Source organism: Melanerpes formicivorus, unplaced genomic scaffold (assembly GCF_026170545.1).
Source record: "Melanerpes formicivorus ecotype bairdi unplaced genomic scaffold, bMelFor1.0.p_v2 SCAF_16, whole genome shotgun sequence".
NCBI classification, from domain to species: Eukaryota; Metazoa; Chordata; class Aves; order Piciformes; family Picidae; genus Melanerpes; species Melanerpes formicivorus.
In genome coordinates this window covers 10919033-11022958 of record NW_027142368.1, presented here as the reverse complement: position 1 = coordinate 11022958, position 103926 = coordinate 10919033, and the positions used below count along the sequence as shown (strand labels likewise).

General features: G+C 39.5%; 3 protein-coding genes across 8 annotated transcripts; 2 read left to right on the top strand and 1 right to left on the bottom strand.

Annotated features, from left to right (window-relative positions):
- Positions 1–8957: 8957 nt before the first annotated feature.
- NUCB2 (nucleobindin 2) lies at positions 8958–28728 on the bottom strand. Of its 2 annotated transcripts, none has more exons than XM_068148093.1 (13): positions 28496–28728; positions 24257–24403; positions 23524–23649; positions 22156–22282; positions 21077–21180; positions 19774–19959; positions 19075–19165; positions 17593–17651; positions 16051–16143; positions 14964–15053; positions 14274–14444; positions 13887–13968; positions 8958–12902 (listed from the first exon to the last, which is right to left on the bottom strand). In XM_068148093.1, the coding sequence occupies exons 2-13, from the start codon at positions 24401–24403 to the stop codon at positions 12790–12792; spliced, it is 1389 nt and encodes a 462-aa protein (XP_068004194.1). In that variant the 5' UTR covers positions 28496–28728; the 3' UTR covers positions 8958–12789. The 2 variants fall into 2 exon arrangements, with proteins under 2 accessions (XP_068004194.1, XP_068004195.1); XM_068148094.1 differs by having other exon boundaries at positions 23524–23631.
- A 30-nt stretch (positions 28729–28758) lies between these two features.
- Positions 28759–91754, top strand: PIK3C2A (phosphatidylinositol-4-phosphate 3-kinase catalytic subunit type 2 alpha). 5 transcript variants are annotated; one of them, XM_068148075.1, is made up of 35 exons: positions 28759–28857; positions 29666–29814; positions 32593–32710; positions 54314–55488; positions 60119–60225; positions 62138–62295; positions 65209–65329; positions 66023–66134; positions 66730–66809; positions 66909–66972; positions 69453–69596; positions 71756–71798; positions 71886–72099; positions 72182–72304; positions 73539–73706; positions 74073–74181; positions 74677–74819; positions 75388–75576; positions 76096–76189; positions 76443–76537; positions 76854–77034; positions 77597–77701; positions 78708–78800; positions 79128–79257; positions 80525–80661; positions 81351–81520; positions 82631–82787; positions 83186–83295; positions 83991–84198; positions 86447–86571; positions 86969–87086; positions 87178–87259; positions 87711–87820; positions 88060–88185; positions 88658–91754. In XM_068148075.1, the coding sequence occupies exons 4-35, from the start codon at positions 54379–54381 to the stop codon at positions 88838–88840; spliced, it is 5109 nt and encodes a 1702-aa protein (XP_068004176.1). In that variant the 5' UTR covers positions 28759–28857; positions 29666–29814; positions 32593–32710; positions 54314–54378; the 3' UTR covers positions 88841–91754. The 5 variants fall into 5 exon arrangements, with proteins under 5 accessions (XP_068004176.1, XP_068004177.1, XP_068004178.1 ...); XM_068148076.1 differs by lacking the exon at positions 28759–28857 and adding an exon at positions 28888–29187; XM_068148077.1 differs by lacking the exon at positions 28759–28857 and adding an exon at positions 31049–31112 and having other exon boundaries at positions 29196–29814.
- A 179-nt stretch (positions 91755–91933) lies between these two features.
- On the top strand, positions 91934–95355 carry RPS13 (ribosomal protein S13). The gene is made up of 6 exons (XM_068148095.1): positions 91934–92032; positions 92477–92525; positions 93216–93294; positions 94029–94198; positions 94523–94623; positions 95278–95355. The coding sequence occupies exons 1-6, from the start codon at positions 92010–92012 to the stop codon at positions 95309–95311; spliced, it is 456 nt and encodes a 151-aa protein (XP_068004196.1). The 5' UTR covers positions 91934–92009; the 3' UTR covers positions 95312–95355.
- The last annotated feature ends 8571 nt before the right edge of the window (positions 95356–103926 follow it).

The following is a 103926-nucleotide window of genomic DNA, read 5'->3' as shown; positions in this document are numbered from 1 at the left end:
TAAAATATTCAGAAGCATTTCAGGAGTAGAGCAAGGAAGAATATATTGATTTTTTAATTAGGGATGCTGCTTCTTTGTGAGGATCCTTTCATTCTGTCATTTATGAAGTATTTGGGAACACAAACATCTGAAATTGTTCTTAAAGTTCTGCTGCCTGCCCCCATTCTCGGTAGGAAGACTCTGAGGAAAGCGCCAGTGCCACCATCTGACATAGGAAAGTCCTCATTCTTAGCAGTGAGAAACTGCCACATTTTCCATAGTTGAAGTTCAAAAAGTGAGGGCTCTGGTGAGAGATATGAGGTATGAGAAGCTGGTATAAAAGTCTTTAACAGGGCCAAGGTTTACATGCTATCATATATTAGCAACGGTGCCAGTGACAAAATTCAGTCTTTCCCTGTAAGGCCAGACTGCAGGCTGGGCATGACCAGCATTGCTCAATCCAGAGGGTAAATATTGCTGCGTATTGAGCAAGGTACAAGTCACCACAGAGACTGATTGGAAACAGTGCTAGAAGGGCTTTGGGGCAGCTGGTCCTTGTGGTCATTTGTTAGTCGTTCATAATATCGATCTGATTAATATTTAATAGTGCCTTGAAAATGGAATTTGTTTCTTCATGTTTTCCTTCCTCTTCCATTCTTTCTTTGTACACTGGTCACCATAGGTCTACTAGCATAGATTTTGATTTTGGGTAAAGCACAAGAGTTGCCCTTTGTAGTGCATGTTCCTTTGTGGCCCTGAAGTCATCCAGGGCCAGCTGCTCCACTCCAAGATGAACATCTCAAACCCAACAGCCCTTACCCAAGGTTCAGTTCCTGGAAGGTAGTAATAAAATTGTCACTCATTTTAGTGATTTTTTTGATCAAAGGATGTAATCTGGCTGAAAGCATCTGCTGCAGTAGAAAGTGAGATTTCATCGGTGCTGCAGACCTCACTCTAGCAAAGCTGCAGTTTGAGGTGAGAAGACCCTTGTGTGAAGGAGGCCTTGGATAAGTTGAATCAGAGCAGACAGTGAGACCTGTGCTGTACATGGCTGGTGACTGTGTAAGTGCCTGTAACAAATGACTCAGTGTACTATTTTTGATCCAGCAACAGGAGAAAGATATGTGATACAAACCTCCACACACCCCACCCCAAGGAGAACTATTAAAAGAGCAGAAGACATTCTTGAGAGGCTGCAGATATTGCTGCCTCCATCCTGCTCTTAGCACTGCTGGGTGCCTACAGAGGATGGTACACTGCATGTTTTGCTGGCTTACATCCCTATTTTAATACAGTGTGACTTTAAATAATCATCACAGGGGAATGACTCAGTTTAAAAGTAATCTTCAAAAATCAAAACCTGCAGCTCCTCTTCACCACTTGCTCCTGTCAGCCTTTGTGCCTGAATACTTACAGAGTTTAAATGCAGATGGCAACTCAAGGACAGGTTTCCTAACCAGCTTCCTTACTGCAAAACTGAGGGGCCTTAAATCCCATTGGAACTGGAGGGGGCCCAGAGACCTTGTAATGGTGGCTCCACAGAAGAACACGTCTCCTCTTTCCTCCCTTAACATGAGCTAGGGTCTGCCCTGCCAGGACGCACTGAGCACCCCATCTCTTTGCCACTACTGCCATGAGGGTGGTGAGGAGCTGAGCTGGGAGTATGGCTGTCATGTGCTATGGCAGAAGGTAGGAGTGTTTCTAGCATTACATGCAGATCTGTCTCCACTGAAGAGAGTCCATTGCTTTAAGTGGTGTTCAATAAATTTTTTAAATGCAGGTTTCCTCAAAACTTTTATCTTCAGTAGAAACCTCATACTTGATCCTACATTTTTTGCTGTGTTTCTGTTTTGCAAGCTATACAAGAGGATCCATCCTCATAGTCCTTATTTCCTACTTCTTCCTCAATATGGAGTAGTCCCTTAAACCAGATAACTAAACTCACCCTATCTCTGTACATTTCAGATACACAGCACTGAAGTGTCACATCTACCCCAGATTTTGGAGGTGCATTAATTCACTTTATCTTCAAGGTGGCAAATCCTTCCTGGCTAGATGGACCACAATCAGAGAGATGATGATAAAGGTCTTGACACCTAAAGCCACTCCATAAATGTGTCATGTTGCCTGAGTGGCTTCTGTTCTTTTATTAATACTGTAGTTTTCACATTTCAGTGATGTCTCATAACATTGAACAACTACCTGAGGAGACTAGTACAAATATAAAAATCCTTCTTTGGACATGGTCTGGAGCCTGCCCAGTGTGAAACTGTCATCTGTTCAAAAACGTTGTCTGTGAACTGCTGTTTGGACTGCCAGATATCCCTTACTGCCTCCTTCAGGTGACTTGCATATCAAAAGCCGGTCTTTGTTTAATAACTACTCATATTGAGGACAGCTTCTTTGATGGTGGTGGACATACACAGCCTGCTTGTTTTTTTCTTTTCTACACACATTGCTGATCCCAAACCTAGAGTACTGTAGAAGATACGAGTGTGCAGCTGCTGCAGAAGCCAGCCTGTCACTTATAGCTTCCAGTTATGTTTTACTGGTCAGGTGAGGACCATGCTCAGGAATTATACTGTCAGAATGGCCTTGTTCTGTTTTAAAACTCATACTTTAAAGGTTCTGTGTGGCTCTGATTCTCAGTCAGAGACTGTTTATTAGCAGCCCTGATATTCCTATGATTGTTTACAATAGTAATAATCTTATAGTGACCTATCATAAAGGGAGCTAATGTATGCAAAGAAAAAGCTACCATCTTGTATTAGAAAGTATTGCCAAATTTACACTAGTCCTTGCAATTTTTAGTTGTATGTTCTCATTATTCAGTGTTCAGTCATCCCTGGCTTTCACATTGACTCTCAGAGAAAGTATTCCAAAGTGTGGTAAACTGAACAGATGTCTTAAAAAACCTGGATACAGTTCAGAAGATGCCTGACTAAAATGATGTGCTGGCACTCCTATTTCATTCATTTTTCTGAAACCGTTTAAATGAAAAACATTACTGATCAGCGATAGTTGAGGGGTTTGATTTGATCCTTAGTGGCTTGCAGGGGGAAAGTTCTACTAGTTCCATTTTGAAGTTTACAGTTTTGCTATAACTTATTCATGTGGGATGGAAAATTTAATTCTTTCCACATTATTCTGGCATACAGAAATACTTCCTTAAGGATTTAATCTCTTTTAGGTAAGACACCCAATACCTCTAATACTACACTAAATACCACTCTAATACCACACTAAAAGAAGCTGGAGTATTTGCAAACCAGCATCTAAATTGAAAGAAACTTCTAAGACATAAAGTAACAAACCAGTACGGTTTACCTGCAGCCTCCAGTTTAAAGGCTTGTTCTACACCGTGTTGAGTTGCTGGATGAAAACCCTCACGTCTTACTCTTTTCATATTGTTAGATGTCTTTGGAAAGAACGGTAGTTCACTCATACAAAAAAATATAATTCACTTTCTCCCATATTAGATTTTATGACTTGGTTGGCTTTGGGTAACTGTCCTGTCTTTGTAGCTGGACTCAGTAAGACACTACACTTGCATACATACACAGTGTGTCATACCAAATATACTAAAAAAGAAAATTCTTGCTCTGTATTAAAGGGTGTGGGTTTTTTTCTGGAGGCAGCAATAATACCAACATATGATCCCTGTCAATAAGATAGCAATTAAGCATTTGTCTTGATCAGGCTGTTTGTAGCTCATTCACCATCAGTTCAACCCACTGAAATATTGGCTTACTTTACTACTAGACCAACTAATTGTCTGAAATAAACTCCAGACAAGGGCTTGATGCTAATACTTCTCAAATATTAAATCTAAAATCTATATTGCTTTCTCACCACTGGAATTTTGCAGCAGGGTGTGGCAAAGTCCTGAGGAGCTGATAAAGATCAGCTTCTCCTTGTCTAGGCTTCTTTTGTTTGCTTGTAGAAATTGGCCCTACAACTAATTAGGCAATTGACCACAGCCAAGCTGACAGGGGTATAAATGAAGTTCTGCTAGAAAGGGGAGTTCTCTTGGTCTTGCTCCACAGAAACAGCTTTTGCATCTTGGAACTTCTTTCTTTTAGAATGGAACCTAAGGAACCTCACACACAGACTTCATCCTACCACCCCCTGTGGTGAGTATAGACAGATATCTTGGGTATTGGTGGGAGAGTTTCCTTTTCTGAGTAAATTGTGTGCGTGCTTTGGTTCGTCTCTCCAAATACTTTAATAGTTAATTAGTTGTGCAACAGTATTTTCCCAACTGACATCTAAACATGTCATTTTATTGTGTTAGAAGGAGAGCAGATTTAATTGTAATAAATCAGTGGCTGTTAGCTGCCTGGTTTGTGTGTTTCTTTCACAGCACAGAAATAGCAAATTACATCTTGTGGTTGAAAGAGGAGAGGGATAGTGAAATTGTTCTGGTCAGGTGTGATACCTCCTGAAAAGCAAGATGGTGGTGGAATGGCTGAATTAAAGATAATAGAACCTCAATTTCTGGCTTTTCTTTTTATAACCAACCAATTTACTTTTAGCAGATTTCATAGTGGGGAATATAAGATTCTTTATTCATTTGAAATAAGTAAAGGAAAGCAAAAATCCAAGTTAATTTCAACCTTTGCTTATACCAGCTTGTTGGAACTATTGTGGAGGTTCTCAGTAGCAAAAAAAACATAGAACATGCCAGGTAAATATATCTCCTGGATCCCTGTGTAGACTAATTCAATAGAAGGGTACAGCCACGGTCTCTTGGGGCTAAATCATGTTTGCAGTGACTCATAACATATACTTTCCTGTCCCAAATGGCTTTGTACACCTGAAACAAAATTGTTTTCCCCTCAAGTAACATCAAATAGTGTTCTGTACTGCCCTGAGAGTGAAAGGACCTACAGATGTATTATACATACCTGGAAACCTTAGAAATATCCCTTTTGTGATGGGTTTCTCCAGGCTTTGTACATAACTTTGAAAGCAATCTTTTTATGGCAGACATAAAAGCTGTAGGTGTTATCTGAAGCACAGATTGTAGGTAGAAGCAGTTGCAGCAGCTCTTGTCTGATGTTATCCTTAGTTAGATCCTCCTCTAGTAACTGGATTTTAATCTCTTGAGGGCAGAAATCCCTTAATCTATATGCACAGACACAGAGAGATGGTATAGTATTTACTAATGCTAGATAAGAAGATAAAGGTGTGAAAAAGTTTAAGAAACTTGATTATTTAGCTCTTTATAGCCTTGTATTTATAGATTTGGTTATTTTTAGAGGAAATAAGATGTATCAAGTCTCAGTAAAGGAATACAACAATCATGTTATTTTGACAGCTTAAACACAATAAACTTCTATTCCTCTGGATATGGAAGTACATTTATAATAATGCTTGTCCAACTACAGAGCTTCTACAACAAATGTAACATGTAATTACATATCTTGTTATGTTTTTCCCTATCTTTTGGAGTTGCCAGCTTCTCCTTGCTAATCTTTCCTGTGGTCCCCAAAACAGCTATGTCAGAGTAATTTAAAAGATGGCAAATTATGAGATACAAGAAGTTTCTCTGCTGCAGGAGGACCAGTCTATTTCCTTTCTTGTAAAGCATCAATGTCATCTCATTAAAAAACCACTTACTCAGGAAAATATTTCACAAACTCCAGAGCTATTGTTTTCCTTCTGCTCAGTGGATTAGGCTCCCCGAGGGGTAGGCAGGAATATAGATGCTATGGACACTTTGAAAGGGTTATTTAGATGCATGTTTTTCACTGCTTCTTTTTAATAACAGTTGGGAGTTATCCCTTTGAAGTTCTACAGATGACACGTGCATATCAAGCAGGATAATGTGCATTAGCTACTTTAAGTCAAACTGTAGCTCTTCAGTTAGTTGGAATGCACTGCATCTAATCCCAGCACTAATTTCTCCCTGTTTCATAACCACTATGTTGCAGTTTGAGTTTGTGTGTTGGTTGTTTTTCTTTCCTCTTTTTGTGTGTGTGTGTTTTGTTTTGTTTTTTTAATACATTTTTTTATATGCTCTGGGCATACTTGGTGCAACACTGGCACAACCCAGGCTTTGTCCTGGCCAGCCCAAGAGACATCTGAAACATTCAGGACATGTCTAGACTGAAAAATGAGCCATGACGTGTGTATAAGCTGGCAGAGCCCAAATGGATGTGATGCAAACTGGTGATCTCTGGCCCTTTAAGGCTGGCACCATGCAGGCAATCAGACAGCTGCAGGGTCCAACCTGAATCTAGCCAGCACAGCTCTGCAGTGCCATGTAACAGCACAGATGGCTTAGCAATCTCCAGCCTGCCTGCAGCCACCCAAGTACTAAATGAAAACCCCTTTTTTTAAAGCAAATAGGAACAAAAGCATGTGAGCATTGCTTTTGGAAGCAGGGCCTACAGATGACAATAGCAGTAAGGAGTGTTCCAGTGCTGACTGTAATTCCTCATCCCTTCTGTTAGCCTTAGACTAAAATAATTTGCAAAACTGTCTTCAGTGTAGAAATTGTAATATAATCAAAATAGAAATTTAGACACTTGAAATCACTTTATGTGGCTTGTAGTGCTTAATGTACAGGAATGCAACCAGTCCAACCAAAAGACAGCTCTTAATCCAAATACTGAGCCACCTAAAATGCAACTTGGGAGCTGTAAATAATTAATAGATAAATTAATAAAGACTACTCTGATACTGTAATTACCTGTAGATTGAACTAAATCTACCCAGCAGAACAGATGACTGGCTGGTTATTTTTCTTGACTGAATGCACTGGCATCCCTAAGCTGGCTTTGATATCTGCCACTTTTACCTTTACAATTTCTGGGGTAAAAAAAGCCAGTATGAAACAACTTACGGACTACCTCCAAAAAAGCTGTTCCTTGAGCAGCATCAGGAGTGACAGCGAGTTTGCATCTGTGTATTCCATTAGCTCCAGCTGTATTTTTGGCAGAAATAATGCAGCATTGCCTTTGTTATTTTAATGTCTAAAACATAGGATCCTACTCATAGGAGGACTGTGGTTTCAAGCTGTAAATGTTAATGATGTCTTCTTCTGGTCTGTATCTTGGGCTTTTATATACCAAGTGATTCTGTGGGGGTGTTATCCATTGCCGGTGTATTTTACTTGGGGATCAAGCATAGTACAGAGGTGTGTGTATTCATGAAGAGCATTGTTAGCTTAGTACTCATTTGCACTTTCAGGGCACATCCCAAAAGGAAAGTGTAGTATAGGAAATGCTTGCTTGTAAAAGACAAAGGCTCTTTGAAACAGGGCAGCTGTTGGACTTTTGAGAGATCATTCAGTTTTGAACATGCTATTATGTCATCACTCTGCTGCTTAAAGTGCTTGGTACTGCTTGTCTTGGACTCCCTCTAGTGAAGAAACAGCTTGCAACTGTTCAGCCTATCAAATGCTAACCAGTGTGTGTGTTATAATAGATGTTTCATCATTGCTCTGTGATGCTGAATGCACTGCCAAGGTCTGCACAGCTATACTGGGTTCAACTGGCTGGTCTCGTGTGTGGTGGGGGAATGTGTCAAACCCTAACAACAGCCTGTAAAATAGGCATGGGCTCAGGAGCTTCACTCATTGCTGCTGAAGTAACTAGTGTCTTTCTGTGACTGTGGAAATTTCTGTATGTTTAAGTTTGCTTAGGACTCCATGGCTGAGTAACTCCTCTTGTAGATAGGCTCTGACTTAACACAGCAGGGTAGCTTCGTATGAGGCAAGGTGGAGGGCTGTCTGCACCTCCATCCTTTCTCCACTGTCACTGGTAATACGGAGCACAAAAATTGAAGTCTTCTCAATGTAGTATTAACAGCAATGACAAGCTAGTAGGAGAGGGTGTGAAATGAGAGATTAGAGGGAAAACCACCTTTTGTAACACAGAGAAGGCTATTTGGGCAGTTCATTGGAAGATACCAGCTGTGAACTATTATTTATTAAGAAAATCCATCTCTGAGTAAACACAAGTTGCTACAGAGACAGAGCAGCAGTCACTGTGCAGTCATTCAGACTAACAGTTGCTTCAGTTGACAGTAAAGCTGCACAGAATGGAGAGATCAACTTTAGTGCTGCTCTATCCCTGCACTCATCACTGGCTTTTTTTTCAGGTTTAGAAACTTGTGTACCTGAAAAAAATTGCTTTCACTGATACTGTACTTTAGCACTATTTAGCATAGTATTGAATACCATAATTATAAAATGTGTTACTTTTGGACACAAAGTGATTCTATTCCGGCAAGTGAACCTCTGGAGACACTAGAAAACATTATGGTAACTGTAAATAGTTTTGATGTTTGCTGTCTGCAGATGCATAAATAATAGGAATTGCGCTAGTTCCCTATTCCCCACTAGGTAAAAAAAAGTTTCTTTTTCAGAAATGTAACTAAACTACAGGGAGTGTTGCTGTGTTTTCAGATAGGACTCTCATTTTACTGTCGCAGTACATCTCTCAATTTCAGTACATAACAGATATTTGAGGATGTAAGCCAGAAAGTACCTCTGGAACCGACCTTAGGCTCCTGGTATCTGCTGCTTACTTCTGGACAAATTACAAAAGGACGATCCATAGCTCAGAGCTTCACTTCTTTGCACAGTGCCACTATACATTCATTTTTTGCTTCATCAAGAAACACAAATGGCAGTCTCTAATGTGTCTGGATATGGCCTGCAGATCTCCCCAAAAGACACATTGCCACAGCCATTCTGACAGCCTGGAATGGCTGACAGTGATTTGAAGGCAAAATCTGTAAGCAAAGAGAAAGCAACCTATAGGGGGGGGAAAAAAAAATCTTGTTACTAAACCTGTAGGTGTTTCACCTTCTCTGGGATTTCTGGTTTGAACAAGTCAGGGAAGTGTCTGCAGTGTTCTTAAGAGTCAGTAGTGCTGTTGCAGTAGTTGGTTTTGTATTTTTATGAATATTGGTAGTTGAGCATTCAAGTACCTAATTGGTGAAAAGCTACTCAGTGAGGCAGCTGGTGCCAGGGAAAAACACAAGACAATTGCATCTCTTGATAAATTCCTTTGCACATCTTTCCAGAAAACAAAAGTAGAGGGCAAACAGGAAGGGCCTCCACACTACTGTACACACAGACAACATCTAAACCCACCTCTTTCCCACCCACTTCCAATAAAGCACTGGACAACTGTCACTGCGATGTTTCAGTTTAATCCAGTTTAAAACTAATCCATACAAATTACAGAGTGGGGCTTCTTTATCTATGTATATTGCACCAGAGGATATGAATTTGTACAACACTGACCAAATCTTACCCCATCATATTCCTACTGAAATCCCATCCAACTACAAACCCAAATATCTGCATCTTTGTCTTGGAATGGGTGTCCATATGAAGTTAATTTGGTTTTCTTGTAATCATCTCCTAAATGAAAAGCAAAGTACAGGTGAAAGTACTGGTGCCCACGATATTCCATTGCCTTGCTTTCTGTTCCTCACTTAGCTGTAAGCTCAGTAATTTTTTCCCCACTTAAAAAAGCTCCTGAGAAATCAGTACCATGGCAGATGCATGCTTTTAGTGGCTAAGGATTTTAGTCTCTCTTATGAAAGAAAGAGCCCAATTAAAAGAAGACATCAGCATTGCAAACAACACACACATTAAAAAGCAACAAATCTGCTAAACATTTCATGTGCAAGCATGACTTCAGCACATTGCATAACCTCTAAGGCAGATGTTCCTCACAGTGAGAGAACTTACTTAAACCACACTTCAGAACTGAATCCACAAAAATGGATTGGTGACCTTCTCTACAGAGAAGAGTGACAGAGGATGACAGTATTGGGTGAACACTGTCCACAGACCAAAACTGACAGACAATCTTTTGAAAGAACATCCATTCAGTCCCTGCTGTCTTTGTGGACATGTGATACAGGTACCCATGCATATAAGACTCTTGAATTGGGGGAACAAGCATGAAACTCTATTTTGGGCTCTCATTTGAAAAACCTTTATGCAATAAATGTAAGATGTGTCCAGCAGGAGTTTGATAACTTTTAAGAGTTATTGAGAACTGAGGCTCTGACTTCCATGTAACTTAGAACAAATAATTGCCAGTTGGACTAAATCCTGACTATTGTTAAATCTGATCACCACTTCTAAGGTTTAAAAAAACTGCCTGCTTCCACTTCTTAAAAATGAACAAGGGGGCTGTATATATTGCTAAACTGCAAGCCTACTAATTGAATAAACACTGACAAGAACAACTCCTAGGTAGCAGATAGCAATGAAGGAAAGATGCAGTTTTACACTGAACACAACTCAGTAGCTAGCTGAAATGCAAAATAAGGAACTTTGCTAATGCTAGCTCATGATGAGACAAGTGAAAACTCTGGCTTCTCACAAGCAGCTTCCTCAGTCACCACTGATACTCACTAGACTGCAGTGAGCAGAAGCTGAGTTTAGTACCCAAGATGCAACAATTCTTTACAAAACTCTGGATGTTTCAGAGTAAAAGGGATAAGAGGAATATAATGCTTATCTCCAACAGTTGGGAGAGGCAGGATCTTGCAACCAAAATGTAAAAGGTTGCACTGAAATTGAAGCTTGAGCATTACATTACAAAGCACATAATTACATTTAGTGACACTTGTTAGGAGGCAAACTTAGCCTGAAGGAATTATTTGTATTGTAGAAACACATTTACAAAGATTTCAGTTCTTGATTCTCCACAAGTATCTGTGGCTGTATCACTTGTCCTCTGTAAACTTTCATGTAGGATGGGGAGAACACAACAAAATTTCCCAAGTCTTCCACATTTGGATAATTCCCTCCTTTCTTTGTTACCCACTATCAGGCTACAACTTCAAAGCCCGTGCTGTGCATTGTGAAACCTTTAGATTGGATGTTAGCTGTAACTATGTCTGGGCCTCTTAGCAAACAGATGAAGTTGTTGAAAGGTATTTTAGTCTATTGACAAAGACATAATCAACCTGGTGTTAGAACTGCATGGAAATGACAAACAGTGGAGAGAGTGTTTGGGAACTAAATCAAATTGTTAATCAGTTTAGTTTGAAGAACAACAACAATGAAAAAGGTAAAAAAATCAATAGTTTGAATGGTATAAATGAAGGAAATGTGACACAACTACTAACAAGATCAGATGGCTAAGGAAACCTAATCTGTTCTGACACTGAGTTTTATTTTACTGTGTGGAGAACAAGAATGTGCTCAAGCCGAATGAAAGAAGCTTTAAATATGGAAGGACTATGCCTAGCTTCTATCCATCAAAGTCTTCAGAGTGAGACATTCACAAATGTCAATACTAAATGTTATTGTCTCCTTTTTGGAGTTTGCTTAAAATACATGACTTACTCTGAAAAGAACACCTTTCTACAACAGAAGCTTGACCCTGTTTCTTTGCTCAAAAGCCCAATGATCTCCTTTAATGACGCTGTCAGCAGAACAGGAAGGAAATGCAAAGAATGCTTGCCAATGTGTATGTGCATCACTTCAAAGCCAGCATTAAACAATCAGAAAAATAAAAAACAAACAAAAAAAACCCCCAAACCCGACCAACAACAACAACAAAATAAAAAACCCAACACCCCAAACCTAAAAAACCTAATCAAACAGAAGTCAGAGTTCATACTTTAGGATACTTTCAGTCTGAAATGCATGACAAGCAAGAACAATGACATAACTTTCCAATGTTCTAGTAAAACCCACAGGAAAATCATTATGTAATCTTGGCTTACAATATTAGGGACCCATCCTGGTTCAAGACCAAGACAATACAATCAAGTAGCACCCTTCTTTAGGACACTTCATAAACTTACACCAACTGCTGAAAGACTAAGAGTTAATAGTGAGACTCTTAAGTCAAAGATTCATGTCTGAGAAGAGCTTTCTGAAGCACATGGTGCATTTTGAAAAGTCTGGTATTATCGTAGGAGGTAGGATAATCAGTACAGAAGAAGACCGAGTCTTGTTCTGTTTTGCACAATATTTCCATCAACATAAAAAGCTTATTTAATAACATGCAAAATTTTGAGATCAGCTGGTACATGATGAAAGAAAGGGGGACAAAAGTACTGTCCCAAGACCCAGTTGAGTATTCAACTGCTGCACAGAACTAGTCTCAACAAGGACGGTTCAGACCAATACACCAGAAGTACAGTATTCCTGTTGAAGGCCTACAGTGAATTTCTTAGGTTTCGGTAAACATGAAAAATATTCACTGATCCACGTAACTCTTTGCTGTGTCTAGGTTTTAGAAAGTGCAAATTTTCTGTGATTAAGGGTTAGATGTTTGATCTATATTTGGTCTCAAAGAAGAAAGGGTTTGTTAGTGCTGGAAATGGTAGGCCTTTATCTATGCTTTTTTATTTTCCTGTATTTTGCTTCTTGGTATTTCTGCAAAGAGTTTCTACATAAAACTAGACCTAACAACATTCAGGCCAGTTCCCTGCTTCCTCTCTGGGAAGATTCCAATTCATGCCTAAACACAGAATGGCAGACATCTTCTCCCTTTTTTTGAAAGAGAAGATCTTGTTCAACAGCTCAGTCCTCTGGCTATAAAAATCTTTCTTAACAGTTTCTTTAATTCTCTCCATTATAGCCTCTAAATGATTGCCTTGTTGTATATCTTACTGATGCACTGGAGAGAAAACTTAGTTTCATTTATAGTTCAAATCTGATTGATACTTCACCTCTAACATTCCCAATGATTTTATGATCTAGGGAAGAAATTGGAGAGTTTGTATTTCACTGATTTCCTGCCACCTCCCTATCCTTCCCCCCCTCCCCACCCTCCCCCAAATAGTAAAGATGCTATAAAGTTGAGGCACAAGTGGTTAAGGGTGAACTTGATCAGTTCTAGCAACCGGTTCTTGGACATGTCCTGGTGGTAAAGGCTGATCACCTCCCGCAGGATGTTTTGGTGCATCTTCAGCTTTGTGTTCCCCAGCTGTAAAACAAAAATAAAACCATTTCCATCTTCTCAATTAAATTGGTCCCAAATGTATAAAGTCTCTACAGCAGTTTCTAGTGGAGGGACAATCAAACAAAACCTTCAATTTTTTATTTTTTTTAGTAAGTGGAATCAAGAATTCTGTAGGTGACTAACAATGAAATCAGATTACCCAATAGACTGCATTATCATATTATTCAGTGTTTCTTCTTAGATTACTAATCATTTCTGTTTTCAGTGAAATACTTTTAAGTAAAACACTGAATCTTTGGAGATTATTCTTTCTGAACTATATTACATATTTATGAAACCTTTAATCCTAATATGGGGAGCCTGAAAAAAACATTAATAACTTGCTCCTATATTTTACTTCTCACTGTGTCAACAATACATACAATATTTCTTCTTTGCCTGCCTTTGAATAATATGAAATTTCCTAGTTTGCTGTTGCAGCTGCCTTTTTTTTTTCCCTCATCCTCAAACTGCCCTTAGTAGCTCCAGTGGCCTACAGATTAAGAGTATTGTCTGCTTGGGTTTCCTTAACTCGGTGCATGAGCAGTGACTAGTTCTGGCTAATGTAACGAATTCTTATGATATCCAATTACATGATTTTGCAGAAAGTTTTCACATAAAGTATGTCTTAGGAGCAGTATCTGCTACAATATTGCCAGTATCAAAAGATGTATCGTTAGTCAAACTCCCTGGACTGATAAGTGCAGTCCTTTTTTGCTGCCCATTTGATGACTTGAGTTAGAACATCTTAAAAGCCAAACCAAACAAAACCCAAAAAACCACAAACAAAACCAATTCAGACTTAAAAGGACTAAGACTTCAGGAATACTTTAGAAGTGTTTTGTAATTCCCTCTTTGGATTACTGAACTCATTGTATGAACAGTTTTAACAGAAAATAATACTTTTAATGACTTTTACATTAGAGATCTTATTTCCAAGTTTGCGGATCTACACAAAAAGTCACGTACGGGGTTGGAATTTCAGTTCTCCACCTGGTCCTGCAGGAGGATTTCCTTGCTGTAGTTTCTTCTGTTCCATCTGTTTTACAACCTGGTGAAAAATGACAGTTGAAAAACTTGGATGTGTCAGTAGTCTCTGATGTGACATAATGCTTGTATTTTGCAGCCACTATGTAAAGTCTTTGTCAATGGGTATACTACTGAGTTGAGATGTCTGCAGTCTTTGTTACTCTAAATACTAGATTATATTTTGCTGTGGTGCCCTTAGCTTAGATTTCATCTGGGACTCATATAAGAAATCAAGGTAAAGAATACTCCAGAGCTGAAGATTGTCATGAGCCATTACACATATAAAGATACAGAAAAAGAAAACAAATTCTGTTCTCATAATTGTACCTGCTGAAGCTCTTGTTTCTGAGCCTGAAGCTGGTCATGCTGTCTCTGTAGCTCTTCTTTCTGCTTCTGAAGATCTTCTGCTTTCTTTCTAAGTTCATCTTCCTGCTGAGAAATATGATTTTCAAATTCCTTCAGCTCATCCTCAGTGAAGAGTTGCTGTTGATCCAGTGTCTGCAAGAAAATACATATAAACATGAATACTTAGACAGGAATGAATATGTATTTTTATTCCTATTGAAATTATTATGAGCTGAATTGTGCAGTTCACTAAACAACCTTCAGAATTCTCAACAAAATACTCAGATGTGAGACTGCAAAGAGCTAAGAAACAGCAAAATAGCCATTCCTCAGCTACTTCCTCAGCAAAATTCAAAGCTAGGCAAAAAATTTCCTCTTAACTTCCCTTTAAAGTGATCTATAAAAATATGTCTATTATCCACTTGAAAAACATGTGGCAAAAGCTCTCCTGGAATCCACAGGGTGGCGCAAGATCTCCTCTGGTTGCATGTGGACCATGAAGATTCCAGCTGCAGTACTTTATGGTTCATACTGTACTTAGCTGTGTACTTAACCATGCACATACCAAAACAGAACTGGAAAAAAGCAAAGGTCAGAGGCATGCCATTTGGTTTGCTGGTTAGAGTGATGGCAACAGTACTGTGTGTTGCACTTGGAACGTATTTTCATTACCTCCCAGCTATCTGGCTCCAAAAACTCTTTCTTCTCTGTAGCTCTCAGGAACTCTTCTAATGTCACTAGTCGGTCCTTGTTGATGTCAACCTATTTGAAGGGGAAAAAAAGGAAATTAAAGGACAGGTTTTGGACCTAATATTTCATTTCATTATGCAAATACCTTGAAAGATAACAATTTTATTTTAAAACTGTTCCATTTACAAGGGAGGGCCTGCAGTATCTTCTAAAAACTTCTCCCACAAGCTTACATAGCTTCACAGAAAGCGAATTCTCACATTTTACTTAAAAATGCATTGGCTTTACAGGAAACACTTATTGTGGTCAGGGCCCCAGCACTAATAGTGGAATGGATTTGTTGTTTTGGAGAAGAAAGTTTTGTAGATTTCTGGTAATAATTTTTTAACTGTGAGTCACTGGAGGTTAGCCTGTTGAATAAGAAGGCTTTAAGACACAAACAAAACCCAAAAGAATTGTGTTGGAGTCCCTTAAGGGGAAGGGAGGAAATGCTTCTCTTTATGACTAATAGATGACCAGGCTTGCTCTGTTCTTCAAACTTAAGGAATACAGGAATATGAGTGAAAAACAGTAGTTTAAAACATCCTCTTCCCTCTCTGTTTCCTGAGCTGAAAGCATGTGAGAACTAGTACAGGTATTCACTGTCATAGGTGATTCCTTGAGCTCTGAGCCCTCTTTTGAAGGGACAATGGTGAGCTTCACGAAAGAAGATGTTGCTCTTCTCACACCTAAATCTTACCCATTTCCCAAGTGCAAAAGCACATTCAGAGTCTTCCCTGTTTGACACAAAATTCACAGAGAGTTTCAACTGAATCACAGTATCTGCAAAAGATGGAGGCTGCTACGTAAATCTCTCTCTGGAACTTGTAAAATAAAAACTAGACAGCAAACGTACTTCAGAATACAGGCAGAGGGCTTGAGAATTGTAACTTCATTGTGAATCCTTGCACAAACATTCAGTGTGACAGGTTGTCCCTTTCTGCTGTACTTGGACAACCTCCTTGCTTAGGAGACTGTATTTCTTGAACATAGAAGGAAATCAACAGCTCTACTGAGCATTAGTCCCCACCTCATTCATTACGTGTTCTCTCATTCTCAGTCTTTCCTCTTCCATTTCAACCATGTCATCCTCTTCATTTTTGGGATCATAAACTTTTTCTAGCTGAAATTCAAAATTGGCAAATGTTAGTTTAGAGAAAGATCTGATCATCTAAAGGACAGAGCATATTTGAAACAGCAGCACAAGATGTTGCTACAAACATGAGTTCACCACTTTTCCAACAGTGAGAGCATGTGTAATTCTGTTCTAGCATTGCACAAGTGAGCCTTTCATTGCCAAGAATGAAATTTTCAGTCAATTCATGTGGTGTGCTGTAATTCAGTGCTGTGGGCATTACAATAAAATGGACAGTCTGAACCTACAATTTACTCAAAGCAGGCAGAGTTTCCATGTGGTTTCTGGAACAACAGAGTATTTTTTCTTTAATCAGAGCACACAGCTGACCCTGTAAGCATTCAGGGTATCACAACACAAATCGAGTGCTTAATTTAATGGTCCGCTTCTCTTCTTGCACAAGGTCTTTCTGGTGAGTTCATGTTTATTTACTTCCACTTAGCTTTCTTAGTCATAGGTAATTTTGAGCCCCAGACTATTTGTTTGTAAACTACAAAACTGCAAACTAGTGGGGTGTGTTTATCAAAAAGACTGCTGTATATCTTCACTGTATTAGAGAGGATTACAGCAAAGTATTGTTAGAGATCTGTATTTGCAAATTTAATTTCTCGAAACCCTACAGTTGTTTGAATGTATAAGCTTCTAGATATACTGTACAATACATTTCTTCCCTGACTCATTAAATCTAAAAAAAAAATAATAATAAAACAGTAAGACTAAATATTGGCAGCCATAGTGCTAGACCTTTCAGTGGGAAATTTAGGGTTTTTTTCCTGCTATACCAAAGCAGAACCTCCAGGGGAAATGCAGACTAAGGCCTGACATTTACTCATTGATTTGGCAATTCCCATCACTGTAGAATTTAAGTATGTTGCTATCACTACCCCTCTGGGAGGCAAAAAAGTGCTAATGTTTGAGTTTTCAGACAACAAATACAACCGTAGAGCAACTAAGTACCTGTCTGCTTTATCAGATGGGCATGTGCTCCAAAGGAGCTAGATAAAACAATGTGTGACTTCCACAAGGGCAGACTTGGAGCCAATTCAGATGAGCGTGACCCTTTTTCTATTAGCAAGTCTTGGGACTTGTTGATAAGCACTGAATGAGCACAGCCACCCAGCTCAGAACCTCTGACAGGATGCAGAAGTACAGCTCTCTGCACTGCAATTTATACAGGTATAGCTATTCTGTGGGTTAATTACAAAACGCTCAAGCCTGCGGAAGTGAAATACAAGAGCACTAGATCTCTGGTGTTTCAGAAGCCCTATGCTTCAACAGTTTTATGCTCCCTGCTGATAGGTTTTTATACTTCTGTAGAAACATTAAAGATGCACAAAATTTGGCATGAATACTCTACTTTGTAGTCAAAGCCTGTAAATGTTTTCAAAAAATACAGACATCCCTGTAACCATTCACCAAAGTAAGTTAAGTTTTTACCTCTTTAGTAAATAAGGCTTCTAATTCTTGCTCATCCAGAAAACCATCATTGTTGACATCTACAAAAGGAAGTATTGAAAATACACATTCAGTATGTATACCAAGTAATACATGTAATAGTCCTCCATGAGTTATCAGCATAGGTACCTTGTGTGGATTAAAAAACTCATTTAACAAGATGATACTTATATAGGTTATGGGGGTTTTAAAAGTTTTTATCAGGTATTGGCTGAACTATATAGTCATTGTTGGTTGGACAAGTCTGGAGCAATCTCCCTACTTCTTAGATTAGCAAACCAAAATAGGTCACAACAAGACCGCACACAGTGCAACTGCCAAAAAATATTGCTGAGAACAAATTGTCCCAATTTCACTAAATCTGTAAACAGATTCGGGAGTGTATTGGTCTGTAGGAAAACTTTGCTAATCAACAGTGTGACTCTGAAAAAACTTACACAATTTTGTTAAAATCTATATAAATATGTAGTGCTTCAGAAGAGATCACTGAAAAATATTATGCTATCTCTGAAACTGAAAGACAGCAACATTCATTTGAAGTAGACACTATGCAATAATTTAATTGTTTCTAAGTTTTTAATATGCTAAGCTCTGAGGCAAATGGTTATTTAAACTATATCTGATTTGGTAAGATTTGCACAAAAAATTACCACAAGTTTTCAGAAAATTAATCTTTCAAGGACTTTTTCTACAGAGAAGATAAAAGGTTTAATAGCCCTGATACGTATGTATGTGTGTTATAAACTAAAATACTAGTTCAGACTGAGCTAGAACACTTTGGGATTAGTTGAATTCTACGTACTGTTCAACTTTTCACAGCCCAGTGCCAGGCAGCATCTGCTTAAGGGTACTTTATTACGAAGCATTTAACACTATCAGAATACAAGGTTAAACATTTATATAATCACATTTAAAGCAAAATACCCATTGAGGTGCATCCTCATCTCTGCTATTGTTTTATTGTTTCTAGTTGCATACTGCTCAGAAACAGAGAAGCATGATTTAGGGGTGCATTTTGGGGTTTGTTTTATTAAGGGAATCTTGCAGCTGTTGAAGAAACTTGGCACTTCTGTGACTATTCCAAAGATAAAGAGTGCCTGGAACTTTTATCTGCAGAGATGATGAGAAAGCAAGTTTTCCCCACAAACACCTCCAAGAATTTAATCCTAATATGTAGCACATAAGCAAAACTATAGATATGGACAGCCCTCTAAGTACACATTCTCCCCTGAGGAATCACTACTAGTTATTTGCTCTATGACAAAACAAAACTCAGTATTCAACTTTTAACCTCCATTTCAAACTTTGAAGAAAGATTACAAACAATAACAAATTATTTTCACCTCTATATTCTTCAGATTGCTTGACAGGTAAGATTTCATCTTAGCATTAAGACAAACTTGCCCTCAGCAGAAGGTAACAAAGTCACTTCACTTGTACATTAAATTAAACTAAACCTCTTACCATGTAATTTGAAAAACGTTTTGGGATCAAATTCATTAGGATCTAGTCCATCTGCTTCTTCCCACACTTCTTTCAGTTGATCTTTGCTTCCCTACAGATTGGTTACAAAGCAAAACTATTCAATAGATGATTAAGTGTAATTTTCCTGCATTAACTTTACAGATTCTCTGAAAGGCTTTATTTTCTGATTATTCATGTAGCAAATAGAATCAATAGAATTTCCTTTAATTCCATTTTGGATCAGTCTAGTACTCTGATTAGACAGGCACAGGGAATGAGGGAGTGTCAAGGAAATGCATATACTGTAGGAAGGAACACATCTAAGAATCACTCATGGCCACACAGACTGATGTGAAAAAAAACAGCTGAAGGAAGTTAAATTAGTTTTCCTTTCTAGAGCAAATGGTACTGTGATGTGGTTCCTTGCAGACCGGGTATACCATGAGGGCATTCCCACAGGTCTGAATACCATTCTGGCTTCTCTCTCATGAGTTTTAGCCTATCTGTAAATAATAATAATTCTGCCCACAAAAAATATTAAGAACATACAGTGGGTTTTGTAGTGCTTTGAGCATTGTTCCCACATACTGCTCCCATGCCAGCGAGAAGAAAACAAGATACCCTCTTTTCTTTATTAGTTGTTTCTCCCTGGAAAGTGAAGTTTCCACCCAATCACACCACAACAAACTGTGGCCTTACAGGATGGTGAACTTTAGGGTGATCTCCATGTTTTTTCTTCATCTCCTCAAATTTGGATTCTTCTCGCTGCCTCTTTTCTTCATCCAGTGTTTTTAAATACTCCCTCCTCTCATGTTCTTTCATCATCTCATATTTCTTAAATTCTTCATGGCGGGTCTTATCATAGTTTTCCAGGTCATTTGTAGCCTAAAAATACAGACATATGTACTATATAATTATGTTAACATGTCTGACATAAAAAGCAGGGTACTGTTCAGGTCTGTGGGCAAGGCTGGACACGTTGCTGTGCTTTTACATGAGATGGCCTAGTTGAGAGTTTCTTTTCATGTGACAGTGATGCACAAACATCTCTCCTCACTTCCTTACTTTCAAAGAAATTAATTTGCAAAGGTGGTTGAGCTGATAGACAGTTTTTGCAACTTTGTACTGTAAGAAGGCATCAAGGTGTCCTTTCTCATCAGTTAATAATTCTAGTTAAGTCAGTCCCATACTAATTAAGTGCAGCTTTAAATAGTACTATTAACTCCATGGTTAGTTCAGAATAAGAACACTTGCAGCTTATCCTACAGTTTAATGAAAAAAGTGCTTTCATTAATAATGGGAATTAGTTTGCAGGAGCTTAAAACTCCAATTACTTGGTAAATGCGTGAGGGGAGAATTTCTGGTAAGTACTTGCATAGAGTTTAAAGATGTATCCTTTTCAGACAGGTCAAGATCTTAAAGGATATTTTGTAGTGCTTTTCAAAGTACCATAGTATCAGTCAGGGTTGGAAGGGACCACAAGGATCATCTAGTTCCAACCCCCCTACCATGGGCAGGGACACCCCACATTAGATCAGGCTGGCCAGAGCCTCATCCAGCCTGGTCTTAAACATCTCCAGGGACAGGGCCTCACACTCTATTGTTTATATCTGAGTTTTCAGATTAACTGTACCTTCTCAAAAACAATTCCAAAGCAAAGACCCACTACTACTCTGTCAATATCTCAGCAGAGAAATAGTAATACAAAATATAATAAGAGAAAGAACTGCCCTCTTGAGGATATACTTCCAGCCAACCAGAATTTTCCAAGAAGTGATGCTCAGAAATGGCAAGAAACTTTGTAACACCCATATAAAAAAAGTTTTACAGAGAACTGAGCTTTCAAGTGTGAAATGGAGACAATTTTTTTTCTGAAAATGAAAACTGCATGCCATTTAATAATGTGGTATATATATCAAAGTATTTGGATTCACCAAAGTAAAAATGCATAATAAATACCAAAACCCCACACACCCCATAGTAGTTTGTAACTAGCACTCACTGCTTTGATCAACATGTCTAAATCTTTAGGTTCAAAAGTGTCAGGATTCTGATGGTTCAGGTGCTCGAACTGTTTAAGGAGAGCCTGATGGTCTATGCCAGTGTCTGAAAGAAAAAGGTACAAATGTAAAACACCGAAATAAGTTTGGATCTAGTGAAAACAGGAAGAAAATGGGAGTGGGAGGAGGCTGTGTCATCTTTTTTTAGATCAGATAGAAGACTAAGATTAAGTGGTGTTACAGGGGGAAAAAAACAACAGAATAAAAAGGAAATCAAACAGATCTCTCTCCTGTTACTGCACAATGCTCTCTTGTATGTGTTCCAGGACATTACCTAGGTGAACTGATGCAGCTGTATTTTATGCATAACCTGGCTGTGTGCTGTCAAGTACTCACTGGCAGGGCTGATTATAAACTTCACAAAACGTTTTCCCACTTCCAGTGTTTTTGCATTTTAGCAGTCAGTCATCTGAATATTCCGAACTGGGATACTCTGTTCTTGTTTTTTCCCAAATGTAAGATCTCATGCTTACACTGTGACAGATCTGATCTCTTATGGCAGCCGAGAGAGCTAGAAGTCATCAGCCCATTAAACTACTAAAAAAATTTAAAATACACAGAATTACTATGTACACAACCAGGTATCATTAGCTGCTGTCAGCTCACTGTCACCATGATGTCACTGGGCCAGTTGCCACATTAGGAGCACAAGACCAGGCTCTTGGCAGATAGAACAGTGCCCAAAGAAGATGAGAACAGAGTCTGGCAGCTGTGTGAGGCAATGCACTGACTCCTGTGGAGTGCTGGTCTGCACTGTCTAGCTACCCAGGAATGGTACTCTTTGGAGTAGAACTTCCATTAAAACAAAAAAGGACAGAAAGGTCATCTGATGCCCTCAGCAAACTCTGGAGTCTGAAAAATTTAATGCCAGAATCAAGTTTGGTTATTTACAAAATACAGATGGCTTTTGTCTTCTTCCCACTTCTGGCTTGTTGGCAACAAAGCAAAATGGATCTACTTTGGGCACCTCTCCAGCACAATCCCATTTGTTAACTCACCTAGTTAAACTTTATAATCTTACCTTGAACAGAATCCATTTTAGCTTTAATTAACATTCTTAATCTTGCCACCTCTTGTCTTTTTAGCTCATCCAGTCGTGTTCTCACATGGTGGCTTACTAAATCAAGCTCTCTGCTTAGTTTTCCACTCTGTCAAAAAAATAGTATGAAAAGAGAAGTATGTATGAAAACTAGAACTATGTAGCCTTTAGGATCCCCATTAGAGATTATCTGCAAGGCAGCAGACTAGTGGCAGTCCACAGTAGCCCACACTATAAGAATCCCACTACTTTTTCAAGCCTGTGGTTACAGAAACAGGGAGGAATCCTAAAAGCTTTCTGAAATGAGTCTCTGCGTATCTCGCTCCTCCAAATGACCAAAAGCATGACCTTGAAGAAGCAATACCTCGCTGTTTAGAAAGTGACAAATTTCTTGATCAAATATTTTTTAATTAGCTCAAAAAAATGAGATGCACACAAAGTGCTGTTTTCTTCATTCACTTAATTACAGCTCTAAGACTTTAGAGGAGGTACGAGAAGAGCAACAGCCACCAATGTGTATTGCAAGAGTATTAATCGAGATCTGGAAACGGATAGCAACCTTCAAGGGTTACAATAGAGAGAGAACAGAAGAAAAACTAGACAAAAGCTGCCAGTGGCAGGGTTAAAGGAAATGCAAAAAGCAGGATCTTCTCTTTAAGTCTGCCACTTTAGACTGTTTCCTACCTGTCCCTTGCTGAATTTCTAGCTCATAAAAGGGAATGCAGAGCAGCCACCACCTAGAGCCAGGAACTAAAGTAGAAAAGACAAGATAGGTGGTGAGGGCGTGCTATGTGGGTTGGCACAAATAAACGATAGCAGCAGAGAAAGCCAGAGGTCTACTTCATCCTAAACTCATCAATTTCACCAGATTTCAAATTCTGAGTGTCTTGTAATTCTCTTCCATGTCATAGTTATTTATTTGTGACACACTATCTTAATCTCAGAAGGCAGCTATACCTCTTTATTCAAATCAATGTTCCAAATTACTCAGCAGGCAACAGTAAGCAAGGACTACAGTTGCAGATGATTTGATGTACATGAAGGGTCACCTACCTGTATGGAGTCTGAGACTCACTTTTTAGTAGACAGGCAGACAGCAAAAACTAGACATTCAAGTACACGTTGTCGGGGGAAGGCTATACTATGGGATGTTCTTTAATGAACAGAAGTTCTGCTCTGCTGTTGTTTGACTACAGACAAAGATCTAGTAAGACTTACATACTTAAAAATTAGAGGAAATCTAAGCTTGAAAAAGCTGAGAAGTAGGAAAAAAGAAAAATAAGAAAATACAACATGCATGGCCCATGATTATGGATTTAATACAACTTAACTTTTATTTTTAATACCCACCTTTATTTCTTCTATGTCAGCAGTCTGGAGTTTCTCCCTGAAGTGCTTATCTGTTTCCAAGACATCTATTACTTGTCTGAGATATTCATCATAATAAAGTCCTGTATCCTTCAAAAAGAGGTGAAACTGAGAAAAACATATACTACCAAACCTTTCATTTTATTTAAATACTATGATTAAAGTGAAACTCAAATATTAGTAACACAGGCACTATACTCATATCTGTTTCCTTTTTGATTTGTGTCATTGCCCTGTAACAACTTATGATTCATTTGTCTCACCAACTGGCAAAGAGGAGAAAAGTGTTTATGACTACATGTCATACACAAGCATCTACCATGTTAATATAGGGGGGTCTAAAACGGTGCAATTCATTACTGTTTGAAACACTGAACTGCAATCACTGAGTGGAATTTCCTAAGCCACCATTCAATCACTAGAGGAGTCTCTGTGGAACAATAAGTAGCTCCTCATATTGCAAGCTTGAGAATTCCTTCCATGGGCTACCTTGCCTTTAGCAGCTCATGGGGCGGGGGGAAAGATGGAAAAACAAATTTAAATGGAACCTCACTGTAGCAGATGGCAGACTGTATAGCAATAATAATACTAGTTTCTATCCTGCAAGTAACTCCAGTAAAAATCATCAAATTTCAGGAAGGGAATTTGCTATAGCCAGATATCTAACAATTAAAACAAACAAAACCCTTTGTTAGGTAAATTTCATTATACTTACTGGATTTTCCACCTTCTCTCCTTCTACGTGGCCTTCTCCACCTTTGACTTTTGTCTTATCTATATCTATAGGTACAGCTTTCAAGGCCACTAGGAGACATGTCACCAGAAACATACATTGTTGGGGCAGGACAGACAGCCACTTCATCTGAAATGAGAACAAAGTCACAAAAATTAACATAAACACATTGAACTCCACTGATTTAAATTTTTTTTACATAGGTACCTGTAATAACCCACTTTCTGCATGTTCTACTGCTCTGAAGGAACACTAAAACTCTTGAGAAAGTTGTTCCTGGATGCCCACCCCTTCCCAGGCAATGTAGGGGCAATCTGTGTGTCTGATCAAGGGTTGTGATTTCTGCTGTAAGGGCTAGGAGCCATCAAGTCAACAGATAATCACAATGCTGCAGAAGAGGATCAATGCCAATCTGATTGCTGTCATCAGTGGTACATAATGCACAGTGTGTATAATACATCCTTGTGCCCTGCCATGGGTATGCTGATTGATCCTATTATTTGTAACTATTCTTCCTGATGCTACACATGTTAAATACAAAAATTGACATGAATCTGCCCAGCTGACTGGTTAATTGCTTAAAGACAGAAGATAGATGCAGTTAATGTTACAACTGTCATCTGAAAATTAAGTGATTTTAGTCAAAGATGTGATCTACCTGAAAGAAAAGTTAGCACAACTCTAATCTGCTTGTATGAAAAATTTAATCTCATTTTTCTTAGGGGGGTAAACAAACATTTCTACTTGTGATACATAACGAGAACTAATCATAAGAGTGCTCTATAACTAACAAATACTCTACTATATAAATGAAGTCAATACCCTAAGCTTACAGGGAAAAACTAAAACCAAAAACCTCTCCTGAGTGTGAAGTATTAAAAAAAAAAAAAGACAACACTAGCAGCATGAGAGCTAAAAGAATGGGATAGTCAGCAGAAAATAGAGCCACCAATGTACTTGCATGAACAGAAAAACACAATTAGAAAAAAAGCAGGCTGTCTGCCAGCAACCTTGATCTTGATCCCACTAAAGTTAATCACAAATTTCTATCAACTTCCATGGAACAGGATTGGACATTTCAATTAAAGAGCTGTGGGCTGTGAAAGATAAGTACAAAATGCAGTTTCTAAAGTTTGTTCTAGCAACACTAACATAAGCAGCTAAGCGTGGCATTAGCACACCTATTTTACACAACTGCCAGATGTTTATATCAAGCTGAAAGTTTTACTTTTCATTAACTCCTATTGCCCCAAGAACAGCATAGTTCTGGCCTTCAGTAGCACCTTCCTAGCAAAGAACAAATATTTTTACAGCAATACCACACAGCAACAAATATTCTAAAACTGAGGTAGGCAAAATTGTACTGTGATTGTAGTGTTGGCACCTGTAGAAGCTCAGTGGATGATTATGAAGCAAGAGCATGCAACACTGTAAATGATATACTACATGTTTAAAATATCAGTTTTAGTTCCTCCCTGTTACTTCAGGAGGACTTCCTGCACAGACATTCTGTCATATCTTAATTAAAGTAAATAAATCTATAGTTAATGTATCTTCTTCACAACGTTAGTCCGTGAGTAAAACCAGCATTAGCATGGCTAAAACATGGTAATAATTTTGACAAGCAAGTGCAAAGTCCTATTTCAGCTAAAGAAGATAAACCTCTGGCTGTGGCAAAGCTGTCACTAGGTCCCCTGTCCTGTAGATATAGATTTCTCACTGAAGACACAAGCAGAAAATGTGTAAAGTGGAATAGCTATAATCTGCAAGTTATCTTTCAAAATACAGAAACACCTGCATGCTTTTCTTCCCAAATGGGAATTAATCCTTTTAGCAGTTAATACGTAATCATTGTTTTTCCCTCTCTCCTCTTTCAATAAATGTTCCACCCACAGCAGCAGCAATGGTTGATAGAACAGCTTTTTTCCAAAGTCTCAGAAAACACAGCATGCCTCATGTAATTTAAATGGCTTAAGTACCTGGCTAGGTTTTTAGCTACACACAAGCACATCCCTATCCAGAAGGCTTATGTCCCACTATGTATTCAACAGAAATTCCAGAGACATCTCTTCTGCTTACTGAGCAATCAAATGAATGAAAACACAAAACCTTACTAGATAAACACCTTTGTTGCACAGGAATTCAAATTAGGTTAAAAGACAGTATCAGTGTTGCCTTAACAGTAAAGGATTTTATCTTTCTTTTGTAAAGCACATTTGTTTAGTCAGGATATCACTAGAAGTACAGGTCAATATTTTCACACCTCTGACATTTGAGTCAATATAATGCTATTCTATGTATTTTTTTATTATCCCAGAGAACTACTGCTCTCTCCTTTCATGGCTACCATTTCACTTACACACATATAACTTGAGGACAGCTTTTGATAGAAAACCTTTAAGTTGGGTTATATAAACTGAAAGCAGCACTACCAATACAACACAGCCAAGCTATGAAAACTTCTTATTAAAAAATAATTTCTGTTGTTGTTGCTTAGTTTTTATTTGATTGATGGCATTTTCTGAATACAGTTTCAGATACCAAATAATGCTATCTCAAGCTGTGTATCAGATGCCTACATAAGATGCCCTTGCATCCATAAGCATTATTAATTTCTTTTCCCCTTTCTTATGTTTACCTTATTTATCATGGTTAGTGAATGAGATTCATGTTGTTCTACTACTGCAGCACAATTTGTTTAGGGATAAACTTACCTTCTTACTCTTTTATATAAAATTACCTTATTCTAAGATAAACCACTGCAATGGTTCAAAAGATTACAGTAGTGAGTAAAATACATGATCACAGTTAGGAAGTACTATGTGTAAGCATGTTAATAATTTGCATTTTACAGTAGGTGTTGTACTGTAACTATGCAAGATCGTTGGGTAGCAGATGACAGTAAGAGGTGTAAACTGACTGTAAGTGCTCACAGAAATGCAGGCTTCTCCTGTAAACCTTTTCTGAATCTTAAGCAGGGGCCCATGAAGATTACAACACAGCCACGTTTCAAACTGTAGAGAGGGTCTTCGTCTCCTAACTAGTGTTTAGAGTAGGAATCTTTCTGTGCTGTTCTGCTTAGCTGAGAGGGGCATTCACTTGAGAATGCACCAACACAGAGTGAACTTGACAACTTTTCTTCACAGCGAGAAAAAACACGATGACAAAAACCGAAAGCAAAGGTCTACCGTGAACTTGACACCATGATGTACTGGCGATTCACTTTTGTTACCGTGATGGTCTAATTTTGAAAACGCTGAATGTTACTTCTCCAAAGCGATTACTTACAACTCAACAGAGACTTTTCTCCTACGGGCTAACTGCCTGTCCTGCTCCAGCTCCACCAAGGAAAGTGGCAGCAAAAGTAAATAAGCTCTTTGGAAAACCTTAGCCAGGTTGATTTCAGGAAAAAAGCTACCTCTCTATAACCATGCCTCAATCTTTTCCTCTTCTGGAATGTTTTCTGAGTATGGTGGCTAGCCTAACACTGTTTTACTTGCCTCCTCCAGTAGTACTACATCAACCACAATGCTGAACAGCTCTATCCTTTCTAGTGACACCAGCCCAGGGAAAAGCTGCACCCTCTCTACTGAAACCAGCCTAGTAAAAAGCTGTACCTTCTCGCCGGAACCAGCCCAGTGAAAAGGTGTACTCTCTCTGTGCGGTTGTGAAATTACTAGCTAGTCAAGATTTTGCCGCCGCTGCCAGGTACGCATGACTCTCTCCCAGTGCTTCAAAGCCAACCGCTTACGCGTCGGCCGGAGAGGCTGCTAACGCGTTACTTCCTGGCCCGCCGTGGGTCCCCCGGACAGCACGGCAAACACAGGCCCCAGGGAAGGGGAGAACGAGCCTCACTGAGCCTCCCTCCTTGACGAGCGGCGGGGCACCACCGGCAAAACTTCAATCGCTCCTACCTCCCGCCACCGCTCCCCCACAGCCACAGCGCCTCCGGCCCGCCCGCCTCCTGGCACCAACACAGTACCATTTCCCTCGTTATTACTCCCTACGACCGTTATTTCGTGGTTTCAAACCTGACAGAGAGCGGGTGGTAATCACCTCACCCACCCCACTCCGCCGCGGCCCCCAACAGCTCTCCCTGACGCTGCCCCACCGCCAGGCCTCTGTCCCGCTCTGCTCCGGCGGGCCGCCTCCCATCAACCCCATCCGCCACCGGCGCGAGGAACGGCGGCCCCGGAGGCGGCCTGGGATGGGTTACAGTACCTTTCGGTGCTCTTGAGGCGGGAAAGGAGCCGCTGTTTTCTACGGGTGAGATGTCCCCTGCGCGGGGGGCTGAAGAGGGCCTCCCCCAGACGTCCTCCTGGGGATCTGCGCGGCTCGGTCTGGTCAGGCACACCTCGGCACAGGACAGCTCGGTGTGGTACAGTGCGGTACGATGCAGAGCGACAGCCCTACAGCACCCTGGCGGTCCCGGCTCCCGTTGCCGTAGGAACAAATCCCGCCTCTCAAAGCGTGGGGATTGGCCGGGCCTGACCCCCGCGCGGGTCTCGCGGAGGACTCCGATTGGACAGCGCCAGACACCGAGGAGAGGTGACGCGAGAGGCCGGGCCGCCTGCGCCGAGCGGGTACGTGGCGGCTGTCGCGGGGGCGGGCTCGGCTACGCGCCGATGGCGTCACAGGGCAAGGGGTGGCGTACCTGTGCCGGGCTGAGGCCCGGGCAGCTGCAGGGGGATCCTGATTGTGGTGGCGGTGCTCTGAGTCCCGGTGTCTGCCATGACCTCTGTGCTAGCCCTTCCTCACCCCTGCGTGGCCACTGGCCCTGGATCGTTTCATAAAGCACGTCTCTGTTAGCGGTGGGTGGGCTATAGGGAAGCCCTGGTCTGTTGTGAGGTGCGTCGGGCCCGGTACGGGGTCACAGTGCCGTCCTCTGAGCACTCTCACTTCGCTTCCCGCCTGTAAGTGTCCTGACCCCACGCCGCTGCGCTGCTTCGGTGCTGGGCTACAAGGGGAAGGGAGCTTGGTCTGCGGCTCGAGCTGCCGGTGTGTCAGAAATCTGCTGCGCCCAGTGACAGCAGCTGTTCTTGCCAGCCCGTTTCCCTCCGCTGTGGGAAGTGTCGCCTTCATGGGTGGAGGACCCCTTTTCATCACGTACCTATGTGCTGGCTTCAGTTGCCCTATTGGCCTAATTGAATCTTGGGCAAGATATATATACAGGTCGAATTCTAGTTGCCTTTGCCTTGCCTTGCCTGAACCTGCTTTGCCTTGGACCTGCCTTACTTGAAGTTGCCTCGAGTTGTCTCTCCTCGAGTTGCCTGGTCTAGATCCTGGGATAAAAGCCACAAACCTACACACTGCAACCTAGAGAAGCCACGAATCTTGGAGCCGGAGCCAAGCCTTGCTTCCCCTTGCAACTAGAATTTTGCTGTGCCTCAGTTTACCCAGGAAAGCCAAGAGCCCTTCGCGATAGCATCGTACAGCCTGCCGTCCTGCTGAAGCCAGACCAGCCCCCAGACTACATGGCATTTCTTGCCTGCAACCAGCCGTGCCAGCACCACTTGAGAGGACCCCAGAGGCCTCAACAGGTAATACACAGCAGCAACACTCCCTGCTTAGGTGGAACCAGCAGTGAGTAATTAATTCATTGCCTCTTTGGCTTAACGGTTCTTGTCAAGGTTTCCTCCTCCCCCACCCTCCCATGGTCAAGCACCATTTTGCTCCCAGGGATTCTCTCTTCCTGTTATTTCCTTCTGGTTTAGATAAAATTGTTATATTTACCTAAACACTGTACATTCCCACTGCAGATATATATTCTAACCATACACTGAACCTATTTGATATGTTTTGGCATTTTTTTTTCATATTAATAAAAAGTAATATTTTTATTACTATTTGCCATATCGTTTATAAATTAAACAAATTCCATAGCAGACATCCCATGTTGTTTTCCCTAGTCAGGTACAATGTCAAGCTCTTCAGTGGCTGATTTAGAATGTACAATGGTAAAAATGTCCTTGGGCAGTTTATGCAAGCACCCTGTAAACCAACAAGACAAAAGGGTGCAATTGCTCTGCTAATGCTTGTCACTACATAAAAAGCCCTGGCATGTGTGAATGCAAGAAAATTCATCTTGGTATCTACCACTGAACTAAAATACACTTACTTTAATGCAATTGCAAGGTTTTGTTTTGATACACTTTCCTGCTTTGCTTTAGAATTGGTTTCTAGATTTCTCTCCATAAAGCATTATTTTCTTCTGTGTTACAAGATGTTACACTTACTGGGACTCTTGCCATTTTCTTTCTTTCACTTAATTCATTTGGGTTTGTATCTTGGGATTTCTTTGGTCTGTCTAGCTCAGATCTCCTATGGCTTTAGCCACACACCTTCTAAAGCTGTTGGCTTGCTAGTTGATATTAGAAGATGCTTTCTGGATTCTTGAAACGTTACTGCAGTTTCAACATGCAGGAAGCTGCAAGGTTTGAAAACGGCTAAGGATTTGCATATTGCCACACAAGCAGTTACACTGATCTGAATTTGAGGAACGCTGTTCAAAATTCTGAACGTGGCATGGCAGAGGGGAAGAGTGGACTGTCTGGCTATCATTTGCTACACTGTTCCACCTACCGTAGTAGAATGGGTAGGATTTCAAGAGGGCTCCAATATATCAGAGTGTCCTTCATGCTTTTTGCTGTTGTTTTGTAGAAAGATACTGATACTAAAACTCCCATCAGCAGAATGGAGAGTAAAGTAGTCAAATGTCTCCGAAGCAGTAGTCCTAAACTCTGGTTCCTAAATGTCTCTCTTCTGTCTCTCTAGTCTGGGTAACACAGTTACAGATGCTGCTTTTGCCATTGTCAGCAGCAAACATAATTTTCTCAGGGTAAGTAGAAAGGCTAATTGATAAGCATTAGTTTGTGTTTTATCCACAAAGTAAGCTGATAACTTCAAGGCTGGTACTAAAGTCTTTTGGTCATGTCACCCCCAAGTTCTGTCCATTGGAAGTAGTAGTGACAGAAGCTGTATTATGGCTTGTTTCACTTGAGTTAGGGGAAAAAAAGCACACCTAGAAATGAGAACAAAGTTTATTCTTCATGCCTCTATGGCCCTGGCAACCCTTGTATTGAAAAACTCATGCTTAACTAGCACAAGGTGTGGTTTCCTACACCAGTACTTGCAGACCACAGAGCTGTGGCTGCTAAAGTTATTTGTTGTATTTCCCAACTGCAAAGAGTTAAATGACATAACCACAGACCCCAAATGGAAATAAAACAGTGATTGTAAAGTTAAGAGTGGAATGGTTAGGTGCCTAATTTATCCAGTGTGGGAGTGCTGTTGACTCTTTATGAAAGTGGCAGGGAAGAATGCTGTTAATTCGTTGGTGTGACTCTGCTGTCACTATGTCTCCTGAGGAGGCCTTGGTTTCTTAGAAGTTACGTTAGTTTCTGCTTAGCTTAGTGTATGGCCTATAAGTTTTCTTTCTCTGGCAGACCTTTGCCTGGAATCTTTCCCCAGTTTGAACAAGTACAGCTTATGGCCTCCTTGATTAATATTACTGTTTAAAAATTATTTATTTTTGTATGCAAGCAGTTGGAAAGCCTTTATCCAAATGTAGTTATTGTTCCCATGGGCTTATCAGTTAGGGCCACATCCTGCCTTTCAGAAGACACTTATGTACCAGAGTTACGTATTCTGTGGGTGTCGTAACAGTATTAGGTTTTCTCTCAAACAAAATTACATCCTTACATTGAAGCCCTGGTACAAGTATCTGACTAGAAAGGGAGTAGAAGAATTATAGCATAATTGTAGCAATTTTTAAAATAGCATAGTGTGTTTTATGCAGGGAAGAATGCTTGCCTTAAAATTTGTCATGTCTCCTGTTGTTAACTCGCACATAGACAGTCTTCATTGGCTAGCTGATATATGGGACTGATGAATTATTCCTTGTACAACTGAGATGAATTTACTGAGGCAAGATACAGCTTTCTGTTGTAGAAACATCCTTCTATTGTAGAATGGCAGTAGCATTATGTATTACTTTTAGATAATACAAGCCTTTCTAGGAAGTGAAATTTAGAACAAAAGGCTTTGTATAGAATTAGTCCAAATGTTGCAATTCAGAACGGAAAATTGCAGTCACTTTTAAGAACCCCTTCCAGGCTGGGAGGAGGTAATACTTCTGACTGTTATGTTGTAATCCAAGAGTATGAATTAATACGTTGCTCTTACAGTGTGGCAGTTATTCTATGATGAACTTAAAATATTTCACCCTTTAGCAGAAAAACAAGCATCAAGATCTTGTCATTTTAGAAACAAATAACCAACAGCTGAAAGACAGTAATACTATGTTCTTGTTCTTGCAGGTCCCATGGTGTTGTAAGGCCTGCAACCTGTAATGGAGAAGATTTCTACCATTGATTTGACTGTTTCACGGTTGTTTTCATCCTCTCTGAATCACATGCTGATAAGTACCATAGCCTAGTTAGTTACGCTACTTATTTTTCTCCCTCCAAATACTATGTGGCTATCTCATGTTAGGCTGAAACCAGCTTTAACTGAAGGGTGGAGAACCTCTGGATAGGGAGGATCCCCAACTTTCTGGGGCTATGCCAGTGCCTCCTCCCATGATCTGGGTTACATCTGGCAGCGTGACCACAGCTATGGGGTGGGATGTGTGTCAATTTGCCACTGGGAGTGCCTGTAGTTTGGTCCCTTGGTGGATACGCTTTTGGTCATGTCATGTGATTAACTGGAGCAAAAAGCTAGATGGGTTGTTCTGGTTAGCTACTGAAGACTTCCTACTCCTGCTTTAGTGTTGGTTATCTATTCCATAACAGGAACCTATTTATCACAACTCTTGAGGAGAATTCCATTGCGCTGGTTAATTTGGAAAGGTAGAGAAAAAAAAATCCATTGTCCTCTAATGTTGAGCAAAACTCAAATTCCAGAATAAAGATGAGTTACCAGTGTAACTGCAACTATTCATGTTGCAGTGGTAGATACTCCAGCTCCCTTTTCTGTTAGGTACTGCACAGTTCTGACACAGAACAAGAGAGCTCTTTGTCTGTGAAAGTTTGTAAGTCTAAGACTATCCTGTACTATCTCTTACATTCTGCCTATCCTTTCTTTGGGAATGTATCTAGCTGGCTTTCTGCTGCAGATATCAGAGTAAGGTATTGATTGTTAAAATTATTTTTAAAATATTTTTTTCTCTCTCTGTATGCAGTAAGTGAAAGAAAAATAACATGCACTGTGAATTTAGAGTTGGAAAAGAGAAGGGAAAATATGTTGTCATAATACAGAATTTTATTTACCCCACCTGTCTGGAGTTTAGTTGTTTTTCCTTGCTACTTTTCCATGGCATTTTCCATGGGCCATGTGCTGAAGACCAAATCTTCCAGTGAAAATGTAGCAAGAGCATTTATGGTCTGGAAGCCATTTCTCCATCCTTTCTAGACTCCACAGCATGAAGCACACTTTTGTCCACTGTTTCATCTAGTTATGCTGTCAGGAAATAGGCATGTTTGTGGACAGCTATAGAACAGTGCTGAAAATATTTATAGTTATGGAAGTTGAAAATAAAACACACAAAAAATACTGTACCTATGTGCTTGCTGGAGCAATGATTATATTGGATGTTTGTCTGTTTCCTCACACTGAAAAAAGGATCAGTATTTATCAAAAAGTATTGTTGGTGTCCTTGCTGGACCCTGACATTATCTTGTTCCTGAAAAACTTGCTGAGGAAATTTAAATGTTACAAGAATGGGAGGATATGGTTTCAAGTTCTGCTCCATCCTGGGTTGTTTTGGATCCTGGCCATCAGGAAACATTTTGTCTACTTCAGAGATGAAACACTTTCTCTTCAGTAGTAGTGTTACGAGCAAGATGCGTAAATAATCTGTGGCAAGGGGTGACTTTATTACAGAAAGGGAAATCTTCCCAACTTTTCCTTTTTTGGATGAAATTTTTAAAAGAGATTTCTACAAAAGATGTGCTGGAGGGAATTTGCATGTTTGTATTGATCTATGTAAACTCTAGTTAAATATAAGAGTAGCTTAGATGTTGTTTTACTGTGTCACCCTTTGTACCGCTCTGTGTCAGTTCATACGCGTTTAATACTGCATTGCAAATATTTTTTCTCACTTCCAAAAATATTCATAAAAATAAGGCTGGGTGAGAATATTTGAAAGAGCTTTGTTTATAGTTTTCCTGCCTTTGCTGAGCTGTGTCTAGAAAATGGAAATACAGGCTCTTACCTACTACAGATGAATGCAAGCTCTTTCAAAAGAAATTACATATCCTGGAGTAGGAGAACTCACAGATCAATATAGCATTTTGTCACATAGCTTATGCTTCTGGACTCACTCCCACATCCTCCATATTCTATACCCTCCACCACTAAAAATGTAATGTATGTAAAGTAAAAGCTTTCATCAGTCTATCTGAAAGCAGTCTGCAATTGTTCCTTGTTTCACAAAACCACAGTTAGGTAATGTCCATTTTGCAGACTGGTGAAATGAAGCCAAGACAAATTGGTTTCCCTAAACAAACTGTCTGTTGTAAAAGTGTTATCAAACTCTTTCCATGACAAAGAATTTAATCTAAGAAATGATGCAGGTTCAGTTACCAGATGGCTGAAAGGCCTGTCTTGCAACAAAACCTTTTCATCCATCCTTCTCCAGCATGTCAGAGCCTCTCCCAAAAACTTCTTGTGCGAAGGGACATGTAGAGCCTCTGGGAATCCTCCCAAAGGGTCATCCTTCCCCAGCCCACCCAACAAAGTCTTCATGTGGAGTGGAAGTGCTACACTTGCAGAGATGCAACTAAATGCTGCTTGCCATGTTATTATCTTTATACAATTTTCTGAGGTTTTAAGGAACTTTACCAACTGAAATGACTGCACAAAACTATTTTTAGATACTCAAACACAGTATTAAGGCTTTATTATCTAGTCAAGGCAAAAGCTTTGCAGACATAGGGTCCCTCACGGTCCCTCAAATCTGGGGCAAGAACTGATGCATCAAAATAAGCTGACTTCTGTACCACTGAGGGTTAGTAGTAGAATGTAATCAAGTTATTTAATCATTTAAGGGTTTTCAAAGCTGTAAGAATATCAGCATTAGATTTTTTTTCAAATCCTTGTTTGCAACAACAGACCAAAATATTAATTTCCAGTGTTTAATGATCATAGAGGGACATACAAGTTCAGCATGGGTTTAAAAACAAACAAAAAGCAGCTTTCAATACAAGCTCTACTTCTGTCATCTCTCTGTCTGCCTTTTGCCATTAGGCAAGCCATGTATTTACCTTTTGAAGTCCTTTATTTGCAAAGGTGCTAGTCATGCTTTGTTGGTACTTTCTAATCTCCACTTAGTTGAGAGCATAATAGAACATTTGTTCTTCAGTGATGAACTCATGGTTTCTAAAGAGTTGCAGGGTCTTCAGTGTTGCTAAAGTCTGCTTTGACCCAAAATGATTAGGTGACTAAAGTGCTAGGTGGTGAAAGAAACACCTTACATGCTTATTTGAGCTTCCTTAACTGGACTGGGGGGAAAGAAACAGTAAATACAGCAGTGGAAGAACGTTACTGGTGATTACACTCCAAAAAGTTAGTGGATTCTCAGAATTGCATTATCTGAAAGAAAATTTAAAAAGTGTTAAATATTTTTAAAGTACTTTAGAGTTACAAGGAACTTTCTGGAAAAAAATATAATAGTTATGGAAGAGCCTCTGGGAAGTTGGATACCCAAATTCTGGTCTTAAGCATGTCCTGCCATGTGGCCTGGCTTTCAGAGACACAATGTACACCAGGGTTTTCTGCAAATCCCCTTTGTTGAGGGGTCAGATGGAATATTAACAAATTACATGATGATACATTCATCTAGGGAATGCTTTAGTTGTCTGTGAGATCAACCCTGTTAATTTGGGTGCAAATAGAAAAAGAGTAAAGCTTAATTTCCACTAAAATCAGATTAAAGAGGGATTCTTTAAATGCTTTCAATGTAAGCCCTCTGCAGCTGTCAAGCTGTCTGTCCATTTCCTTAGAAACCTATGGTGACTGCAAAGCTCATGAAACTGTGATGTAAGAAAAACTAGTCTTGTAGAAGTGGGGTAATTGAGAATAGGATTTTTAGCCTGACTATTCCAGACGGTGGGATTTAGAATAGCAATAATTAAAGAAGAAAACATCCCCCCACACACACTATCATGTTTCAAATCCCTCTCTCCTCCCTCCAGTGAGAGCTGTATTCATACAGGAATTCTCTAAAAGGCTGGGAATGTTTCTTATATTTGCAAGGCTGGAAAAAGTCCACTTCTGTCTTCAGAACAAGCTGTTTAAGTCTCAAGGAGAGATCAGAGATGATTGCTATGGTGCATCCTCTGCTGCTTTAGGAAAATGTAGTAGCCAGAAACTACATTTATAATACTTCTCTGCATCATAGGGACATTCTATAAGACTTTATAGCCTTTATTTAAGTTTTAGATCTCATAAAGACTGCTTGGTGTTAGAAAAATTCTGGCTTTTCTGACTGAAATCTTGTGGATTTTTCAAGTTTTTTAATATTAGGAGATGGGCATTTGACTTCATAATCTAATGAGCAGGTTAGAGTTGGACTTTTTTAATGAAGTGAAATTAAGGACAGGATTGCCTTGCTAGCAGAGTATGAACAACTAGCTCTTCACTAGGTTAGTTATTTTAATACATAGTCTTTCACAGGTGAAGGATCCAGCTAGGTACCTGTAGGGGATGCCAAAACATTGCAGGTGGATTCATCCATTGATTCATCCATTGATTTTGAAGTTCTGAGAGTCACTAAACCACTCTATACTTTCACCACACACATGCATAAATGTAAATAACTTGCTGCACTGTGGCAAATTAGGTATGGTATCACAGACAGAATTAGCTGATGACATCATACTGAAGTGCCATGCCCTCATCTGTGTCCTCTTCCATATCCTTCAGCTGCTGAAGTCTTTTTCTTAAGCAAAGAACCATTGCCATTTAAAATGTAGTAACATGTTTACATTTGGAAAATAAATACTTTTCTTAACATGAATACTCTGTTTGCAAATGCTTCAATACTGCCTAATTAGGCTTCTAACTAGGATGAGTGCTGTATTTTTCTATAGCTTGCTGTGTCACTCCTTCATGGCAGAAGGATGACTGTGAATCCAAAGGTTTGCTGACAGGTGATTTCTCAGACACCTTGGAAGATGAGAAGTGACATTCCCAATGTGTTCTGCACACCAACACTTGGGTCCATAAACCAAATCCTGATGGAGTTCTTGATACATTTGGTAGAATTATACTGATGAATGAGGAGTACCCACAAAGACAGAATTCATAATGTGGCTAAAACTCTACAGAATGCTGTTCGCTGTCCTCCTCCTTGGAGTTTCTCAGTGAGCAGTGCATTCAGGAACACACACTGCTCTTTTTCTCCCATGCATACAAGCTGTGCACCAAGTTGTTTAAGTGAGTTGTGACCCATATTAATGCTGTTGGCTTCTTTCCAGTGGGGGCTGGCTGGAGAGTATTTCCATTGGTTTGCAATTCTTAAAGAACTGTGAAATTGATAAACATAAGAGTCATTACAAGAAGCTTTATGCAATTGCCTAGTGTCTCAAAGGAAGTATCAGATTTTGTTGGTGAGGACTTACATCTTCCTTGGAGCTGCAGGAATTTGAGCATCTGGGTGAAGACCCTGTAGCCTCCTTGCTAGCAGCCTGCCAGCAAGAGATCACAGTGGAATTCTCTTCTTCTAGGATCTGTACTGGTAGTCCTGGTTTTATTTTGCTTGTTTTATTTTAATTCTTTGATACAGGATAATTCAAGTGAGTAGTCAATATGAGGTTTTATCATCCTCTCCCTTTGGATGTCTGATTAAGCGTGACTCGCTGTGATTGGGCTTTTAAATACCAGAAGTCTTCCCAATTATCTCAATTACCTTTAGCCAAGGAATGATTGCTATTTCCACGTACACATCCTGTTGCCCGCAGTTTCTCCCTCAGGTTTTTCTGGCATCACTCTGCCATTAATAGCCTGTACCAAAGCATACTGTAAAACTCTCCCACAGTACCTCCTGAGTATGCTGCAGCACTGCCAAGAATTTCTATGTGCGTTTTCTAACTCTTTGATTTCCATTCAATTTTAGGAATGTTCAGAAGCTTCATTTAAAGCCTTCAAATGATGGAAACCATGCATATCACAGAGAAAACATACTGTCAAAAAGGATTTCTTACATTTTTTTTTCCCTCTGATTAAATAAAATATCTGAAAAAGGAAGTTACATGAGAAAGTAAATTAAAAGTTATAACAGAGTTCTTCAGTTCCCTGTTCTAATAGCTTTGCTGGACATAATTTATTTGGAAAAAAATAGAAGTAAATATGAAGAATTTTCAACGACTTTAATGTATGCCCTGTCATGACACTTTGTAGAGAATGTTGTCTAAATTGTGTGAGACATATCTAAGTTTGGTACCAAGATCTGTAGCAGTATTTTGGCTTCTAGTGCCTAAAATCCCTTTAACTGAAACAGGACCTGGGGCCTAAGAGTTAACCCAAAAGAAGATTTCACTTGCACTTGGAACTATCAGCAGTGTTTTTTTTATTGCAGAGGACAATTTTCTTCTTATGTTGGAGCCTTAAATAAGTAACTCATATATAGTCAGCCTAAACTAATGTACAGATTTTGAGAGCCCTATGCAGACGTTACACATGCCAAAAACATGCAAGCTGCTGCATAAGTGAAATAAAAGCACAACTGTGCTGTTTTTCTCCTTCATTCATTAATAACATAGATATTCCCTTTTTCCCTGAAAGAAACCCATAATGAAGTATTAATATCATCCAACTCTGGAATAAACATCTGCAGATGTTCCAATAGCCACTTGAGCTTGAATAAACACTCAGAACTAGAAAAATGAGTGATAAAGTTCAACATTTCCAAGAAAATGCATTATGAGAGTAACCTAGGAAATTAAAATGAGTTTTCCAAAGGTGTATTTTTGAAGAAGTGATACAATCCTTTGCTTTCTTTAGGAGCAAAAAAAGAACCTGTCTCCCTCTGCTGGTTTTCAGAAGAAAACAAAAAAAAAGTTTAGAGAGACTGAAAAATCCTAGCTGCAATGTTGATGCATATGACTAGATATTTAAGACACAGGCTTTAAAACAGGTTGCCTTTAAATACATAGGAGTCACTTTGAGGGCACCTGAACAACTTGGCTGAGGACTGGTAGATTTTTGCAGTATTTATTCTGTTTAAGCTAATAGTGTCTCAGTATATTTAACATGATTTCTTCATATGTACATTTTTAAAGGAAGTACAGCCTAAGATAAATTTAAACCATTGAGTCTTTAATTCATACCTCACTGAATCTTGTAGCTATCTTCAAGAGCACCTAATACTGAAGCTGTAAATGTGGATGCATAATTTTCTTTTTTCCTAACAATTTCTCATTCCTTCCAAATAGTTTAAAGGCAAATAACAATTCCAGTAGTTAAATTAAGGCATTCATGTGTTAAATTTGGAGGTCTTACGTAAATGTGTTTCAGGCTGAGAAGAAAATCAAGGCAATTTTATTTTTAAAATGATTTTTTTGGTTCTTGTTTTGGTTTTTTGTTTGTTTTGGGTGTTTTTCTTTTTACTTCCCATGTCTTATCTTTACCAAAACACTTTTGTTATGCTTTGTTACATGTAGCTGTGCTTTTGATGTGGGTATAAATCAAGCTTCCTTGTACCCCGAGTACGATTTTAAAAGGCATCTGCCAGCTGCAGTTTGTCATACTGCCAGTTAATACCAGCATCAGTACAATTAGTTACACAAGTTGATTAGAATTTTTGCATATGGTGTGTTGGAATCCTTTGGTGAAGTTTGAGTGTTGGAGTAGTGAGCAGTGTGCACTTTCTCCAAATATTTGACGAAATTCTCTGATGCCTGTAGTCTGCAATGCCAATTTTTAATAAACATGTTATTTAGTCAAATTGTATAGGTTTATACTGCTTGTCTATCTGCAACACACTTGCTGGTTTTTTCCTGCAAGACACAGCTCCCAAGTGTCTGCTGAAAACTCTCAGAGTGTATCACAAGACAAAAGACATAGTAGCAGGGTAGTGAGACTGCTGAGACACACACCTTGTGCATTGTGTTCTCATGGCCATATGAATAACTTCCTGTATAAGAAATGCTTTAAAGCTGACGTCATGTTTTCATGAAGGAATGTGTAACTGGTAATTATCTATTCATGAGCACGTCTGCAGGCTATGTCATTGTTCCCTTCACTGACTCAACTGTCTAGGGGATGGTATCATTTTGCCTAGAAGCTGGACTTCCAATGCCAAGCAGTTTCTCTTGAAGCAGGATTGTTTGGGTTGCCCAGCTATGGAAAATGCTACATGGCATCTGCTATACAAATGTTGTTCCTAAAACTGGCTGGTACTGCTTCTGGAGTGCACCTGATAATTCATATATACATTATGTGAATGTAGCTGAGATAAAATGAAAGCAGAGGCAAAAGTACTGGTGTTGAAGCTGCTCTTCAGTGTAAGAGGTGAAAGCAAAGGAAGGAACAGCCTATTCAGTGTGATGAAAGGAAATCAGTACCTATTTAACATATACCTTTAGAATGTTTTGCAAAAATTAGTGCTAAAAAAGATGAGCTTAAATTATTAAAATAATTGCAGAATAGCAGGATGATTTTCTAAGAAGAAGGAAATCTTTTCTGAGGAAAGGCACAGAAGGTTCTTACAGTTATCGTGGTACTAGTACACAGGCTTGATAATAGTTTAAAATTTTGCACTCATCTGTAGATTCCTTTCCTATCTCAACTTTTATGACTCGTATTTGACCTGATGATGTGATGGAGGTTGGTCAGTCATAAACAGTCATAAACAGTCATGATCTTGTTGAAATTACTGGATGTGGTAGCTGCCTTTTATTTAGGCTAAGAAAATTAGTGCTCCTTTAATTTGTGATGGTTGAAACATAGACAAATGGTTGTCCCAGGACTATACCCTGTGGCTGGTGACATGGAGGTATAATCCAGAGCAGTTTAATGTGACCCACGTGTAAAGGGGAAAGCAGCACAAACAACATAGGAACTATTTTACACCAGGAGATCTATTAGGATCCCTCAAAGAAAGGCACTCAGCTTCTGTAAAGTATTACTTAAACTGCTGTTCATTAGATCCAGCACTATAAGCAAGAAAGGATAGCAGAGATAATCCTATACCCCTCTGGATGCTGGGACCCCTCAGCTGTGCCAGCATCAAACCAGAACAGCATGCTCTGCAGACCCCATCCATAGAAAAGGGTTTCCCATGTCAGTCATTATAGAGGTTTCTTAAAAGAGAACAATTGTGTCTGTGATTTCTGCTGCCAAGTAGAAAGTGTTCATGTGGGAACCTATTGCTGCATTTGTAGATAAAGGCAAGGCCATGGAGGTGGTTTAATCACTGGTACTGAGTGGGAGCTGCCTGAAGGCTCCTGGTACAAGGAGTCACAAAGCTTGTATTGTGGCCAAGGGATATGCACAGGACAACAAAGGTCTGAAGGCTAGGCTGGCAGACAGCATAGCACACACCTCCCTGTAACTGTTATTCCATCACTAAGTCCTCCATGCATAGGGGGCTTCTGGCCAGAGTCACTACAGGAGCCCAACAGATGAAGTGGCTGTGAGGCGTGACTGCCAGGAGAAAAAATACAAGGTTTGTTTGGACAGGAGGTATGGAGAGAAACCTGGGCCCTGAGAACAAAGGAGATGTTTCCTACTGATGCTCCATTCTGTGTTGAAACTTAGAGCAGAATTGTCTTCTTGATTGTCAGTACTGGAATGGTGTTAGAAAGGATTGATTTCTTAATAACTGACAGCCTGATGAATTCTTGATTGCTTAGATCACCAGAGTAGTAAGGACTTGGCTAATTGATTTAACTTGTGTAATGAAGTCATGCCTATGCTCTACATCCCATGATGCTTACAGGAATAGAGTTTGTGTCAGCCTTCCAAGTCTCCATTTGACTCTTGTTGAAGTCATCTATAAGGGCTCTAATTGACCTTAATGGTGCTAAACCAAGATTTACCCAACTGAAAATGTTTAGATGCTAAAATGGTGGGGGTTGCATAGAACCACACAGAAAAGGTCACTGCCAGCCATGCATTTATGACCTTTTTATTAATTCATTTATACTGCAACTTCTGTAATTTCTTCATGTGTCAGACTTACTGTTTTGTTTTTAACTTTGGTGTGCTAAAAGTGCCTAATAAAATACTGATAGGTATTAAACTGCATTGTTTCATAATTTGAAGTAGCAGCCTTTGAATGGACAGCATATATCCTCTCTGGAATTCTTTTGTGTCAGTGTTAAAACTGGCATTGTTACTTTTCAATAGCCATTACAACTTTTAATTTGATCTTATTAAAGGCCCATTGTCTAAACTTTGTCTAAAACCCCATATGCAATAGTTTTGAGCATAGTCAAGGCATTATATTCTTTTGGAGCAATTGTGAAGGTCAAACCAAAATATTGTTTTGAAACGTGTTGGTATGTCAGGAAGGTGGGAGCGGACAACAGGGATCAGCCGGGGCCAGCCAAGCCATTTCTGAAGTTAAATTAAGCAAAGTTCTGTTCAGTAGAACGTGTTGTTCCAAACTCCTGGAATCACCAGCTGCCAAATGACGTATTTCTTTCTACAACTAAACCCCAAGTGCCACGGAGCACCCTCGCTCCACAAGGGTCACTTTCTCGGCCTCGTCTCTCTGGTGTCCCTGTCCCGTCCGGGCACAGTAGTGCCCGACCCCCTGCCCCGCGACGGAGGAAGTTCGTGGTGTCCGGACTCAGCCGCGGCCTCCTGGCCAGACACTGTTGGTGCGTCGTGCGAATCTGCAGCCGTACCGAGCATTCCTCGGCAGATCGGGCGATAAGGGCAGGAAGTGACGGAGAGTCACCTCAGAGCCACCCAGCCCCCAGCAGCCTGGCAGAAGGGGGCTCCTCCAGCAGGCACCGCTGCTGCAGTTACAGTCGGACCTCACCGGCCGCGCGGCCCATTTCCCCGCCGCTGGCCGGGCTCCGTAGCGTGCGGTCAGCACCACGCAAGCGACACGGGAAACACGTGATGTGGAGACCAGGCGGGCACCGCGGACCAGGGTTCAAGCGCAGCGCAGCGGCCGGGCCGGGCCGTGCCCTGCCCCGCCCCTCCACTCCGCCCCGCCCCGCCCCTCTCCTGAGGGCCGCGCCCCGCCCCCTGCCCCGCGGAGCGCTGCGGGTCGGGGCCGGAAGTGAGCGCACGGCGGTGGCTGGGCGGCGCGGGGCAGCTTACAGCCTGGCGCGCTCGCGGCGGCTGGAGGGACGTGAAGGGAAATGGCCGTTGCCGCGGGGTGGCGGCGCTCTGAGGTAGGCGCAGGGAGCCTCGGGGACCCCTGCCGCTGGATGTCGGGACGAGGCTGGGGCTCTGCTCCCTGTTCCGGTCCCGTTCCTCCCCGTCGGTGTCAGCTTGCTCCTCGCCTCCCTTGTCCCGCTTCACCTTTTCTTTCCTCGAGGGTCGCTGCGATGCGACCCTGGGCCTCCGGGCGCTCCCCGCTGCCGCTTCTGCCTCGGCGCGGCTCCGGACTCGGGCACGGCCGATGTCCCCAGCGCTGCCGGGGTGGCACCTGCGATTGGTGGGGCCCGGGGCTCGGGCCGCGGTGGCGGGTGAGCAGCGGGGCCGGGGCCAGTGCTGTCCTCAGAGCTCGTCCCCGCCGCTTCGTGCCTGTTCAGGCTCCTGCAAGCCAGGAGCGGCGGCGAAGGCGCTGTCTGCTGAAAGTCCTCGGTCGCCAGCTGCTCCGTGTGAAGCGCTGGAGTGGTGCCGTTTCGCACACAGAGCGGTAACGCCGAGGCGTCCTCAGGAGCCGCCTGCGCATCACGGCATTCTGGGCTTCCGAGGGGCTTGTTGTACCCGGGGTGGTAGGGACCTGCCACCGGGAGCTGAGCAGGAAGCGCCTGAGAAGGGTCCGGCTGTCTGATAACTCGTCCTGTGAAGGGGGGCCTTGGCTGTCGCTGCAAGGGTTACTTTTCCTGTTGGCAGACTGATCCGTAAACGGCTCTGCTGTTTCCTCGGGGACCTCTTCAGATATTAGCAGTGATACGTGAAAGTGTGGAACTGTCTTGCAGTTCACAACTTGATCAAGATGATTATTCAGCATCAAAACAATAAAAATGTGAACATGCATCTTTGCTTAGAACAAGTTAATCTCCCACTAACAGCTCTGCTGTTGCTGGAGAAAGGGACTGTGGTGGTGAGCTGCAGTCCCAGAAAGAACTTGGAAGAAAAGAAATATCTGAAGCTTTTCCTCCTCACCATGTTACTTATTACAAAAGTGATCCTAGAGTGTAGCACAGTAAAGTTGATTTGGGGAAGGGGAAAGGTACAGAGTTTTTAAATAACAACTTTGTGTGTTCAGTTTGAGTCCCTTTCCAAAGGGAACTGAAAAGACAAAATGTGTAAGTTTGTGAAAGATGTTGTGCAATACCTACTTAGAATACAGTTTTCAAGAATAATAGTAACGGATGATTTATGAAGAATCCAAAAGGGAAGCAGAAATGGGGGAGGGGGAATAAAATCTGGCAGGCAAAAGCATTTTGTTAATTGGTTTTATCAGTTTTTCAGGCAGTTGTGTCCTTCATTCCCCCAACCCTGAGACTGGGCCTGGAAAAAACTTCCTTTATGCATCTGGGAGGAGGAGGAGTTGCTTAAGTTGTGCTTGTTTACTGCATTTTGTGGGAGGGGAAGGAAGGGACTCTAATGCCCACCTATTTTGTTGTTGTTTTTTTAAACCAAAAGCAAGATAAAGCAAAACAAATGGCCAGTGAAAGAAAACTGCATAAAAGATAAAAGCAGTGACAGAAAGCACAGGGAGATGTAGCAAATACTTGTAGTTAAATGTCCTTTTGCTGAGAAAATAAACAACCCACAAACCAAACAAGCTATAAATCATTTAGCATCCTGTCTTTGTAAATGTTGTGCTTTATTTGAATAGTCTTTTGCATAAAGATGTTTTTTCTTTAAAAAAATACATGGGAAGTCTCAGAGGTTTAGAGTTTTGATTGATTTAATAAAATATAATTATCCTATTTAATCCAATGTAATAGTAATTGTGGTTTAAACACTTGAGGTGCCTCTTTCCTTTTGAGGTATTATTGTCATAATTAAGAACTCACATAATGGTTCCTCAGTACAGATAAATATATAATAATATATAATATATATATATAAGTATATAAATTGAAGATTAATATTTTTTTAGTAGTTCTCTGTGCAGCAACAAAGAAAGGTGAATGCCTTAAATGGAAAATGGAAAAAAAAAACCCTTTTCTGAATTTGTATTCATCAGTTTCTTACTTGTTAAACTAAGTTAACTTGAAACTGCCAATATTTCTTACTCAGTGCTGCTATTAAATCTGCTATCTCTATTCTAAGTAGAAGAAGTGGATGTGTAATTACTTACCAGAATCAGAGGTCGTTTTTTATCAGTAGTGGTCACTAACATCAGTCATCTAATACAGCATTCATCCAGCCCCTTTGTGCTTGTAAAGGTTGCTGTGATGTCAGTTGTTGCAGAAGAATACAGAAGTTGTTTCCAGACCGCACAAGTGAAGGAGGAAATGTTTCAGAGCATGCTGGTAATGCTGAACCTCACTTAATCTGTAAAAGATTTAGAATAAAATATTTTCCTCGAAGCTCATATTAAAAATTATATGAGAAATATTACTTTGATCTATACTGTTGTAGAAATACAGCCTGAAATTATTTACCTGGAGTATGTTTAGTTTGGTCCAAGTGGGATAACTTTAGAGTGCTTTCATTGAAGAAGTACAGAGAGAAGCTATGTCTGCATATTTCACGTAACTAGTAATTTTCCCCTGTGTGTGGCATTAAATCTACACGCAAACCATCACTTAAACCCAACCATAACTGGAAGCTTTCAGTGTGTAGTGTGTGAGGATCTCATGGTTTTGTGTTAAGAGTATGTCACTAGTGCAGATCTGCTGGTTGGTTACTGCATGATGACCTAGGTGAAATAATTTTTAAGTGTTTGTAGCTTGTAGTTTCAGTATTGTAGTTGATGTTAGTTGCTAGAGGAGATACATGGAGAACAGGTCATTGATAACTGATACAATCTGCTACTTGGATTGTAGTCAAAGCAGAAAAGCGGAGTGGTGACAACGTTGAGTTAGAGGGTGAGTGCTGAAGTGAGTTCAGCATGCAGTTGGATAAATTCCTTGGGGGACCAAATGCTTTGGGGTCTTAACATTAGAGAAGTTACCTCAGGATTGAGGAAGTACTTGAGTGGCAAATTAGTGGAGGCCAGAAGAGTATTTTGAGGAAGTGTCATTATGAGCTATCCTTGGGTTAGTTTTGTTCCATTTGCATTTCTGAAGGCGCCCTTAAAGACAAGAATGAGATGAACCTTTGATCTGATTGAATAGAGCCATGCTGCTCAGTTATCTACCAGTGCTGTGTTCAAGTGAAGTAATCATGGAATCATTGATACATCTAATCAGCATTTAATAGTCTAATGCATAAAGCAAAAAGGTAATCACTGAATTATTAATACATCTAATCAGCATTGAGTTTTGTCTAATGTATAAAGCAAAAAGGTATGTGAGCAGCGCATTTGTTCTTTCAATTAGTAATCAACAGTTCATAAGTACTAGCTTTGTGACTAAGAAGCATCTGCTGGTTATAACTGAAACTGTGCAAGTTTCCTGCCTGAGGGGAAACTCATCTGCCGAAGCAAGTGGTAGAAATAATTTGGCTACTGCATCAGAATTGAGTTTGGTTAGGCTGGTAGGTTGATACTGATACAGTGATACAGAGTTAAACCTCTGACAGAGTGGGGTGACCTGCCTGTTTCTCCCTATGCTGCTAAGGGTTGTGATTATGTTTTGTTGAAGGTGTATACTAGCACTGCTGCACAGGACTGAGAATAGCATCTCTGTGGGGGAGACTTGTTTTCATCTCCCTATGTTAATAGCCCCTGTCCATTGCATCATGAACTTCCTGTATTTTGCTGTGTTTTGAATGCTCTGTAACATTAGGAGGGTATTTGCAGGGGTTATTTCAGGTATATAAGCAAACTTGGGGTTTTACTATTGTCCTCTGTTTATACTGAATGATATAAAACTATATGGGAAATGTTCAGGCATTGCTGGGTGATTAAGACAGATAGCACAAAAGTTTCTTTTCTCTGTCCTCTCCACAATTTATTCACTTTCTATGTTTTTGATCAAATTGGATATGCAGTTGAAAATGTTGTCCATCTTCTGCTTAATAATAGTGTTTGAGTTAGTGGAAGTACTAGTACTAGACAGGTAATTTGTGACTGTGGTCAGGCCTGCACTGTATGATATCACTTTGTGATATTGCCGCCTGGGTGAAGCCCTGAGCACCCTCGTCACCTTTTCACAGGTGCTTTGAGGAGGTAAAGGAACTAGATATCTCCTGAAGCTCCTTCCAGTCTTAATTCTTCCAGTAGAGTAATATTCCAGAACAATATTATTTTGCAGATCATGGGTTACTGTGCAGATTATTCAGATGGGCACAATGACATGGCCTCAAACCCTACAACGGTAGCTGATGTTGATTCTGGGTGGAATATTTTGTTTTGCGTGAGTTGGTTTCAAGCTGCTTTTGAATTAAAGGGTTGGTGGAAAAGAGTGTGAATCATGAGGTGACATGGAGAAAAGCACAACTTTAGAGGTGGCTGGAAAGCAAGAGAACCAGTTAAAATTTTCAGAAGCAAACTTCTGAAACCCAAGGGGTGGATATGAAAGCATTATTCTGCAAGGAGAAACATTGCAACAGAGCTAAAATTCTTAGCCTTTGTCAAACAATGCTAGTAAAAGGCTTGGCTGTAAGGCACGGAAAATAAAAATCTTGGCCAAGTGCATCAGAATGAAACAGCCTGGGATGCCATCAGTTTCATTATTGTTGTTTTTCATTCTGGTATCTGCATCCAGAAAACACTGGGCAGGAATAGATAACAGGTATGCTATTAGAGAACAACACAGGGAGGAACAGAGATGCAAAAGTAGGTGAGTAGTTCTCCAACTGGTGAGATCAGTGTCAAGCTTGCTTTTGATTTGTGTTTTCAGCTGACTGTGCTTTAAGGACTCCTTGCTATGATTCAGGCATTTGTAAAGATTATCCTGGTAATAAATCCACGGTGCTCAATAATATGAGCTCATGCTACTGTTTTCATCTATCTGTGACGCTCAGAGGTCTTGGTGGTGCTGGCTTTTTTTATGGAATTTAACAAAGACCCCTGTCTTAGACTTAAATGAAAGCATGATTTGAGGGGAGGAGTATTACAACAAAGATATGCTGAAGAAGCTTGCGAACATATTGTACCAAGTCTGCACATAGCCACATACACTGGCAGAGCGGCTTGCAGTGACTAATGTGCGAACCACTGGTTCAAGGACGGGAAGAGTACTTTATGGCAATAGAAAACATACGATCTGTAGGTAGCTGTAGCTGCCTCCACTGAAGATTTGACTGGAACATCATGATGGATGATGATGCTTCCACCCTTTGTCTATCTTGGAACACAGATTAAAAAAGAACCAAAAAACCAAGATTCTACAGTTACAAAGTAAGCCGTATCTGCACAGTGTCCTGAATGAAAATTGATTTAAGAAGAGTCATCTTGATAAGCACTGAAACAGCCAAGGCTGGATTTTTTTGGAAGAGATTTGTTGCCAGTATTGAAGGACCGGAAAATAAGATTTCAACATCAGAGGTTTGGTGATAAAATTTCACTTTTTAGATGTAAATGAAATTTCAAAATCAAAGTTAAAGAGATTTAGTTACTGGGCTCAGTACAGTCGCTTAGGTATCTATGAGCTGAATGATTTGAGCAAAACAGAAATGGTTCACAGTTTGTGTCCAGTTAAAAATTGCACCTGTTTTTAAGCTACTGAAATTGTCTTTATAGATTTTGCAGATACAACCAAAAGGAAAATGGAATCAATCTTCCTGTTAGCTCCATTAATTCTGCCTGTTAAGGGGCACTTTCTGATTTTGCTGAAATGACCGGATTAAAGAAGCTACTAATTTTCTAGTGGAAAGATAGCATGGTAAAACTATATGTCTGAAACACCATCCTTTCAGGACTATGTACACATTGTTGTAAAACTTCCAGTTTAGACCTAGCAGTATTTCAAAAAACTAAGGAACGTAATCATGATGTGACATCTTGAAGTACCTGTTCAGTTGTTCCTTCGTAGCAATCTGAATACATCTGGCAGAGAGGGCTTTTGAACATCAAACTTCTTGTATTTCTTCTTACTAAGCAGTTTTCCTGCTGTGGGCAAACGTCTTGCTATAAATTCCTTTCCAGATGATTGGTACTTTCCATAGTATATTACTGCTGCTTTATTTTGCTAAGTTTTCCCGTAAATCTACAACCATCTCTGGTATGCAGGCAAGATTTTTTTTTGTTTCTTAAAGTATCATTCAGTGTTAGGCAAATGCATCCAAACAATCTTTTGATTAATGGGAAAATAACCATGGAGTTATTGTGAAAAATTACACTTGTTTTGAGGAAGCTCTGGGCTGTACTTTATAAGGAATGCAGGAAATGATCTGACTTGTTATCATTGCTTCTGTATTTAGTGCTTGGACTCTGGGGGATTTATGTGTGCTGATTTGTGATAACTAAAAAGTATTCCTTAAAAATGAATTACCAAATAGTATGTCCTGTTCTTGTTCAGAACAATTATAAATAGACTGTTAAAAGCCTTGAGTTTTTGAAAAGAAATTGTTGTGCAACTCAAGTAGAGAAGAATTTTAACATGCACATGAGCAGATGGAGTGATTACCTCTTCTTAAGGCAATAGGATTTATTTCCAATAGTCATCCCATGCTTAATAAGACAGGAAACTAATGTGGATTTTGAGTCTTTGTCCTGGTAGAGATGTAATATCTCGTATTGATTATTTTGAAGTTTCTTGCCCAAAACCTATAAATTCCTTATTTGAAAAAGTAGTTTGTGGTTCAGTTTTATGTATGTGCTAGATTTGTGCATAGGTAAATTTATTTATTTGTTTATTAATTATATAAGCCTCTGTAAGTGAAAATCTGGTTTGACATGAATTTCCATTCCATGCAGATGCTTTGATCTGAAGAAGATGGTCAGACAGCTCTTTATTTCTTGGGTTTTCTATTACTAAGTTTTGCTGCTGCATTTTCCTTTTCTGGAAAAGCATTTTGCACCTTTGAAATAATAAATAATGAGCAATACTCAAAATTACATAGCAATAACGCAGGTACCTGAGTGAGCAAATGAACTTTAGTGTTCTAAACACATGAATTCAAAAATTGCCTCCAAGGGAAGAGCTCTGTTAGACTGGAGTCAGGAGGATCTGCAGAATCGTGTCTGATTGCATTTGGTCAAATACTTAAAGAAAATATTACTTAAAGTTGACTAAGTCTCGCTGCAAGAGACAAATTGCCTTTCATCAAGATTGTAGGTGAATCTGGTGATTGAGATTTAGTGCTGCTTTTGAAGGAATCAAGGCAGTGTTGGGGAGTTCCTGCCAGAGCAGTGTGGATATGGTGACTTTGTATACAAAGTATGAATGTGTCTGTCTGATTTCAGGTTTGGGGGAGTAGTAAGTGGGGTAGGAAATCTGTTTTATCACTTGAAAATTTCTGTTATAATACCTTCAGTTGCTTCTGGTTTTCCTTTGTAAGAGAAAAAGGGAAAAAAAAAAGGCAGTATTTGACCCAGTCTTTAAGTGCTTGGAAGAAAGTTGGGCTCTTGAAGATGGACAGATTGACAGTTGAAGACGGGTTATTACTGTTACTTAAAATAGTGTGGAGCAGTTGGGGTGAGAACAATCCTGACTTTAAGGATTACTTCTAGGTCTTCCAGTGACTTCCAGTTGTTGCAGACTTCTCCTAATTCCTATGGTAGTGTTTCAGGCATCTGGTTTTCCTGTTTCTGGTATTTGAATTGAAATCATATATTTCTGAGTGTTTGAGAGAAGTTCCTTGCTGATACACGTTCCAAATGAATTTGCCCTCATCTTTGTGGATATTGGAGAAGTTTAAATTCTACTCTCTCTGCCTTTGAACTTAGATGGCTGAAAAGTCACAAGTTCAAAGTGAGGCTAAACTTCTGTGAAGATGCTAACTGATGGCCTGTAGTTAGCATTTAAAAGAAGGTTTTAGGCCTAGGGAGCTGTTCTGGTGTTTAATCATGTGAAATCACCATTTAGAACTGACATGCGGGATAAAGGTTTGCTAAAACTGTTGCAGTTTAATCAGATTGCTTAAGTTAGATTTTAACTTCAGCCTGTTTGAACACTCCAGTCTGCTTATAAAATGACAGAACTTTATATACTGGTATGATTTTAGAAGTTTCCTAAAGGCAGGGCTTAAATACAGCAATCGGATGGAGTGTGTGTATGCTGATGAGATTGTTTTGCAAAAATAAAAGTGAAAAAATGGAACTCTTCAGATAACCACTGATACTAATATTCTTTCTTGAACAGTAGAAGTCACTGGATTTGTTAGTGCAAGCATGCAGTCATAACCCTGACAAAAATGCAGCACTGTAATGCGAAATGCTATAATAAGCAGTTATCGAGTGATTGAGATTCCCTAGATGTTCCGAATGAATGTGCGGCAGTAGCTGTGCCCCCTGTTTCTGAGTGCTAAGGAATGTATGATTATCTGCAGTCATGGCTGTGGGACAGTGACTTCTTGTGAGCAGGAGACTGCTTGGGGAGTATGGAGATCAAAGCTGTCCATTTCAGCAGGAAGATAAGGCTGCCTCGGTTTTCAGGAGCTGGCGTTGTTATATACAGCTACTGTGAAGACCACGTAAATCTTGATATTTTTTCCTAAGAAAAATAACTTTGTACTGTAATTATCAAGCAGAACCAGAATGCGTTGATAATCCTCTTCAAAGCTGTAGTCCAAACAGTTCTGAATAGTCACAGAGAGTGTGATCCTGTGCTACTTTTTTTTTTTTTTTCCCTAAGTAAAATTCAGCAAAAAAAATTAAAATCAAATTCTGCTGCTATGTAGAATCCTTGGACAACAGCAAGACTGTGAAAACTGCAGTTACCCCATGCTGCTGATTCTTGGAAAAGCCAAGCAGGAATTACTGAGAGAACTCCGTAGGTCGCTGTTTTCTTACATCTGAAAATCTGACATAGCATTTTTAACCATCTGTAAGTTAATAAAGAGATTAAAGCCTGTTTGGCTATCCAGGCAGTCTGAGCAGCTGACGTAAAGGATATTAGATTCCTCACTGGGATGTTATTTGTGGCTAGTAGGCTTAGACAATCTACAAAATAATCAGTACATCTTTAGGAGAAGGTTTGGAAGTCTTGGTAACAGGAGACTAAATAACCAAATGGCATTGAAGCCCACAGCTGTGCTGTGAATGGGCACAGCGACCTGCACTGTCTGTAAAGGAACTCGGAAAAAAGTTTGGCATTTGTGTTTGTGTTGCCTTTTTAATCAGTTCCCTGACCTGGTTCACGACTCAGCTGTGCAAATAGGTAGTATGCATTAGGACTTCTTCCTAATGGCAACAGTTGTGACTAATGAATGTCAAACTCTGCAGCTTAATATATTGTATGGAAAAGGTGTCTGCTTTTATTCTATAGACTTCACCTGTGTTGAATATAATTACCATGTGGAATAGATACATACCAGTAACCTCCAAAGCTGCTCCTTGAGACTATTCCCCAGGAACTTAGTTATGTTTTTTAGGGGTTTGTAACTTTATTAGTCCATCACTGTTTCAGGCTTTCTGAATACACCCTCTTGTCTTGGTACCTGTAACATCAGTTCTGGTTTAATCTTGCTTTGTGAAGGGTTTCACCTGAATTCATGTTTTCAGACTTAGCTGAAACATATAGAACCACTTACACTGTGAAGGAGAGACATCTTTATAAGCCAGTGGATTTAAAAAAACAACAAACCCAAACTTGGCTAGAGTCTTAAAAGAATTTAAAGAATCTGTTAGAAATCTGTTAGGAATCTTTCTGTGTGGTGAGTCTACAGAAGTACAGCCAGTTTGTTTAAAGCACATCTCATGAGTGTGAATAGCCAGGGAACATAAAGATAGATTTTGAGTTATCTATGTTGTTTGCTGCAGAGAACTCTTAATTTGTAGATGGTGGCATGATTTAAACACATGATGATTTACATCTGAAAGGTTCATCTAGTTCAGTGAAACTGTGTGTTAAGGAGGATTGGGGTTTATGTAATCCTTCTGGCAGAAACTCATTATTCATGATTTTTATCTTGCTACTTGATATGCATACTAGCTTTTGCTGGAAGACATCTTATCTTCTGGACTCAATTCAAATGTGGCTGTGTGTAAAAGCTGTGGAATAAAGTAGAAATTATAGTGAAAAATAACATAGTTCTTGTGGTAACCCCTTGTAAAGTTATTTCAATGAAGAGTCATAGATACTGTGAGTACAGGCAGTTGTATAATAGTACTGATTGTAATTGGAGAAATGCAAGTGATTTTATTGGTGCTGGCCTTAAGGAAAAGTGACCTTTCAGAGTGTCTTTGCTTATCTAGTGGGGAATGGCACTTCCTTTCAGGGCCTGTTCAAGGGATTACTTAATGAGTAGCTGAACTTAAATTGCTTATTTTGCTTGTCCAATAAATAGCATTTAATAAGCATTCTTTCTCTTGTTAAGAGGGTAATGTACATTGATATTTTCCAAAGGAAGGGAGATCCTTCAGCATCATTATGACCATCACAACCAGGGTACAGCAGCTAGGTAGGCCTGTCATTTTTGTAATACACAAAGGAAAACTGGAAGTCTTCCCAATAAAAGGCACTTTATCAATGCTAGTCTTTACAACAATTTCTGCTTCAAAGGCTGAAGGTGGCTAAGTGACGAGAGGTGCACAACTCTGAAAACAGGTATAGGAACGTAGCCTTTCTGTATCTTTTGTGGCCTGGGTTTCTGAAGGACTTGTGCAACCTTGTCAGTTGGTGACATATGACAGTTCTCATGCATGTCTTTTGTGCATATCTAATGTTTTAATTTCCTTTTCAGGCCTGCTAAATCAATTCTGAAGCCAAGGGCAGACAACTAGTCCAAGGGGAGTGTTGCTTCATTAGATGGACATCTGCTCGTGCGGTATGGCCCAGGTGTCCAGCAGCAATGGATTTAAACAGCGCTCATCACCTTCTTTGGCAGCCACGAGGTCAAAAGATGTGGACAAAGAGGAGGCGTTGCAGATGGAAGCTGAGGCATTAGCTAAGATGCAGAAAGAAAGAGGTGTAGCTGGTAACAAACAAACTTCTTACTCTTTAAGCAGCACCAGACAAAAAGCACAGACTCAGAGCAAACAGGACCATGATCTCATGGTGTTTCCAGAGTCTGATGCCAAGAGCGTGGATGATAAGCTAAGTACCATTGACATAGAGAAGCTTACTCATGCTGAACTAGAGAAACTGCTGCTGGATGACAGTTTTGAATCTAATAAAGTACCTACGCTGCCAGCAAGTCCTATTTTGAGCCCATCGTTGTCTTCACAATTTTATCTTGGGCCTGCAGGTCAGAGAAGACAGTGGATGCCTGGGATACCACCACCTGTGACATGCACTTTACCTCCTGTTTACCCCTCAGCTTCTTTCACAAAACAGATTGGTGTATTTCAGAATGGATTCCACCCAAGTATGTCCTCCTATCACTCTAGAGAACCTCTTTATCTTGGTCTTCCAAGACAGTCGCAATACATTTCGTACCCATTGGCAGCTACTACACCTTTCCGTTCACAAGGAAGCCTACCTATATATCCTCCAGTACTTACACCAGAAATGGCAAAAGTGTTTGACAAAATTGCAAGCACCTCAGAATTTCTGAAAAATGGCAAGTCAGGCACGGACCTAGAGATGACTTCTATAAAGTCTGCAGTTGCTAACCTACCAGCCTCGGAGACCTGCAGGGATGTTAGTAAATTTGACTGGTTAGATTTAGATCCCCTAAGTAAACCAAAAGTGGATAGTACAGAGACTTTAAATAAGGCAGAGAATGATGGAGAGAGGGCTTCAAGCATGACTGCAGAAGATCCGTGGGATGCAGTGCTGCTGGAAGAAAAGCTGTTAGTAACTTGTCACCTGGAAAGAAAAGTTAATGGGAAATCTTCTGGAGCAACAGTTACAAGGAGCCAGTCCTTAAACATGAGAACAACCCCACTCGCGAAGTTGCAGGGCCAAACATCACAGGTATGTAAATCAGTATGTTTAAATTGCAGTATAATAGTGAAGATTAATTGCAGTATTTAAAGACACTTTAAGGTCTGGATTTGTTTATTAAACCTCGCTTGGCTTGATGGTTGGGTGGAAGGAGCAAAATATTTCCCTCCCTTGTAGACTTTGGATTGCAGCTGTTTTAAATCTTATGTATTCTTTCTAGGTGTTTTTAGTAGGCTAAGCACATGCCATAAAAAACAACTGTTATCAGTCAAGGATATTTTCCTAGTTGTTCCTTAATTCTTCCCTTCCTCCCTCCCCAACTGGGGGAGATTTTTCTCAGAAAAATGAATATTTACTAGACTTTGGCTTAGCAGGCTGTCTAAATTTCCATTGAAGTGAAATTTTTGGCACCTCATTTGAAGGATTTCCTGTTTTTTCTGGGCCAGTTGTCAGTACTCTGGCAAAAGTTTAATAGAAGGCCAATGGAGAAGAAGAAAAAAACCCCAAACCCTAAACACCAAAAAATTCTTTACCTCTGTTTTTGAGGGATCACATGTGTGAAGATCTTGGGTCTCGCTTTATTTTTTTACGCTCTTAAGCTGTGTGTGATATATGAGCTCAGTTATTTCCTAGTATGTGGAAAGACATGTAAATTTGGGCTCTACAGCAGTTTGCACCTTCAATTTGTTATGCTACCCTAATGTGTTTGTCAGTTTTCCAGTGATAGTTGGTTGTAATGTAACTATTGACAGGACCTGGACTATGCTGGATCCATGCTTCTGTGCTGTTGCCTGTGAAAAGTAGTATTTGACTACTGCTGAGTGAAACTTGTTTTTATGAATTCCAGAGGTTTTTCAAGAATGCAGGGTTTAAAAGGGTCTTTCCTGTTCTGCAGGTCCAATCCCATGCTATTTGCAGGTCCTGTGTTAACTGATTCATAGAATGCTCAAGTTCTGCTTTTACATGTGGTCTTTTCCTCCTGCTACTGAGGGGCTGTTCCATATCCTCACCATTCTCATCAGTCATCTGATCTGCAGCAGAAAAAAATTGTTCTTAACAGGATGGAACAGCATTTATTTAAAATAAGGAGCCATTTTGATCTTTACCTCAACATGTTACAAAAGGCAGTGACTTCCTGTTAGCTTTCATGGCAAGCTCTGTGAGACAGCTTCTCTTTTCTGTCACTTTTTTTTTAACATGGTTATGAGAGGAATGGTTCTCTGTGATAGCACAGTGTACCAGGTGCCTTGTACAGTGGCATGAGTAAACCCTCATTACAGGCAGGGGCACTTTTATTGTGTTCACTTTATTGGTGGCATGAAAACAGCATCTATTAATCCTTTTACTGTAAATAATTCAGACATAGTCTGTTTATATATCTGATCATCTTAGCCAACATCTTTCTCAAACAAGTTCTTAGTTTGTAACAGACTCTTGTAGTAACTACCCAACCAAAACTTCAAGATTTACTTTCTGCTTGTGTTCCTCCAGTCTGGGGTTAACTAGTTTTAGCATTATACTCTACTGCTAGTCTGCATTAGAAAGGTAGCTGATGCTACAAAAGTAAATTATCACAAGAGTTGTTTCTGTTGATTGTGCTGAGTTATTGAAGATGATAATAAATAGATTTATAGACAGATCTCTCAAATGAATATCCCTTCAACATAACCTGTGTCTTTTGCTTTATCTTTTGCCCATCCTGTGCTAGTTTAAATAATTTTCCATCTGATACAGCAAGCTGAGTTATTTTACCACTATTTTTGGCAGTTCTCATGCATTCTTTCCCATTTACCTCAAGGTATATGTTTCCTTCAAAGTATATTCTGAGGTCTTGCATCCTAAGTGGTCTGGATTCTCTCTTCCCCCCCCCCCCCCAACCTGCTCATTGTCTCACTGCCCCTTTAAACAAAATTATTTGTAAAACTTTCTAGTCATGCATTTTGATTCTATTTAACCCATTAAATAAATAGATTGCTTTGAGTTTTGTTTCATATTTCATGACTATGTCTATATTCATGAATATATATTCAATATTTCCCTTTAAATACTTCAGTATTTGTCACTTTGCTTTCTGAAAGCAGAGGGAAAATCATCATTTTGTCCTGTTTTAGGTATTGTCTTTTCTACTTTTCCTCTGCACAGAGGAAGAGTCTTGAGGCTTTATGTACTCATGGGATTTAAGTCATAACCTCACGTTTGGAAATTTGCTGTGGTTTGGGTTTATTTTTTACTGCTCAGAGTGATTATATTTGCAGATGACTTCTATTTTTGCAGGCTGTCTAGATAATGAACTACTTATCTAGCTTGGACTGCAGTCTTTTCTTACAAGTTGTTTCCTGTTTGACTGATAGCTTTTGCACCTCTTAGATTTACTTGTCTGGAAGTTAAATCCAATTCAAATCCTATTTATTGCTCCAAACCCTAATTGTCTGAGTCCAGATTTCTACTATATCAGAATTTGTCCCCCCGAAATGATCTTCCCCAAAGCAATCAAAAGTTAGTGTTGAAATTAACTAAAAAGCAGCTAGGAGGTATTTAATCTTCTTGTTTGTCCACCAGGAGGTAATTTCCAGCGATGCTTTGGGTTTCTCTCCTTTAGTCAGCTGTGACCCTCAGGTCAGGTATGGGTAATAAAAAAATATTTTTTTCCTCCTTGCTCATTACATTAGAATTTATTGCCTACCCTGGCCAAGCTTGTGTGCATACAGAAGCCTTGCACTTCCCTAAATGGATTTGAATTTAACAGCAGAATAACCTACGAAATTTGCTCTACTTAATTCAGAAGGGTCACATAGTGGCGTAAAGTGGCAACATTGCATCCTTGGTGTGACTTTAAGTAATCCCCTTGTGCGCTGCTTTTACACTGTGGTTAGAGTTGCAAAGTGCTTGGAGTACTTATTTGTTGTCTTACTTAACCTCTTAAAAAAGAGCTCCTACATAGAAAAAAATTAATTGTATAGCCAACTTCTTGATTTGAAATGGTTGAGTTTTGTGTTGAGTCCTGACCAGCAGTTAGTTGAATGTTTATCAAGGGTGTTTACCTTTCACTTGGTCTGTTGACTTCCTGTTTCCCTGCATGATTTCTTTGTTATTGTGTAATTGCGTAAAGAACGCATGTGCAATTGTATCTAGTACCAGTCTGTCAGCAGGTCTTGTGCAGCTGCCCAGTGTTTTCATGTGATAGAACTTGTCTGAGACGCTGGAATAGAAGAATCCTTTTAACTTTAAGGTGTTACTTGTGCTCCTGAATTTCATTCCAGGTTTTGTGGCTTTACAGCTTCCTGCTGTAATTGCTTCCCGTGGTATGGCTAATCCCTAATTATATGGAATTTATCCTTTTGAACTCATCAGTGTTCATGAAATCAGTATTTTAGCTGAAATAACTAGGTTGAGGTTGAATGCAATTCGAGTGGCGTATATTATCTCTTCTAAGTTTATGCTGAATGACTTAAACAACTTAATTTGAGCAAAAAGTACAAAAAGATAAATACCTGACAAGTCCTGAGTCTGTGTTACAGATTTGACTTCTTTTCTGAGATGGTCTAATTTGCTATCTTGTCTGATATGCTTTGATGATACTAAATGCTCAGCTATTTTTTTCAGCTAGTAATAAATAACCCACATTCTAGTTCAGCAGTTGAGAAATGTGAATAAATTGTGATGATTTTCAGAAACAAAAATACAGTGTACTCTGATTTTGTGTGGACTCCTGGGTGGATTAAAGGTTTCTGTGAGCATTGTAAAAGCTCTGGTTGTAAAATGTAACTGGTCAGAAGTCTTTGTCTTCTGTGTGCAGTGATCCTGGGTTGGGCATGAGCAAACTCTTCAAGATCAGTTTATTCCAGGGATTATCTGGTTGGAGTTTCATGAGTGCTTCAGGTTGATGGTGGCTCTTAGACTACAGATGATTGAGTTCCACCTCAGCATCACTGGTGGTTCTAGCTGCTCTCTGCTCTTTGCTTACACTAGCATTTGGATCAGAAACAGATCTAGATTAAAAACTGCTGCAGTTTTGTGTTTATGGGGAGTTTTTGAAAGCTTATTAGATATTGTTGTTCTCTTAGCAATTGTCTTTTAGGTTAGAAACTTGAGAGATTGTGGTTTACATTTTTGGGAGCTGGTGAATGCCTATGGCATAAGGGATTAAACCAGCAGTAATTTGATACTATGAGATTAGTTCTGAGTTTAGTGTTTTGGGTGCTGCTTCCTTCCAGTGTACTGTTTATCTTTTCCTGCTTTGTAGGAAGAGGTAATCACAGGCAGTACTGATGTGTAATGGTTTGTTCTGGGACTATGCTAGGGTTGAATTGCAGAAATAGAGGGGAAAAAAAAACATTTCTTTGTCTTTCTTCTATGATTCAGCAAAATCTAGCCAGATTCTAATGAAGTAGGTTACTGCTGAGAACTCAGGAACTTGTTATGCTTGCAATTTATGATTAACTGATAATGATGCTGTCAAATAAATTACTTTCTGTAAAGGAGTCACTGTTCCAGTGAATCTTTACTTTTCATTTTGGTAATGTCAGACATTTTTCTCATAAAAGTAGATTAGATAAAGCTAATAGTAAGTCTCAGACTTCTGAAAATCTATCCTCTATACATGTCTTTGCTGGCTGTAGGAATATGTTTGCAGCTATTTAAATCCTGTATTATCTTTGAGTTGCAGAAAGACAATGGGACCACTGGCATGCTGACAGAAAACGTGCTTCTCCAAGAAATTGAAGGGCAGAATCAAGAACTGTCAGCTTTTTCTCAAGCAGTTACGAAGTAAGAAATTATTGAACACAAATTAGCTTTCAGAAGGAAAAAAACAAAGTAACTGATTTCCAGTTAGGTTGGCAGAGCCAATCCTAGATTTTTTTGCTTCATTTGGCAGATACCAATACGTGTCCTTTTCCCTTTTCTCATCCCAGTTTTTCCTTTTTACCAAAAATGCAACAGAATTGTTAAGGTGTTCAGTACTAAGGTTTTTAGATTATCATATCTTCTCTTTATTCTTTTGTTCCTGTGACTTTCACTTTTTTCCCCTTGATTTTTCTAATACTTTATTCTCAAAGCTATTTTTTCTATATACTTGAATCTCCTTCTATCTTTTTTTTAGTACAATTTCTTTTTGAAAGAATTTGAAGCCTTCTTTTTTCCTTAGTTCATGCACCTCACTAAATCCTGTCACTTAATGCTTTTCTAGCCCTTAAATTCTCTTATGACTTCTGCAACTGAAATTCCATCACAAATAAAACCTTGAAACATGTTCCTGCTTTGATAAGGTGGTGAGTTTCTTAAAGGTCATAAAGATGATGACACTTGATAACCCCAAATGCTCCTTCTATGTCTTTGCTTACTGACACAATTTAATAAAACATTTATTTTGTCTTTCTTTTTTGCTTATTCGTAGAGAAGGCAAATTCAGAGTCTTGCCTTTTTTCCTCTCTCAAGATCAAAACCCAGTAAATAACAGGGGAAGCAGAAATCTTTGAATCTGAAGCATAACAGCTGCTCTGTATGAAAACAAACAAACTTCATAAAACCAATGAGAAGTCATGTACACCTGTGAAACTTACTGATGAACAATATTAAAACAAAGCTTTCCTAATAGGCTTGTTGCATCTAGTTAGATCTAATTGTTACCCTTTCTTTCAAGACCCAGTGCTTAAAATGCTGATGGACTTGAGAGTAGACAACTTCCCCCCCACCCTTCATGCTATTGTCAGGAATGTGGCTAGTGAAGCAGATGACCATTATAGAATAGAATAGAATAAACCAGGTTGGAAGAGACCTTCAAGATCAGCACATCCAACCTATCATCCAACACCACCTAATCAACTAACCCATGTAACCAAACACCCTGTCAAGTCTCCTCCTGAACACTTCCAGTGATGGTGACTCCACCACCTCCCCAGGCAGCCCATTCCAATGGGCAGTCACTCTCTCTGTGTAAAACTTCCTCCTGACCTCCAGCCTGAGCTTCCCCTGATGCAGCCTGAGACTGTGTCCTCTTGTTCTGGTGCTGGCTGCCTGGGATGAGTTTGGTTTAGAATCTGTAATACTAGTTTAATGATGGTAGAAGGTTAAATTATTTTATCTGTGTTAAATGGCAGAAAACAAAAAGCAGCTATCAAAGTACTGTCTAGTTATTGTTACTAAGTCAATGTTTTATACTGTTTGTGTCCTAAAAGCTTTTCCCTTAATTTAAGCCTCTTTCTCAACCTCCACAACTTGGAATAACTACCTTCTGCATACTGTCTTAAGTTCAGGTTATGCTTCCAAGAATGGAATTGCAAACAATTTTGTGGTGTTTTGTACATAAAAGAAAGTAGGCTTTTAAGAAAAATCCCTCATTTTAAGCAAAGGCTATAGATTAGCTTTTTAAAACCTGGTTTAGAGCTTAATTTTTACAGAAGCTGGATATGTCCTGTAAGTGTTGACCTTAAATATTTTAAGATGTATGGAAAACTTGCCTAATTATAAGGTGGGGTTTTTCCCCTAACTACTACTTGTATAGTTGTTGTGGGCAGTGTTTTGTTGAGAGTAGAAAAATAAAATGGTGTTTGGTACATACAATTTAGGTGAAGAGTAAAAGGTAGTCGTTGCTGTTCTGGCTTGTGATTATTACCATGTTATTTTGCTTTAGCCTTAGACTTATCCACTGCAATGTTTCATAAACCTTCTCTGCTTTCAGATTGAGGACCAAGTTTCCTTATACTAATCAGCAAACAAATCCAGGCTTTGTGCTGAGTCCAATCATGCTGCAAAGAAATATAAATGGGGAGAGTGCCAGTATCAAGGTTTCTATAGAAATTGAAGAATTCCAGCAACCAGTAACTTTTACATGTGATGGTATGTTTCTGCTTTTTAAATTGGACTTTGCCTGTAAGATTTAGAATGGTGGGTTAAGACTGTACACTCAGCCTAGGCATTGGCTTTTATTTTTTGTAGTCTCTGGGTCTCAGGTATGTGGATTGCTTGTAGTGAATGTGGAGAAGGTAAATAAAGAAAGAACCTAATTCTGGGTAAGTGCCTTTATCAGGAAATGTTTAGAACCTGTCAAAGATAAACTTTGGATTTAAAAAGTAAAGCCCAGCAAACCAGAAGCACTGTTCTATCCACAGCTGGGAAGGTTAAATCAGTCTTTCAAGAGTTTGACCTACTTTATCGTAATTGAGGGGATGACAACACCAGAACTGAGATGATTGACCTTTAATTTTTAATTTCAACCCTGTAATGTATGTTTAAATAAACTCTTGCAAGCTAACTGAAAATTCAGACAAAATTGCTGTTAGGAAATAAGAATGGACATTGAAATTATTTATTATTTGTTTCTTTTCATAAACATATACTGAAATGACTCAAGTAACACAGTTGCAGTGTGCCTGAGATAGCTGGCCCAGTTTTGTGAACATCTAAGGGTATTAAGTTAGGATTGGAACTTTTAGGCTTGCCTTATTCTTGTGCATAAATTAATTTTTCTCTCTGCAGTTAAGACTGCACAGTGTGTTTGTATTAGAGGTTATAACTCTGAGGGCTCTCAACGATTGACAGTTCTTGGTGATAAAATACTGCTGGAACAATGTACTGCTTAGTCTCTGTACTCCTCTAGTGCCTGTTCCCATTCCCAAACAGTGTCACCTGGTAATACTATCACCTGTGCCATGCTGGGGTTTTTATCATTTGGGTCTCTAATGCTTTAGAGTTGGCTGTTCTCACAAGGTTCAGAACTACTCTTTTACACACTTAACTTAGCTCTCGGTGGCTTCATTCTGTGTTCATTTGCTGGGCCTTACAGTTACCCTGCTGTGTTTTAATGCTCTTCTGTTAAGAAATAAGGTGGACTGTAAGCATAATCTAGGGAGGGTTTTTCTGCTCTTCATCCTTCAGATTACACTCTCCTAATACTACAGGCTTAATCCTTTCCTACAAAAGGCTTTGGTAGGGTAACTAGAATATTACATCTTCAGCCCTTTACTTCTAGAATTTTAGTGAACACCTTGAAATGTTTCGCATTCTAGCCTTGCATATCTTGTGCTTTGCACTTTCTGCTATCTTCCTTTTCTGATACTCAAACTAATCACAGTTAAACTATTTATCTTCTGTAGCTAGTAAAAGATCAGTGTCTTTAGCTCATATGTGACTAGTAATAGGTGTATTGAAAGTTCTTTTCTTTAATTATTTTCAATTCTTCATTTAATTCCTTCAGTTCTTGGTCATTTAATTGCATACCTTAGCATCTTAATACTAGAATTACTTTAGCATGGCTTTCTGTCCTGCTTAGAAGGATCTGCAGTCTGTCAGTGTTCTGACAACTCAGTATGTAGAAAGGACCCAGAAAGAAGAAAGATTTATTTTAGACCTTATATATATATAGTTCTATATATTTCCTTAGTATACTTACTCATTTTTGCATTAATTTATTAGTCTTTACATGGAAGTACAAACTGAACAATCATTGTGTAGCAGCAAGATGGACTCTGCAGTCCTGTTAGTCCTCCACCAGTGCAGCCTGTGACTGTTGCCCATACACTGTTATTGCATCTCTTTTCCCCATCAACCACCATATTGTTTGCTGAAGGTACTACAGCAGTTTCACTCTGGATTAAAACAAGTTAAATAGTCTTAATAATTAGTTAATTAGTGTTTCTGAATTCATGCTTCTTAGCATTCCTTGCTCTTGAATTCCACATACTCATTCTTCACATGCTATCAAATACCTCTGTGCTTGTAAAAATTAGTCATGTGTTAATGAGATGAAGCTGTGTTGTGGAAGATATTGTTGTGTTATTACCTCTCTGTATAAAGCATAGCAATATCATTTCTTTTTTACAAAAAGGTGATGCAGAAAAATTAGGAAGATCTCTGAAGGGCACAATAAAAATTCTAGGCATCCTGGTGAAAAATTCAAATGCTTTTATACTGTGATTTTTATCCCTTCCCCCAGACTTTTGAGGTACTTAGTGACATTATTTGCAGATGATTTAAAGATGAGAAGCTAAGCAGAAAAGAGTAGAGAGCATTTTGTACTTAAACAGTTTGTGGTGTTATAGCATATCTATGTGGCTGTGAGCGAATGGATTTTGGGTTTGGGATTTTTTCTTTTGCTCAGTAGTTGCTGGATAGAAGAGAAATGCATTTGGAGCCTGATGTGAAAGTATTGGCAGTTAGGAGTCACTTGTTGCCAAAAGCTTGGTTGTGCTTGCTGAGATGTGATCTACACAATGTGGAAACTTCCCTAGGCAAATGGAAAGGAAAAAGAAAAAAGGAGTTTCAGCAGGATTTGCCTCTACTACAGCCGATACTAACTTCCTCAAGCAGAGCAAATAGAGAAGTTCCATTTCTACCTCACCAGCTAATGATTTTTAAATTTTGAGCACCTCTGGGATTGTGTACCTATATGAAGTCCTGGCTAAGTAAGGCAAATTTATAATTTAAAAAAGGAAAAACAGAGCTATCATATAACAACTCCTGTAAAAAAGATTGCAGACTGGTTTTGTACTTTTGATCAAATACCCACACTGTACTCGATTTTAAATAGGATTTATTAATTTCTTCAACCACAGGCAGATTTTAGAAGATGCCTGCCTTTGTGAGAAAAAAGTGAAGATCTCAAACTGTGAAGTTTAGGAGGTTATAGAAGTAGAACAGCTTTCCCTACAAGCATAAAAATAAACTTGTTAACTCCATTTTGTGAGTGAACAATGGTTACTATCATTTGCTATAGATATATATTTAACTTCTAGATGTAATTTCTTTAAACAGTGAGTTCCCCTGTTGAGCTTATAATAATGCAGGCACTTTGCTGGGTGCATGATGACTTGAGTGAAGTGGACATTGGCAGCTATATCCTGAAAGTCTGTGGCCAAGAAGAAGTTTTACAGAAGTAAGCAAACTCTTTTTCATTAATATTTAACTTCATGCTTTTTCATGGCGCAGTTGCTGGGAAGTATAGCTTTAAGAATTTAATGTGTTAAAGCAGAAGTCTTAAAAATGGGAGAGTCATGCTTTGCACAAGATCAGAAATCTTTAGAGTTGCTCTAGGATACAGCAGAGTAGGTTCTCAACACCTTCCTAGAAACCTGTTCAAGTCTGTCATCTGTTGTGTTGGACACAAACAGGTTTTTCAGATGCGTATTTCTAGAGCATTTCTGCAGATGGATATTGTAGTTTTCAGCTGCTCTTCCAATCCCACCAGCCATTAATTTATAATCTGAAATAACATGTGGCATTGTTGGTTGCTGGGGGGTTTGTTGGTTTGTTTGTTTTTTATGGTTTTCTTTTTTGTGTGTGTGTGTTTTTACTTGTTTTCCAAACTACTAATGGTTTACAAATACCCATTAGTTTTCTGGGTTAGAAAACTACTGTGGCTGACCTGAAACCATGTAAAGAGCTCTAGGAAAAGTATAAGTATCTGTCATAGTATGCTGACATTTCTGCAAAAGTAAAAATGAGATCTACATGTATGGTGTGAAGGCTGATTCACCATTTCCTTATTTTGAGCCAACAGGATTCCATGTGAGTTCTCTGAAAAGCTGTGTGTGGTTGGTGTAACTACAGCTCTCTTTTGTTTTAACAGTAAGCACTGTGTAGGAAGTCATGAGTACATTCAGAACTGTCGAAAGTGGGATACAGAAATCAAACTGCAGCTCCTGACCCATGGTGTAATATGCAGAGATCTGGCCCGAACAGTAAGTACCTCCTGAACTGCAGCAAGTCATTGAGAGATTGAGAATCTGCTTGAGAGTTAATGGATCTGCACTGTAACCTTTTTGTTGTTAACAAATTCCTATGTCTGCTAGATGTTGGGAATTGTATCCTGTTAGGCTAAGAGGAAGTGAAATACATACTGAATTTTCACAAGGCAAATATTATAAATATCAATAATCTCTCCTATTAGACCAAATACTATAGCTGGAAAAAGTATGCAAGCATTTGGACTAAACTTGAGGCCTAAAAGAGAGGGAACCAAACTTTAGAGTTAAATAAAAGTTGAAAACAGATTTGAGGTTTAATTAGATCTACATCGGACCATCCAAGTGGAAGACAGGAATATTTGGTATCTGTGTGGTTAGGCACTTGATTGCTGTTTCTTCACCCTTCTCCCTGTCGTGGTGTGCAGGCATTTCATAGGCAAGTTGTTATTTTATTTCTCTTTCCCTTTGAAAAGATCACCTTATGTTTTTGCCTTTCAACTCCATGGATATTAGTAAAGAAATTTCTAAAACAGTGTTACAAATTATAGAAAGGTGAGATTTGGACTTAATATCTAACATTTTCTTGCAGGAAGATGATGACAGAACCCCCATACATCTAACCAAACACCTTTACAAAGTAGAAAAGCCTTGCAGAGAACCTATTATAAGGTAGTGTTGTGTTATTTTTAGTAATTAAGCTACAGCTCGATTCCAGACCGAGACTGTTATGCTTTTGCATTCATCTTCAATAACTACCATTTCTTGCAGATCCTCTATTGAAGAGCTGCTTGATGTGTATCACAAGCAAGTTAATATAGCTCTTAAAAATGAGGTAAGTTCATAAATAATTGCTGAAACAAAAGTACCATGAGGAAAATTTACTGATGAGACAGTTGGCAAAGAGACTTGCAGATATTCTTGGGGAAACTGAGATCAGAGCAAGCTGCCAAATGTGGAATTTTTAGATTGCCCTTCTTCTTTTTCTTCCTAGCTTGTCTTGTGAACTGATTTTTACCTAATCATCACAATTAGAAATATGTCTTCTAAGTCCTGGGGTGCAAGATAACCTTTTCCTCAAAAACACTCAGAGATTAATTTAGGGGAATAGGGAAAAGGTCTGAATCCTGACTGTCAGTTATTGTCAGCCATGAATGATACATTGGTAACAGATACAAATCTACCCAAAAGTGAGCAGTAATTGTGCACAATGGGAGCTACAGCTGAAGTGTGTTTGTGTAAAACCTACTTGTATGTTCCAAAATGTAAAAATGTCTTATTCTGCACTACCAGGTTAATTGGAAACATGCTGTCAAAATAATTGGTTGCTTCAGTGTATGTTAGGTAGCTAAAACCCACTTGCATGCAGAGTGGTTTAGAGTGATTTCCTAAATGCAAAACCTAGCTGAAGGTATCTTGCTTTACTGATTGCCAAAAGGAGAAGCTTAGTTTAGTTCCTCACAGAAATATAACTTGGAGACCTAAACTCTTAAACAGGCAACAGTATTTCTTAAACAGTTTCTAAAAGAGTCTTGAAATTAATGACTTAATCACAATACTTTTCTACTTCGTCTGCCTCTCTGGAAATGCAGGCCTGAACAAGCTGATGTCCACTATTTACATATTCCCTTAATGTTATTAATTCCCTTGCTGATGATTCACCTTGTTCTCAAGGGTAGTTTTTAACATGTATTTTTGTAGAAGAGTGAGATCTTACTGCTTCTTGATATGGTGGTGGTTGTTGCTTTGCTCTTGCAGCTGCTTCAGCTTGCTTAACTGATTTCACAGGCTGAGGTGAGGAATGCAAAACATCTCAATTCAGACTTATGTTCTATTCTTTTAAAAGCCTTATTAAGGATGGGAGATGTAGGATGTAATTGATATTGATTAGGTCCAAATATTAGCATTTGTTGCATTTGAAATTTTTTTTATTCCTGAAGTGAATTCCTTGTACATGTACGGTAGCTGAAGCTTGCTAATCAAATTGAAACAGGCTTCATAGCCTTCAATTTCATGTTGTTGTCCACTTCAAAAGTTATCTATTGTCTTTTTATTAAGATTGAGAGCCTGGGAGGAAAATGGCAGCGGAAATTTTGCTTTTCATGTGTCAAAACAGCTCTTATCTTCAAAGCATTAGCTTTGAAAGTGTGGCTTAAATATTTACAAAGTCTTCTGGCTTGTGGTTGTTTTCTTACCAAGACAAAGTTAATTGTTGCCAGGTAACTCCCAACTCAAAAAGATATTTTGTTTTTAATTCAGATGGCTTCTTTGCTGGCTGTTGGTAGGAAGCTCATGAGAATGTCTGGTGGGACGGGGAGGGTGGGGGTTGGGAATCAGTGCACATTTTACCAAGAAGGTATTACACTAATCCCTTTTATTTAGTTGTAACTGCTCATAAGTGATTGTGAAAGAAACCTGTATGTTAAACCTTTACAAAGTAAAGAGTACTTTTGAAGCAAATACATAATTTTGTATTCTATAAAAATATAAATGTATTCTTTAGAATTGGGTTACAACTTAATTTACATTAAAAAGAAAGCCCAAGAATACTGTGATAATTTAGATTTAAGTGGCTTTTCTTCCTTTGGGAGTGAAGAAGGAAGGGAATACTAGGAACATCTTGACTTTGTCTTAAGCAGCCTACTAGCATTTCATTCCCTGATAAGAAGCTGATCTAATCCTTTCAGAGAAAAAGACTCTTGTAAAGGTGGTAGTTGACAGTTTGCAATTGCTTCATCTGGAAGAACCATTTAAATTAAAGAATATGTAAAACAAAAAGTTGCAACAAACAAGAGTGTACTAAAGTGAAGCAAAAAAAGATAAAGTTGCATTATGTAAGCTATAGTGTAGTCTAAGAGTAATTTGAACCTATGTTTGTGTTAAGAGGGCTGAAATTCAAACACTGCTTCTTTTAGCAGTCCTTTCTCATGCTAGCTGAATAACCTTTTTTAAACTGTTTTTGGGGTTTTTTTTATGCCATGAGGGAATTTGAGCTTAATATCTCATTAGAAAATACTTGTCTGCCAACAGTTTAATAGAAAAATGGGTGGAAACCTTCTAATGTTTCCTGGGATCTCATTCTAGAATATGTGCTATTAGAGTTTTGACACTGGGAATTGAGCTATAAGGAACTTCTCAATACTGGAGGTTTTGTTTAATGAAGTTGTTACAGCACTGTTTAATGTAACTGAGATATTAATCTCATAATGAACCTTTTATGGCAATTAATTCCAAAAGACATAATACAAATGAAAGTAATACTGGGTTTCACAATTGTGATGAGATCAGTCTGTTCTCTCATACATTCCTTATTAGAATCAGCATAAAGCAGTGGATCACATAATTAAGACTGTCAGGAAAATCTGTTCTACGTTGGATTGTGTAGAGACTCCTGCTATAACAGAAGCAGTAAAGAAGCTCAGGAGGGCTGTTAATCTTCCAAGGACTAAAAATTCTGAGGTAAACTTTCACACTTTAAATTGCATTCAGAGGTATGCTTTTGAACATTGATAAGTGCCATTGTATAATCTTTGGTGGTTGCAAATACCAGCAACAGTTCAGTCAGGGTTATGTCTGTGGGGTTTTATTTTACCCAGTATTTTCCATTTATTTTAACATCTTTTTGCTGTTAATGCATTAATCACTTGCTCTTGGAATCCTTTACTGTTCCAAATAGTGACCTTTTCTAAACCTAGTTTCAAAATACTATTTTCTGGTTCTGTGACTACAGCCTTGTGTCACAGCAGATGTTATTAAATCTAACTGAGGGAAACTGACAGCTAGCTTGTGCCCTCTAAAATCAGTGCAGTTATGCTTAAAGGAGGAATTCACATCATGTATTTCTGTGCAGGAGTTAAGCAAATAGCAATCACATCTTTAAACTCTTAACAGTTCATGCTTCTGCATTACTGAATATATGGATGAAAAGAAAATCTCTCAGCATGGATTTTGATGATATAACTGCCTTAAAATGAGCAGTTGACTTGAGCAGAATTTGTCTCAAGTCACATTGTCAAAAAATGCCATCAGATGGAGAAGTGTGTAAGTGAAAAAGCTAAGTAATCTTTGTAATGCTATTTCTGTTGTCCTGGTGCTTTATTAGGGTAGTGATTCATGCACTGTTCTATTCACTTTTGGCTTTATCAGTTCAGCGATGTATTTGTAATACTGAGCAGAAGTCTTGCCAAATGGAAGTCAGACCAAATCAGTGTAACTGTCTGTCACAAGAACTAAGGTTATTTCAGGGAAGTGCAGAAGACACATTGAGAAAACTTAGTGAAATACAGCACATCAGAGATTTCCTCAGTGTTTGCTTTTTGATAAGAGAAAGCTATAGAAATAGATTACAGTGTGAAAATAACTTAAAAACCACCTCATACTATCCTAGTAGAATTCTGTAGCGGGAAATCTCTAAGTCCCACGATGATGTAAGCTTCAACAGTAATGTGTATGAAGGCATACAGGATCACTTTCAGAAATGAAATTGCTGTAGGTTGGAGCCAGTTGTGTCTAAACATTACATAACATAATGCTTGATCTTTATTTTTTTAGAAGTTTTTCTAAAGTAATTGTTTTGAGGCCAAAACAGTAAAAGAACACAGCAGTCTGTCAAGTAGAAAATGGCAGGCGTAGTGCAAGTTTGGCATCCTGTTGTCCAAAAGCACTTGGACTACTTGAGAAGTATGGTGGAAACCTACAGCAGTTTTTCTGAAATGATGTGGTCTTTACTTTGCCCCCTCTCCCCATGCTTCTGAATTCTTTTTAATGAGCATGTGAAGATATTTTTGTAGTTAAAACTTAATGTTGATAAAGATGCTCAAGTAATAATACAGTGAAAGCTTAAGCAGAGCTTTCATTCTTCTGCAGCACTTGTGGCAAACGACTTTCTCTAAAGTATTAAGAACTAACTGCATTGTGTTTCTGAAATCACAAACCTAGTTTTCATAAAAATTTTATCAGAAGTTGAATTTTGCATTAAATTCCTCCCGATTAGAAGGGGGTAAGTGGTTTCTTTATCATATTTTGGCTTCAACAGTGTCCTTGCTGAGGCTAGACATTGCTGTAGCACTGTGTCATGTTTAGACTTTCAGTTTAGCAGGCCAGGAAGCAAACACAGCATCTAGTACAAAGTGACAGTACTTAGTGTTCAGTTCTCAGCTGTTTAACATTGGTTTATTCAGTAAATTTATCATAGTTCTGTCTACAATAGATACCTTAACAAATGTCAGAAACAAAAGAGCTGTTCAGACTGAAATTACTGAGTGCCATTGCTGACAGCTTCTGCTTTTATCCATAACAACCCTGACCACGTTTTATCTTACAGAAGTTAGAGTATCCTGAGGAATATTCCAATGTACTGTGTCTTTTAAGAGTTCATAAAGGTTGTTAGAATAGATAAGACTTGACAAAATCTGATCTGTTGAACTTTGTGAATAGCTGGGGCATGATACAGAAATTGTAATGCAGTTAACTCCTAAAGAACTTTGAGTAAAATGATGTGTTACATAAACCCAAATATGGGCCTATTTCACCATTTTTTAAGTACAAGGTACTTCAGAGCAATGGAAACTTCATATAGATTTCTTGGTACTGAAATTTGCTCTAACTTTACTGTGCAGGTATCCCTAAAATCCGGTGATGACACCAGCAAGAGCTCGTCTGGTGAGTAAGGTTCTTGTAGTTTATTTAAAAACTGCTTTCAGGTCGCTGTTTTAGGAAGGTGTGCATTAAAGATAAATTATAATTTAGGTTCACTTCAGCCTGAAAGCCCTCTGAAAGTGAACATAGACCAGTTAACAAAAGCAGTTGAGGCCCTTCTGCGACTCCACACGAATGTATGTAGCAGCTCTGCAGCCATTTCTCCAGAAGACAGTAAGAGTACCAAGGAAGCATGGACTGCCACAGAACATCTCCAGTTCACAATATTTGCTGCACATGGAATTTCACCTGGCTGGGTATCAAAGTGAGTAACTTACTAGGTATTAGTGTTCATCCTTTTACAGATTTTTCGTGTTTGTTTAATTTCCTTTCTTTTCCTTGTGCAGTTATGAAAAATACTACCTGATTTGTTCTCTGACCCATAATGGAAAAGATCTGTTTAAACCTGTTCAGTCCAAGAAGGTTGGCACATACAAGAGCTTCTTCTACTTGATAAAATGGGATGAACTGTAAGTGACTTCAGCATGTTAAAATTCCATAAATATTTTCATTTAGCTAGTACCTGTTTAGCTAGCTGATGAATACAGTCATTCAAGCAACTCTTGTTTCCAATTGCATTTGAAGTGTTGCAAGTCTTTGCAACACACAACAGTGTGTGAGACTTGCTGACCAAAATCATAAATATTTTCCCAAGTGGCATTTCACTACGTGTTTTAAAAGTGGGAATGGAAGTGCTGGACAAGAGTTCTGTGCTCATGTGTTTGTGGTGTATGACTGTAAGGAGTCAGGAAGGTCATAGCATTCCTTGTAAAGGAAGCTTGTGCTGCTTAAAGAAGGATGAATGAAGCTTACTTATAAGCATTATTACACCCTAACATCTTTGTGTCTGAATTTAAACATCTCATTCTATAAAAACAGCAGATGCATCAGTGCTTGAGTATCTGTCTATACTCTGAGACTGTCTGTTTTGAGCTACTACACATTCTCTTTGTGGGGCAGGGGAAGAGTGTAGAAAGGAAGAAGGAGGGGCATATAGAGAAGAGGGGGAGATGGTGAGTGTTATCTGATAACCAACAGGGGAAAAGATTTTCTGATATTTATGCACAGCTTACTCTTTTCTACCTAATAGTTATCAGGTAGCCTGTCATAACTGGAGCATCAGGTCAGATCCACGTTGCGCTGTATCTGTTTTCCTGACTTGTTAAAGGTCAGAGATAGACCCTTAGGAATACCCTGAAAGTCTTCAGTGTCAAAGTATTTCAGACCAGGAATGAGTTTCAGGTTCTAGAATACCTGCCTTCAGAGAGCATTCTAGCTAGTTTTTTTTTCCACTTTTATTTGGGTGGGAAACTATTTTCATCTGACTATAAATCTCAGAGATGGGAATTCAGCTAACATGGACTCGTGTATGTCCTCATAGGGAGCAGAGTAGGAAGACTGGTTATGCGGGACAGTGCGGTTTTGTGTAAGGATTGTGATTTTAATACACGAAGGTTTTATGTATGGAATGTGATTGTAATACATGAAGGTTTGTTCCAAAGTGGCTGTTGTACAGAAATGTAATTTATCAGGTTTTTCAAATGATTGGTACAGGAGATAAAGTGGAAATGCAGCTCTTGTTCGTCAGTGTTAACTAACTTTTTGAAAGCAAGAGGCTTTAGTGGATTGTCTGGGTAACCCTGTGACTTACTGGCAACTGCACTTTACCGGACTGACTTATTTTCTAATACTTCTATTTTCCAGAATAATCTTCCCCATCCAGATTTCACAGCTGCCTTTGGAATCTATCTTATGTCTGACATTGTTTGGAATACTAAATCAAAGTAGTGGGAGTTCTCCTGACTCAAACAAGCAGAGAAAGGGCCCAGAAATTTTGGGTCAGGTTTCCCTACCTCTTTTTGACTTCAGGCGGTAAGTATCCAAAATATGGGTAAGATCATTAATGTGATTTAGTCTATTTGAAGCTTACTCCACTCCCATAGCTGTAGAAACTGCTTGTCTGCCACTGAACATAGTAGTAGGGCATGAGAAAGGTAAGAATCATAAGCTATATTGTTATTCTGAACATCAGTGGGGAAATACTTACCGTAGCTATTTACTTATTTCTGCAGAATAAATCCATACTCAGTTTTAATTATCCTCCTGTACCATACTAATGCTTTAGAACTGCTTCCTTGTAGTGACCTCTGGTCTTTTCCAGATAGTATTTTCATAACTGATTTCTTGTTGAAGTAAAGAAACTGTGTCACTTACACCTGTACATGCTTTTTTCCTCAGGTTGTTAACTCGTGGGACTAAACTTTTGTACCTCTGGACCTCATCCCATCCACAGCATGCATCAGGGATGACCAGTAAGAAAGGAAACATGGAAAGGATAGTATTGCAGGTTGTGTATAATACTGACTTTATCTGACTGTGTTTTGTTTGAATATTGTGACTTCAAATCTTGCATGAGTGGTGATAGATAAATGAATGGTTTGGGGAGAGTGTAAATATTGCCAAGTCATATTTGAAAGCAAGCGTGTAAGTAATTACAAGCTTTAAGGGCAAAGAGTAACAAGCTGTCTTGAGTGTTTATAGGTCAGTTATTGAATCCCTATCTTGGGGAAAGAACTGGGAGGTGCCTTGGTAGTACAGACTATCAGAACTGGGAGAGAACTTCTTAGAAAAGCAATCTATAAAAATGTATGCCAAGATGGGAGTTCAGACCCAAACAATAGCAATTCTAGTTTCTTTACAGAACATAAGCACCTCTCATTCTAAATGCAGTGTCCAAATTTCACTTGGAAGAGAAGGGAGCTTTTTCAGCATGGCTTTGCATGGTCAGTGACTGTTCTTAACTTAAGGACTTGCATCATCTGTTTTTTTCTTGTTTCTTTAGATTGACTTCCCATCCCATGCTTTTGATATTGAATATAAAATTCCTCAAGCTTCAAAGACTACTGTGCATCATTCCATGGAAACATTAGAGAAACCAGTGAGAGAACGTCTCCTTGCCATTCTCTCCAAGGATAGCACTCTTGGGTATGTTCACCTTTTTCTAGCCATAGTCTCTCTGTACAGGACAATTTGTGGCTAAGGTATGGAACGCTTATTTATTCTGAATTGTCTTGAACGTGGCTTTAGTATATTTTGAAGACATGTGGAGAGCTAAACAAGAGATTGAGTTAAACTTGCAAAGTAACGGTGCTGACATAATGACTTTACATGTGCTTTCCATGGCTATGTCTTCTCTGTTCCTGCTTGGCAGTTCTTCAGTTACAGGGAACAAGGACAATTTCAACAGTGGTTGTTCACATGTTCTAGAAGGTTTTCTGCACCAAACTAACAATAATATTTAGGTTTATTTCAGATTATACTAAAAGTTACTTTTGTCCTGTCCAAATTATAACTTTGAACAACTGTTCTCATAATGCTGAAGGCTTTTTCTTTTTTTTCTTCTCATTTTGTCTTTGTGGCAGAAATAGCTGTTTTAATTTAATTCTATTTTGTCTGTCATATTATCTGTATGTATATAATGACCAGCAATATTTGGGTTAATCAGGTGATGGTGTGTAATATGCATTATAAACACAACTGCTTTTGTCTGCAGGCTATCCAAAGAAGATAAAGAATTTTTGTGGGAGAAGAGACATTATTGTCATAGCCATACAAGTAGCCTACTAAAAATATTGGTTAGTGCTCCTCACTGGGACTGGGCAAGTCTTCCAGAAATATATTCATTACTTCAGCAGTGGCCTCCTTTATCACCATTAGCTGCACTGGAACTACTTGATTCAAAGTAAGAAAAACAATACAAACAAGTTCTTTTTGTGTGTTGTGCATTAAATGGCTACTCTTCAGTTGAAGATTCTGAATGGAATTCTTGAGGAAAACATTGCTGAATTTCTTGTAGCAGAAAGGTACTTTATTCAAGTAGGCTCAGCCTATTCCAGTAGGCTCAGCCAAGTTATGTAGTGAATGAATAGCAAGAGTGGTTAGGATTCTGACATCTGATCAGTGACAGGAGAGCCAGCTATAGCCAAGCTGTCAAGACTGACATTTGGAGGGATGAGTATGCTTGTCATAAACACACACATTTGCACCTTAGGTAACGAAGGGCCTCAAATTTGTAGGTCCATTATTGAGCTATTAAGAATTTCATACTGGTTCTTTTGTATCTAGCTGATGGAAAACAAAAACAATAGAAAACAAAACCAAATGAAACCCCCCAAACCAAACAAACCCCAACAACTACAACAGCAACATACTCCCCACATGAACAGAATAAGCTTCATGTGGATTTGTGGTGACTTTCTAGGTTTGCTGATCAGGAAGTACGAAATACAGCTGTGAACTGGATAGAGACGTTAAGTGATGATGAGTTAACAGATTTCCTCCCTCAGTTTGTGCAGGTAAGACCTTCTGCCTACACTGAGTTTATTTGATCTTGGAAACCCAAAGGAATTGCTGATAGCAGAAGTGCAATGGCATGTCTCCATGCTTAATAACCTTAATGCATGGTATGGAAAACAATTGAATAAATAATCACCCTGTGCCTGTTCTGTGGATATGTGGTGATTCTGTTTGTGCATTAGTCATAAGAACTTCATCTTTGTGCATAATTACATCCAGGCATGAGCATGATTTTTTTTCTTTTGTATTTAGGCATTGAAATATGAAACCTACCTTGACAGTGCTCTTGTCAAATTTCTTTTGGCTCGGGCACTGGGAAGCATTCGAGTAGCACACTACCTATATTGGTAAGATGTTTTTTGTTCCATTGTTGGTGTAACGTTTACTCTAAGATTAGTATTTCCAGAACAGATAGTCTTTCTTAATATCATAATCAATTGCCATAAATGTTACAAATGAAGAATACACAAAATGTAGGTCTTGGTTTTAATGCAAAAGTAGGTAGTGCCTCTAGGAGGCACAAATGTCTTTCATTTTCGGTTTTCTGTGTCAGTAACTTCACACATGTATAGTACTGATTCAACTAAAATATTTTCATGTCTTAGCATTGCATTGTTTGCCATATTTTCCTTAGGAAAATTTAACTTGAATCCTCTCTTTCAGGCTTCTTAAGGATACACTGTATGATACAAAGTTTGGTGTAAGGTATGAGCACATTCTTGGAGCTTTTCTTTCAGTCTGTGGAAAAAGGCTGAGGGAAGAGCTTGAGAAACAGACCAGACTGGTGCAGCTTTTTGGAATGGTAGCAGAAAAAGTAAAGCAAACAAGTGGATCTGCTCGGCAGGTGTGTATAAATTATTAATATTCTTTAGGAAGATTAGGCTGAGTGTACCCTAAAAAAATCCACTCAAATGCATTTTCAGTCCTGTTATGCAGGAATGTCTATGAATCTGTTACTCTGCATTTTAACAAGATGATGGCTTAATTAAGTTTTGTCAAATCTGTTATCATCTGACACATAAAATAGTGTGAGGTGACAGGGTAAGAAAATAGGAAGGTTTCTCTGTACACTAAACTGGAAATGGATTTAAACCTATTGCTGCTGAAGAAGATTCCATTATACAAGAGAATGAGATATCTCTTTATATGCTAATAATAGGAATTTACAGTGTGATAGAGTGGGATGCTGTCATCTGATTCTGTCAAAAAACCTCACAGGCTTGTCTGATATTAATGTTTTCTGCTAAGCTTATGTGTTTTTAATAGTTAAACCAGCAGTTTTAATTTCTAGCATTCTGTTGACACCAAGGAGTTAAAACACTGGCTTCAGGGTAACTTTGTCCAGAAGTTTTCAGCAGTTGCTGCAGATAAGAAATTGTCAGCTGAATTTTTTTGTTTGCTTGCAGGCTGCCTTGCAAAATGGTATGGAACGCGTGCAGTTATTTTTCTTGAAGAACAAATGTCGTTTGCCTCTCAATCCCAGTCTTGTGGCAAAAGAGCTAAATATTAAGGTACTGCACACCCAGAGTTTCAAAACTTTTTTTGTAAAGAGATATATATATAGGCAAAGCTTTTATAAATATAACCCAAAAAAATTGCGACACTCAAAAGCTCTTTACGTGGAGAAGGTTTTACTTAAAAATTCAGATGGGACAAGGCAGTGAAACTAGCTGAGCAAAGACAAAATTTACACATATGTTTTTGTAAAACCAATGAAACTACTTGTATTAAAATGCATATTTCTAATAACTTGTTTCTTCAGGCCCTGCCTATTTTGAGATAACAATTCCTGGTTATAGTAAAAGCAGAGGACTATTCAACATGCATGAAAAAGTTCTGTTTGTAGTAGTAATGAAAAATAGAGCACATCTATAAAGCTCAAGCAATGAGTACAGAGGTGAAATACCTCTTATTATTTGTGTCCAGGAGATGCAGTGCATTCAGAGGCAGACAGTAGCTTTATTTGATTGTGAAGGTTCAGCAAGAGAAGCAGGTAAATTAGTTTTCCAGAACTCTGCAAGATTTGACAATATCTGCTCAACACATTCTTGAGTATATCATCATGCATGACTGAAAATCTAAAGGTCTGTGAACAATGAATACAATCCCATGTGGGAAGTGGTGGTTCATCTTGCTTTCCTTGTCTGCTCTATTAAGTCATGAGTATGTATTTGAAAGCAGATAGGAGAACAATACTGTGAAACATTCAAGTAGTCTTTTATAATATATTCTAAGTTTCAAAGAAAGCTGCTGATAAAATATTTATCTACTTTATTACTCTTATTTTCAGAATGTATCAAACATCACTGTGCAGCACTATTGGCTTTTGTACAAGAATTCAGCAAATAACAGCCAAAGGGCCCTTTATTCAAAGGAAGCTCGTATTTGCCATAGTTACAGTGTTGGGAAATCTGAATAGGCACATTGTGTGTCAAACCTGCTCGTTGTCAGAACGTCTTGTTTTCTGGTTTAGCAGGAATAGTCCTTTTTGAGTATTAACCCTGGATCTACTTGCAGGCATGTTCGTTCTTCAGCTCCAACGCAGTACCACTGAAAGTTGCACTGATAAACGCAGACCCTCTAGGTGAAGAAATTAATGTGATGTTTAAGGTAGGCCTTACCTGTGTGTATGAATTAAAAAAGCTGAATGATACTCACTATTTCATTAGTATCAGTTAACTTTAGACCAATAAGCATGTTTATTTTTTGAGTTTGCTTCTCTGTATCTAGAAACCAACATCTGAACAGATTTTAAAACAAAGTGTATACTACATTTGAGTGCTTAAATGTAGCCTCTCTTTTTAAGTGCATAGCTATGAGGAATTAAGTAGCACAGTGTATCACTTCCTAGAAATGTAAAACAATTACCATCTCTGAAGTTTAGTTTTGCTGAAAGCATGTTGTGTTTCTATTTAACTTGATTTTTTGCTTTGGAAGGTTGGAGAAGATCTGCGACAAGACATGCTGGCTTTACAAATGATCAAGATTATGGATAAGATCTGGCTGCAGGAGGGCCTGGATCTTCGGATGGTTATCTTCAAATGTCTCTCAACTGGAAAAGACCGAGGTACAAGAGCAGATGATCTTTGCTCCCCCACTTCAATTCCTCATCATACTGATAGTGAAAAAATTCTGTGCAGAGGCAAGTCCAAGAAACAGTTGAAGGCCAGAAGCCTTCTATACAAGGAATTTCAGTACTCAGGAGTATGGGAAGTTAAATTACTCTGAATTTCCTGGTGGCTGAGTTGCATTTACATGTGTTTCTTCTCTTGAGTACTGAGTGTCCTAACTGTTCTGATGTCAGGCAACAGTGGTACAAAGAAGTAGATGTAATGATAAAATCTAAGGTGCAACTGCTGTCCTGATTCTGAATGTTTAGTTATAGTGGAAGAAAGTATTCGAGTTACAACTGCATTTTTAAGGTATTGGGAATCTGCTGTGCTTGAGCCAAGGAGTATAATTCATGTACTGACATGTGTGAAAAGAAGAAAAATGTGATGCCACACACGCTATCCCCCAGAAGATGTGTCATATGCTGGTAAAAGTCCTTGGGAATATGAGGCTGTCTTTGAAACTATATCACTGAACTCTTAAGTTTGAGTGTAAATACTTCCCTGCACCTTGAATGTGCTTTTCACTAGTTTTTACTGATTTTCTAGAGCTAGCCAGTAGCAGCTACGGGATCTTTAAGAGAATAAATGATGACTAACTTATTTCTTTAGTCAGATGATAGAACAGTGTGATTAAAACTATTAAATACATGGAAACACAGGAAATTTAGATTGGGAAAATGAAGGAAAAAGCTTCTATTTATGTGAGACTTGCTTTTTAGAGAAACAGATGGCTTATCTTCTACTTTGAACGATGATTGCACAGCATGTTAAACTTTATTTTTTCCTTACTGCTGCTGATAGTATTCCTAAATTACTTCAAGGATTAAAGTGAAAAAGAAAATATTAAAAATTTGCCTTGAATAGCTCTTGCCAAGACAGAAGTGAAATCTCATCAAATAAATGTTTTTCTTTTACAATTTGGCTATAAAATTGTTTTCAGTAAATGATATCTCCAAAATAAGGCCACATGTAAAGCCCACAGCCTTATTTCTCGAGTAACAGTCTGGTCTGTTTCAACACTGAGCAGCAGTTGAAGTTAAGCAAGTGTCAGGGTATGGCAAATGTCAGCATCAAAATATTTTGCAGTTGTTGCTGATAGACCAAGACCAGTTTAGGTATTAGAAAGTAATTATTCCAAGTATGATTTATATGTGCATTCTAGCAACCACAACTAATTGTAGTAAAGTAAGCCTAACTTCTTTCATTATATTTTATACAAAGGCATGGTAGAGCTTGTTCCTGCTTCAGAAACACTTAGGAAAATTCAAGTGGAATATGGAGTGACAGGTTCTTTTAAAGACAAGCCTCTGGCAGAATGGTTGAGAAAGTATAATCCTACAGAGGAGGAATATGAAAAGGTAATTTCTTTTAGTGGTGTTCTTTTTTGAAGATTTTTTTTTTTTTAAAAGAGGATAAATAATATCTTATGAAAGAACTAAATCCTTATGGCAGATCTTCCTTTGACATTTTTGTTATGTATCTTTAGGAAATTGATATTTTATTGTTTTTGATAACTGAAAAAGTGAAAATCGCTTGTGTAACTAACAAGGAGCCAGGTGTATTCTCAAGATTCACATGAAGGGTATTTATTGGATATAGACAATATGCTCTTCAAACTTAAGATAGAGTGGAATAGTAAATGGTCTTAATTGTACTGCAGGAGCACTGGATTCTTCTCATGCAAGCACACGGGATTCCAAAAATCAAATGTTTTCCTTTGGCTTCAAATCTGTTCCAGGACATTGGAAAAATAAGTCTTGTAGCCTTTTCCCTGCTAAAATGTTTGTTTGTTTTGCAGTTTGACTTCAATCCCTCTTTTTCATTTACTTATAGAACAAACCAACATTTTTTGGTGGATATTGGGATCTCTAAAGATATTTGTTAAAGCTACCTGTTTGAAGAACGTTAGTTTGGAAAAAGAGGCAAATTTTAGGAGATGTCCCATCTGGCTTGGATTTTACCTATGTTAAAGTTGGTTGTTGAATGCAGGAATGCCGTTTTCCCACTGAACCTTGATCTCAATTCACTTTTTTTCTGTCCCTCCCAGGCTTCAGAAAACTTCATTTACTCTTGTGCAGGATGCTGTGTAGCTACTTACGTCCTGGGAATTTGTGACCGCCACAACGATAACATAATGCTCCGAAACACAGGGCACATGTTTCACATTGACTTCGGGAAGTTTTTGGGTCATGCACAAATGTTTGGTAGCTTTAAAAGGTATTTTATGTAGCTGAGCAATATAGGCCATGAAGTGATTTTTAGTATATTTGTATAAGCATTATAATTCTATGCACTAACTTCTACATTCCTGTTATCTGCTGTTCTCATGAAGTCAGTATCTTCCAATTTAACCACAGTGCTTCCAGAATGCATACAGATTTACTTGTATGCAATTAATTCTGAAAAGGCTTCAGCTTCCTATTACCATATTATCTCTGGAACTGTTTTAAGTCAAAACACACTGGCATAGCTTTCAAATAAAATTGCTGTTCTAGCTACTGGTGAGGAGAAAAAAGGAGTCTGGTCTCCTAAACATAATTTAACTTCAGTGCTTCCGAACTGCATTCATTCATTCCTAAAGAGCTTTGTGCCTTACACACTTGGCAAATCTCAATGGGAATTTCTTTACAGTAGTTATGAAAGGCAAGTATTTTGGTACAGGAAAAGATTAATGTAATTTTGTATTGACATTTGAGAGCCTTCCATCTAACACAAATCTATCTGTCATACCTTTCTGTAGCAGCATGTGTGGAAAAAGTTTCAGCTTCTTAGCAGTTAAGTATTGTATGCTTGTTAGTTAAAGTTTATAACCAAATGAGAAATAGAGTGCCAGAACCTTTACTTCCTTTGGACATCTGAGTGAGAAACAAAGGAGAAACAAAGTGAGAAACAAAGGCTTTGGCTCATAAAAACAGTAATGAATGTCAACACTACAGAAGAGTGAACAACAAGTTTGTATTTACTACTCTTCTGTGTAGGGGAAGATAATTTATATCCAGGGCAGAGGAGTTATGCTATAGTTGAGTGATAACATAGTTACTACATTTATTTTGGTGTGTTATGGATTCCAGAAATGAGGGATGGAAGGCATTTTAAGGTACCTGCCCTCTTAAGTGTTGCTGAAGGAGATCTGCTGTAGGTCCAGTACCAGGTGAACGTGCAGGGAATCTGAGATAGCACTAAGATCCCAACCCCAAAAAAGTAAAATGTCATTAATGGATTGTAAAATGGATTAGTGGGTGAGGATGGCGGGGGGGGGGGGGAGGAAGCACAAGACAAATTAACAAACCTTGTAATGAAGTTATAAATCCTGTGTTCTTTGTCCAGGGATCGAGCTCCTTTTGTGCTAACATCAGATATGGCTTACGTCATTAATGGTGGTGAAAAGCCCACAATTCGCTTTCAGTTGTTTGTGGATCTCTGTTGTCAAGCTTACAATTTGATAAGAAAACATGCAAACCTCTTCCTTAACCTGCTGTCTTTGGTAATCATTTTATTAAATTCCCTTAAATCTCAATAGATCTCTCATGTTGGATTGTATTAAAAGCTGTGCTTTTTATGCTACCAAAATGCTTAATGCATGCACTGAAAAGCCAGAACTACTTTTTAGGCAGGCTGCATTTGGATTTCTTTTAAGTGGTTGGTTTTTACTATTTACCTGTTTCCTGAGAATTTAAAATGATACCCTAGATTGTGCTGCAGAATGTTTTAGCTGCTTTTAACTCAGCAGAAATGGTGAAGGGAGTAATTACTAATGGTTGGCTATTGCAGTTGCATTTAGCAAGCTAGTACAGTGTCAAATTAATTTGGTCTAAGGCTTTTTAATTATTTCAGTGTGAAATTATACTGTTTTTATTGCATGAAATCTGTAAAATCCTGCAGATGCTTTCTTCTGGATTACCAGAACTAAGTGGGGTTCAAGACTTGAAGTATGTCCAGGATGCTCTTCAGCCCCAAACGACAGATGCAGAAGCGACAATTTTCTTTACAAGGTACTGGATAAGTGCAAATTAAAATACCTGCCAGCACCATCCTCTTCATGGGAGCTTTCTGCTATGAGAAAATACATTTGTAAACATGTCTGTATAAGTTGAGTAGTTACACTGTAGAATCATAAAATATTGGATAACCAGTGAACTACATAAATAAGATCAGTTTCCTGTAAGCTTAAAGCTTGTGCTGAAATGCTTTGCCTTTAAGAGTAACTGTGCAAGAATTTTGTTTGATATAGTGAGAGCAGATCATTGTTTGCCTGTTTGACCCTTGCACTTTGAATACATCCTGAATTGTTTAATAGGGGTGTAAGATTCCATGATTCCATATGATGGGAACCTTGTAATGTGTGTGAAGAAGTTCTCTCTTCCAAGAAGTGCTTTTGCACACTGGGAAGGGAGGGATGACACTCCAGTAGGAAGTGGGAGTGCATATACAGCATAACTGAGTTGTTGCTCCAGGTTACAAAATATGCTGTGGTGCATACTTTTAAAAATGTGAAACTTTTTTACAAACTCTGGAAAGACTTCACTTCTTGGAGAGCAACCTTGCTTTTAAACTTTCAGTTTAAAACCTGTTTGTCAGTAAGAAATTGAGGTTTATTTTTTCTTAGACTTCCCTAGTTCTGCCAACGAAGCAGCCTGTTGTGCACCATGACGTGCTCTAGTATTTCATGTTATTTTTTCTTTTATAGGTTGATTGAATCAAGTCTGGGAAGTGTTGCCACGAAGTTTAATTTCTTCATTCACAATTTGGCTCAGCTGCGTTTCTCAGGTCTTCCTTCGAACGATGAACCCATCCTCTCATTTTCTGCTAAAACATACTCTCTTAAGCAGGATGGACGAATTAAACAAGTGTCTGTGTTTACATATCAGAAGAGATATAACCCAGATAAACATTATGTAAGTATGTGGAGTCTGTTTCCATTCACTGAACTTACTGTGCATTTTGTTGCAAGAGGATACATTCTCCTTCTTGCCATAAGTTCAGTACTTAATCACACAAAATTAATCCAAGGAAAGCTTCTCTTTTTTAGCCTTAAGTAGCTAGCTTTGGGGTAGACAACTAGGTCCCCTGCACAGACAGGGATTTAGTAAATACAGCTATAGTTATGTGTTCAGTTGGGCACTAATTTCAGATTTAGGGTGAGGTGTAGAGTTTTCTGAAGTCTGACTGCACTGGCTATAATGGGACCCTAGGAACACTTTAACAGTGTTGACACCCAAAACTAAGCTCTGCTCTGGATGCCTGCAAAGTAAAAACAAAACCTATAACTGAAAACTAGATAGGACTGGGTCTGCTTTCTTATTTCCTGGGAAAGAACAAGGCTGGTTTGGCTCTGGGTGGGCTGGAGTTATCTTTCTTCATAGCAGCTGGTGCTTTGGCTGCTGCTGAGCAGTGCTTGTGCAGTGTCAAGCCTTTCTCTTTTTCTTCTACTTTCTCCTGTACCCCCTTCACTAAGTGGGCTGTGGGTGGCCAAGGAGCAGGGACAGCTGACCCACACTGGCCAAATCGATTCTGCATTGCATACAGTGTCATGCTCAAAAATAAAAACTGTCACTGTGGGGACAGGGAAAGCAGATGTTGTCTTTCAAGGTGGCTGCTGCTTGGGAACTCGCTGGGCATGAGTCTGCTTGTGGGAGGTGGAGAGTGATTGTCTTTGCGTCACCTCCGCTCCCAAGGACTGTCTTTATCTCAACCCACACGTCTTCTCGCTTTTGCTCTTATTCTCTGTCCCATTGGCGAGGGGGTGGTAGTGAGCAAGCAGCTGCGTGGGTGCTTAGCTGCTGGCCAAGGGAAACCAACCACAGGAGTGCTACAGGACAGACTGGTATTTTTAGCATCCAATAGTAGTCTTCAAAATGAAGGCACTTCAAAAAAATCGAGAAGGAAGCAGAGAAGGCAGAAGTAGTATTGGAGGAGATGGGTTTTAAATATGGGGATTTGAGTCATGTTTGTGTGCTTATGTAGCTGCCTTCTGAAAAACTGCTTCTTCCTGAACAGGAGTCATTAAATTGAACACTTTCTGGTTTTGTTCTGACCTTCCATTAGAGGTCAGTTTGCTCCTCCTAAGAGCCTTATTTACTGTATTAATGCACCCACACTTATAGTCAGACTACAGTTTACTTTCAGCATTTTGATCTGGGTTACACTTCAGGACTTGCATTAATATTTTTATTTCTATGATGATGTGCAACTATCTTCAGGGGTTTATTTTATTTTTCTACTGCTATTTGTTGGCCTAGAATGGTCAACTCCAGTTATATCTAAGTTCTTTAAGAAGTGTTCTGTATTCAAATGCACATCTCTTTCCACAATGTATTTGCTGTAAATGTCTTAATCTGTTAAGACACCAGCTAAGAAAGGTGGAACAAAGCTGCATAATGCTAAAAGAGCTTTGTGATGAATCACTGTATTGTAAGTGTTTAAGCACTCCTGTTCTAAGTCAAAACAGCCTCTTTAACAAAACTCTTAAGGTTATGTAGTCTCCTTAGGTCTAGACTTTTTAAATCTCTTCCCAGTTACACACTTACAGAGTATGCATTTAACTCATCTGCCCATAAAATGTGTCCACTGAATAAACATTTCCCTTTCACAATAATGTCAATAACTGCCTCCTAGGAGTGTACTCCCAGTAGTTTTAAAAATTCCTTGTATATAATACAGGATGCTTGTATCTGCCCACCAAATGATCACTTAAGTGGAATCCTTTAGAATCTTGATTTAGATTGGGGGAAAAAAATAATTTGGCATTAGTTTCCTCCACTTGAAAAGTTTTGTGGTAGTGCTGACTCCAGAGGTACATGTCTGGATGTGATCCTGTACTGATGTAGGCAACATTTTGTACACATGCTATACAGTTTGAATTTAAAGTGAAGCTTAAAAGGGAAAATGTGGACAGTTTAGCCTTAACTACCTTTATTCCCCTGTCAGAAGCAGATCTGTGTTATGGGAAGATCGTGGGATGCTACTTTACATTACAGTAGGGCTACTTATAATTCTACTATAAAATGCAAATAGTGTTGCTGAGATATGTCTACAGGAGGATTATTGTAGTAGGAAGAGTTAATTGTTGACAAAATTATATTGTTGCATCAATTCTCAAATACTCTTACTACTTTTATCTTTGTGGTTTTGTGTTTTGGGCAGATCTATGTAGTGAGAGTTTTGAGGGAAGGGCAAGTTGAACCAACTTTTGTCTTCCGAACATTTGATGAGTTCCAGGAGCTCCACAACAAGCTTGGCATTCTCTTTCCTCTTTGGAAGTTACCAGGGTATGTTCCTAACTCACTCATCACTATTGTAACAGAAGCAACAATGCTACTCCCAGCTGGCTGGAGGCAAAAAGTAGCTTGAAATGGAGACAAAACTGGCAGGGGCCAACTAGACCTCAAAGTTGGCAATTAAGAGAGAAGACTGTTGTCTCGAACGTTCAAGGAGAGCCAGAGGAGCAACTCAGTGTCTAATCTGTGTCATATCACATACAACAATGACCTATAAATGTTTCTTTGCCTGTCTGTAATGCCATTACTTATTAGCATGCTGTGTTTCTACTCGTGGCTGACATAAAAAATTGGATGCCAGCACTTAGGATGGAAATGACAGTGAAATCTAACTGTACTTTAAACTGTGGAGAAGTTAACTGAAAAGTACCTTGTTCTTCCCTTGCAGCTTTCCTAATAAGATGGTTCTGGGGAGAACACACATAAAAGATGTAGCAGCTAAAAGAAAAGTGGAGCTCAACAGCTACATACAGAGTCTGATGAACAGTTCTTCAGAGGTGGCAGAAGTGAGTTGAAATAAGCAAATCCAATGCAAGTTGTCAGGTTTTAGTGCTTGTTAACACTTAAACTAACATGTAACCTTTCTTCCAAATTTAGTGTGATCTTGTTTATACCTTTTTCCATCCATTACTTCGTGATGACAAAGTGGAAGGAATAGATGGAATAGCCAGACCTACAGGTAGGTAATGGTTTGGGGGGATGTTTATAAATTGGATGACTGCAGTGTGACATCTTTGCAGTGTGGGTGGTTTATTTTTTTTAAAGTCCTTTTTAGTTAACTGTAGTTTTCCTTCATTGAAAATTTTGCTTCACTGTCTTTCCAGACGTGCCTGCACAGTTTCAAGGAAATTAAAAAGATAATACCAAAAGTTGCAACAATATATGTGATTATTTGGGCTTGCTTATGGCTTAATTAAATTATTTAAGTTTTAACTTAAAACTCCAAGCACACAGGAGAGTGCAAAAATCTTGAAAACCCATGAGCTTGCCCCTCTTATTAGGGATCTAAAAATAAAATCAGAAACTGAACTTGGTCTAAGGCTTGTATTTTTTTTCCCCATACAGAATTCAGTGTAGCACTGCTGAAAATGTACAAATATTACACAGGAAATAATTGTGTTTTTTTTCAGATGCAAGTCCATCAAGTCCTACCTCAGGCAAAGTGGGAGGAGAAGTGAAGCTATCCATATCATATAGAAACAGCACTCTATTTATCATGGTGATGCACATTAAGGACCTGGTAAGTAGAGGTGCTGAGCTCACTGCCAAATACTGTTTCTGTTTTGTCAATTACCTTTTTGTCTTAGATTGATGCAGGAATGGTGGAACTGTTTCTCTTCATCCAGTTTTTCCAACTGTCAATGGAATTAACTGCAGTTCTTGGTTAGGTTGATTTCAAAGTCTAGATCCTTGACAAAAAAATACTCAAATAGCTATGCACTAACAAGTTGTCTGATTTGTCTTGGTTTTGGCTTGTAGGTTACAGAGGATGGTGCAGATCCAAATCCCTATGTGAAAACATACTTACTCCCAGATGCACACAAAACTTCCAAACGCAAAACCAAAATCTCCCGCAAGACAAGAAATCCAACCTTCAATGAAATGGCAAGTAAAAATTCATGCAGTAACTCCCTAGGGTGTGCTATTGTCTCTTTTTCTAAGCAGTAATTAAAATGTTGCCTAAATGACAAAAAAAAAAAAGCCTGCAAAACTATATAAATGGAAAAGGAACTTAGTTTCAAAAACATTGTGCCTTATTTAAAAAACAAATCTAAAAAGTAAGCAATGAACCAGACAGAACTCCCCTCAAAACATCTCAAAGCAACTGAGGAGTAGCTAAGTGTACTATTGCAAGTAAGCAGAAATTTCTCAGACTGATTCTGAGGAGTGATGGAGAGAAAGTCTGGTCCTTCTAAACACTGGCCTTTGGGAGCACAAAATAAAATCAATGTACTTCAGACAAACTGAATGGTCATAGTGTGTAGTTAAGACATATGTCAGTGGCTAAGTCAGAAGAACGGGCAACTGCTGTGATTTCATCTGGGTAACAAAAAAAATCTTGCCTTTTACCTTCTAGCTTGTGTACAGTGGATATAGCATGGAGATGCTGAAACAGAGAGAACTTCAGCTGAGTGTGCTCAGTGCAGAATCGTTACGTGAGAACTTTTTCTTGGGTGGAATTACACTCTCACTAAAGGACTTCAATTTGAGCAAGGAGACTGTTAACTGGTATCGACTAACTGCAGTTCCCTATCTGTGAACTTATTTCTACACCTGAGTAAGACCAGAAAAATTGTATTCACTCATGCTTTGTGCATCTTCCTACTTGAAGATAACTTGTACATCTTAAAATAAGAGAGAACCTGCATTTCAACAGATACATTGGACCAACAGTCATGTAGCCTAATTTGAAGGATTTCTGGAAAATCTGGTTTATGCTTACGTGATGTTACCAAGGCATCACTGTAGATGTTTCAGAGTTGTGGGTAAAGGAAGGGGTTTTTAAACCATCCATGAAAATGAGATGACCAGTTTGACCATGCTGGTTGGCTAAACCATAACTTACCTGTTAGGCCTGTGGATATAGTGCATTTTTGCTTTTAATTTTTGTTGCCGATGCGGTGTCATCCATGGCATGATGCTGGAGAACATCAAACAAATTACCTGGTTTAGGATTACATGCCCACTACTAACTAGACACTACAGAAGCAGTGATAGATAAAATTTTGGTGGCTTCACACACAGCTGTAGAAATGAAGGCTGAAGGGCTGGAAAAAATCCTTAGTGTTGCATTTAATCCCAGATTCACGCTTCCCTAAGATTTATTGGAGTGAGTGCCAATAATGGAAGTTGTAAATAACGGTGCCTTACAATTCAATGCTTCTCTTTTACCTCATTTCTGGTATTTAAATATGTATACATGTTAACTTTCAGCCCCTTAAAAAGGGGAAATGTTCTCATATTTGATACCTTGCAGGTCCTACTGGAAGTCTTTTCCTGAGATGCGTTACTTAGAAGTAACATCACTTTTACTTATCATTGTACCTAGTGCAACTTAAGTGTTTTCTACCCCATCTTCTATCCATGATCTCCAAGAACTGAACGAAGACTGGCTGAACGTGGTGCTGTAGGAAATGTGCCCAGCTTCTCAGTGTTGTGAAATGTCTGAACTTCTAAATACTGCAGTGATTACTTGTGGAACAGATTCAGACACTAAATCCAAAGTGACATTTGTAGCTGTACCCTCAGGTAAAGGCACAACTGCTGAATGAATTGCTAGTCAAAAGTGAGTTGCATTAACAGAGCCTTGAGGGAGGAACTTGGTGTCTTTTTGGCTTTTAACAGTTCATAGCAATACTGTTTCTCACTCCACTAAGCATTAATTCCACTAAAAATACTTCACTCCAAGGGACATGAGATTTGAACTATATTGTGACAGTGGAGTACAAATGTCCCTTACTATCTCCTATTAACACAACTGGTTACTTCATTGGGTGTTTTTGCACTGCAGGTGTAGCCTTTTTATTTACCTTACTCTGTGCTTAGGATGATTATGTTCTGTCTAAACAAAGATGTGAAGCTGTGCACTTTTCTTTAGTACTAAATCTTGAAGCAAGACAAACTATCACCACTGATTATGCCTAGAGTGACATTTTAAGTAAAATATGCAACTATGAACAAAGATGCAGTGTGGGGAAAGCCTTCTATATAGCCAGCACTAAAAACCTATTTCATAATCTGATTTTCCTTCCCTGGCTACTGACCGGTCTCCCTTCAATACAGAAGAGAGAAGTAAACTTGAATCTCTTGGTGCCTAAAATATTCATGGTCCAATTTTGTAGGAATTACAATGAAAAAGCTAAGAATATCTTGAATGTTAGAAACTGGGTTGATACTAACGGGCGCTAACAAATCCCAGTTTTATTAGGCATCTTCTCCATATTTTTCATTTAGTATATAGCCTGTAAATAATGAACTATATAACTAACTAGATATATTTCCTGCTCACTTGATGCTTTTGAGACTTACTTCATTCCATCATTAGAATCACAAGTCACTTAAACACAGGAAAGTTGACTACTGTTTTTGTGAAACGTTCCATTGTGAAATAAAATGAAAGCAATATGTACTGCCTTTTTTGCAGTTGGCTATTAAAGCACAGTGTCTTACAGCACAAAATACAAATAAACTAAAATCATTTAAGAAATGATTTGCAGTTTTAACAGTTGTCTGGACTCTGGAAGAAAAAATGTATATGTAAAGTACTGTATTAGTGTTAGCACATGTCCTGACTTCTGATTTTATCTTCTTCATAGCTTAACTCATTTTGTGCCTTTCCCTTTCTTTTCAAGCTAGTCACTGGCTGAAGCTTTTTATGGTCATGGATTTTGTCTAGGGGATCTGACCTTGTCCTCTCCTCACAAACAGAGGAACAGCACCAAGCTTGCACCTCTTTGCACTATTCTGAACTAAGAAAAAGGTGATTGTTGCAATAAGACTTCAACGTGCTCTACATATTAATAAAAGTTAGATCTAAGAGGAAAATATTCAGATGGGATGGAATTTACCAGTACACTCAGTAGCTTGAAAAGATAGTTTTAATAGCATTTTGTATTTTGTTCAAGGAAAATAAATCAATCTTTTATGCAATGTATGACCTGCAGCCAGAAGCAGAATTGTCTGTAGAGCCCTTACTGGGTATTTCAGAATAACAGCTTGCGCTAAAGCCTCTTCCGTTTCTCTATTAACCTAGAACTTTGCACTGATGTTTTTATTACTGCCTTTTTATGCTCTACAGCTCCCTGTCTCTGAAAGAAGCATGTGCGATCTTTGCTAAAGTTCTTGCCTCAATTTTTACAGTAGGGCTGTGTAGAAGGAAATCCTTGTTGCCTGCCTTAACCTAAGGGCCCTACCCTGGGCAGGGCCGGGCCTTCCCCCCACTCCCGTGCACCTCACTCGGACACTGTGACTGAGATAGTGCTGGAAGTGCTGATGTCAGCGAGAGCGAGTTTGCCTCCTTTTGTCTATATATCTGTAAGAACCAAATACTTTAATTGACCGAGTTCGTTAATAAAGATGTACAATATTGCCCCCGGCCGTGCCCGTACTGAGCGGGTGAAATGTGACTCCGTAACTGTCCTTTAAGTACATTAAACACTATTCTGGGAAAAACCCAACAAGTGTGCTGGTCTTCACTGTCGGCGGGGCAGGTGAGGGCGGGCCTCCCGGCGGGGGAACAGGCCCACACTCCGGCTTGCCGCTTGCTTCCTGTAAGGGCGGGAACGCTGGGCCGGCCAGGCTCTGGCGTGGCGCTGTGAGCAGCGCGCACACAGATTGGCTGGCGGCCGGGCGCGGCCCTGCCCCTTCCTGTGGAAGCGGGACAGGAAGGCCCTGCCGCGCCGCGCTCGCTCTTTTCTGCTGCCGCCATCATGGGTCGCATGCACGCTCCCGGGTAAGCGTCCGCTGCGGAATTTGGTACTGGGTTGTGGGGCCGGCTCGGGGCAGCTGCAGGTGCTGGAAAACAACCGCGGGCGGCTGTGGGAGTAAAAAGGCTGCTGTGGAAGCAGTGCGGGGTTGGCGGGGAGGATGGCGGCCGTGCAGATATGGCGGTAGGGTGGGGAAAGGCTGAGGCCGGCGCCGCGTTGCGATTCCTTTGGCTGGCCCTGGGCACGGTTATGCTTGTGTTGCCTGGGCGCCTGTTTACGGTGCTGTGCGATGTAGTGCGTACTGGTGGTAGCCGTCTCTTCAGTCGAAGAGGAAGGCGGCAGGCCTTGACCATGTGGACTGCTTACGGCCCTGTTGGAAGCCCATGTAGCAGGCCGGCTTGCAGTGGTGTCAGAGCAGCAGTCTAGCTTGCCTTGCCCCGCTTAGCGTCTGATTTGCTTCTTCCCCGCAGAAAGGGCTTGTCCCAGTCAGCCTTGCCCTACAGACGCAGCGTGCCAACGGTGAGTACCATTCCCATCCCGTGCGCCCCTCGGCGGGCAGGGGCGGCTGTTTTATAGAGCTCTAATCTGTAGAGCGCTTCAAACTGTATTCTTGCTTTGCTTTAGTTTTTTTCATACTGTGGAAAAAAAACAACTTAGGAGTTTTCGTAGTTCGTTTAGAGGGAGGATTACTTAGCTTGTTGCTGTTTTCCCCTCAACCACTAAAGCAGTATTTCTGTCAGCACAGTGTAACAGAATGGAAACAGCACTATCCTGTCTGGGTGGATCCATTAGCTTAATTACCTACTTATTTTGTGTACACAGAGTCTGATTTTCGCTGTTTTTTGTAGGTGCTTTGCTAAGAGAGCCTCTCAGTTTTATGTTTCTAAGACTCAGTTATTCCAGTGGCAGTGTTGTTTTGGGGGGTTTTTTAATCTGTAAATTTGTATTTGTGCTTTTGGTGTGGCTGTTAAGGAAGCTGATGGTAAAGTAGCTGGTGGGAGGCTCTGTCTTCCCCCACATTTCAGTAGCACTATAGATTCATAATATATAAAAATCGTATGTATCGTTAGAAAGGACATTTTGGGGCTTGATTGTGTTTTTCAAGCAGTTCAAAGCATCTTTCTACCGTTTACAAAGCTCATGTGTTTAGCCTCTTACTTTATATTAAGCAGTAGTCATCACTTGTTTTTATCTAATTGTTTTTTTTAGTGGCTGAAACTTACTTCTGATGATGTAAAGGAACAGATCTACAAGCTGGCTAAAAAAGGCCTGACTCCCTCTCAAATTGGTAAGGTTTACAAATCACTCCTAAACAGAAACAAAATGCAGTTTTCTGATGTTAATAATGTAATTGCTCTTCCAACATAACATGCTAGGAAAATGCAGGTTTCCTGGTGTACCTGCATCTTTACGGAGGGGATACCATGGAAAATGTCATGTGTCTCATTCTTGCAGGAAGCATGTTCGAGGTGTTGGGTTATTTTCCAAGCAGGAAATACGAAGCATCTGTTTAGTCTTATAACCTGTCCTTAGGAATGGCCACTAACAGATGTTACAGGAAAGTTTAGTTTGGCCGAGTTCTTGGAGAAAAGCTTGATGTGTCTGAAATAACCTGTAGCCCTGTGTTAGGGGCTTACTGAGCCAGGCACTGCAGCTGCATAGCAGACAAGTTCTTGGTAGCTTGTACCCTTCTACCATTCTGCTTTAGTATATGCATGCTACAGCTTTAGTGGTCATGAGTAGTATGTAGTGTAATGATGTGCTCTGTAAAAAAATATTTGTTTTTATTGCAATCCTGAAAGTATTGATGATCCTAATGGTGCAGTACACTTTGTTTTTTGAAAGATGTCTGTGACATTTTTAACCATAGATGAAAGGGTGGTTGCCTACTTAGCTTTAGTGAGTTTCTTTGAAAATTTGCCAATAATATTGTAGCACTTAATGTAGCTGTAACCTTGGTTTTACAAGATTTGTTTGCTTGAGTTTGCTCCTTTGAGTGTGACATGCAAATGTTTGTTCCAGGTGTGATCCTGAGGGATTCCCATGGTGTTGCTCAGGTTCGCTTTGTTACTGGCAACAAAATTCTGAGAATCCTTAAATCAAAGGGACTGGCCCCAGACCTTCCGGAGGATCTCTATCACTTGATCAAGAAAGCTGTTGCTGTTCGCAAGCATCTTGAGAGAAACAGAAAGGTAAGTGTTAAATTAAGTGGAGAACTTTGTGTTTGAATTTTTTTCAAATAAAGCAGTGGTTTATTTGCAACCTGACAAAGCAGAGAGTCTTGGTATGCTTCGTGTCAGTCACTCTGTATGAGTAACAGGCTTTCAGATAAGGAGAATGGTCTTTGTGAAAAGGATCTTGAAAGCATTGGTTAAACCATGTCCTCTTCTGATTTTACTTTGTTAATGGGAATGAGGAGTTTGTAGCAGTGGTTGTGGATTACTAAAGCTTATCTGAGTTGTGTGTTATTGAAAAGTCCAAGTAGTGCTTGGTTGTAATGTGACTTTCTTTTCAAGGATAAAGATGCCAAGTTCCGCCTGATTCTGATTGAAAGCAGAATCCATCGGCTGGCTCGCTACTACAAAACCAAGAGAGTGCTGCCACCTAACTGGAAGTAGTAAGTCTTCTCTTAATGTTTCTGGTTTCACTGAAGTTCTGGAAGTTTTGTAAACAGTATGCTGGGGCTCCTACTCAGAGGGTGAAGAGTGCATTATGGCATGTAGGTAAACGAGGTAGCAAAGAATAGGCGTCTTTATAAATACTAACTGATAATGAAACTGATTGCCAGGTACAATGACTGTCACAACACTCAGAGAAAGTCATTGTCTCAACCAATAAAGTCACTGTTTCCTAGATAACTTTTGTCACACTTCAAGTGCAATATTTGCTCTTGAAACTCTCTGTCTTGTGTTTTGCATTGCTCTGAAAGTTCTAAAAGTTTGTTCTGAGAAATGGCTTAGTAGCTGTGTCAAAACTCCAGTAATTTGTAGTTTTTCTCTAGGAAAGTTTAGCCACTGTAGAACAATTCTTGTGAATATCAGGGTTAGCTGCTTTTGCTGAGAAGACTCAAGTACAGCTAGCCAGTGTTTTGAATGCTACGCTACTCCAAGGAAGAGTGAAATTTTATGCCATAAGGAATTTGAAACAGGTGGTGAATAAGCTCAGGTCTGGTAGTTAGAGCTTTGAACTGAAGCAGTATTTTTAGAACTGGTTGAAAAACTGCCTCTGCAATTAATATTTCTCTCTTTTTCTCTCTCTTCTCTCTCTTTAGTGAATCATCAACGGCTTCTGCCCTGGTCGCATAAGAGCTGGCTATTACTTACTGAAAGAATAAATTGTCATTAACTAAGTTTGTGTTGTCTAAATGGTTGGTATCTTAGAAACTCCTGCTCGCTTCAGGATGGAGCAGGCACACCTGGTTTTCATATTGCTGTCCTACAGTGTGAGATTTGGGTGATGGGTTTTGCTGTTCTAGACCAGCTGTAGGTTTTTTTGTCTGTGCTTAAATTGGGTGTTTTTGATTCCATAGCTTCAAGTTAGTGAAGTTGACCTAGTTCTTCACAACAAATGTATTTTATTCACATGGGACTGGTGCCTGTCTGTGAGTCCTGTGGGAAGAACTGGAGAAGAAAACCATGACAGCATGAAGAATTGAACATGTAAAGAGAAACAAATTGGAGAGATTGATTAATTTGTTGCAGGTATTGTGGATCTGTTGGTAGGGTAGGAAGTTTAAGCAGACATCGACCAGTTCCTGGTGGTAACTGTTGCTGTCCTTTTAAGAATAGTCTTTGAGACTTGGGTACAGACGGACAACAGTTTATCTCTCTCTTCAGATGAAGTAGTTTTCCCTGTATCCAAAGGCCAGTAGTTCTGTAGTCACTATTGCTGAGATTGTGCCTGCAGGTTCTAAATAACTTCAACCTTAAAGTCATATTCCTGCAGGAGAACTGTGAAGAACAGACTGACAGCTTTTCCCTTTTTTAGAAGAAACTGAGTTATTCTGAGCTGTTGTGACTGTTGCTTCTAGGCCTTTGTGTGTTACATCACTTTTATGAAAACATGAGGGCAAGTTGGCAAAGAGCAGTAGCTGCCTCCTACAACATCACCAGTGGAAACTGGTAACTTCAGGATTTAGTTTTGCAGAAAGAAAAGATTCTTCTGCCCTAGTTACAAAGCTAAATATGGAGTTGTGATTAAGAATTGTAAAACAGAAGCACTGCATTGCAGTTGAACTCTAAAGTGCTACTGTCTGGGCCATCTTAAAAGTTACATTACTAGCCTCAATGTGTTGTCAAAATACTTGCTTTTGTTTCTGAAAGTGCTGGTGATGACTTGCCAGCCTCTCTAATGATAATTAGGTTTCTGTAGTGTAGATGCAATACACAACTTCCATGGTATAAAAAAAGTTGCTGTGGGTGGGGGGTTGGAGGTGTTGCCAACTGAAATGCACATGGACACTGGGGCTTCTCATTGTTCTGACTTAGCTGTGTGTAAATAATGGAGATGCCAGCAGGTGGCGCTTCGAAACGTTCTGGTTTGAAGCAGTTGAGTGTTGCACATAGTGCCGCCTAGTGACCAAGTGTCAAGGCCGAGTCTAGGCTGGTGAGCAGATGATGTATTTAGAACTACACTGTAGGACTCCTGTTTATGTAATAAATCGGGCAACTGATGCAGTGGTATGAGTACAGGTATGTTCAAGCTTACAGTTCTTTGTGTGGCTGGGGTGTTGCAGCCTGAGCATGTTCTGCTCTGTGTTCTTCCCAGCAGTGGTTTGCTGGAGGGGCTGATAGCAGGCTGTGTTGCGCTTGATGTATTGCCCGTCCAGTGCTGCTAAAAGCTACTGACTTGGCCAGAAATGGGAAGGGCAGGGGTCTGTCTCACAGCAATAGAGAGTGAGTACTATGTAAGTAATTGCCTTGTGGTGTACTGTCAGGAATGAAAACTGCCCAGGGACAGATGATGTGCCTGCAGGAAGATCAAGGTGTCAAAAGGTATTTCTGAGGGTAGAGAAATTTCCTGCCTGTAGAATTTGGCAATCTCTTGTTGAAGGGCAGTGGTGGTATAGTGATTGCACCTACTTACATTGCTAAACAGTGCAATACATATGCTTAAGATTCTGTGGTTCCTGTGAATCATAATGGGCCAGCTGAAGTTGTCCATTCTCAGTAGGATTGTCAGTCCTTAACCCTTTGGTTACCAGAAGAGGTACACAGTCAGTCAAATCATTTGCTTCTGAGTACACAAGCTGTCTGCTCAGCACCTGCTGCACTACAGGGCAGCAGGTTTGTGGCCAGGTGAGGGAACAGTGGAGCCAGGGCACTAGCCGAGGTAAATCCTTGGGGAGTGCACCCCTATGAAGTGATACTGAGTAATGTGTTTGGGCATGTGGTCCTACAGTGTGTGTCTGAAGAGAGAAGTGTGGGACTAGAAGGAATGTGGTCCTGTAGAAGCATCAGGTAAGTGTACCATTTGGGGCTGTAGTAGAGGACCGTGCCTGGGTGACAGTGAAGCTTCTTCAGGTGGTCCCTTAAATCTCCTACTGTGTTAGCTGAGCACTAGGACTGCCCTAGGCAGCTCAGGACTTGTAATCCAGCTGCCCAGGTAGTCGTGTAGTGTGTCTCCAGCCCAGGGAAGTTCATTGGAATAAATCCAGATCTGCAAATAGTTGCCCTAAATTCTTTCTATGAACAAGCACAAACTGCCCTGTTGTTATCTCCAGAAACCATTCTGGTTTCTCTCTCCTCAGCAGTCTGGGTTCTGCAAGCTTTAAGTCCTGCTGCGCTCTTGCTTTCTCACATCATAATATCTTGTCTCTATGGTTTTTTTTTGTCGTGAGCTAACCTTCAGAAACTCTTCCTGTTTTCTGCTTCCTTCCCAGCAGCCTTTTCTGAATCTCTAGTGTTGACTTTTCCTCCTACAGTACTTTTGCTTTCCTGGCAGGTACAAATGTAAATGATTTTTTTTTCCCCCCCTGTATCTCAGTGTGAGCTGTTTTTCTGCATTGTGCCAGGTCACGCTAAAGAAAGGAGCTCATGGTCTCCCTGACTTGCAGCTAGCTCCTTTGGCACCTCTGGTGCTCTGAAACCTTCATTCTTCAGTGAGGTGCAGCCACAGGACCTTTGTCACCAAATCCAGCCGTGGTATATGTAGGCCCATCAGCAGCCCTATGGCTACGCTGCTTTGCTGCTCCATAGCAGGCTCATTGTGTGGCCAGTTTAGTTCACAAAAGTCTCTCACTAAAGTCCTTGCTAGCTCTTCATCACTTTCAGGGTTGTGGGGTGCATGGGAGAAGCTGCTTTACTTGGGCTGAAAACCAACTGTTTTTGAAGGCTGGCTGCTGAGGCACCTTTTCTTACAGAGCCCCTGGTAGCCAGGGTTGTCTGCCATACCCTGGGAAGGTTTGTTACAGAGCTTTAGGAAGAATGCTGGTGATTCTTGCAGTTGCTGCTAGGTTGCCAAGTGTGGCAAGGACAGAGCTAGTATCCTTCAGGTGTGAAGATCAAGTTCTCCATTGGACATGGCACAGGGAAATGGGATAAGACCATTCTTTGGGTTACAGATTATTTTTTTCCACACTGATTCTCTGTCCTTTCTAATCTGTTGAGGGGTTTTTGGTGTTTTGTTTTTTTTCCTGTTTGGGTTTTATTTGTTGGTGGTGGGTTTTTTTCTGACACAGGAGCATGAAGGTCTTCCCTATCTCTTGGCTTGCACCTTCTCCCTGCTCCCCTCTTTCCTGTGTCCTCTTTGCTCTGACACTCCTGACTGGCTGCATTCCTGTTACAGAAACTTCTCCATTTTGTTTTTCCTTTATGCAAATCACTCAGACCAATTTTCATCTGTTTACATGAGTTCAGTTCACCCTGATTTGAATCATCTAGGGCAGAATTCTAATATATGAGTGCTTCTTGGTTTCTTCACTTCTGCAATTTGTCTTGGAATGGTGAACTCAAAAATGAGAGCTTTTTGTTCCTATGGTTAAATGAAATAGGTAACAGGTACCACATGCAGTTTGTACCTTTGATTTTACAAAGGGAGTTTTAAGAGGTGACTGTTAAGTATAGAAAAGATTAACCCTGACAGGGATTTAAGGGAAAGCTTTGATTCAGTCATGTCTAGAGGACACTTAATGCTAGGTATCTCTTCATTCTAAAAGGTTTTGTGGTGTGTGAGTGGCTCCTTTGTGGAGGCAAATAAACATTTATTTACCTCTGAATTTTCTGTTTTCCAGTTGCTGTTTACAAGTACCTCAGTGAAATAAATGACAAGTTTCTTATTCTTCAAGAAAGGAAATTTAAACACCAGTTGTTCTGCTAAGTCATTACCACTGCTGGAATCAGTGAATTTATCTGAAAAGGGGAAAAGAAGTATCTGTTAAGCAACAGTAATAAGGTTCAGAAAAGGCAAGAAAATATCTGGATGTACAGATGTACAGCTGCAAGTATATGCTGTTCTGTTTTTTTCTGGAAAACTGCTTCCAGTGAGTGTTTTCCATTTGTGCTTTCTGCCAGTGAGCTTTTTACAGTTTTCAACTCAAAATCATTGCTTGCAAGTTAATCCCAAGCAGCAAAATGTGAATGCACTGTTTTTTCTGAGCTAAGGTTTGTGTGTTGCTGTCCTCCACTGTTTGCAGTGTCACAAATCATGGAAAACAATGTTGTGAAAAAACACTGCAGGTGTTTCTCAGGGCTCGGGATGGTGTCTTTGCCTGCTTCCACTTAAATAAAGAGCAGTTTGGCCTGAATTCACCAGAGGCAGGTTTGGTGCTCCATGGCCCTGGGAGAGCTGCACTTTCTGGCTTCAACCAGTACTGCTTCTCCTTCACGCAGTTGTTTTGTTTCCTTTTCAATGCTGGGATCACGCTAGTGAAAAAATGCGCGCTGTTGCTGGGAAGCCCCTTCAATAATTCTGCTCATTTGCATGACAATAGGTGGTGGTGCCCTGGTAACCTCCCTCTGCCAGCGCATACCTTCGCAACAGGAAATGGTTCAGTAATGTTCGCTGCACAAGTGGGATGCCTGTGAGTGTCCTGTCCTCTGCTTCCCAAGGGTTTCTAGACATACCTGCAAGTGGATAAAGATTTCCTTCTCTCCACCCTCTCCTGCTTTTGGGGTCAATTTTCTGGTTAGAAATCCGTAAGCCTTGCAGTGAAGTGTTGCTTGCTGGTGTCAGTTCTTTCCTGTCACCCCAGGGTTTATGAGAAGACATTAACCATCACAGATACAGCACCTTGAGCTGAGTCAATGTAGAACGCTAATGCTGTAGCAATACATAGGGAATATGATGATAAATAGCATTGTCATACGGGGCTCGTTCACTAGAGAAAAAGAGCTGGCCATTGATTCTTGGTACTTAGGGCAAAAGGTAGTGAAGTAGAGCCTGTTACATCAACCCGGGAGCTTGAGATGCTGTGTGGCAAGTAATTATTTTGGCTGTGCCTGAGGCAGGAGGTGTACCTACATTAAAAGATCACCTGAGTTTTCTAGTGAGTGCTGGTTTTACAGGCTAATATTTTATTCCCTTTGAGGCTACTCACTCAAGACCCCTTTTCAGGTCAGAATTCTCCTTCAGAGCCAAGAAGGGGCTTTCAAGTTTAGTGCAGCTGTCAGGGATCAATCTCTTTTACAGCTCCTTCAAGTTCTTTATGATGGAGATGAAAAGTTTCTGTAGATCCTGAGTTCTGTGTTACACCAGAGTGGGAAGTGGGTGGCTAGCATTTTGAACTGTAGAAGCTGTTGACTGACTGGGTGAAATAAGCAGTGACAGCCATTAAAAATGAAACAGGTTAAATGAACTTGGGAAGGATCCAGATCTCAGAGGATCAGTTCTGATGGTGAAAGCATTTGAGATTTGCAAGATGGGGTGGAAGCATCTCACAGTGTAATATACTTCAGTGGACATGGGGAACACCGAAAGCTATTGTGAAATAGAAGCTTATAAAGAACTCACTTCCTTGTGAGGTGTTTTGTCAGTTGGTTGGGATTGTTTGTTTTTAACAACAGAAAGAGCATAACATCTTTTGCTTAAAATTAAGTCCACCCCATCTTGCTTGGCTCTGATGGTTTTGGCAAGACTAGGACTATAAATTGATACATTTTCAGTAACTGCTGCTATATTAATACCTATCTTTTGTATTTTTTCAGTAACTGCTGCTATATTAATACCTATCTTTTGTATTGGGTAGTTCATTTACAGATCAAGCTCATGCTACAGATAGCCTTGTTAAACTTTGCTTTAGTAGTTATTCTTGTAACTTTCTTCAGTGGATGCTCTTTTGTTTTAATATTCTGTGATTAAGCCACACTGTGTCTTGAAAGCAACACAAAACTGATCTTTAAAAGTAGTATTCAACTCTAGTTCAAATCAAGCTAGGATCTCAAACATGTAATTAACAAATAAAAAAACCTTTACCAACCAAGAATGCTCAGTGCTTGAGGGTCCAGGTACTGTTAATACACTTGTGAGTGTTGTCTGAAGACAAGGAGTAGACAGTCACTGGTTTAGTGTTTAAACAAGTGTGTAGTTTTCTGGAGTTCACCACATGTGGGTGTGCTGGTTTTGACGCTGAAGGAACACCATTCACTGATGCCTAGCTCTTGATCCATAAGTCTCAGTGGTTTCTGTGAGAACAGAATAGACTATCCCCTGACCCTTTCCAGGGAGACTGGCATAAGCAGAGAAACAGCTTGCTCCTGCCAGGGCAGTAGTGTTACCAAGTGGAGCAAGAAAGATTCCTGAAGACTAATGAGGTGTTAGGAAGCAGGCATTTCTTCATTTCATCTGGAAACATAGGGATCGCTCCACCAAAGTGTACAGAAGCCAGTTGGATTCAAAGAATACCTGCTGGTGTCTCATACATAATCATAATTTTTCTAAGAACTAATAAGAATATTCATATTAGTTCATGGAATTTGTTACATATATAAATCTCATGCATACATGCCTGTTATATACTGCTGGGATCTCCTGGTGGTCATTTGGGGCATCTATCCTCTTCCTCTCTATGGCCTTTAGCTGAACTTCTTTGTGTGTGCTCTCTAGGCTGTCTGATATGGTTGAGACAAGTTGACCACAGAGTTAGTCTAATGCAGTTTGCTTTTCTTAACTTCTTTCTCAAGCCCACAGTTGAAATTTCTTACTGTTCACGCAGTTAATGATTCTAAGTTTACACAATAAAGACATTCTATGAGGATTACATGTTCCTAGTATCAGTAGGAGAGAGAGGCATGGAGGTCTGAGGTCCTAAATCCCAGTCTTGTGTCCTACTTCTAAGCCTGCAGTACTGTTATGCTTCAAACAACCATGGATATTTTATGTAAAATGGTGTGTGTAGGCAGTGATTTAGAGCTGAGGAGCGGGGCAGTTTGGGGAGATGTTTGGGGACAGAGACCATGGCACTTGCTCCTGGCACAGGGTACCATAGCGTGACAATGGACAGCAGTATTCCTGCTTTGCACCAATGTATGTGCAAGGTGGAGTGAACAATTCTCCAACCTCTTCTTGTCCAGAGTGGTAAGGAGGTTGGGCCATTCTTCCTTCCTCAACAGAGCATCAGGAAAATGGAGCCAGGCTTTGTTTTGGACCTTTGTCTACCTGACAGGGGCACGTAACTCTACTCCTACCAGCTCAGAGCAGGTCACGATGTGATCTGTCATCTTTTTGTGCATGACAACTTTGGATATAGTAAAGGATAAAAAAGCAGGAAAAGTTAGGAACTTGGCCTTGTTTTACAGCTGAAACACTCACTTCTCAGTTTTGAAACTTGATTTAAAAGTTCTATGGTAAAATAGTGCACAATAATCCTCTTGCTTTAGCTGCTTGATATACAGGATTCCCCTTAAAGCACAGGTAAAATGTGTGTTTCACACATCTCTGGAAACTCTGGCTTCCCCTCTCAGCAATCATCTGTACTTGCTGCAGCTGTGTTATAAAATTCCAAGGGTCACGGATTGGTGTAGCCAGAAATTACATTTCTGATACGGATTCGTGTCAGCATTGCTTCTGATATGAAAAGATCAAACTAATAGGGTCGAACCTGAGCAGTTTAATGAAACAATGTTATTTAAGCAAAGCAATCACGTCCTGCTGCAGTGTTGTTTGGTATTAAACAGCAATTAGGTTTGTCTACCCAACAAAATTGAAGAGCTCATCTGAAAGCAGCTGTAATCGGAAATGTCACGCTGCAGATAACCGGTGATAGATGCAGCTAACAAAACACAGGCTGTGGCTTCAGTTCATCACAATGATGGATAATCCCATGGCCTACAGCAGTTTAGCACTGTTTATGTAGCTTGCAGTTGAGGTTGAGAGTATTCCTTTCACTGTCATAGACATACTTGTATTTTCTTTTTCACTCTAATGTGTTACATAATCAACAGCCATGTTAGATGGGGATATTTTGGACTATTCCTCAGGCAAGAGAATGAACTGCCTTCCAGCACTCTGCATGCAAGCTGGCTCCTGATGGGAACCTTCCCTAGCTCCATGGTGTGAGAAGAAGCCTACAACATGTATGAGGTTTGGCTCAACTTGCTCTAGGGGTGAAAATTATATGAAGAATGTCTTTGTATCCTTGCACTTTGCATACACTCCCTGCTCATCAGGTGCAAGGTTGTTTTCTCTTGACTGATCCTCTTCCCCCCTACTGCCACTGCTGTCTTTGACCCCACATTTGCGATCATGAGTAGGATGCAGTTTACAGAGTAGCGTGGTGCATTAGTCTGCTGCTGCAAGGGAAGCTAGTCTATAGGAACTGCTGCAGTGCAGGGTGCAGGCACTAGTCTGACATAAGGAAAGGAGTAGGAGGCAGAAGAGGATCCCTTTCAGTGCACAGCTATCTGTTAAATGCTCTTTACTGTCATGCCAACTGCAGAGTTCAGCTTTGCTTGACAGCTGGCTTGAAGCAGCACAGAAGTGAGTG

Excerpts from the sequence above, each read along its gene's own strand:
- NUCB2 (XM_068148093.1), bottom strand. The coding sequence starts at position 24,403 with ATGAAGTGGCTGTCTGTCCTGCCCCAACAATGTATGTTTCTGGTGACA. Across the intron at positions 22,283-23,523 it reads CTGACATAGAAGAAATAAAG|AGTGGAAAACTAAGCAGAGA; the intron begins GTGGGTATTAAA and ends TTTTTTTGACAG. Across the intron at positions 15,054-16,050 it reads GAGAACACGTAATGAATGAG|GTTGACATCAACAAGGACCG; the intron begins GTGGGGACTAAT and ends CCCTTCAAATAG.
- PIK3C2A (XM_068148075.1), top strand. The coding sequence starts at position 54,379 with ATGGACATCTGCTCGTGCGGTATGGCCCAGGTGTCCAGCAGCAATGGA. Across the intron at positions 66,810-66,908 it reads TGCAGAGAACCTATTATAAG|ATCCTCTATTGAAGAGCTGC; the intron begins GTAGTGTTGTGT and ends CATTTCTTGCAG. Across the intron at positions 87,260-87,710 it reads TGGAATAGCCAGACCTACAG|ATGCAAGTCCATCAAGTCCT; the intron begins GTAGGTAATGGT and ends GTTTTTTTTCAG.
- RPS13 (XM_068148095.1), top strand. The coding sequence starts at position 92,010 with ATGGGTCGCATGCACGCTCCCGG. Across the intron at positions 93,295-94,028 it reads CCTGACTCCCTCTCAAATTG|GTGTGATCCTGAGGGATTCC; the intron begins GTAAGGTTTACA and ends TGTTTGTTCCAG. Across the intron at positions 94,199-94,522 it reads ATCTTGAGAGAAACAGAAAG|GATAAAGATGCCAAGTTCCG; the intron begins GTAAGTGTTAAA and ends TTTCTTTTCAAG.